The following is a 133,104-nucleotide window of genomic DNA, read 5'->3' as shown; positions in this document are numbered from 1 at the left end:
AAATTGCAAAATGAAATTCATTTGTTGAAAAAAGTGTGGGCACATTGACAAATTTAATTTGCAATCAATGGCCCACATTCATGAAAGTATATTGTAGTTCAAGGAATGCTGAATGCCGCCCCCATCGATTCACTTCACAAATGTATGCTCTCTACCCAATAAAATGGACGAGCTTCATCTTCTCACAAAGACCAGTAAAGAGTTCGGACGTTCTGCTGCCCTGTGCTTCACGGAGACATGGCTTTGTGAACGCCTCCCCAATGGCGCCGTAATGCCTCCGGGCTTCTAACTACACCGAGCGGACCGCATCATGGAGCCATCGGGGAAAATGAAAGGCGGCGGAATATGCTTCTGTATCAACGAAAAATGGTGCACTGACGTCTCGGAGCTCAACACACTGCAGCCCGGAATCGCTGTTTTTGAACTGTAAATTCTACTTTTCATGCCAATTCGCCTCTTTCATCCTCATGGGTCTCTACATTCTTCCCCAGGCTGACACAAACACTGCACTGCTAATGCTTGCTGAACAAGGAAACGAACTTAAAAAAAAAAAACACCCAGATTCACCCCTCATTATTCTTGGGGACTTTAGCAAAGCTAAACTTAAACGCAAACTCCCTAAATAGAAGCAGCACATTGACTGTCCTACCAGGGAAAACAACATTTTAGACCACTGCTATGCTACACAAAATGACACATACCGTGCTATCCTCCGTGCAGCTCTGGGTTCGTCTGATCACTGCTTATTTCACTTAATACCAACATCCAGGAACAAACTTAAATGTGCGAAGCCTATGGTGAAAACAGTGAAGAAGGGGACCAATGCTGTTGGATTTATCTTACCCAACATTAGAAAAAATAGACACAAAAGGAATGAAGACGCTGGTTTCTTTTTCTCATGAGGGCGTATGGGAGATTGTTCAGATTACAGCCTCTCATCACGCTCTAAACAATCTCTCCCGTCGCTCCTGCATTTATTTGAAAAGAGGGAGGTTTCTAAGTTTACAAGACATAACGTACTAAGCTACAAGACACAACACACTAAGGGTAGGGTTTCAAGGTGAAAACATGGCACCAACACCTGTCACGTCCCGGCCACGTCCTTCTCTCTGATGATTCCTGCTGAGTCATCTTCTTGAAGGCGAGACATCTTTCTTTCTCAAAATCGTCCATAATACTAATGCAAGATAAGCAAATAAATGATAAGTTCCACAATATATTTACCAAATGCAAAGATAGAACGTCAAAGCTATTTAGATGTCTTTGAAACTTCAACTGGCAGCTTGGATGAATATACAGACAGTGTCACATCCTACATCACTTTTTGTGAAGGTGTACCAAGAAAGACATTTTGCACATTCAGTAACAACAAGCCGTGGTTCACTGCCAAACTAAAGCAACTTCCCCAGGCTAAAAAGGACACCTACTGGAGTGTGGAAAGAGCCCTGCACAATCGCACTAGAAATCAGACGACAAAAGAAATTGACATCGCAAAGAGAAATTGTGCAGAAAAGATGGAAAAACAATTTACTGCTAACGACTCTAAATCAGTATGGCTAGGATTAAAATTGCTAGCCAACTACAAGCGACCATCCTCCCAAGCGGCAAACAAAAGAGGATTAGCTGACGACTTCTACTGCAGATTTGAAATGGACAGTTTCAAACCCCACATCCATCCCATACAGGATATGAGATGCATCTTCAAACTACAAAAGATCAACAAAGCGGCGGGTCCAGATCTTGCGTCCCCATCCTGCCACGAAGTCTGCGTGGACCAGCTCGTTCCAGTCTCCACACAGCTCGTCACTAGATCTCTGGAACTGTGTGAATTACCATCCTGTTTTAAACGCTCAACCATCATCCCAGTCCCTAAGAAACCTGCAATTTCGGGTCTGAATGACTACAGGCCTGTCGCCCTGACATCTGTGGGCCTGTCGCCCTGACATCTGTGGTCATGAAGTCATTTCAACGCATCGTGCTGGATCACCTCAAGTGTATCACAGAACCCCTGCTGGACCCCCTCCTGCTGGACCGAGCAAAAAGGTCTGTGGATGACGCATTAACATGGGACTGCACTTCATCTTAGAACACCTCGAGGATGCGGGACTTACGCTAGGATCCTGTTCGTGGACTTCAGCTCTGCGTTCAACACCATCATCCGCAAATTCCTTTCCTCCAAGCTTCTCCAGCTCAGCGTCTCGCCTATCTGGATTTACAGCTTCCTGATGGGCAGGACACAGCAGGTGAAGCTGGGGGACACCAACTCATCCACACGCGAGTGCCCCAAGGATGTTTCCTCTCTCTGCTGCTCTTCTCTCTCTACACCGACTGCACCTCAACGCACCTGGCCGTCACACTCCTGAAGTTTGCAGATGACACCACTGTCATTGGCATCATCAAAGATGGTGATGAGTCTGCGTATAAACAGGAAGTGGAGCGGCTGGAGCTGAACACCCTCAAGACTGTAAGAAGACTGTAAGAGATGATCGTTGACTTGAGGAAACATCCTTCACCACAGCTGCCCCTCAGGCTGTCCAACTGCCCTGTGTCAACTGTCGAGACCTTCAAGTTCCTGGGAATTCCAGTCTCTCAGGACTTGAAGTGGGAGACCGTCAACTCCATCCTCAAAAAGGCCCAGCAAAGGATGTACTTCCTGAGGCTTCTGAGGAAGCAGGTGCTGCCACTGGAGCTGTTGAGGCAGTTCTACACAGTGGTCATCAAATCAGTCCTGTGTTCATCCATCAGTTTGGTTTGGTGCTGCCACAAAAAAAGGACAAACTCTGACTGCAACAGACAAGTAGGACTGCCGGAAAAATCATCGGTACCCCCCTACTCACCCTTGAGGACATGCACACTGCCAGAACTAAAATCCTCTTGAACCCTCCACATCATGGGCAACACCTCTTCCAGCTCCTCCCCTCAGGTAGGCACTGTCGGACAATGCTAACTAAAATCAGCAGACATTCCAACAGTTTCTCCCCTCTTGCCATTAAATTGCTAGAGGCTAAGTGACTCTCCGTAGTGTGTTTTTATGTCTCATAGTATTGAATGTCAAAATGGCTGTCTGTTGTCGTATTAGAGCGGCTCTAACTACCGGAGACAAATTTGTTGTGTGCTTTTGACATACTTGGCAATAAAGAGGATTGTGATTCTGATTCTGAAACTCAAGGGTTTCTTAAAACAAAAACATCATTTGGGTGCAGTCATTGAATACACATTGAATACTATTCATCATACAATTACACAAATGGATGGTTAAATAGTGTTATGTCCAATTATGCGCTGACTGTGCATTTTATTCATCATACGACATGCGCCAACATCACACTTCGCTTTACAACACTGATGTCAGTGTCGTAAAATTTGTGGCAGAACAGCATGTGGTCCTATGATACATTTAGCGCCTCCTTTTTGTAGCCCAGGCAATCACCCCAAAGAGCAGCAAACACATTAAAAAAGGGCCAGAACAGAGTCCCAATTCCCAGCTTAGTAAACTAAGTAGACTGGAAGTGTAACTGCTTAGCCTTGTGGGGTATTTTGCCATGTAACAGGCTAAGCGCTAGCATTAGCTCAAGTGCTTATGTAAAAAAAAACAAAAAAAACGTTTAACTCAATAATCATTGTTATAAAGGAGTCAATGGCCAGACCGAGTTGACCCAAATTCCATGTGCACAGGTGGCTCCGCTGGTTCTGGCAGATGCACAACCAGTGTTCCAGGTCATGTATCAAGAAAATCTCAGTCCCTGTCCAGGTTGTCGAGATTGGCTGCAGCCCTTCTGTCCAAGGGTGGTGGTAATATTACTCTCCTGAGGTGGCTGACATGCCAACGCAATCTGTTGGACAGACGAAAAGTGGCTGGTCCTAGTTGAGCAGCAGTTAAAACCCAAACAGCTGCTCTGGGAGGCAATTCTGACAACCTGTAAACAAAATTCAAGCATAAACTTTCCAAAAAGTCCCAGTCCAATGCATGCGAGACTTATGACGCTGCTATCAAATAAGGGGTCCTATGGACTGTAACTTGGCGAGTTAAGATGTTTTTTTTCGATCGATATAGCTTTTATTTAAGTCAATATGATCTCCATATGCTGCAAATTACTATTTGCAGTTCTTTACAACCTATAAAATGTCTTAAAACGCTGTTGTGCATAATAATTTGGAACACTGCATGTGATTCTTTTTATTTAAAAAAAAAAAAATCATTTAGTTTGTTTACAGAACACATCCACAACGGTTGATGACTTGGAAATTATGCTGTCATATGCATCGTATATATAAGAAAATCTGACCCCATATTGACAGAAAAAAAACGGAATTGTTGAAATTTTTGATAATTTATTAAGTAGAAAAACTTAAATATCGCACAGCCATAAGTATTCAGACCCTTTGCTGTGACACTCATATATTTAACTCGAGTGCTGTCCATTTCTTCTGATCATCCTTAAGATCCTTAGTTCTACATGTTCATTGGAGTCCAGCTGTGTTTGATTATACTGGTTGGACTTGATTAGGAAAGCCACACCCCATAAGACTTTACAGCTCACAGTGCATGTCAGAGCAAATGAGAATCATGAGATCAAAGGAACTGCAAAAACATTTCTGCTGCACTTGTGTTACAACAGCGTGGCTTTGTAATAAAAGAGTGCGGGTACTAGACCTGTTTCCCATTGAAAATTTGTGGCACATTATGAAGCGTAAAATACGACAACGGATACCCCGAACTGTTGAACAGCTGAAGCTGTACATCAAGCAAGAATGGGAAAGAATTCCGCCTACAAAGCTTCAACAATTAGTGTCCTCAGTTCCAAACGTTTATTGAATTTTGTTAAAAGAAAAGGTGATGTAACACAGTGGTAAACATGACCCTGTCCCATCTTTTTTGGAACGTGTTGCAGCCATGAAATTATAAGTTTATGATTATTTGCGAAAAACAATAGTTTTATCAGTTTGAACATTAAATATCTTGTCTTTGTACTGTATTAAATTAGATATAGGTTGAACATGATTTGCAAATCCATTATATTCTGTTTTTATTTATGTTTAACACAACGTCCCAACTTCATTGGAATTGGGGTTGTATATATACATCTATGAAAGTAACTTTTTTAATGGAATTATCGAAATAAACTTTTCCATGATCTTAAAATTTTTTGGAAAGGGTCTGTAAATGTTATAAATCTCTGCATTTCCTGACAGATGTTCATTTGAAAACTCACCGCTCTGTGGCCTCATCTCATGCCTCTAATTTAATTAACATTATTAATTTAAAAAATCTCCGTGAGAATTGCTCAATTAGACACTATACAGACTGGAGGTGGGGCCCGGTAGTGTGTCAATCATTTTCTCATGTGCATGCATTGACGACAGAAGCTTTGCAGTAGATTTGTGGTAACAACGGTGGACGTGGAGGCTTTTGGCGGCTGTCCCATGTTTGCCAACAACTCGGTCTTCTCATTCAAGGAAACACAAGCAGAGCGAAGAAACCAGAAAGGATAAACGAAGGGAATCTGATAGAGAAAGAAACAAAACTAGGATATATTGGACCTTATATTCCAGAGGTGCCGTCAACTCAGACTCCCTGAGGAACTTGATGGACTCAAGAGCGACGTGCCTTAATTTCTGCTCGACAGGTAAGTCTATCACATTATTTCATTTTTAATTGCTTGGTGCATTCCCAAAAATATAACTTTAAATCGATAGCAATGGTGTTATACAGCAGCGTTTGTGTGTAGCACTCTGCGATGACTGCTGCATCCACAATTTAAAATGCTTTCATTGTCTCTAAGCTAATGGCATTCACTTGTTTTCCCACTTTGGACTCTGCTTCTGCTAGAAGCAAGCAACGAACATTTACCACCAAGCGATGTGAAAGAGGTCACAACCAAAATCTGACAGGAACACACTCTTGTGATTCAGCCTACTACCATTGGCCCAACAATATATGGAGCACATATCCAACATTACTAAGATGGTTTCTGTTTAGGGTGGAAGTAAAAGATACAAGTTGGGATACACAATTCTGTGCAGGTTTTATAATAGTCTGTAGTTGAATCAGTGTCCTCACTCGTGTTATTATGTTCTCTGAACCCAATCTGTTCCTTCAAGGCAGACCTGTAGTTTGAGTTCAATCTCCGCACTGTACACTCCCCTTCCACGTTACATGACTAGCAGCAATTAGACTTCAAAAAAGCCATTGCATCAGTTGTGACTTAGTTTTGTCAGTCACTTCATCAATTGACTTAATTTCTGGCCACCACACATTATATTGTACCATTCACAAGAAAATAATGTTGTCTGTGTGATTTGTTCATTGCGGAATTTTTGTATTAAATATACATTACCTCAAGCGTATGACTACATACAGTCAAGCCTGAAATTATTCATACCCCTGGCAAATTTTGACTTAAAGTTACTTTTATTCAACCACCAATTTGTTTTTCTGGTTTGGAAAAAACACAGGCATCTCCCAGAAGATAATAAGACGATGTCCAAGAGTCATTATTGTGGGGAGAAAATATCAGCTTTTATATACTGTACATTTGAACAAAAAGTGTCCAAATGTCCAAAATTGTTCATACCCTTTCTGAAACTCAATGAAAAAGCCTTTATCGGCTATTACAGAAATCAAACACTTCCTATAATTGCTGACTAGCTTTTTACATCTCTCCACTGATATTTTTTTTACCATTCATCTTTAGTGATGATGCTGTGTGTTTTGGGTTTTTGTTGTGCTGAAATGTCCACTGGTGCGCAAGGCCAAATTTCTCTGCAGACTGCCTGATGTTTTGTTGAGAATTTTCATGTATTGTTATTTTTTTCATGGTGCCATTTTCTGTGATTCTGTTCCCTGGTCCATTGGTTGAAAAACATCCCCAAAGTACGGTGGCTGTCAGGGGAAAATACACTGCAAACATCCATATGCTGCAAATGCAGGAATGATGCAAAACAAAAAAGCAAGCAAAGGCAAAAGAAAACACTTCGAGATAGAAATGCCGTAACCACAGAAAAGTGCAAATGAAAATGCTGCAATCACAGATAACAACAAAGAAAAATGCTGCAAGATAAAAGTGCTAAAATTACAGAAAGCAACCGCAAAAGAAAAATGGCGAAAACACAAAAAACACACAAATCCCAAAACAACTGTGAGAGAAATGCTGCGAGTTCACACCACACAACGCTAGTCTGCCAGCCCATTAGAGGGCGCGACATCCAGTACGGACCAGTCTTGTGAGACCAGAGGCACCAGACAGACCCTCTGGAAAAGTATGACTGGGATGCTCTCACTGGAAGAATGTTGCACTCAAACATTGGCTTACTTTTAGAGTCAATAAAAGGTAAATTTTACATTGTCTTTTACAATATTATAGAAGACCAGCAGTTACGTAGCTTGAAACTTTGATTTTGATATTTCTTCCATTTCTTCCATTCTGAACTAAGTTTGACAACGGCAAAACAAACGTTATACTCTTAATAACTTCTTTCTGGGAGAGAATTGTTGTGATTGAACTTAACGTTGGTTTTCACTCGGTGACATCGTCGTCTCTTACGTCAGCGATGACAAGCCAAGTGCATGTAAATTAGAGAGTACAGGGAGCTAATGTGAAGAAGAGTAACACAGGGAATGTCAAGAAGCAGAGAAAGGGACATTGGACAAAATCATGTCCTAATTAAGATCAATATGAATTATAAGGCAGAAAAGGGCAACAAAAAAAGGGAGGACATTACAACAAAGCATCCATATAAAACAGCAGAAAAAATAAAACATCCAAAATGACCTATACCTCCAATGTGTCCTTTCCTGATTTAGTTAAGATCATCATGTAATTTTAAATTGAGTTGAGTGTATCGATTCACCTATTCACCTATAACATATCACTGTCTGTCTCCCCCCCCCCCACCACTGTCTGACAGTGAGAAGGGCTGATGTCATGGCTTGAGTACAGCTTCATGCGAAATGGAGATTTGTAAAAAGAGTTTACAGCTCCTATGGACCAAACCCTGTCTGACACGTTGATGGTTATAAGAAGAACCAAAGAAAAATTTGTGTTTTGATATTTTACGCACTCTGACAAATTACCCCAAATGTATGCCATGATGTCTCTGTCAGTGTGTCAACTTTACAAGCGCAGCTGTGAGATTTTGAGAAATGTTTGTCTTGATTTTACTCGCAGCAGCATGAAATGGATTTGAACAATAAGCAGTTGATTTGCCAAGACTAAAGTTTAAACAGCCACTCTATATGCTTGACTTGTCAATAAAGAGTACAAGGTTGGGGGTATTTTATAGTAATATAGATTTTTTAACCTATTCTATGTGTCAAAATTGTAGACTACCGGGTGAATGAAAAGTTAACTCCCTATTTTTAAGTACTTGTAATTTATTTCTGAACTATAATTCTTACAAGAAATGAACATGAGAAGAAAGTGTATTGCATGGAGTTTTATTTAAAATTCAATATGGGCGCCAGCATTAGCCACCAGTTTCTCAAGACGCCTGAGAACTGCATTAACTGATTTCACAGGGAACTCTTAGTCTATTATACTGATTGTACAATATTTTTGTGTTATCCATTGTTCTTACTCTCTCTCAATATACAGACCTTTTCCCAAAAAAATAGAATATCATGGAAACGTTTATTTCCATAGTTCCATTCAAAAAGTAAAATTTTCATCGATTACAGATTCATGTGCCACCATTTAAACATCCATCCATCCATTTTCTACCGCTTAATAATAATATTTATAAAATATTTCACGCTTTAGCGTGTGTAGTGCATCTCTATCATATGAGTCTCACTTTTGAATTGAACTACCTGATTTTTACATTATTCTAATTAATTGAAATGAATCTGTAACTTTTCCTGCGACTACTGACGATGCCAGGAATATATATAATGCTGTCATGGCTGCTGGGCTAGTTATGATATACAGTAACTTTTATTTTGTAAGGAGTTACAAAGGAGAGACAAAGCACGGCTCAAAGACCCCTAATGATGACGACAAACAATGGACTTCGTTTTCCCTTGCCCGGACGCGGGTCACGGGGGCCCCCCACTAGAGCCAGGCCTGGTGGTGGGGCTCGAAGGCTCCCTTCCCATGGGCTCACCACCTGTGGGAGGGACCACAGGGGTCGGGTGCAGTGTGAGCTGGGCGGTGGCCGAAGGCGGGGACCTTGGCGATCCGATCCCCGGCTACAGAAGCTGGCTCTAGGGATGTGGAATGTCACCTCTCTGGCAGGGAAGGAGCCCGAGCTGGTGTGTGAGGTCGAGAAGTTCCGACTAGATATAGTCGGACTCGCTTCCACACACAGCTTGGGCTCTGGTACCAGTCCTCTCGAGAGGGGTTGGACTCTCTTCCACTCTGGAGTTGCCCACGGTGAGAGGCGCCGAGCAGGTGTGGGTATACTTATTGCCCCCCGGCTCGGCACCTGTACGTTGGGGTTCACCCCGGTGGACGAGAGGGTAGCCTCCCTCCGCCTTCGGGTGGGGGGACGGATCCTGACTGTTGTTTGTGCCTATGCACCAAACAGCAGTTCAGAGTACCCACCATTTTTGGAGTCCTTGGAGGGGGTGCTGGAGAGCGCCCCTGCTGGGGACTCCATTGTTCTGTTGGGGGACTTCAATGCTCACATGGGCAATGACAGTGAGACCTGGAAGGGCGTGATTGGGAGGAACGCCCCCCCCGATCAGAACCCGAGCAGTGTTCTGTTATTGGACTTCTGTGCTCGTCATGGATTGTCCATAACGAACACCATCTTCAAGCATAAGGGTGTCCACATGTGCACTTGGCACCAGGACACCCGAGGTCGCAGTTCGATGATCGACTTTGTGGTCGTGTCATCGGACTTGCGGCCACATGTCTTGGACACTCGGGTGAAGAGAGGGGCGGAGCTGTCAACTGATCACCACCTGGTGGTGAGTTGGCTCCGATGGTGGGGGAAGATGCCGGTCCGACGTGGCAGGCCCAAACGTATTGTGAGGGTCTGCTGGGAACGTCTGGCAGAATCCCCTGTCAGAAGGAGTTTCAACTCCCACCTCCGACAGAACTTTGCTCATGTTCCGGGGGAGGCTGGTGAGGGATGCCGTCAAGCTGAAGAAGGAGTCCTATTGGGCCTTTTTGGCCTGTGGGACTCCTGAGGCAGCTGATGGGTACCGGCTGGCCAAGCGGAATGCAGCTCTGGTGGTCGCTGAAGCAAAAACTCGGGAATGGGAGGAGTTCGGTTAGGCCATGAAGAAAGACTTCCGGACGGCTTCGGGGAAATTCTGGTCCACCATCCGACGTCTCAGGAGAGGAAAGCAGTGCACCACCAACACTGTGTATAGTGGGGATGGGGCGCTGCTGACCTCAACTTGGGACGTTGTGAGTCGGTGGGGAGAATACTTCGAAGACCTCCTTAATTCCACCGACACTGCTTCCCATGAGGAAGCAGAATGTGGGTTCTCTGAGGCGGGCTCTCCTATCTCTGGGTTTGAGGTCACCGAGGTAGTTAAAAAGCTCCTCGGTGGCAGGGCCCCGGGGGTGGATGAGATTCGCCCGGAGTTCCTACAGGCTCTGGATGTTGTGGGGCTGTCCTGGTTGACATGCCTCTGCAACATCGCGTGGACAGTGCCTCTGGATTGGCAGACTGGGGTGGTGGTCCCCCTTTTTAGGAAGGGGACCAGAGGGTGTGTTCCAACTACAGGGGGATCACACTGCTCAGCCTCCCTGGTAAGGTCTATTCAGGGGTGCTGGAGAGGAGGGTCCGTCGGGAAGTCGAATCTCAGATTCAGGAGGAGCAGTGTGGTTTTCGTCCTGGCCGTGGAACAGTGGACCAGCTCTACACCCTTGGCAGGGTTCTCGAGGGTGCATGGGAGTTCGCCCAACCAGTCTACATGTGTTTTGTGGACTTGGAGAAGGCGTTCGACCGTGTCCCTCGGGGAGTCCTGTGGAGGGTGCTTCAGGAGTATGGGGTAAAGAACCCCCTGATACGGGCTGTTCGGTCCCTGTACGACCGGAGTCAGAGTTTGGTCCGCATATCCGACAGTAAGTCGGACTCGTTCCCGGTGAGGGTTGGACTCCGCCAAGGCTGCCCTTTGTCGCCGATTCTGTTCATAACTTTTATGGACAGAATTTCTAGGCGCAGCCAAGGCGAAGAGGGGGTCCGGTCTGCTTTTTGCTGATGATGTGGTTCTGTCGGCTTCATCAAGCCGTGAGCTCCAACTCTCACTGGAGCAGTTCGCAGCCGAGTGTGAAGCGGCTGGGATGAGAATCAGCACCTCCAAATCTGAGACCATAGTCCTCAGTCGGAAAAGGGTGGCATGCCCTCTCCAGGTCGGGGATGAGATCCTGCCCCAAGTGGAGGAGTTCAAGTATCTTGGGGTCTTGTTCACAAGTGAGGGAAGAATGGAACGGGAGATCGACAGACGGATGTGTGCAGCGTCTGCAGTGATGCGGACTTTGTATCGGTCCGTTGTGGTAAAGAAGGAGCTAAGCCGAAAGGCGAAGCTCTCAATTTACCGGTCGATCTTCGTTCCTACCCTCACCTATGGTCATGAGCTGTGGGTCGTGACCGAAAGAACGAGATCCCGGATACAAGCGGCCGAAATGAGTTTCCTCCGCAGGGTGTCCGGGCTCTCCCTTAGAGATAGGGTGAGAAGCTCGGTCATCCGGGAGGATCTCAGATTAGAGCCGCTGCTCCTCCGCATTGAGAGGAGCCAGATGAGGTGGCTGGGGCATCTGATTCGGATGCCTCCCGGACGCCTCCCTGGTGAAGTGTTCCGGGCACGTCCCACTGGGAGGAGACCCCGGGGACGACCCAGGACACGCTGGAGAGACTACGTCCTTCGGCTGGCCTGGGAACGCCTCGGGATCCCTCCGGAAGAGCTGGTTGAAGTGGCTGGGGAGAGGGAAGTCTGGGCGTCCCTGCTAAGGCTACTGCCCCCGCCACCCGACCCGGATAAGCGGTAGAAAATGAATGGATGGATGGAGGAGTTACAGTATTTATTTTGTAAAATATACTCTGTTGCAAAGAATGCCCCTCCATCCATTATCCGTACCGCTTAGCCTCACTAGGGTCGCGGGCTAAGTACATCTACAGAATGTAATATGATTTCTCAATGTAAATAATTCCCTGGTCTCTGAACAGTAAAATAACTAAAATTGCAGGCTATGTTGGTTAAGAAAAACAGGACAAAACTGTATGTATGTATTTTTTTAATTCAAAAGTGTTTTTATGTTGACAATAAAGTAAACTTTATGAAAGGGGGTGAGAAATTAGCAAGTTATGATTTATTTTCGTTTTAACATGCATTGCCTTAGATGGGAACGTTGCCCCTACCAAGGTGGCCTCCAAGGAGGCACGTCATTGAATAGGAGTGCCGCAACGCACTGGTGTATCTACTTTTCTATTTTTTCTCTGGTGCTGAACATAGATGTCACATGTACATAGATAACGCCTTCCGCGCCAATTGTATGTCGATGCCACTGCCATTGGAAAGTGGAAAGTGGGGCGATCGGTGACGATTGCTTCATCATTTGCCGTTTGGAGCTCATGTATCAACCGTTTTACAAATAAAGCCAGATCTCATGGGATTAAGACTGAACAAAAATAATTGCATTTTGCCAGTACCACTATATATTTTTACTTTCTTTTCAAAAACGTTCAACGGAAGTAGTATTTTCCAGCCATCATGTGTCGACGACTCGACACCTTTTTTGTCTTTTTTTTAAAGTGTAGTACACGGAACGTGTTTTCTTAACGTGAAAATTGGAAATTTGAGATTTATAGTTATTGGTAGCTGACCGCTGAGCTTGCAACGTGTTTTATATTTCGATTTTACTGCTAGGTCAATGATGCACAGCACATTTCATTCATTATGGCTAACGCTAGCTTCGAGCTGAGCAAACTTGGTGCTAACGTATGTTACGTTTTAGCTGGAATACACGAAACAGCGAAATGTACTGTTACTTTTCGTTTTTATTTTCAGACAACACAGATTGCTCGTAATGAAAGTTAGTTAACTACGGCAACTATTTATGGTATGGTTCTTTCAAACTGCCATGGATTATGAACATAAAGCGAATGTGGTGGCTGAATGTTTGCAGGGCTACAGGAACGATGAATCCAGTTGGAAGGTCTGCAAAAAATCGGTAAGTTTGTACTCCTAAAATGATCATTTATTTGAAAGACATATCCCTTGACACTTTATTGATAAACTAGAAACCTAAATATTATTTTTATTATTTTTAGTAGGAACGAAATAAAATAAAAAATCATATAAATACAGAGGTTTTTCGTGCACGAAAAGGTGATGTTGATCATGTTAAATTGATCTTTGGGACATTTTTGGGACACTTGATCTGGCTCAATTCAGACTTTTATTAATGGTATCATGAATGATTTAATTAAGGAATTTAGTGCGGTGTATAGATAGATAAAATGAAAGGTCCTGCGTGTTACTATTTGACGTTTTATAGATGGAGCGCATCTTATGCTTTTCACAATACCGTCGTATGATTTCAAGTTAACAACCATCCCTTTGAAGAATTTTGAACCTTTAAACTGCAGTTTACCATACATAGTCTTTGTATTGTGTTCATACAAAACAGGAGTATTTCCGGAGAGGCTAACTAATACCTCATATCTTATGTTGAATTTAAAATACTTGAAATTTGTTATTTGGCAACGTTAATCAATCTAACGCAGACTTGTTTATGGGATGTGGAGTATGTGTATAATATGATTCTACCTTTCAACTTTGGTAAATAGCAGTATAATATTGTCCATATGACCTAAATTCCATTCAGAAAACGCACCTCTCAAAACTGATGTTGACGTAACACAGTTGACACATACTGTACACACAAATGAATCAGCATCATTGTGCAAGCATCACTTCATCATGAAACAGGCCTGGCCAAAAATGATGCCGCCCTTAATATTTTGCAGCACAACCCTGCAATCAAACGATTTGTCACGTTCAATTAGAATTCTGCACCTCTCAGCAGTGTTATTCCACAGTATGAAAATATTGTTCTGAACAGCAGTTTCATGTTGTTTCTTTTTCTGTCCTTTTTTAAAAATGAATAAAACAGTCTCAAACAGTTAACTACTAACCATTACACCAATATAAATTATAACTTAATATATATATATATATATTTTTACATTTATTGAAAAATGCTTGTGCTCCTCCTCTACCGTTTGTTCAATAGTCAAGGTTTTTATTACCTTGCGCATAAAATGTAGTGAAGTTTTATCCACATCTGGATTTTATTATTTGGTGGTGGTGAATTGGATATTGTGTGCTTGTCATTCTCTTTGAAACCAGCCCTTAGTTTCTTTCTTTGTTTTTATTCATAAAAATCACAAGTTCAAAGCTAACACACAAAAATACATACGATTACTAGAGAATACTTTTTATTGATGATGTGTTTTGCAAGGGTAAAAAGAAAAATACATTTGTCGCAATCCTATAAGACGTTAGACGGGTGTTGAATTACTGCAGGATGGATGAGCTGGTAATGGAAAATTCAAATCAGTACTGGCAACAGATGTTACATTGTAATGTGAACTCGTGGGACTAAGTTATGTTTTTATGTAACAAGGATTGAAGGCACGTGTTTGCTCGCTAAATGTGGCTAACGCGAGCTGTAAACAAGTTACCTTCATCTCCATTATCATCCGGAGGAAGCTCGGGATGAAGCTCTGCTGCTTCCAGGCGATTCAGAGGGAGTTCACTTATCACGAGTCCAGATCCCATTTACTCAAATTCTGGTCGGCAGATGATCACCTGGCAAGCGGCCGAGAGCATCTTGCCATATGGCCCAGCATTTTTGGTGATAGCTTTGCAACAAAGGTATCGGCTCAGAGCGTCATCATCCTTTATTACCCCACATGATCTAAGGCGTCATTCCTGTCGGTCACAGGAATATTTTTCTTGCCTTTGCGCAATAAATTTCTAGTACCGAAAGTGTTTTTTTTCAGAATTTAAGCTCTATACTGAATGATGTCTTTGGACGGCATTGGCAGGGAATTAGTTAATAATGGGTATTCCCTTTTTTTCCACTATTATACTTAACTCATTCACTGCCAGCCGTTTCCTGAGGAGGGAACCACTAGACTGCCAGGCATTTTTGAGAAATTTCACTGATTTACCAAGCCCCACAGAATATTGTGTACGATGACGATGTAAACACCAAAACCACCAAAAGAACGATCACACTCACTTCTTTCATCAGAAAAAAAGGTTTGTCTCTAGGTTATACTGTTCTTCAGTAACCAGCAGTCAAATATAGTCTACTTTCAGCCAAATCTGTTTCTGGAGGAAAAAAACTGAGAAAACAGCCTTTTTGTGAAAGCAGACACAGCAAGCAGAACAATGATTTTGACACCAATATTTCTTTTCTTGAGTGAAAATCTCAAACATCTGAACATAAAACAACACTGAGAAATCACTTTTGACAGAAAAATAATTTATTTAGAAGTATAATTATGTACAGAATTTACATTAGACAAAAATGAATGAACAAATAGGGCTCCCACATTTGCACTTTTTTTCCTTCAAATTCTCCTCTACTGTTGGCTCAATAGTCCAGGTTTTTATTACCTTGTGCATAAAATCTAGTAAAGTTTTATCCACATCTGGATTTGATTCTTTGGTGGCAGTGAAGGGATCTTGTGTGGTTGTCATTCTCTTTGAAACCAGTCCAAACTTCTGCTCAAAGCGCAACCTGTTTAGTTTAGAAATATAACTTTTACTATATATTGTATATTCATGAGTTATTTTTTTCAATAAGTGTGTGGCCCCACACCCCAGTGAAAGAGTCCCAGGGGTGTGGGCCTGTGGACACATGTAAGTGAATTGACACCGTATTACTTGCACAAAGACTGACAGAAGTATCCTGGAATTGCTGTGCAATGTGATCGGGTCCAGGGGTGCACTCGAGAGCGGCCCGGTGGACGGGGCACGTCCCACACCGAGGGACCAGGGCGGTCCGCCAACTCCACCGAGGCGCCCCGACACCTGGCCACCCAGTGGGGGCCGCAGGGACCCACCCCCGATTTATTCAAGTCCTGGTCGGCAGATGATCAGCTGACAAGCGGCCGAGAGCATCTCGCCATATGTATGGGCTGGCATTTTGGGTGATTGCTTTGCAACCAAGTGATCGGAGCGTCATCCTTTATTCCCCCACATGATCTAAGGCGTCATTCCTGTCGGTCGCAGAAATATTTTTCTTGCCTTGCCTCTCTTTTCCGCCATTATGTTTGCGATATACATTGTCTTCTCATTGTCTCTGCTTCTTCTTCCTCTGAGGGAGTGACGTTGACCGCAAGGCATTGTTGCCCTCTCCAGGGTGCCATTACTAATTGCAGTTATCCAGAGGCATGACGATCACACACAAACTGCACAAGACCCTCCCACACCCATCCCCGTTAAAAAACGTCATTGACGTCTTTGGACGGCATTGGCAGGGAATGGGTTAATAACTACAACACTTTGTATTATGATCTTTAAAACAGGAGAAATGCTTTCATTTACATTTGAAATTTTACACTAAACCATAACTCCTTACCCGAGGGACATGCCAAATTAAAGGCAGTAACCACGCTCTTCACGCTATATTTTAAAAATGTGGATGAAAACTGTCTTATTTATGGTTAGATAACAAGAACACGCTTTCGTTACCACAAAACATCTATATTTTGTGTCATTGCGCTACACTTTTGTGCATTTTTCACGGTGAATAATGCAGGGAAAAGAGAGCCACCATTTTTGTAGAAACGACCCTGCAGGTATTTTGACCAACTCTTCAACGAACAAACTGCTCCAGTTGTCTCAGGTTTGAAGGGTGCTTTCTCCAGCTGGGATGTTTCAGGTCCTTTCACAGATGTTCAATAGGATTTAGATTTAAGGACGTCTCGATCCCTAAATCGGGAAATCGGTCCGATGTCAGCGAAAAAATCGAGTATCAGATTAGATCAGACTAGATCTAAAATCCCTGATTTTACCACTCTTGTACAAGCATTCCATTCCATTCTCCGCTCCAGCACTTCCATCCAGCAGCGCCCCAACGGCATGCAGCAACTCAGGGTATGTTCGGAAACATCTCGTCCGAACATACTCCAACAACCCTCTGAGTTTCCGAACGTTTCAAGAGTAAAGAGCGTGCTTGGAGTGAATTGCCAAACGTACGCTTAGTTTCTCTCTTTGTTTTTTATTCATAAAAATCACTCTCTGGCATGTATTATTCAACCTGTGAAAACTAGGTATATTAACAAAATTCGATCGTGACTTTCTTTGTTACTGCCAGTGTGTATCTCAAGACGTTCACAACAGGAACAGCGACCACAAGGCACACAGAGACAGCTAAGCACCTTGAGCCTCACTACATGATTCCTAGCCGTTCCGACATTGTCAATAAAACTAAACCCCAGTTGCATCAAGAAGTTCAGAGGTATCTTGCTGCACGTGGAGAAAGCAAATGCTGTTCCCACTATACAGTATTCAGTAAAAAAAAAAAAAAAAACTGAATTAAACTTTATTTTGCACTTCAAAAGTATAATTTGTATGTATTTTTCAGCTACTGCCCCCGCAACCCAACCTCGGATAAGCGGTAGAAAATGTATCGATGGATGCGGCACGGTGGACGACTGGTTAGAGTGTCTGCCTCACAGTTCTGAGGACCAGGGTTCAATCCCCGGCCCCGCCTGTGTGGAGTTTGCATGTTCTCCCCGTACCTGGGTGGGCTTTCTCCGGGCACTCCGGTTTCCTCCCACATCCCAAACACATGCATGATAGGTTAATTGACAACTATAAATTACCCGTAGGTGTGAATGTGAGTGAATGGTTGTTTGTTTTTATGTGCCCTGCAATTGGCTGGCAACCAGTTCAGGGTGTACCCCGCCTCCTGCCCGATGACAGCTGGGATAGGCTCCAGCACGCCCTGGTGCAGCACGCCCTAGTGAGGAGAAGCGGCTCATAAAATGGATGGATGGATGGATGTTATTTTTCATGGTTTTGTAATTTATTTTTTATTTCATCTATTCAAATGTAGAATATGCTTATGTTTAAGTCAAGCAGTGGTTATGTTGCAGTTTAAATATATATTTTTATTAGTTTTACTGAAGTTATTTTTCAGGATTTTCTAATATAATTTTTACTTTATTCAATTATAGTGTTTTATTTTTAAAATTACTTTATATAACCCATTGGTTAATAATTAATGGGTCTGTTTTTATCATCCCAACTGTTGCTGATTATTGTTCTCTGTAACCCCTGCTAGTAGACAATGTGAAGAGGTTAGCTCGCAGGTTAACACCCAGCTAGCTGCTAATTTGCCACGTTTGCTGCTAATTTACCATGTCAGCGATATTAGTGAGAGGTCCAGTGTAGGATTGGGCATATTCTGATTCCTCATTTCGATTCCGGTTCCAAACGATTCTCGATACCGATTCTTTTAGGGGGCTTGGTCAAAAATGTTTGCATGGTTTAAATAAATGGTGTCCAAATTATGAACATCCATTTTCTTAGCAGCCCGCAGCATAGACTAAAATGAAAATTTGACTTGGGGTTCTTTATAACCGGTATCAATATCAAGCCTATGAACTAAAAGGCAATGTGCGTGGAACTAACCCAATTGACTAAATATTAAATAATTAATGTTTAAGCGAAAAGTTAAACATAGCATTATTGAAATGGTTATTTGGGACTGTTTCATCACGTCAAATGGTACGCACTGGAACTCCGCATTATAGGTCGGAGAGTAACTTCACACGAATTTTGAAAATGAAAGTAATGGAACCAAATGCTATAAAACGTTGATTCCGTTACCTACCCATTGATGAGGCACAAGGTTAGTGTTTGTGATACTGTGAGACAACGTTTATGTGAATTTTGTCCCAATTCATTGTGATGTAAAGTTGCTAGTTAGACCTTTGGTGAAGTTTTAGGTCAAAATACCTCCTGTAGAAATGTTTTAAAACATTGAATATTAAAAAATTTGAGTCAAAAGCTTCACTTAAAAAGAGGTTGGTTTGTCGCAACCTTTTTTTTTTTTTTTTTTTTTTTTCCTTCGATGCACTGCCACAACTTATATTTTTATGTATACATTTTCAAAGGATGCGTAACTGGATGCTGCACGCATAATAATACTGTTGAAATAATCTTTGTTAAAAAATTTCAGACTGCTCATTATTTGCATCAAAATTTGCATCAAGATAATAATCAGAATCATCTTTATTTGCCAAGTATGTCCAAAAAAACACACAAGGAATTTGTCTCCGGTAGTTGGAGCCGCTCTAGTACGACAACAGACAGTCAATTGACATAGAACACTTTTGAGACATAAAGACATTGAGAAAAACAGTCACTGAGCAATAAATGGTTGGTAGTTATCTGGTAATGCGAGTAAGAAATGTATTTATTTTTTTTTTTTTTTTTTTTTTTTTTGTGACAATTGTGCAAAAAGATGCAGTGTCCTCTAGTACCTAGAGCAGTTTGAATGACTAATATAGAAATAGTACGGTGCAATGACCATTGTGCAAAGGGCGCCAAGACTTCAAGGAGTGTATGCAGTTTAAAGTGACTAGTAGTGCGATAATCTGGGACAATGTTGATTGTGCAAATGTTGCAGATACTCCTCAGTCAGTGTGCAAGTGGGACAGATGCTACTCTGGCATGAGTGGCCAGTATTGGTCAACAACAGATAAACAAATAGTGCAGCGTGGCGAGACTACTACAGTGAGTGCACGAGTAATGTATAATTGGCCCGACAGAAATGGCAGCATGTTGTAATGGAATTGTAGGTTAGGTGTTTAAGAAGTTGATGGCAAGAGGGAAGAAGCTGTTGGAATGTCTGCTCGTTCTAATTTGCATTGATCGGTAGCGCCTGATATAATGGAAATAATGAAGTCCTCAAGCAATTTAGAACAATTTACAGTGACTAATAAGGTAATGATTTGGTACGGTGACGATTGTGCAAATGGTGCAGAAAGTTCTCAAACACATACTGTAAGTAGCCAGTAGTAATCAACGACAGTATGCTGATATAATGGAATTGATGAAGTCCTCAAGCAATTTAGAACAATTTACAGTGACTAATAAGGTAATGATTTGGTACGGTGACGATTGTGCAAATGGTGCAGAAAGTTCTCAAACACATACTGTAAGTAGCCAGTAGTAATCAACGACAGTATGCTGATATAATGGAATTGATGAAGTCCTCAAGCAATTTAGAACAATTTACAGTGACTAATAAGGCAATGATTTGGTACGGTGCCGATTGTGCAAATGGTGCAGAAAGTTCTCAAACACATAATGTAAGTAGCCAGTAGTAATCAACGACAGTATGCAAAGAGTGCAGTGTGATAAAACAGCGAGTGTACGAATAATGTAAAGTATCCCGACACATATGTGCAAAATTGGCAACATGTTACAATGAAATTGTATCTCAACTGCTTAAGAGGCTGATGGCAAGAGGGAAGAAACTGTTGGAATGTCTGCTGGTTTTAGTTTGCGTAGGGCCTACCTGAGGGAAGGATCTGGAAGAGCTGGTGACCGGGATGTGGTGGGTCCAAGAGGATTTTGCACGCTCTTGTCTTAGTTCTGGCAGCATGCAAGTCCTCAAAGGTTGGTAGGGGGGTACCGACAATTTTTTCAGAAGTTTTGATTGTCCGTTGCAGTCCGAGTTTGTCCTTTTTTTGTAGCAGCACCAAACCAGACTGTGATGGAAGAACAAGTGAAAGTGTCCTTTTCAAATCTGCAGTAGAAGGTATTCAAGTCGTTGGCTAGTGTGGTATTGTTCTCAGCTTGGGGTGCTCGTCGCTTGTAATTGGTCAGCGATTGGAATGCATGCCAGACTGATTTAGAGTCGTTAGCGCTAAACTGTTTTTCTAATTTTGCTGCATAGTTTCTCTTTGCAATGTTAATTTCTGTAGTCAACTGCTTTCTAGTGCGATTATACAGGGCCCTGTCCCCGCTCTGATATGCACCTTCCTTAGCTTGGCAAAGTTGCTTAAGTTTGGCAGTGACACGGCTTGTTATTGAATGTGCGCAATGACTTTGTTGGTACACAAACCTCTTCACAGAAACTGATATAGGATGTGACCGTGTCCGTATATTCATCCAGGTTGCCAGCTGAATTTTCAAAGACACTCCGGTCTGTGCAGTCTAAACGGGTTTGAAGTTCAATCTTTACTTCATTGGTCCACTTTTTCACTGTTTTCACTGTAGGCTTCACGCATTTAAATGGCACGGTATGTGTTATTTAGCGTAGTATAGCAGTGGTCTCTTATTTATTGTAAAAATGATTTTTTTTAGCAATTAAGTCCACAAGTATATACAGTAAATGAACTGAAGTATATACAGTAAATGAAATGAAGTCATTTAAATAGACACATTGCTCCATCTTGTGATTGGATTGATGATCGGTTATCGTTTTTTTAAACTCGCTGATCCTGATTGTGTAAAGCCTAGTGTAGATTCACCTTTAAAATCACTGGCTAGTTACTGTACGTTCACAACATTTACAAATGCCACCAGTATTTGATACCACACTAATGTTTGGAATTCCTAGCGAGACCCGGGAGTTGCCCAGCCAGCCTTGCAAGGAAAAAGTCCTTTGTGGAATTCCTATTTCCCGGTTCTTTTGTTTGGTTTTGATCTTGTTTTCAAATAAGAATCCTGGCACACAAAATGTGTCTTTTGAGTATTTAATACAACAAAATCAGTTATACAGATTTACAAAGCTTGGTCGAGTGAAAGCAGACAGCGCGCACTGATCTCTCTTCCTTCTCTTGTAGGATCCGGAAGCCGAGTCCCTCTCCTTTTCAGATAACAGTCCGTTCCTTCAGCAGCTCCTCATCAAACCAGTTCTCGCCTGTTCTTAGCCTGAGTGTTATCAAAATATCTGTGTGGTGTGTTCTGTGTGTGCGTCTGCATTCATAACATAGTGTGGTCAGTTTTAACAAACAAAAGCTCATGTGTGTCCTAGTGTCCTGTAAGCAGCAACATAGATATATATCTAAGACTATATTTCTTGTCTTCCACAGAATGACGTGGTTGTGTCATGGCGACCTTCGTCAGAGTTCCCAGGGAATGTGTGAGAAACCTCAGCCTCATAATATTGTTGCTGTTAAAATAATGAAACACTTTTTCGCCTTATAGTGAAAGAGCAGGGTGTAATGAAGTCCCGTTGCAGAAGTTAAAAAGGAAGGTGAATCAATGTATTAGCCCGTTTTGAGAGTCTCCAGATGTATTGCTGCAGCCGATATTCCAGCTCAGAAAGACGGCAGTGGAAATTTCCCCAGAACAAACACACATCCAGATGTTTTTTTGTAGTTTTGACTGTGCATTCACACACACACACACACACACACACACACACACACACAGCAACATCAGAATTTGCACATTCACGTTTTATTTTGTATTATTATTTTTTTTAATTGATTTTGATGCTGTGGGAAAAAAATCTGAAGTTACTCACTATTTACTCAGTATTTGAGTAATAATTTCACTGTGTACTTTTTACTCTTAAGTAATTTTTTGGAGGACTACTTTTTACTTGAGTCACATTATTGTCAAGTAACTACTCTTACTTTACAATGTTTAGCTACTCTACCTACCTCTGGAGCGGACATCCTCGATTGTCCAACATCCAACATTTTTGCTCATCAGATCAGTCAGTGTCATATTTGTTGCACTGGTCTTTAGTATTTTCGCTTGAGGTGCTGCAGGTCGTGACCCTGTTTGCGGTCCCAGCGGAACCGCGAAGCACACGTATCATTGGTGACAAGAGCAGATCCACCAGTACATCTTGTATTAATTAGGAAACGCGCCTACAATTATCTAATTAGTTTACGGATGTTAATGTTAAATGTATTAAGCGACAGCGATGTTAAGGAGGATGTCACAACCCAGAATGAACTAACTTCAAATTCAGAAATGGCCAATAAAAACAAAAAAATATTGTACTTAATGTCTTTGAAGTTGGTAATAGTGACAAATGAAGTGAACAAGACAATGATTTTAGTCAATTCTTTTCCAGAATGAGAGTGCTGAAAGAGGAGAATGCTATTCATGTGGCACAGCTTGAAGCAGGCGTCAGGTGCAGGTGGAGATCGGCCTGGCTCAAGTTGGAGGCATAAACAAAAGGGCAAAAAAAAATGAGGCAAATTTAATTATAATCTTAAATTTGTACATTAACATGTACTTCACCGGTGTAAATGTTTTTCTGCGTGAAGAAAATTGTTTTATTTTGCCTGATTGTACTCTTCAGTCTTCCAGATTGATTAATTTATGTTAAAAAAAAAAGAGAAAAATCTCTGATATCCCCCCAGACCCTGTACAATTTTGTATTTATTTTTTGGGCACCTTTTTTCTGCATTTGGTCTTTGCATGCCTGAAATAAGAAGCTGTCTCCTGTCCTAATCTGTGTTTTGTGATTTGACTTCCTCTGCAGTTATAAAGGTGAGGGAGTTGTAAATGGCAGCCTGAAGAAAGTATGGGAGTGTCTGAAACCGATACCAAAAGGGCTCAGAGTCAAGTGGGACAATAATGTGAAAAAGTTTGAACTTTTGGAGCAAATCACAGAGGTGTGTATTTTATTTCAGCTTTACGAGCAGTTTCCCTGGTTATTATGAAATTCTTGGACCTTGCCATAGATGTCACTTTAGAGCTGCACTTTTTGTATCGGTGGCTTTACAAAGCTTTTAACCAGGGGTGTTCAAACTATGGCCCGAGTGCTTTTGTGGCCCACCATCTGTTTTTTTAGATGCCGACAGCATGTACTATATTCAACAATTGACAGCCTGTGTTGTTTGCCTGCGTTGTCGACTTACTTTCTACACTGGGTGGCAAGGCAGGAGATGAGAAGAAATTCATTCTAATTTTTCACATCCTTGTTTTCCACAATTCACACATCATTTGGTAATACATGATTCGGAATTGAAATTGTTTACTCCGGTTTTGGCTATGTGTCAACTTACAGTAGGTCGGCTTAGTACAGATTGCTCTTGTTTTGGTTCCGAACAGTCATACCTTGAATGGCACTTTGTGCGACACCCTCCTTAGGTGCCCCCACTCGAAATGGCGCCCTGTGTGGCTGCACATATATATTAGTGGCCCTTGCATCCTTTTCATTTTTCTGTGGCCCTTAGTTTCGACACTCTGCAAATAGTCTTGTTCAGTAGGCTACAGTTCTAAATGTGTATGATGCAGGAAGTCATATAAATTTTTGTTTCAAAACAGTTCTTTTGACTAAATATTTTGTCTCCAACTTTTCTGCAGGACATCTCCATCTGCCGAACAGTCACGCCCTCAGCAGCTATGGGTATCATAGCTCCTCGAGACTTTGTAGATGTTATTTTAGTTAGGCAATATGAAGATGGCACAATTTCATCAAACGGTGCGTAATGATTAATTGTTGTTTTTTTTTTTTTGGGCTTTGTTTTGTTGTGCTTAGTGTGTGTTCTGTGTCTTACAAACCAGCTACTAACGTGAGTCATCAGGGCTGCCCCATTCAGTCTGGTTACGTGAGGGGATTCAACCATCCATGTGGCTGCATCTGTGTCCCCATATCAGCGTGAGTGTATTGAGTACGCAATGTAATTGATCAACTGTTGCTGCTTGTATCTCTCATGCAATAATTGCCTTTATTTTAATTTATATATGGTTTTTAAATGTGCAGCTGTTGCTGCTTGGATATCTCTGTCATGCAACAATTGCATTCATCTTTCCTTCTCTCTATTTGCAGAGAGCCCAACAAAACCCAGGTATTCACTTTCTTCCAGACAGACCTTGGTGGCTTACTTCCTCGCTCTGTGGTCGACTCCTTTTTCCCCTCCAGCATGATGGAGTTCTACAGCAATCTGACCAAGGCTGTTAAATCTCTCAAAGACCTTTGAATTTCCATCCATCCATTTTCTGGACTGCTCATCATCATTAGGGTGGCGGGTGAGCTGGAGCCAATCACACAGGATGTGTAAGGCGTGTTGCGCCCCTTAATGGTAGCCAGTCAATTGTAGGGATCATATTGTCAAACACCTATTCACACTCACACCTATGGACAATGTAGTCTTTAGTTAAGCTAAAGTCTTTGGAATGTGGGAGGAAGCCAAAACAACCGGAGGAGACCCACACAGCGAAACTATGAGGCAGACATGTTAACCGCTAGGCCAACCGTACTTCCCACCGTACTTTTGTTTGAAATGCATTTTAAAGGCCAAGCTCACCGGAAAACCTGAGATGAGTTTAATGTGTAATATCTCAATCTGTAGGCTACTGTTTTTTTCCATCTTAACAAAAATGGACTTGTTCACATCCCTTTTAAAAAAATAAAAAATAAAAAAAAAAGTGTATGGGTTTAAAATCTTTCTTGTTCCAACTTGATTGATCCAGAGTTATGTCTGGTTCCTGAGGGTTAAAACCACCATATTTTTTTGACCCATCAGTATTAAATATTTATGGAACATACATTTTAATATATAGTAAGTGTTTCTTAATTTTCCTTTTGTAATTGTCCCATCTGTATGCAGTTCTGTCTTTGACTGTCGCTGACCTGTGATGTTAAACAGTAAAATGGGTATTGAAAAAAGGCTATTTTGATACAGTCAGAATTTAAGTTTCTTCATCTTCGTGTTGCCCTGGTGATCTTTATCCTGCGTAGAAAGTAAAAGCTCCGTTAGATTCCCTATCTTTGGTGTCGGGCAGAATCCCAAAACCATTACTTTTCCGGAAAGTTTGTTGAGCCAATAATTGCATTGTCAAAGAGTGTACGTTAAGCCATTTTCAAAACTTTGATTGGGCAATCCTTTGTAAAAATAAATAAATAAATAAATAACAGACCCATGTGGGGACCGACAAATGGTATCGATTTGTGAAAGATATGAAATTGACCGAATTTGGACACAGGAGGTTTCGACCTGATGCCAACACTATCAAAAGCTGGCTTTTCTGAGTTGGTGTTCTGTGGGAAAGGTACCAACATGGAATTGGATGATGATGTGAAGCCTCAAATCTTCTTTCTTCTGAGCAAAACATGGGACACATTTTCAAGTTTATAGAATTAGAATCTGACTTTTCCATACAATGAAAAATACCTTAAAATAAATTACTACTATATCCATGAGATGTAGTTTTTAATTGTAACTGTGCAGTGTCGGAAATCCTGTAGAACATATTTATACTTAATCATGTATTTAAAACGTGTAATATTGTAACCTCTTCTTTTTTTTTTTTTTTTAAACCATTTTTACATGGTTTCTGACGATATATCTTGACTGTTAAGTACTGTCTGCCTGAGATGCTGTGACCCTGTAAAGTATACATCTGTATGTTGTCAATGAAGTATGTTTAGTGTCCATCAAATAATTTAATTTCACACTAAAGTATTTTGACTTAATTACAAATACGTAATGAATGCAAATCCAACGTGTATTCCTTCATTTTGTTTCCACGAGGCTGTGTATGATAATCATGCAACATGTTACTCTATTTGAGTAACTGCTTTTTCTTAGTTGGAATGCATATACCTTGTTGTGCATGGTTTTATAAATACTTTATGGCCTACTCTGTGAATTTGCTGCTGTAACAAACTAGCATTCTCACATCTAAAATATGTGAAATATCTGCATCTCTGTGTCAATGATATGACAATAGTGCACTGTGGTGTGAATGAGTATTTGTTCGATACCGGCAATACAAACAATTGTGTGCATTGAATTTGACTTAAAAGTGTTGTGATGAAAACCCAAGGCCAGCTTGTCAAAGTTCCTTTGTCTCCATCCTATACAGTGTATTGGAAAAATCACACTAAGCAACTTCGAAATGACTACCCTCATTCTTAGGACAATATATTTAACATTTTGAGTAATGTGTTCACTGTGTAGAAGATAAACCTTTGTTGCAAGAAGAAATATGCTGTGGTATGTGTTTGCAGTAAAACAACATTGTTTCAAATGGTTTGTGCTGATATTTTTACTTTTTTATTAAGTTTATCACATTATGCACTGTAACAGCCAGGTGTAATAATTGTTGTTCAATTTAATTTGCTCGCATGTAAGTTACCTTTTGGAAATGTGTTGGCAAGTAGTAATGTCACACATTTTCTAAATCCCTTTAAATCTACTTTTAATGCACGATACTTTTTTTTATATATATACACAATTGTTTACAACCACTATTAACACCAGCATTCCAATGTGTGGTAAATACAAAACTGGATTAATGTTTAATGCTAACAATTCAATCTGTCTGTGATTTGGGCATATCTATGCAAAAATGTCCACAAAACATTTTGTAAACATTGAAGCATGGCTCAAAGATACATATTTAATAAAAGAAAAGGCTAAAGCAGAAAAAAAGTTCTTCAGTGTTTGCATAATTACTTTTCAAGGCAACTGAGCAAGAGCCTAATCTGAAACAAAATTACTTTGCCAAACATTTTTCATTTATTGAGTGAAATGATTAAATCATACATATTTGTTCTATATATACATATGAACCCCTAAAATGATCACAAACTGTACAGGGGAAATGATCTTTCCAAACAAAATCCCTCCTCAGACATTGTTTGTCCTATGATGTACAGTATGGTGTATTTATTGATGACATGGGTTAAAAAAAGAAAATATTACACAGCAGATACACTTTTAGTAGGTCGTGCGTTTGTTTTTTAAGACAACAGTTTTAGTATGCATACCTTTTATAACATTGTCTTCTATCATATTTGCGTTATGACCGCATGTTATATGTACAAATACAAAACCACCTACAACATTTTAGGTGTGGTTTGACAGCCGCTTGGTGAAATGAAAATGATAGAATTCAAAGCTACAAAGTCCAAACAGCACATTTTAGTGATGTATCATTCACGAACGAAACGGCTCTAAAGGCCTCTTTATACTGTTAAGTCTGCAGGAAAAAAATAAATAAATCTCTTATCGGGCAGGCTGCACAGGCACCCATCCTTGCAAGGAGAACAATAAAGACAAAATTAAGCATTTGAACCTGAAGGTTTCAGTGTGTCTTATGCAGCTGTTGCAGATTGGAGCAATTTCAGTACATTCTGAGAGACCCTTCCCCAAAACAGGAGACAGCAAATAATTTATGACAGAAGCAACCGGAACAGCTCCTCAAAACTGAGACACTCTTTCAATGCCAATCTTACTGGAGTTCAGCACACCCGACTGTCAAACACCTGAAGTTTGCAGATGACACCACTGTCATCGGCCTCATCAAGGACGGTGACGAGTCTGCATATCGACAGGAAGCGGAGTGGCTGTAGCTGTGGTGCGGCCGACGCAACCTGGAGCTGAACACGTTCAAGACTGTAGAGATGATCGTGGACTTCAGGAGGCATCCTTCGCCACAGCTGCCCCTCACGCTGTCAAACTGCCTTGTGTCAACCATCGAGACCTTCAAGTTCCTGGGAATTACAATCTTTCACTCCGTCCTCAAAAAGGCCCAGCAGAGGATCTACTTCCTGCGGGTTCTGAGAAAGCACGGCCTGCCACAGGAGCTGTTAAGGCAGTTCTACACAGCGGTCATCGAATCAGTCCTGTGTTCTTCCATCACAGTCTGGTTTGGTGCTGGTGCAAAAAAGGACAAACTCCGACTGCAACGGACAATCAAAACTGCTGAAAGGATTGTCGGTACCCCCTACCCACCCTTGAGGACTTGCACGCTGCCAGAACTAAGACAAGAGCGTGCAAAATCCTCTCGGACCCTCCACATCCCGGTCACCAGCTCTTCCAGCTCCTTCCCTCAGGTAGGCGCTACCGATCAATGCAAACTAGAACTAGCAGACATTCCAACAGCTTCTTCCCTCTTGCAATCAACTTCTTAAACACCTAACCTACAATTCCATTACAAAATGCTGGCAATTTTTTGACTTGAGTTCGTTGTCACATTTCTGTGGGGCCAATTATATATTACCCGTGCACTCAGTGTAGTTGTCTCGCCACGCTGCACTATTTGCATATATGTTGTTGACCAATACTGGCCACTCATGCCAGAGTAGCATCTGCTCCATTTGCACACTGATTGAGGAGTATCTGCAACATTTGCACAATCAACATTGTTCCAGATTATCGCACTACTCGCTTGAAGTCTCAGCGCCCTTTGCACAATGGTCATTGCACCGGACTATTGCAATATTAGTCATTCGAACTGGTCTAAGTGCTAGAGGACTCTGCATCTTTCTGCACAATTGTAAAAAAAAATAATAATAATTTACCGGCATTACCAGATAACTATTAACCCTTTATTGCCCAGTAACTGTTTTGTTTTTTGTTTTTTTATCAATGTCTTTATGTCTCAAAAGTGTTTTCTGTCAATTGACTGTCTGTTGTCGTACTAGAGCGGCTCCAACTACCGGAGACAAATTCCTTGTGTGTTTTTTTGGACATACTTGGCAAATAAAGATGATTCTGATTATTATCTTGATGCAAATTTTGATGCAAATAATGAGCAGTCTGAAATTTTTTAACAAAGATTATTTCAACAGTATTATTATGCGTGCAGCATCCAGTTACGCATCCTTTGAAAATGTATACATAACACACAAGGACAAATTCCTTGTGTGTTTTTTGGACATATTAACTGATTAACTAGATGAATTATTTCAACGCAGATTTGGGGTTTTTTTGTCTTAAATGTTTGAATTTATATTGTGCTTTGTTGTGTGTTTTGCAGTGATTGTCATGTTTCACTTCAAATTAGTTTAATCGAAAAAAGTAAAAAGCTTAAAATATGTATTAGTTCAATTGTAAATAGTTATGTTTGTTTTTGTATTTTATTGTAGCACCAAGTAGAGTGAATAAATAAAGCCATATTTTTCATAATAAATATAATGAAAAAAATATAGCATTTATTTACGTTAGTATGCATAACTTAACATTATTTTTGCGTGATACTTTAAGTAAGAAAAACTCTGATGAGCCGTTCGGGAGCCGAAAAGGCTGGCTCTTTTTAGCAGGGGCAGACAGGGTGGCGGAGGGGGGGGGGGGAAGAAACACAAATTTCATGTAAACTGATGATTTATATTAAAAAAAAATTATATATATATATATATATATATATATATATAGATACTCTTTTGGACCATAATTCATGGAGTAGTTAATAACCTCAAAAACCTAAAACTATATATATAAAAAAAAAAAGACAAAAGGAACAGAATAAGGACCATAGATCGTTTTACATTTGAGACTATGTGAGTCCCGGGATGCACATGTCATGGAAACAATGAGTCCCAACCCGAGAACAATGAGTCCCTGCAATTTATCATCACAGAATACAGATACAGTAATCCTACACTATATCACAGTTCTTGCTTTGCAGTCCAACTACTCTGTTTTTTATATACTGTTTGTACAATATTTTGGTGTTATCCATTACTCTTGCTCTCTCTCAATATATTATATGTGTCTAGGCCGGTCGTGATAGCGAATTTTTTTGGACGATATATTTTCCCCAAAACTATCACTATCATATTATCATTGATGTTTTTTTTATGCTACTGATATAATGATATTAGAACATAATATTTCAAGTACATCCATTTTTAAGAACAATTCACTTCTAATTCTAAGAATAATGAACATTGACATTGTAATGTAGAACTAGAAATAAAATATCTTCGATGAAAAATATAAAAGCGGCACGGTGACCGACTGGTTAGAGCGTCTGCCTCACAGTTCTGAGGACTGGAGTTCAATCCCCGGCCCCGCCTGTGTGGAGTTTGCATGTTCTTCCCGTGCCTGCGTGGGTTTTCTCCGGGAACTCCGGTTTCCTCCCACGTCCCAAAAACATGCATGGTAGGTTAATTGAAGACTCTCAATTGCCCTTAGGTGAGAATGTGATTGCGAATGGTTGTTTGTTTGTATGTGCCCTGCGATTGGCTGGCAACCAGTGCAGGGTGTACCCCGCCTACTGCTCGATCATAGCTGGGATAGGCTCCAGCACACCCGCGACCCTAGTGGGGATAAGCAGCTCAGAAAATGGATGAATGAAAAATATAAATAAAACAGACTCGGGCTCTGTTCCCAAATATTGCACCTCTACAAATATTAAATATTGGCACAGCGGTATAAACAATCATTAATGCCAATAAAGTTTTCAGTTAAGAAAAAGCTAAGTGGCAATATTAATGACAACACAAGTATATCAAAGCAACCTCTTTTGCTCTACTTTTTAAGTCAGCAGCCTTTCTTTAAACGCTGCTTTGTCAACATGTTCAATAGCTACATCTCTCTACAATATTAACGCTATATAATGTGAGCATACGTGTGCCATGTTCACGTTTGTATTTGCATTGTTGGGCAAAGGGTTCCATAATTGCAAGCTGACAGGAGATGTTTTTTGGTCCCAGCTGAAGAAATTGGGTAGGATTGTTGTGTTTAAAAGATTTTTGTAATTTTAAGGTTTAAATTGTGTTGTCTTTGTTGCGACTTCATACAAATTCAACATACCAGCTCATTGCCGTTAGCGGGATGGCTCATCTGGCTTGAATGCAAAATGTGGTTTGGGAACAAATTCCATTTATACCGCTCAATTTTCTGTAACTGCAGCTGCCGGCTCGCCCTTAAGAAAACTTTGTTTCGTTTACGCTTGCGCCCGCATTTCATACGCACACACACAGACATGCATACGGCCAATCAGACAGAGGGTCCCCGGTCTTCACTATCTCTGATTGGTTTAGAGACCACCATGAAACCCATCGTGTGTCTGCTTTCAAGTCGCAGAAATGTTTTGTTCTTGTTCAAATGATTCGGCAGCTGTACGCATCCTCTGTTTTCCCCCCCTTTCTATTTTTGTCTAATGGCAGAAAGAAAGGATTCCCGTTCTCCCCGTATGCCAGTCCGCCTTTGCTTTTTAGTGAGCTGTTCCAAAAGACTTGGTTCTCTAAAAAGAGCCGGAATTCCCATCGCCAGCACACTGACTTTAAATGCAAGCTGAAAATACAGTAAAGCAAAACAAAAGCAAAGCAGATTTATTTATATAGCACATTTCATACACAAGGTAACTCAATGTGCTTTACATGATTAAAAGCATTTAAAAACAAGGAAACAAAAGTAGGCCTGCTTTAGTACAGTAAACAGTCATTTTTGTTTCCACAACATTGGCATTTTCCCCCCATGTGGTTCATCAGATATTTTTTCAAATGTGAATGTATTTAATAAATAATGCACTTTGTTTTATATATATTAACAGTCCCTGAAATTTATTACATTGTAAATTGGGACTGATAAAGGGCTAAACACTCAACAGGAATATTTATGAAACAAGTCATTATACAACATCAAGATTCATTATTTGAAATTAATCAATAATTCCTGAAAGTTTCAATGAGATGTTTAGGTACATAACTGAGAAGGACCGGGACTAACTCCTGAGTCGTCCCATAACTTTGCAGGGACGATAGTAATGGCAAATAAATTACAGTAAAATGTCTTTGCAGAGAGTAGATGCTGACAAACTGTTACGCAGAGGTGTCAAAAGTACTGATACTTGTGCAAAAAACAACTCTGGTAAACCGAAGCCACCCCTTTACTTACGTACAAGTACAAAAGTACCCACATAAATGTACTTACGTTTAAAAAAGAAAAAGTAAATTGTTATTTTCCAGCCCAATAATAAAAAGCATAGAGGGAGATTTTTGTATTTTTCTGGATGCTTGGCATGCTTTTTCTGAGGTCAACAATGGACAACACAAAAACAGGCCGGCTTAAATGAAAATGTATTTGTACTATTGAAATAAAGTTAAATGCAGTAAATAGTTAAAAGTAAAAAAAGCTAGATTTATTTCAAACATTTAGTTGACTCATGAAATGTGTTTGAAATATTATGTTAATGCTGAAAGGTGACATAATTCTGCAAGCGAGCCACACTTCAACAATCTAGCTTTCTAAAATACTGACTATGGACAGTCTGTGGCGGCGGCGTATGTGACACAATGCCCGCCCTTGGAAGATACCCGTTATATAGGACTTAAGGTCTATTTAAAAAAAAAAAAAAAAAATGCTGGAACAGGTTGACTGTTTTCCCAATTGCAATGTGTCATGAAACCTTTTTGCTAATGTGGCTAAACAGTATAAGAATCTCCAAGCCACACTTGTGTGCAGTTAGCCACAACATCACGTGTATTTATAGCTAAAGCTTTAGCAAGACTTAGCCAGTCCTTGTCACTTGAAGCCAATAAGCCTGAAACAGTGTGGGCCCAATTAAAACTCCCTGATCATCAATCAGGACTAGGGCTGAACGATTTGGGAAAATACTGTAATTGCAATTTATTTATTTATTTTTACAAATATTGCGACTGCAATTTAGAATGCGATTTTGGGGGGTAAGTTTATCCTCAGCATTATTCACTCAATGCAAGAAATAAATCATTCTATAGTATTAGACTTTACACCGAACTGATCGGCCTGATCGGTATCAGCCGATAATTAGCATTGTATGCTGATCGGCTTTAATGTCATAATTTGCCGATCATTGATCGGTTCCGCAAAATACATTGTTTTGGGAGAAACCAAACGCCAGATTGAATGATCACTTTAATTTTTTTGATCAGGCAGTGTTTTTGACACGGGCGAAACATGGGCAATACTCACGTCGCCACATCCCTTCTTTTACACTGTGTTGTGGCTAACCTTAGAAATGTTTAAAAGTAACAAGCTCAATTTTAAAATGTAAGGATTAGAAAGTACAGATATTTGTTTTAAAAAAAATTGTAAAACTAAAAAGAACAATAAATACTCAAGTACAGATACCAGAAAAATCGACTAAAGTACAGTAATAAAGTATTTGTACTTTGTTACTTGGCACCTCTGCTGCTATGTGGTTTCCATGAGTTTGATGGCTACAATACAACATTGTTGTGTTTTGGTCCTCTTCATGTGTAAGAGCTTCAAGTGGCTGTGTTTCTCCTCCTGATGTCCACCGTGATGGACGCATCAGGTAAAGCCTTGATCATGTTCCAGGCCTCAAAGCGTGTCATATCCTGAAAATTGGTACCCTGGACTTGCAACACTTCATCGCCACACTGAAGATTGCATTGCTCTGCTGCTCCACCTGAAACACAATATTAATTTATAATAATGATGATAAATGTGGAGGCACGGTGGACGACTGGTTAGAGCGTCAGCCTCACAGTTCTGAGGACCCGGGTTCAATCCCTGGCCCCACCTGTGTGGAGTTTGCATGTTCTCCACGTGTCTGTGTGGGTTTTCTCCGGGCACTCCGGTTTTCTCCCACATCCCAAAAACATGCATTAATTGAAGATTCTAAATTGCCCGTAGGCATGACTGTGAGTACGAATGGTTGTTTGTTTCTATGTGTCCTGCAATTGGCTGGCAACCAGTTCAGGGTGTACCCCGCCTCCAGCCCGATGACAGCTGGGATAGGCTCCAGCACGCCCGCGACCCTAGTGAGGAGAAGCGGCTCAGAAAATGGATGGATGGATGGATGGATGATAAATGTCTCAGAGACCATACTCCATCATGAAGTACTTGGACTCCATCATGAAGTACTTGGACTCTTTCATTCATCAGTGTGTTCTCAGTATTTTACCATTGTAAACAGGAATGAGGAATTTCAAACATAATTCATCATATTTAAGATGGCTCACTGTGCTTCTGTTGGAAACGATAAATTACAATTAACCTCTAAAATGTGTGGTATGGGATAGGGACAGGGGGGAGGGAAGGAAAATGAGATGCAGGTAATCAGGAAGCCTTTATATTGGTGCTCTGTTTGTCTCTGTGTCTCTCTCTCTCAGTGCAGGCAAAGTGTTGGTGAAAACAGTCAGCGAGCCCTACAAAAAACATGTGCTACCCCAAGACCTGAATGCATTGCTATCATCGATAGAAAAATAAAATCCCAAGTTTACCAAGACATTTTTCAGACCACCAATTGAAGCTTAACAGAAGAACAAGACAACAACCAGATGGCTCCAGATGTTTTGGTCTGAAGGGTGACTTCCAGATTATAACCGAACCTCTTCCATGTTGCACTGTAGCTACTAGCTTCACTGTTCTTTCTACACACAGCACAGCTTTCAGCTCTTCTTTTCCTTTCAGTTTGTCCCGTTATGGGTCGCCACACTGTGTGATCCTTCTCCATGTAAGCCAATCTCCTGCATCCTCCTCTCTAACACCAACTGCCCTCATGTCTTCCCCAGCGGTGTGTGGTAACGCCTTTCATTTACTCCGTTACATTTACTCAAGTAACATTTCAGATGAATTGTACTTGTACTTTTCAAGGTTAATTGAAGACTCAAAATTGCCCGTAGGTGTGAATGTGAGTGGAAATGGTTGTTTTTTTATGTGTGCCCTGTGATTGGCTGGCAACAGGTTCAGGTTGTACCCTCCTCCTGCCCAATGATAGCTGGGATAGGCTCCAGCACTCCCGCGACCCTTGAGAGGATAAACGGCTCAGAGAATTGATAGATGGATGGATGTACTTGTCAAAGTAATTTTAATACTGCATACTTTTTACTTTTACTCAAGTATTTATGTTTAGAAGAAACAGTACTTTTACTCCATTAGAATGATCTAAATGCCGCTTGCTGCTTTTATTTATCGATTATTGCTTATTTATCAACTATTTCTTGTGCGACCTATCGGTTTCGACTACGACTTTGACTTCCGAATTGGGCGCTGTTCGGTCCAATCCAATTTAAGCGCTAGTGACGTTTAAGTCTAGTTCACCAATCAAACGACACAACAAAGTCACATGACCACACACAACGTCTTCAATTAAACTTCCAGAGCATAGCACTAACCCTAACACTAGATAAGTCAGCCCGGCTAATCGACATGCCTACGTAACGACCATGTTGGGAAGGTCTGGTTTTGGAAGGTTTACATTTAGACGAAGAAAAACAACAGCTTTCATGTATTGTAATATTTGTTTGAAACAGTTTTCCCAAATGTGGATATTTCAGCCTACTTCTAACTTGAGAAAACACCTTGCGGTAAATTGCAGATGTTTTGTTGTTTTGGCTGTGCATACTAGCCCCGATTAGCCCTATTTTATCACAAGTAACTGTAAAACATGCATCTCTTAGGGTATGTGCTAATCTTGCTCCCACTGTACACACGCACACACTCCTACCTACCATCGGGCAGGAGGCGGGGTACACCCTTAACTGGTCGCCAGCCAATCGCAGGGCACATATAGACCAACAACCATTCACACTCACATTCACACCTATGGGCAATTTAAAGCCTTCAGTTAACCTACCATGCATGTTTTTTGGGATGTAGGAGGAAACTGGACTACCTGGAGAAAACCCAAGCAGGCACGGAGAGAACATGCAAACTCCACACAGGCGAGGCCGGATTTGAACCCAGGTCCTCAGAACTGTGAGGCAGATGTGCTAAACAGTTGTCCACCGTGACACTCCCCTCATACATGTACTGTACTATTCTACTATACTTCTCTGCCACTCCAGACCTCTGCATCCAGTACCACAGTTCCTCTATGGGTACTCTGTCATAGGCTTTCTCTAGAGCAACTGTATAAAGACACAATGCAGCTTCTTCTGACCTTTTCTACTTCTCCATCAACACCCTCAAGGAAAATAATGCATCAGTGGTACTCTTCCTAGGCATGAACCCATACTGTTGCTCGCAAATACTTGCATTGTCTTAAGTCTAGCCTCCATTACTCTTTCCCATAACTTCATTGTGTGGCTCATCACCTTTATTCCTCTATAGTTCCCATAGGTCTGCACATCATCCTTGTTCTTAGAAATGGACACAGCACACTTTTGCTCCATTCCTCAGGCATCTTCTCATCTGCTATAAATCTGTTGAACAACCTGATCACAAACTCCAAAGCCACCTCTCCTAGATGCTTCCATACCTCCACAGGTATGTCACCAGGACAACTGTCTCTCCATTTTTCATTCTCTTTAATGCCTTTCTAACTTTCGCCTTACTAATCACTGCTACCTCCTGGTCCACCACACTTGCATCTTCTACTCTTCCTTCTCTCTCATATTCCTCATTCATCAATTCAAAATATTCTTTCCATCTATCCAGTGCACTAATGACACCAGGACTGGCACCAACACATTTCCACCTCTATCCTTAACCACCCTAACCTGCTGCACACCCTTCACATTTCTATCCCTCTGTCTGGCCAACCTGTATAGCTCTTCCCCCCCCCCCCTTCTTTTGTATAACAGCGAAATGCTGCTTCACCATGTTTGCTTTGGACTGTGCTCCACTATTTGACCTGAGTCTGTCAATCTCAGAGCCCGACTTGGGTTATGTTCCATTAGCATTTCATTCATGTATTCAGGACCTAAACCATTTAGTGATTTATAGACCAGTAGCAGAACTTTAAAATCTATTCTTAACCTGACTGGAATCTAGTGTAAAGACTTTAGAATTGGAGTAATATGCTCTTTGTTCTGGTCAGAACTCGAGCTGCAGCATTTTGAATGAGCTGCAGCTGTTTAATGCTATTTTTAGGGAATCCAGTCAGAAGACCATGACAATATTCAAGTCTACTTGAGATAAAAGCAAGTCTACTTGAGATAAAAGCATGGTTCCAAAACCTGATTGAAATTTGTCAAAAAGTGAATTTAAATTCAAGAAATTGCTGAGTTGATTAAAAATAACTTTCTCAACAATCTTGGCTATGAAAGGGAAATTTGAGATGGGTCTATAGCTTGTTAACATGGAAGCATCCAGTGTTCTATTTTTTAGAAGAGGCTTAAATGGCAGCTACTTTAAGAGCTTTAAGAAACTCGCCTGACTGAAGTGAGCAATTGATTATTTGCTGCAAATCACTGAGCACAGACTTCGCAATAGCTTTGAAAAAGTCAGATGGTATTGAGTCAAGACAGCTCGTTGATGGTTTCAGCTGCTGAACTGTTTTCTTAACAGTTTTTTGGTCAACTGTATCAAATTTTGACATAGTAATAAAGTTTTTCCTGTGGGGCTTCAGATGTAGGATCATTTTATCATTTTGCTGATTTGTGCTGAGATTTAACATGATGGATTGTATTTTTTTTACTAAAATAAGGCAAATTCATTACATTTATCTGCTTTTAGGAGTTCTGGAGCGATCTGATTGGGGGGGGGGGTGAGCTTGTCAACCACAGCAAACAGAGTGCGAGTATTGTTGAAGTTCTTACTGATGATTTCAGAAAAGTGTTGCTCTCTAGCCCTGTCTAACTCTTGGTTAAAGTTACAAAGACTTTGTCTGTACCGGTCATTGTCAATTTGGAGTTTAGTTTTTCTCGACTTACGTTCTGCTTTCATACACTTTGATTTAGAGCTCTTTACCATCATTGTGCTCCTCCACGGTGTTCTTGGTCGCCTCAAGATTGTCCATCCATCCATTTTCTACCGCTTATCCGAGGTCGGGTCGCGGGGGCAGTAGCTTTAGCAGGGACGCCCAGACTTCCCTCTCCCTAGCCACTTCATCCATCTCTTCCGGGGGGATCCCGAGGCGTTCTCAGGCCAGCCAAAGGATGTAGTCTCTCCAGCGTGTCCTGGGTCGTCCCCGGGGTCTCCTCCCGGTGGGACGTGCCCGGAACACCTCACCAGGGAGGCGTCCGGGAGGCATCCGAATCAGATGCCCCAGCCACCTCATCTGGCTCCTCTCGATGTGAAGGAACAGCGTCTCTACTCTGAGATCCTCCCGGATGACCGAGCTTCTCACCCTATCTCTAAGGGAGAGCCCGGACACGGGTGCGGCCGGGTGGGTGTGTAGTGTGAAACTGTCCTTTTCAAATCTGCAGTAGAAGGTATTCAAGTCGTTGGCTAGTGTGCTATTGTTCTCAGCTTGGGGGGATCGTCGCTTTTAATTAGTCAGCGATTGGAATGCATGCCAGACTGATTTAGAGTCGTTTGCGCTAAACTGTTTTTCCAACTTTGCTGCGTAGATCCTCTTTGCAATGTTAATTTCTTTAGTCAGCTGGTTTCTAGCTCGATTATACAGGGCCCTGTCCCCGCTCTGATATGCGTCCTCCTTAGCTTGGCGAAGGTACTTAAGTTTAGCAACCTTTCTCCTAATCATCATGTCAACCAACTCCATAGCTTTTCCTGTCATAGTCCCAACATTCCAAGTCCCCACAGTTCAAGGCTCTCACTTTCCTCTTCTCTTTCTGCTTCAGAACCTGCTTTTCAACTTTCCTTCATCTTCGACCCACAGTAGCTGAGGCACCCGTGGCGAACATTGTTAACCCGGGCCACGACCGATCTGTTTTGGCAAGGTTTTAGGCTGGATACTCTTCTTCATGCATCCCTGCATTTATTTTGGGCTTGGGACTGCCCTACAGTTGGCATTGGGTTGTGCCCCGCATAGGGCTGTATTTGTAGGTAGCTTTCAGTTAAAGTAAGAAAACCCCCCAAATGGTCTCTACAATAAAATAACCTGATACTAATGTAACTGGTAAAACCAAATGCATATTGACAAGCCACAAAGCTTCTGGGAGAATGTCCCTCAGACAGCTCAAACATGAAACTTTGAACGAAAAGAATGCTGAAAACTTGGGGGCTTGGTTATTTTCTGAGGCTGCTTTTCTGCCTCCAGCACGGGGTGTCTTAATTCTGTGCGGGAACACTCTGAAGCAAAATGTGTTGCCCATGTTGGAGAGGTTTTTGTCAGGATAATACCACAAAACACAAAGCTAGATATAGCCCAAAATGGCTGAGAACAAAACATTAACATATTCTGAAGACCCCTGATTTCCAGTAAATCTTATATTATATCGTTGGAAGCCGAAATCAACCGTACTATCATTTTTGTCCACGCAAATTTAGTTTGTTCTTTTTAAATAATTCTGTTATACAAAAACCCCCAATAATAATGCCTGTTTTTATTTAGTTTTCAGTAATTTTATCAGTACTTTAAGTTTCCAGTTATTTCAATGAGCATTGTTTTTCTTTCGTTAACCAAAGGAAGGAAACTACAGGTTGCAACAGTTAATCGATTAATCGACAACTAATCAATTATCAAATTAATCAACAGCTATTTTGATAATCGATTAATCATTAAGAGACCTTGCTTAACTTAAAGTTGTCCAAATCATCAAACTCTCAACAGTAAATATTCTCAAATTTCTGTAGTCCTCCATGAAAGCAGACTAATTAGCTTTTGTGTTTAATAAAAAAAAAAGACATTTTTAAACATCTGCTTTTGGAAAACGACTATCAACATTTTTGCCTATTTTCTGACACGTTGCGGACCAAACCAGTAACTGAATCCTAATCAATTTGTGTTTCTGCATTTTGTGCACTGTCAATTTGAAATAATGTCCTGTTTTCGAATAAAAGGATGGAAATTTAACAATGTTTTTTAATCCGCATCATCGATTAATGAAAAAAATAATCGACTGATTAATTGATCATTAAAATAATCGTTAGTTGCAGCCCTAGTACAAACACTTTTGTCCAGGGATACGCTACACTTACAGTATGTGCATATGTAACCCCCTGTAAATATTCCCACATTTGCACTTTTGATTGGATGTTAACTGTATTTGACTACTTTGTACTTGATGCATACCATGTACAATAACATGACTGACTCTCATGTCTGTAACTCATTATTTACCTTTAAAGATCCTGTTGATGAATAAAGGTCTGTCTCCATGTATTGAACCCTTTCCTCCCTCCAGAGTGAAGCCAAATCCACCTGCAGCTTTCTTCAACTCCACACTTATCAAAGTACCTGGTTCCTCCACTGCAAACACACAAACTACTAGATTACAAGGGATCCTCGATTTAAGGTGGCACCAACATATGTTTCGAGGTTACAAAGCGCGCAACAATGAACTAAAAGGCCTGCGCAGTTGTTGCTGTACTGACAGTGTTTTTCATACTGTATCAATAATCACGCACATGCACAGACATTTTAGGGGACAGGTGCTCAAGCCTAAAAAAGGGCACTCATTGCCAAAATTATTCAATTATTTATTCATAATAAAGAAAAAACAGCAGTATATAGACAATCAAAACTGCCGAAAAGATTGTCAGTATCCCCCTACCCACCCTTGAGGACTTGCATGCTGCCAGAACTAAGATAAGAACATGCAAAATCCTCTTGGACCCTCCAAATCCTGGTCACCACCTCTTCCGGCTGCTTCCCTCAGGTAGGCGCTATGAAACAAACTAGAACTAGCAGACACTCCAACAGCTTCTTCCCTCTTGCCATTAACTTCTTAAACAGTTAATTTACAATTCCATTGCAACATGCTGCCAATTTTTTGGTCTTGAGTTTGTTGTCACATTTCTGTTGGGCCAATTATATATTACTTTTGTACTCACTTGTAGTAGTCTCGCCACGGTCCACTATTTGCATATCTGTTGTTGACCAATACTGGCCACTCATGTGCCTGAGTAGCATCTGCAACATTTTCACAATCGACATTGTCCCAGATTATTGCACTACTTGTCACTCAATTTCTTGAAGTCTCTGCACCATTTGCACATTGGTCATTGTACGATTGTTCTATTAGTCATTTCAACCTGCTCTAATTGCTGGAGGACTCTGCATCTTTTTGCACAATTGTCAAGAAAAAAATTAATAAAAAATTGTACCAGCATTACCGCATTATTGCGTATTGCTCAGTGACTGCATTTTATGTCTTTATGTCTCAGAAGTATTCGCTGTCAATTGACTGTCTGTTGTCGTACTAGAGCGGCTCCAACTACCGGAGACAAATTTTTGAAATACTTGGAAAATAAAGATGATTCTGATTCTGATTCTGATATGAATAAAGAGGGTGGAACGGCGATCGACAGATTAGCACATCTGCCTCACAGTTCTGAGGACTGGGGTTCAAATCCCGGTCCTGCCTGTGTGGAGTTTGCATGTTCTCCCTGTGCCTGCGTGGGTTTTCTCCGTGTAGTTAGGTCAGGATAATCAGTACAGAAAATGGATGGATGGATAAATAAAGTGGATTGGATTGGAAGGTGGGAGCATATGTACAATTCTACCAAGGAAATGAATGCCCCTTAAATATCAAAACACTTTCGGTGGAAGTGATGATAGAGAGGGATTTTATTTATTTTTTTAATATTGATGAATAAAGAAAGAAATTGGGCTGCAGCAAAAAGACCACTTTTAATGTCCAGGGTAAAAGCAGGTGATTGAGCACCACTTGGAATTGTTAATTGTTCCTGCTCTTCCTTGGTGTCTTGTGGCTCTTTAGAAATATTCCCACATTCAAAGAAATGCAATTTTGGATAACAATTTTTATGACAAAACCATGGCCATCGGGGAGTTGAAGACTTGGGTGCCCGCAACAACCCCCTGGGTCCGCCTGTTATTTTTAATTCTCCTTTAAAAAATATTTTTTTCAGTTGAGTTGGACAGGTTATACATAGGTCACATTACTGGTGGAAGAAGTTCTGGCGTTATTGACACATAAACTTAACATTTGAAAAAGTGTGTTTGTGTAGACTTTTTATATCCACTGTATGTCACCGCCGTAGGAACGGACCTCTGTTGTTATTCAAGGACCCCTTCTATAATATATATTGATCAGTATATTTAGATCTAGGACTTAGGATAGGAAGATACCCAACTGGATTTTATTACTAAAGATGATCATTGTGTGTGACACTATTTCATAATGGTGTGGTTGTATATTGTGACAGTGAACAGAACCTATCCCTGAAAAGAGATCTTTTTTAAATTGGAAATGGAGATTGTAGATGAACTCACGCACTTCCAAAGTTGGACTCCTCACTCCTGCCTTCTCTCCGTTCCTCTGATCTCTTGCAGACAACCACCACAGCAAGTTCTAGAGTGCGGGCCTGACGCAGTACCGCACTGGCATCTGCATGCATGACGCCACGGAGTGTTTGGCCGTTTATAGACAGCACCTCGTCTCCTTTCTGGATAGTGCCCTCTTGTGTGGCAAGGCCGCTGGGAAACACTTTGTGGACCTGCACAAAGAAGTCAGTTTTTTAATCACTTCCATTACACTCACTGATGGCGTTTCCATTGCAACATCACAGATCGGAGCCAAGTAGAGGTGTCACAATAAATCAACAACTAATCGATTATCAAAAAAATCGACAACTATTTTGATAATCGATTAATCGGTTTGAGCTATTGTTTTATAGAAGATTTTCCAAATCGTCTGATTTCAGCCTCCCAACAGTAAATATTCTCTGATTTCTGTAGTCCTTCATGAAAGCAAAGTGATCAATTTAAAAAAAAAGTCTCTATTTTCTGGCAGGTTATGGACCAAACCAGTAACTGAATCTTAATCACCCATCCATCCATTTTCCATACCGCTTAGCATCACTAACGTCGCGGGCACGCTGGAGCTATCCCTGCTGACTCTGGGCGAGAGTACACCCTAAACTGGTCGCCAGCCAATCGCAGGTCACATATAAACAACAACCATTCGCATTCACAGTCACACTTATGGGCAATTTACAATCTTCAATTAACCTAACACGCACGTTTTTGGGATGTGGGAGGAAACCGGAGTACCCGGAGAAACCCCACGTAGGCACGGGGAGAACATGCAAACTCCACACAGGCGGGGCAGGTATTTGAACCCGGGTCCTCAGAACTGTGAGGCAGATGTGCCTAACCAGTCGTCCACCGTTCCGCCAATCATAATCACTTTATGAACCAAAATAATATATCGATTGCAAAAACAATTATTTCCAGCCATAATATAAATAACCTGTAATTGATATGCAGTTGAACATGAAGCAGCCTCAGAAGTGTAGATCAAACGAGTTACCATTCACATTAATCATCACCCAAGAAGTACGTTAGCTCTCAGTTTCAAAGTTTGCTGAATACAACATCACTCCCTTTCGTGTGATATTGCTTATTTGTTGATTATTTTATTTGTTTCATCAATAAACCAAAAAAACAACAATATTTGGTTAATAAACCGTAATTTTTTTTTTTTTTTATACAATAAACTTGAATGCAAACTAAATATATATACAATAATTCAACGGAAAAATCGATGATTAATCAACACTAAAAAATGTCGGTAGTGACAGGCTGAGAGCCTCGGTTTAATGCTGTAAAGCAAAATATCAAACATATGGCCCGCGGGCCAGAACCGGCCCGTCAGGGAGTCTTTTCCAGCCCGCAGGCCTTATTCTGCTCGTCAGCCAAGTTTTAGTTAATTTATACATATAGACTCTTATTCTGAAATTCATGCTTTTATTTTGACACATGAATTGTAGAACCGAAGTGCTGTGAGTCGTGTGACGTGACATGAACGGAGTTGAGAGAGAAAAGATAGACGCGGCAGGGCCTCCAATTCATATGGCGTAAGAGAATGAGACTGTGTCTGAAGATATGCCTGCATAGTTTCCCCACTTTAATGTTTAAGGTCATCAAACAAATATAAATATCAGACAAATATAACTCAAGTGAACATAAAATGCTGTTTTTAAATGGTGATTTCATTTATTAAGGAAGAAAAAAAACTATTCAGTTATCTGGCCTGTGTGAAAACGTAATGGCCTCCTAAACCTAATAACTGGTTGGGCCATCCTCAGCAGTAACATCTGAAATCAAGCGTTTTCTATACCTGGCAATGAGTCTTTCACGTCTCTGTGGAGCTATTTTGGCGCACTCTTCCTTGCAGAATTGTTTTATTTCAGCAAAAATGGAGGGCTTTGACTAAGCGACTCCAAAACCTTATTTTGATTATTTTTTTAAGCCATTCAGAAGTTGACTTGCTGGTGTGTTTTGGATTGTTATCCTGCTGCAGAACCCAACTGCGCTTCAGCTTGAAGTCGCAAGCTGATGGCTGAACATTCTGCTTCAGGATTTTATGTTAAAGAGCAGAATTCTTGGTTCCATCAATCACAGCAAGTTGTCCAGGTCCTGAAAGAACAAAGCACCCCAAGACCATGTTTGACAGTTGGTATGATGTTAGTTTTCTGAAAGGCTGTGCTACATTTACACCAGCTGTAACGAGACACACACCATCCAAAAAGCTTAACTTTCATCTTGTCGGCCCATATAATATTTTCCCAATCTCGGGAATCATTCAGATGTTTCTTTTCCCCCCCAGAACTAAGTTGTTTTTGGTCAGCAGTGATTTTGGCCTTGGAACTCTGCCATGGATGCCATTTTTCCTCTTCCTTATTGTTGTGTCATGAACACTGACCCTAACTGAGGCAAGGGAGGCCTGCAATTCTTTAGAGGTTGTCCTGAGTTCCTTTGTGGCATACAGGAGTGAAGTGTCATTGGTGTGGGGTAATCTTTTATATGCCAGCCAGTCCTGGGAAGGTTCACCACTGTTCTGTGTTTTCTCCATGTGAGGATAATGGCTCTCCCTAAGGTTCGCTGGAATCCTAAAGCTTTAGCCATTATAACCCATTCCAGACTGATAAATGTAAATTACTTGATTTCTCAGCTGTTCTGGAATTTCTTTGGATTGTATCATTTTGTTGCAGATTTTTAAGACTTGATTTTGTCAGGACAGATTTAAGACTTGATTTTATCAGGACAGATTCTTTCTTCGTTTAAGTGACTTCTTGATTTAACAGGTTTGGAAGTAATCAGGCTTGGGTGTGATCAGTGAAAATTAACCAAAAATTGTGACTAGCCACAATTAATTTATGATTTAACAAGGGGTGTAATTACTTTTCCACACAGGGCTTGGTAACTTTTACTATTTTTTTTTCACTTAATAAATGAAATCACCATTTAAAAACTACATTTTAAGTTCAGTTGGGTTGTATTTGTCTGATTTTTACATTTGTTTGATGATCTTAAATAAAGCGGCGAAACTATGCTAAAATATAAGAATTTGAGAAGGGGGAGCCAATACTTTTTCATGGCACTGTATATATGTTAATCTGTAGTATGTATCATATCATATATTGTTTGTTAAGTAATCTAATGTGCAAATGTGCAGTTAAAAATGATTTTGTGAAGTTAATTGAGACATGGGTTTATTAAAGCCTGGATAAAAAAGGTTGGGTTACGTCAGACACATAAATCAAGAGACAAATTCCTTGTATGTTTTTTGGACATACTTGGCAAAATAAAGATGATTCTGATTCAGAGGAATATGATGAATCAATTTGCTTTGCTTTGCTTCCCAAAAGTCATGCCTGAGCTCACGTAAAGACAACTAAAATTTTATACTCAAGCAAGTTAAAATTAAAAGTCACACCGTTTTTTATAGCTGATGCAGTGTGTGAAAATAAAGTGTCGCTGACTTACTGTAAGAGCTTTGTTCTCCCGGTCACAGCCTCCAGCAATGCTGAAGCCCAATCCAGCTCCCACCTCCTTATGCAGAATCACAACATGGATGTCTTGTAGTTGCTGAAGAGAAAATTTGTTTTACATCAGTCAGTATTATTATTTTACGTCTGATGTTGATATTTGTTAAATGCAGCATTGAACAAACATGACGGACAGACCTCTTGAAAAGACATGGAACAAAATACTGAGTAAATCAAAGTCTGAAACCTCTGATCAGACATTATAATATTGACATTGTTACACTATGAGAACCACATATCTTTCATCCATAAACCTCAAGCTGCCCCACGGCCTATATGAGTTATGACTAATGTTAAATGCACAGTAAATAGAATAAAAAAAACTTTTTTTCTGTGTGCCCTGTGATTGGTTGGCGACCAGGTGCACCCTGCTTCTTGCCTAAAGACTGACAGACTTATGTCCCCATTAATGAGTGATGAACCTGTGTAATTGTATTGACCTACACAGGATCATGGAAATGCAGCAATTTCAATAAGACATCATACTCGCCAAATGAACTGTCAGTAGCTCTTGTAAATATAAGTATCTGGCTCTGTCAACATTACAACATCTTGTTGTTTTGAAGTTAGTGACAATTGTGACCTATTGGCAATTTGATTTCTTTCTTTCTTTTTTTAAACCTGTCCTGTTCAGCTGCATGGCCTTGCAGAATGGTGGATGTGTATGCCTTTGTGCTGGAACAGTTTTTCTGTGCAACGGGGGACTTTGAAATACTCCCTTTGTTCATTTTTTATTTATTTAATTTTTAATAAATCTGTTGTTTATTGAAAATGCAGCCGGACAGAAATGGGTTTTAGGGGACAGAGAGGGGGACAGAGTGGACAAGGGGACTAGGGGTGTGAACCACAGCAGAACAATCGTGAGACAGTCTAGCTATTTAAACACAGGTATCATTACAACAGTTATTTGTAGATTTGGGGGTGGGGGACACCCGGTGAGGACATGCAATAACTAAGTTTCCTGTAACTCATGTACAGTACTGTTTATCAATGCATAGTGGCAATGTTTTACCTTCAGTGAATCTTCGTCCAGAGCTCTGACTTCTTTGATCATCATCTGTACTTCCTCTGATGGGATGGCTGAGATGACTGACTGTGCACAAGTGGAGGGAACTACTTCTTCTTGGGGGGGTCCTCCCTCCCCAAACTTAATGGTACAAGCTCTGAGAGTGGCCAAACTGTTTTGGAAAAGAAACAACTATGTGTGGTCATATCATCACACAGTGTAGCGTAATAGTTTCACACTATTCTCTGTACAATAGCGATGATAAAATAGGAAGTGGCTTATTTTAACTTTCATTTTAAACCCACTTCCTGTTGAACAGAAACTAAATACAGTTCTCTGTCTTGAGAGTTCCTGTTTCCAAAATGTGTATGACATACCTAATAGAAAATCCTGTATCAGTGACATCTGAAATGGGATCACACTCATGAGGGTTTATTACAGCTACAGCAGTGAACTCTGAAAGGTTTGGGGAGTCACAGACCAGACCGTGGTCAGTAGGCATGGGAAGGGTCCGCATCAATGCTTGTGATACCTGGAACCATGTTAACACATTTATATGGAATACTTGAATCAACATTTTTTTCAATACCAAGAATTATCATGCTATGCTACACTTGACATTGACCTGTGATAATTTAATAGGTATTACATCATAGAGGGCGAGGCATGTAAAAATATGTGATAAATGTTGTTAACCATATTAACTATCAATTACTTGGCATCACATATGTAAGCACAGACATTATTATTATTATTATTATTCAGGTTAAGTTAATACAATTCAAGAAGTTGCACAGTGACAATATTTGTGTGTGTAAGAATACCTGGTTACTAAAGGCAAGGATTTTACCAAAATTTTCTTCTTCCAGGCCTCGATAAGCGGTACTGTCTGTCGACAGACTGTCACTTGTGGTCAAACTACAATATTCTCTTTGATTCTCTCCTTTATCCTCTTCTGTCATTTCTGGAGAACTCCCCCCTTTGGCATGTCTGGATCCCACAGAGGTGAGGCATGGAGTAGAGAAGGCTTTTGACCCTGCAGACCTGCTGACATCTACTTTCTGTAAATCTGCTACTTGAGTAGTTAGCAATTCTCCGGATGGTAGGATAGTCAAGGCATTTTGGGCCGAAACTGAATTTGAAAATATTGTTTCAGATTCCGGATGTGTCTGAGAAGGCAGTTGATCTATAGATGACTGGCTAGATTGAAACTCAGCCTTGGGAATGTTTTTTGTCCCACTAGTTTCTAGATTGAGCGATGGTATAGAAGAGGGGGACACGGATGTGTCTGTTACCACAGAAAATGCAGACTGGTTTGCCTGGATTTCTTGTGGGATGTCATTTTGGTTTCTTCCATATTTTCTGTCTAAATCGCTCTCCATCAGAGGAAACGAGGTAGATGGGACTACATGCCTCTTATTGTCCACTTTCTTTGGACTGTCTGGAGTTGAAAAAGTCTCAAATGAATGGATTTTGTCTTTAATGGACAGGTTGGCAACAGATGAGGCAAATCTCATATTGAAGCTTCTATAGAAGCCTACAGCATGCCTTGGTTTTCCAGATTCACACTGCTTCTTCTGGTCTTGCTCATGTCGAATTTTTCTCAGGCTCTGGCGAAAGCCAGCAGGCTTGGATGCCACTGGAGGCCCCTTTTTTGATCCTGTGGAGATCTCACATTTATCTTCAGTGGTGAGGTTAGACAAATAATCTGAGGCCCCGTCAGCAGCACTGCAATTCAGATCTGGCATGTTCTCTTCATTTTTCATTGTAACAGGCTTAAGGTAGAGACTGACTGATTGAGCACTGTCTGCAGGGTGATGGAGGAAGGGGGGTAGGTCGCTAACTTCTTCAAAATCTTCAGGGGACCTGTCCCCAAGGCGAATCCAGGGATCCTGAAGCTCGTGTCCAATTTGTGCCTGCCTCCTAAAAGCTCCTCTTTTTGACTGTGAGCAACGCTCAGATGATGATCCACCTGTCCTCACAACATAGAGGAATATGTGAGTTTAACCAGCGTAACAATTAATAGCTAAGCCCATAATTTAAGCATTATTGTATGAATAAAACATTATAATAGACTTGGAACAACCATGTAATTGACCAGCGTCCACCTGAAAATGCACTTGGTACTTAAATGCGACATTATCTTACCTGTGTGCAGCTCGGCCTCCAAAGTGAAGTCTTCTCTGCTCCTCTCTGACTGTTTTCTCATTTGTTCTTCTTCCTGATTGACAAACATGAAGTAATGTCAAACTGCAGTAAGTCAGCATGCTTCCGCTCAAACACTCACCCACACACTGCTTCAAACACACACGCACGCACGCACACACACACACATATGCGCACGCACACACAAAAAAAAATTTGAACAGCAACAGCAAACAATATTTCAAGTTAAGGCAACATGCAAAATAAAAAAAAAAATACAAATCCTATATTATTGTCATTTTGTTATATTTGTCATGTACTGCCCTGCAGTACCGTTTTGGAGCTTGGATGGCGCCCTCTCGTTCTCTCTCTCTCACCTCCCCTCTCTGTTTCAGCTTCTCCTCAAGCCACGCACCTGTCTCCAATCAACCCTCATCACCACCTACATGTAAGCCTGCCTGTTTCCGGAAATCCTCGCCAAAGTATTGCAGCGTCTCCTAGAGGTACCACGGCCCACCGTACTCATGTAAGCTACTCAACTCCTCGTTCCCTTGTTAACTCTTGTGTCTCCTCGTTCCCAGTGTTCCTGACCCACCTCATTCCTGCCAGCTGCCTGTTCTGTCCACTGGTTGCCACCTGTCCACGCCGCCGCCTGCCAACACATCCAGGACCAGCTCCATAACCTTTGCTCAATAAACTGTTCATCATTTTACATCAGCCTCCGCCTGCTCTAGGGTCCAGCTACTTCCCACACGTGACAATATTAACAACAATCTTTTAACAATCTTGCTCGGATGCCTAGCATCGACTTCCCCAATGCTACAGCAGGAGTTGACGTTGCACTTTGCAGCATGCGTAGCAGTTTTGTGTTGTAGTGTTCGGAATAATGTGACTATTGTTAAATTATTTGTTTTTAACTCATAGTTGTAAGAGGACTTGCGTGTGTTTTACATACTTATGTGTCGTTCTATTCTATTATATTCTGCTGCCATTTTCTGCGTACTGTGGATAAGGTTAGTACCGGTACAGGACGTCCTCGAGTTCCGACGCACTCGACCTACAACGTTTCGCCCGTGCCTCGTCCGCCATTTTGTCCCAGCACCATAGTGTTTCTGCTTAGCTAGTGCATAGTGCTTGTCTGTGTTTGTGCGCCGGGGGTATCTTTGCCTTTTTCGCCCTCCTTTTTTCAGAAGCTACCATAACAATGCCCCGTTACATAAGAAATGATAGGGGCCAGGGGAGGGGATTTTTTTGTTGTTGTTGTATGTTAAGAGTAACTTGAAATTCAACCAAATCGTGTGGCCCAGTAATTTTAACCTAGACTGCCTTAGAGTAAACATTTCTCTTTCCCAAGAAATGTCCTTTACGGTTGTCTGCTTGTTTCGAAAACCTTCCACAAAGGTAGAATTCTTTGATCAATTTGAATGATTGCTTAAGCTTTGCAACACACATTTTTTTTATAATAGTGTTAGGGGACCTCAACATCAACTGGGATGACAAAAAAAGGTATGAAAAACGTTAAGGTAATCACAGATAAATTTAATTTACATCAACTAATTGAAAATAATATTGGAAAGAAAATGACATTGTGATTTTCTTTAACCCTGCAATATATATTGCGATGTTAAAAAAACAGGATAACACACACGTAATGTGAAAACCACCACACATTCTCTTTTTTAATCTCTAGAAAAACTATGCTCAGTAGATCACAAAAGTATATGGATTCATTTGTATGACGTCTACCTGTATTTAATTGCACTGCAGTATTAAGCAACACTCAAGCCAAACATGACGTGAAAATAATTTATTTTTATTCAGAGTTACACTATAGTCATTAGCACATTACTTTACAGCTAAATTTTAACATGTGCATTAGTATTTCTACATTTGAGTGCATTAGTTTAACCAAAACGCGTTGTTGTGTACATGATGATACAAAAAAATAAGTATATAACACTCAGGGCTGCTCTGTGTGTCTTGTCTGATGTGTTATAATCTATGTAAAATCAGTGCTAATCTTATTAGCATGCAACCAGGGACGTCTGCTGGTCACCTATTAATATTACAGTTGATTGACTGCACATAAATACACCAACTCTGCGCAGGACCCTGTGATGTGACTATTCCGCCCATGTACATTGCGATGACGATTTACACACGATATATTGTGCAGCCCTAATTCTTGTATTTATACTTAATGTTACATCAACCTGCCAGGGACTATAATATATATATATATGGTATAATCTGCCATATTTACATGCAAATGTTAATTTATGTGCACTGTCCCTTTAAAAAAAAACACCTAAAATAAACAAATAAAACAAAATGTGCGCCAGAGATGAATGATGTGAGCCGGTTACGTTATAGTGATTGAATGGGACCTGCCTATCAAAATATTCTCCTCTATTTTTTTCACCAATGCCCCCTCCTTTCTCAGCGGGGTTGTGAATCCTGGGCGAAAAATCCAAGGCTCTGTGAATTCTGCTTCACGATGACAGTAACACCCCCTCATTGAACGTTCCAAAAGCAGGGTTGCTATGAACGCTTGGCCACAATGTGTCATGATATCACTAAGGACCAATCAGAGCAAAGTTGTTTTCCACATTTAAATTAAAAAAAAAGATAAGCCATCCAATCAGAGCAAAGTTTATTTACATGTCACACAATAATGAGAAATTTTAGCCGTCTCAACTGCCAGTCAAAAAAGACCAACTACAATAGCTTGAAAATGGACATTCTGGGCATTTTCAACCCAAATGATCAAGCCCAATAAAAAAATTATGAAAGGGGACCTTTAATGTTTCTTGGAAGTTTTATCACAAAATAATCCTTCCCCCAAATGTCCTTGTTATTCTGATGGGACAGAATAATATTTCACAAATGTAAATGTAATGTCATGACAAATGTAATAACAGGCCAAAACAAACATAAATTACATCAAAGTAAAATGAGGTACCTTATTGCCCCTGAATGCCTCATCCAGGGTCTTCTGACTGGACATGGCAACAGGAGAGTTAAATGGAACATTGTAGTCATCGTCAGCATACACAGGCACAGACAATCTGTTGTCAGACCATGTCTCTGTCATTGACTATGAAAACAGGAAGTGGCACACATCAGTCAAATTTGTTTTTGCCATTTTAAGATCAGGTGTGGAAATTTTGTTGTCCTCAACATATTGTAGACCATTAAAGGAGGCAAACTATGGTTGCCCTGGAGATGAGAGAGACCATTCTCATTATTTTTTTATCAGCAAGTGCAACTTTTTTATTGTACCAACTTTTTATACAAAATCATGAAATTTAGATTTTGTGATGCTAATGTTAAATTACAACTTGTTCTTACGTCAATGTGTGGAAAAGCATTTGCTAAAAATAGAAGACAAAAAAACTGTCACCAGCTCCACCTGGGTTACAATAAGAAAGTATAAGAGAAAATAACGGATGACATCAGCTCAACAGATTACTCTGGTCTGAATTGATAAATTACCTATAATAGATGCATAGTGTTTTTTGGGGGGTTTTTTTCCATCCAAAGATGTTCTGTATATCCTTCCAAAACTCTATCGGACATGAGAAGAACATATGGTCAGTGGTTTCAATATCATTTTTGCAAAATGAGCAGGCATTAGCTTCAATATTGAATTGTGATCTTAGTAATTATTTAGCTGGACAAATATTATTGATGATTTTAAAGTAGCGGCACGGTGGCCGACTGGTTAGCGAGTCAGCCTCACAGTTCTGAGGACCCGGGTTCAATCCCCGGCCCCGACTGTGTGGAGTTTGCATGTTCTCCCCGTGCCTGCGTGGATTTTCTCCGGGCACTCCGGTTTTCCTCCCACATCCCAAAAACATGCATTAATTGGAGACTCTAAATTGCCCATGACTGTGAGTGCGAATGGTTGTCTGTTTGTATGTGCCCTGCGATTGGCTGGCAACCAGTTCAGGGTGTACCCCGGCTCCTGCTCGATGACAGCTGGGATAGGCTGCAGCACGCCCGCGACCCTAGTGAGGAGAAGCGGCTCAGAAAATGGATGGATGGATGGATTTTAAAGTAAGTTTCCTTCATTTTAGGAGATATTGGAAGTTTGAAATACATGGTTCTTAATTTATTCACTTTAGTCTCATCAAATTTATGTTTCGTCTTTCAGGATATATTTTTTTGTTAAGGTATTGCCTTATAAATCTATTATAAAAAAAAAAAATTTCAGATAGACAACCCCAGAATCAAAGGTGTCGGTAACTGGGGATTTATTTATTGATACTGTATTATATTCCTCACCAAGGACACAAATTGTTGAGAAATTGCGTTGAGTAATTTGATAAAATCTGATTTTTATGGATTGAAATTGTGTTTGCACCCAAACTGATCGTAAATCAGTGGATTATCATTGTCATCCATAAAGTCTGACAATGACCATATGTTCCTCATAAACCAATCATTGAAAAATAAAGATTTATTCCTGTGTAATATGTATTTGTTATTCCAAATAGTAGTAGTGTGTGGTGAATAGTTGTGTTCATATAACATTTTCTAGTATAACAGAATTTCTTTGTGGAACTCTGATAATCGCATCGGTAGTTTATCAATATTAAATTTGCTAACCAGCAGAAACTTTATGTCTCCAAGTTTGTCAAATACCGTAATTTCTCGTGTATATTGCAATCCCATGCACTCCCAAAGTTGACCTCAAAATTCTGGAAAACCCTTCTACCATGTACATTGCATTTTTACAATGCATGATTTTGCGTCTACCCGTATGATTAGTATGTATAAGTATTATCTGTATTTTGTTAGTTTTTTGCAAATAATTATTCTGAAGTTAATCACTTTATTTGAACACGTAATCCTTTTTTTAATTTACTTGCTCTTACTTTGAAATTCACAGCCCTGTTTTTATTTTGTAAATTAGAAAACACACAGTTGTGCTCATATGTTTGATTACCCAGGCAGAATTTGTAAGATGGGTACAAGGCGAAACACATTTAATTGTATTTTAATGGGATTCAAAAATTAAACTGTCAAGCATTTCCAAGAAGCATTATCATTAAACAAAACATAACCATAAAGAAATTAATGATGGTTGTTGTTCAGTCATCAGTCATATTTAAAAAAACATTTCACAAATTCTGCCAGGGTATGTTAACTTATGAGCACAACTGTACATACAGTATATGCAGTCATACGTACCCCTGTCATATTGTCATATTATATTGTCATATAATGAAAGGTTAGGCTACACCTTTTTTTAATGAAAGTGTACAGCTTTTACATTTGCATTTGCATTTGCACAATCAACATTGTCCCAGATTATCGCGCTACTCGTCACTTTAAATTGCATACACTCCTTGAAGTCTCTGCGCCCTTTGCACAATAGTCATTGCACCGGACTATTGCAATATTAGTCATTCGAACTGCTCTAAGTGCCAAAGGACTCTGCATCTTTTGCACAATTGTCAAAAAAATAAATTAAAAAAAAATTTAAAAAATGTACCAAGATTACCAGATAACTATTAACCCTTTATTGCTCAGTGACTGTTTTTTGTCAATGTCTTTATGTCTCAAAAGTGTTATCTGTCAATTGACTGCCTGTTGTCGTGCTAGAGCGGCTCCAACAACCGGAGACAAATTCCTTGTGTGTTTTTTGGACATACTTGGCAAATAAAGATGATTCTGATTCTGAAGTAGATTTGACTATTGTAATGGTCTTCTGACTGGACTCCCTAAAAAGAGGATTAAACACCTGCAGCTCTTTCAGAATGCTGGAGCTCGGGTTCTGACCAGAAAAAATAGGTCAGAGCATATTACTCCAATTCTAAAATCTTTACACTGGCTTCCAATCAGCTTTAGAATATATTTTAAAGTTCTGCTCCTGGTCTATACATCACAAAACAGTTTAGGCCCTGAATATGAGTGAAATACTAATGGGATATAAACCCAGTAGGGCTCTGAGATTGACAGACTCAGGTCAAATAGTGAAGCACAGAGTCCAAAGCAAACATGGTAAAGCAGCATTTTGCTATTATGCTGCACACAAATGGAATACAGAAGTGACGTCAGTGTCCATGTTTTTAACTCCAGGTTAAAAACTCATCTTTTTTCCCATGCTTTTTAGGGGATTTCCACTTTTAAATGACATTTCTCACAGAACTGTATAAACTGTTTTTTTCCTTTGTTTTTAAATGCTTTTAATCATGTAAAGCACATTGAGTTACTTTGTGTATGAAATGCGCTATATAAATACATTTGCTTTGCTTTGCTTCTGTCATCCATTTGCCTCAGATCTTTATCAGGTTTAGGGATTGAGATAATAACCCCATGGGCCATTTTTGTAGTAAGAATACACGAGGTAAAGCTGAGCCATACGCATGGTTGAGTCATAGGGGATCCATTGCTAAGTCGACCTCTGCCATTGCAATTTGTTGGTCAGAAATATTTTTAGGTTGAATATGCATAGCCATATTTTTAAGAAGTGTGTCATAACAGACCTTGGAAAATTTTGAGGTATAGAGATTGCTGTAAAATTTAAAAAAAAAAGTTTTTCATTTGGGACTTCAATATCATCAACAGGTAAGGACCTTGCAGTGTTTCTACCCTGTCTTAGTTTTTCAAGACCACAAAAGTTTTTCTATCCCTCCTCTATCCATTTAGCTCTGGACCTAATGAAGGCTTTGGCATTGTCTTGCTGAAATAAGCAGGGGCATCCATGAAAAAGATGGATGGCAGCATATGTTTCTCCAAAACCTGTATGTACCTTTCAGCATTAATGGTGCCTTCACAGATGTGTTAGTTACCCATGCCATTGGCACTAACACAGCCACATACCATAACAGATGCTGGCATTTGAACTTTGATGGATGGTTCTTTTCCTCTTTGGCCCGGAGGACAGGACGCCCACAATTTCCAAAAACAATTTGAAATGTGGACTCGTCGGACCACAGAACATTTTTCCACTTTGCATCAGTACATCTTAGATGAGCTCAGGCCCAGAGAAGCCCTCGGCATTTCTGGGTGTTGTTGATAAATGGCTTTTGCTTTGCATAATAGAGTTTCAAGTTGCACTTACGGCTGTAGCGCCAAACTATATTTACTGACATTGGTTTTCTGAAGTGTTCCTAAGCCCATGTGGTGATATCCTTTGTACATTGATGTCGGTTTTGGATGCAGTGCCGCCTGAGGGATCGACGGTCACGGGCATTCAATGTTGGTTTTCGGCCTTGTCGCTTACATGCAGTGATTTCTCCAGATTCTCTGAACCTTTTGATGATATTATGGACCGTAGATGATGAAATCCCTAAATTTCTTGCAATTGTACGTTGAAGAACATTTTCCTTAAACTGTTCGACTATTTTCTCACGCACTTGTTCACAAAGAGGTGAACCTCGCCCCATCTTTGCTTGTGAATGACTGAGCAATTGAGGGAAGCTCCTTTTATACCCAATCATGGTGAACAGGCTAATTGGGAACAGGTGTTAGATGAGCATTCCTCAACTTTCTCTGTCTTTTTTGCTACCTTTTTTGGAATGTGTTGCAGCCATAAAATTTCATGATTATTTGCTAAAAACAATAAATGTTATCAGTTTGAACATTAAATATCTTGTCTTTGTAGTGTATTAAATTAAATATAGGTTGAACATGATTTGCAAATCATTGTATTCTGTTTTTATTTGTTTAACACAACGTCCCAACTTCATTGGAATTGTGGTTGTACAATACATAGCTGTGTAATAGTACTAAATTCTCTCTCTTCAAGAGCTTTTTAAAAAACATGTTGGTAAATGAGATGTGAATTGACAGATTTTATATTTAAGGAGCTCCCTTTTTTTTTTTTTACCGGTTTATTTCATCTTGATTAATAATAATAATTTAATTATCAATTTCATATGTTCAAAGTACTTCTCGTTATTTAGTAGACAGAAGTAAAACTTTCAGTATATATTTTCACAAATTCTATGTTTTGGTTTAATGTATAGGTGACTAACACAATGATCAGTTAGTGGCGCAGCAGAAATATCAGAGCTGATATTATAATTTAACATTTGGTGGGTGCCGAGCCAGTGATCAAGTCTAGATTTCAAATTATAATTGGGGCTGCACCACACATATGTAACTATTCCGGGATTGAAGTATCTCCAAACATCAACTAGAACTTGTTCATTACAAAAGTTAGTAAAAATCGGATTAGGGTGATTGATAGAGAACGTATCGGGAAATCTATCCAGAAAGTCATCTTGTTTCACCCCCAATTATAACATTATCTGTTAGATGTGTAAATTAAATATCTTCCAAATATGAGGAAATCTTTCCAACAATGATCTATTTTCCCTTGTGTTGTTGTGTTGGCGAGGATGAACTTCAAGTGATCAATATTTCCTGTTTAATCAATGACCATTTAAACGAGCTGTGTGAGACACAACCTCATCCGATAAGTTATTTAGTAGGGTAGTGACTAGTGCTGATCTGGATGTGCCGTGGTTGAAATGTTTTATCTCCCCATCGTTTAGACCAAAATATTACGTCATCTTGTTTAGAATGTGTTTCTTGTAAGAATATGTTTGCTTTTTTTCCCTTTACAGAACAGAAAAACAATATTCCATGTCTCTTAAACCCCTTGCATTGATAGACATTCGTGAAACATTTGTTTTTAGCTCACACATATAAAAACTAAATACAAATACAATAATATCACTTTAAATGTGTATTAAAAAATATCACTTATCAGGATATTCTCTGATAACCCTAGTGAGGATAAGCGGAACGGAAGATGAATGAATGAATGAACTAACCAAATATACTGGTAGTGAACCCCTGAACATTTACAATTAGTGTCATAAGTCCATGCGATTGGCTGGCAACCAGTTCAGGGTGTACCCCACCTCCTGCCCGATGCTAGCTGGGATAGGCTCCAGCGCTCCCGCGACCCTTGTGAGGATAAGCGCCTCAGAAAATGGATGGATGGGTGGATGGATTGATGTCATAAGTCCAAATCACTTTCTTATTGGAATGTGTCCGTTCTTACGGCATGACTTTCTGTCCATTCATGAAGGCGTATGGACCTTTGAACACTGCCTTGTCTTTTTTGCTTGCTCCACTTGAGGCCAAAAGGCTTTCCGTGCCTCCTGGTCGTCTGGTGAGGTCTTCAGCAAATCGAATGTTGAGTTCTTTGCAAGACAGCATGATACTTGGTGCTTCTCCAGATTTCATATCTGTGTCTTCTTCCAGTGAACGGCAAGATGATTTGTGGTGGACCTATGGTGTTGGCGGTTCTGATACGGTGCACAGTCTATGATGAGATGCATATTCTCATTTCAGAGTGGCTTTATCTTGCCAATGATGTCCCAAGTATTTTGCCAATGATGTCCCAAGTATTTTCGTCTTTGTCCTCAAAGTTGTTCAAGCCTTTCAGCCGCAGGTTCCACCTTCTTTTATATCTTTCAGCCTCAGCCATGGTTTCTGTGTTTTGTCCTTGGGAAATCCTTACCAAAGTTTTCAATCATGGATGTCAGCCTGTCGAGTTTTTCTAAAATGGTGGCGCTCTTTTCAGTGTCCATGTCTCCTTTCTGCTTCTTTATTGGCGTTGTTGCTTTAGAAGGAGACAACAGGACATTTTTCTGACCTTTGGCGTTGATTTCCATGCTTTTTAGGCTGCAGTAGTCAGGCGTTGAGAGCACTTTTCCTTTAACTGTATTCATTGTTGTTGTTAGTAGTAGTAGTTTCCACAAAAATGGGTCACAACTGCTTCTTTCAAAAAGATCTGGAGTTGTACGGTTACATTTGCTTTAAAACTGTTTTTAGGGTACACTACCCGGAGGTATTTAGAACACGCTCCCTATGCCAACTTGCCGGTCTCCTGTGATTCCACAAAACAGACTAAGAGGAATCACTTCCAGATATGCGCTGATATTTCCTGAGTGTTGCCGGAGCCGCGAGCCTTGTAAAATGGTGACGTTTTCAAAAAACGACTTGCTTTGGAAAATACTTCAGACTACCCGTCTGGGGCACCCACTTTTCTACATAAAACGACACCGGGTAAGACATTTTGTTTTCATTTGTGGTCGCTTCCGTGTTCGTTAGTCTTGGGTGTTTCTTTGATTGGCTACATTCTGTTCTACGTCACCATTCTCGGCGTCATGCCTCAGAAGAAGTCAGCATTCCCCACACACATGAAGAGTTTTGGTTGTAAATATTGAACACGTTAATTACTTAAGATTGTCGGCTCTGACCTGTTTTGGACCCTAAAAGTGGGACAAATCTACTCCTAACACACATCAGACCTAAGGACAATGTTATAGGATAATCCTATAAGATTTAAGATTGTCCGGCGTTTGACGTGCTTGGTCGGGAAGGGGCAAAATCGGCACAAAATCAGGCAGGTTGTCTTAATGTGTGTACCGGGCCTTAGTTGCCGATCGTTGTGTTAACTTGAGGAACTACTTGAATGTGTGTTAAATTTGTGTTGGAATTCTTGGATGTTGACAGGTGCTTCCAATTGTAGGTATGTTATTAAAATTTTCGAACCACCTGTATATCAAAATAATATATTTAGTGGGAGGTGTGGGGGCACAATTATCATCAATCATTGCTCTATTTAAAACTGGAGACAAACAACTTATTACAAATTACAGACCTGTTTCTCTTCTCCCACAGTTCTAAAAAATTCTGGAAAAAGTTTCACTATTAGGTTCGATGTGTTTGTCATGTCACTTTACTATCCACATACAAACTAAGTGTTTTCATGTCAAACAGCTAACCACTCCCTTGTCTCTCTCTTGTGGGTCACCACAACTTCATATAAAAACAACCTACTCACCAATAACCAATATGGATTTAGAAGCAACTGATGAACAGCACAAGCTCAGCACCAGAGTGAGTGAAGGGTTACTTCAGAAACAGGAAGCAATTTGTAAATTATATATCATGTACACCAATGACATATATAAGACATCACAATTACTCAAATTCATTTTATTTGCAGACGACGCAAACATATTTAGTGAAAGTGAAAATTTACAGCAAATGTTGGATAAGATTACTTGGGAATTCATCATAATAAAAAACTGGTTTGACAGAAACAAGCTGTCATTAAATTTGACCAAGGCAAAAATTATGATATGCGGTAGCAAAAAAAAACAATTATCAAGCACGGGTGCAGATAAAAGGGGTTGTTTTGGAAAGGGTGCTTTGAATCAAATTCCAAGGAGTGATATTAAATGGAAAAATCTGGGAAGTCTCACCTAAAATACATACTGTATGCACGAAAATATCTAGAAGGATCTTAATGGCCAAAGACATCTGTGGAAATTTCTGTCACCAAGCGAAGTAGGATGTGAATGGGATTGGGAGAAGATTTAGAATGGTTAGAATGGTTTATCCCCCCCCCCCATCCCCTCATATGCAGTCCCTTCTCAAGGTTTCTTTTTTGCCCAATGGGGTTTTGAGTTTTTTCTTGCCCGATTGGTGGGTTTAGATTAGGGGATGTCGTTAATCATTGCCAACTGTGGGGATGTGAAGCCCTTTGAGACTCGTTTGTGATTAAGGGCTATAAAAAAAGAGCGTCAGTCTCACAGTTCTCAGGACCGGGGTTCAATCCCCGGCCCCGCCTGTGTGGAGTTTGCATGTTCTCCCCGTGCCTGCGTGGGTTTTCTCCGGGCAGTCCGGTTTCCTCCCACATCCCAAAAACATGCATTAATTGGAGAATCTAAATTGCCCGTAGGTGTGAATGTGGATGCGACTGGTTGTTTGTTTGTATGTGCCCTGCGATTGGCTGGCAACCAGTTCAGGGTGTACCCCGCCTCCTGCCCAATGATAGCTGGGATAGGCTCCAGCACGCCCACGACCCTAGTGAGGAGAAGCGGCTCAGAAAATGGATGGATGGATGTGTAGACAATACTGTCATGGCTAAAAATATTGGCACTTCGGGGGTTCCAATGTTATTAGCCATGACTGTAAATCACATTTATGTTCTTCATACTTGCCAATCATATACAACTGAAGTGGCCACTTGCATGTACAGAGCCAAGAAAACAGTCTCAGCTATAATTTCCGGGGGGGTACATGTCCCCCCCACCTCCACCCACCACTTTTTCAGAGGGCTGTTTTTGTCCCCGTGCTTATTACAACTATTCACGGAATTTGTTGTTTAACTTTCTTTAAACAGCATTTTAACCACGTAATAACTTTGCTATTGCTTCTGGGGTAAATCTCTGATAGTGAGCAGGCATGTTTTAACAATGATGTCATCGTTCACGTCAACGCCCGCCAAATGCACAAGCATTAGCTTATAGAACTGTAAATGACACTTTGCTGGCCCAATCACACTGCATAGACGTTTTAACCACAAATTAAGATTAGCGTTTCCCCCCGCCTGCCAAATGCAGTGTGCAGTGCAATGACGATGTTCTGTGAAATAACTGGCAGACCTCTTTGTATTTCAAAGCATCTACGCCAGTGCTTTTCAAAATTTTACCCCAACACCACCTCAAAAATAAGTACGTAAGTAAATTTCTTTGTACCACCAATAATGACCAACACCAAAAAATGACCAACACCAAAAATGAGGCACATGTTTTATTCCTAAAAAGTGTATTTAATATTATACACAGTTGGAACATTAACACTGTGCTTAATTATAGAAAATAAAAAACTGTACTTACCGATTCAAATCAAATGTATTGCATATAATCCATCCATCCATTTTCACCACCGCTTATCCCGGTTAGGGTCGCGGGACGCTGGAGCCTATCCCATCTGACTTCGGGCGAAAGGCGGATTACACCCTGAACTGGTCGCCAATCAGTCACAGGGCACTATTGCATATTAAGTTAAATCAAATTTGTACCTAAATAAATGTTTGAAAGGACATTGCTAAATGATTTAATACAAATATACTTAAGTTAAATACAACTAAATTGTACTTAACAAAAGTACTAAACCGTATTTAAAAAACAACATATTAAAAATGTAGAAACCGTCCCCTACGCCACTGGTCTCAGCGATAAATAAAAGTTGCCTTTACATTCAGAAATAACTAAAAGATCCCAATGCAATGTTATGTGTTTTTAACCATAAAACAACATTGAATGTCATCCACAACAACCACTGGCCACACTTACCTTTGGTGTGTCTAGGCTGTAGACACGGGCTGTTGGGTTATGACGTGTGCTGGTAAAATTGTGCCTGTTGAGGTACAGGTTGTGGTGGTGGTTGTTGGTGTTGTCACTGCAGGGGCGAGTCAAGGACTTTTGAACCCGACGAGCTGTGACGTGACCGAAGCTCCTTTCCAAACAAAGTTCGCATCTTGGCCGGCCATGAGAGCACGACTCCAACCTTCGCAATCCTGGGATATACAAAGTAAAGTTTGCCTCCTCAGATTAAGACACATTTTGCATTGTTACTATCCACTAATGAAATATAAAAAAAACATCTGAATGTTTGCCGAAGATTAACTGAAAGCTATGACAGGGAGAGAGATGAATAGGAACAGGCCCGGAGCTGTGAAAGTGAAATCTTTGAACCACAGTGATTACACTATTGAGTGACATGAGTTTGTATGGTGCTCATTTGTCGTGCCGCTGTGTGTGCTGTTTTTTTCTCTGAAATATTCTCGTCTCCTCGACGATTTGATTGACAGCCGCGGCTCATCCCTTTGATGTCCATTATGTATCTAATTACATTCCTTAAGGGCAACTTTGGGTAATAATGTGGCTACATTTCATCTTTTGGGAACCTGTAGAGAAGCGTGCCTTATAGCGGGACACTTGTTTACACGTGAGTACTCATTTGGTACATCAACTTTGCAATTAAGCAATTTCAACTTCTGGACAAATATGCGGTCCTTCTGCAAGCTTCAAACACTGTGGATGAAGAGGAAACACAAAAACGTAGAAAGTAACCTATTTTTTGTTTGGGTGTATTTCATTGTTTACAATTAAAAGGGTGTTTGTCTTTGGTCTGTGTTTGTGTGTCTCTTTCTTTCTTGGGTTAGGTTTAAAATGTTATTGTGTCATATTCTTTACTGAAATACATTTTGTTGCTATGCTGCAGCATACACAGCAAATTGAAGACTGGAACAGAGTGGGACATGAGTCCTAACGAATGGCCTACTAAAACAGCTTCTGTGAGATGTCTCTCTACTTCCTGATAACCCTATATTAACTATTGCTTTATAAGAAAGCAATATATAGTAGTACTTTAGTTCCAAAAAAATTGAATATCAAGGAAAAGTTTATTTATTTCCATAATTCCATTCAAAAAGTTAAACTTTCATCGATTATAGATTCACGGTCCACAATTTAAACATCCATCCATCCATTTTCTGAGCCGCTTATCCTCACAAGGGTCGCGGGCGTGCTGGAGCCTATCCCAGCTAATAAACTTCCATCCATCCTTCCATTTATCCTCTGCAATTCCTCTTTGCAGAACCTCTCCAGTTATGTCAGGTTGGATGATGAACGTTGGTGGACAGCCATTTTCAGGTCTTTCCAGAGATGCTCCATTGGGTTTAAGTCAGGGCTCTGGCTGGGCCATTCAAAAACAGTCACTGAGTTGTTCTGAAGCCACTCCTTCGGTATTTTAGCTGTTTGCTTCGCGTCATTGTCTTTTTTGAAGGTGAACCTTCAACGCAGTCTGAGGTTCTGAGCACTCTGGAGAAGGTTTTCGTCCAGGATATCCCTGTACTTGGCTGCATTAATCTTTTCTTCAATTGCAACCAGTCTCCCTGTCCTTGCAGCTGAAAAACACCCCCACAGCATGATGTTGCCACCACCATGCTTCACTGTTGGGACTGTATTGGACAGGTGATGAGCAGTGCCTGGTTTTCTCCATACATGCCACTTAGAATTAAGGCCAACAATTTCTATTATTTCTCACCATTTTGGAGTCCTTCGGGTGTTTTTTTTTTTTTTTTTTTTTTTTTTAGAAAACTCCATGCGGGCTTTCATGTGTCTTGCACTGAGGAGAGGCTTCCATCGGGCCACTCTGCCATAAAGCCCCGACTTGTGGAGGGCTGCAGTGATGGTTGACTTTCTAGAACTTTCTCCCATCTCCCGACTGCATCTCTGGAGCTCAGCCACAGTGATCTTTGGGTTCTTCTTCACCGCTCTCACCAAGGCTCTTCTTGCCCGATTGATCAGTTTGGCCAGACGGCCAGCTCTAGGAAGGGTTCTGATCCTCTCAAACGTCTTTCATTTCAGGATTATGAAGGCTACTGTTCTCTTAGGAACCTTAAGTGCAGCAGAAATGTTTTTGTAACATTGGCTAGATCTGTGCCTTGCCACAATTCTGTCTCTGAGCTCTTCAGGCAGTTCCTTTGACCTCATAATTCTCATTTACTCTGACATGCACTGTTAGCTGTAAGGGCTTATATAGACAGGGGTGTGGCTTTCCTAATCAAGTCCAATCAGTATAATCAAACACAGCTGGACTCCAATGATGGTGTAGAACCATTTTAAGGAGGATCAGAAGAAATGGACAGCACCCGAGTTAAATATATGAGTGTCTCAGCAAAGGGTCTGAATGCTTATGGTTGTGTGATATTTCAGTTTTTCTTTTTTAATAAATCAGCAAAAATCTCAACAATGAAGTTTTTTTTCTGTCAATATGGGGTGCTGTGTGTACATTAATGCAAAAAATGAACTTAAATTATTTTAACAAATGGCTGCAATATAACATAAAGTGCAAAATTTAAGGGGTCTGAAAACTTTCCGTACCCACTGTACCTCTGGAGCGGACATTCTCTATTGCTACTCTTACATTTCAACAACATTTTTTTTTTTTAGATCAGCCAGTGTCGTATTTGTTGCACTGGTCTTTTGTATTTTCGCATTGAGGTGCTGCGGGTCGTGGCCCTAGAGTTGATCCACTACTACATTTTTTATTAATTAGGAAACACACCTACACTTATCTAAGTAATTAGTTTACGGATGTTAATGTTAAATGTACTTGTATTAAGCGACGGAATGTTCAGAAATGGCCAATAAAAACAGAAAAATATTGTACCGGTACTTAATATTTTCCTAGAGGATGCATTTGGGAATGGACAGAATGAGTGCTTAAGAGGAGAATGCTATTCATGTGGCACAGCTTGAAGCAGGCATCAGGTGCAGGTGGAGATGGGCCTGGCTCAAGTTGGTGGTCAAAACAAAAAATGCAAAGAAATTAGGCAAATTTAATTTTAATCTTAAAATTGTGCATCAACATGTACTTGAGCGGTGCAAATAAATGTTTTTCTGCGTTAAGAAAATGTGTTTATTTTGCCTTGTTGTACTCTTCAGAGTCTTCCATATTGTTTTATTTATGTTAAGATCAAAAGAATTATCTGTGGGGGCCCGGGGATCCCAGCAGACCCCCCCCCCCCCCCCCCCCCCCTGCAATGGCAGTGTTTTTTTGTTTATTTTTGTCACCTTTTTCATGCGTTTGGTGTTTGCATGTCTGAATAGAGGCTGGGGTCTATCACATCAGACAGTACCCCAGATGCAGGCTGTGTAAAGAAGCCCCAGAGACAGTGCAGCACATCACACAAGGGTGTAAGATGCTGCCAGGCAAGGCATATATGGAGCAACATAAACAGGTAGCAGGAATAGTGTACCGGAACATCTGTCTCAAGTATGGATTGGAGCTCCCAGAATCAAGATGGCAGGCACCACACAAGGTGGCTGAGTACAACTAGACCAAGATCCTGCGGGACTTCCAGATCCAGACTGACAAACTAGTAGTGACGAACCAGCCTGACATAGTGGTGATGGATAAACATCAGTAGACAGCAGTCATGATAGATCCTGAGTGACAGCAACATCAGGAAAAAGGAACACAAAAAAGTTGGAGAAATACCAAAGACTGAAGGAAGATCTAGAGAAAATGTGGATGGTGAAGGCAAGAGTGGTACCCGGGGCACTTGGGGCAGTAACCCGCAAGCTGGGAGGATGGCTCCACCAGATACCAGGAACAACATCGAACATCTCTGTCCAGAAGTGGGCAGTATTGGGAACAGCTAAGATCCTGCGCAGAACCCTGAAGCTCCCAAGCCTCTGGTAGAGGACCCAAACTTGGAGGAGATACCATCCAGGTGGGCACGAAAATATTGCACAAAAAGTACTTGACTAAAGGGGTTATTCTGTTACCACGTTGTTCGCAACATCACCCAAAGTTTGTCAAAACAAAACAAAGAAACAAAAAAATTAAGTCAAAACGCACCAGAGTACCCATTAATTGTCACAATTGGGTCATTCCTTTGTATTGGTGCCTTTTCCATTTTCTTTCTCTCTCTCTCTCTCTCTCTCTCTCTCTCTCTCTCGCACTCTAATTTTAATGTTTTCTTCTCTTCTGCTTTGTCAAATATTTGAATAGTATACATGTATTACATAGTGTCAATGACTTTGAATTCAAACCACCTCATGGAATAAAATAATTGATGACACAGCTATTCTATTAAACATGTGCTATTCACTGTCACCACTACATGGCGCGTAATACCATGGAATATGTATACATTGACCCTAGTGAGGATTAACGGTACAGAAAATGGATAGATGATTACAGAAAAAAAACAATCGAATTTCATGGTTTATTTATAATTTGGACAGTAAAAACAAACAGTAGCACTGAAATTCTTCCCTTGCTAGTCTCCCTCCACTTATAAAAAGGTAATTTTAAATTAATGAAAGATAAACACTGAAGATGTAAGAACAAATTTAAAAAAACAATGACCATTTTAAAAAAGGACTGTATTAGATTTTGCCAATAGTAATAGATTACAGACGAGAGCCAGTTTAGTTTTCAACAATGGGTAAGCCTTGCTGGTGTTCAGTCCTGCTTCAGGAAACTGGCCGTGGTACTCCTGAAATCTGGCTGCAGTGTAGCACTATTCAGATGCTTTGTGAAGGGAAATCTTTCCCTTGCATGTCCCATGATGATGTCACAAACCTAAAGAATGAATACAAAAATATATAAATAACAATTCAGTGTACGGATGTGTTCAATGGGTGGCAATTTCCAAGATGGTGTCTACCAGTGTGGTCGCTTCGGTTACGTGCTCTCTAGTATTGTCTTTGTTTTTGTGTTTTTCGTTCGTCGGACACTTTCTAACCATCAAGGAGGCAACTCCGGACTTTCTTTCACCAACTTTAGCAAATCCGCTCAGTTTTTTCCCTGAGTTACTCACCGGAGCGGTGGAGGCGAAGGCGACGCCACAGAGGGAAGCGAGCCTCAAAGTCTGCGCCGACCAGCTCGGTCCAGTCTTCACTCAGATCTTCAATAGATCTCTGTAACTGTGCGAAGTACCATCCTGTTTCAAACGCTCCACCATCATTCCAGTCCCCAAGAAACCTACAATCTTGGGTCTAAATGACTACGGGCCTGTCGCCTTGACATCTGTGGTCATGAAGTACTTTGAATGTCTCATGCTGGACCACCTCACGAGCGTCACAGGCTCCCTGCTGGACCCCCTGCAGTTTGCCTACCGAGCAAACAGGTCTGCGGATGATGCAGTCAACATGTGACTGCACTTCATCCTAGAACACCTCAACAGTGCAGGGACCTACGCGAGGATCCTGTTCGTGGACTTCAGCTCAGCGTTCAACACCATCATCCCTGAACACCTTTCCTCCAAGCTTCTCCAGCTCAACGTCTCACCTGCCATCTGCCAGTGGATTTACAGCTTCCTGACGGGCAGGACACAGCAGGTGAGGCTGGGGGATGCCACCTCATCCACACGCAGCATCAGCACTGGGCACCCCAAGGTTGTGTCCTCTCTCCGCTGCTCTTCTCCCTCTACACAAACGACTGCACCTCAACGCACCTGGCTGTCAAACTCCTGAAGTTTGCAGATTACACCACTGTCAACGAGCATGATTTGCTTTCGCGGGCCACATAAAATGATGCGGTGGGCCGGGCCTTGGGTTTGACACCTATGTTTTCGACCATTCTCTGTAGGATGACAGGAATAAAACACACAGACATCACTATTGGGAAATCAATAACATTGAAACATACACTGGTCTACATATCAAAAAGGTTTTTCCTTTTGTATTTTAAAACTTTATCAACCCAAATATCAAAAAGACACACACTTAAGCATGCATACATAAACAGTATGTGTTTGTGTTTATTATGTGCATGTGTGTATTTTTGTAGATAAATATGAAACCATTGAATAAAATATCCCCTTAACGATGGTTTAATGGATCAAAAACAGCTCAAATGGCTATGCCCCCTCAATTATTCTTCCATTTTCTGAGCCGCTTCTCCTCACTAGGGTCGCGGGCGTGCTGAAGTAATACATATATTTCAATTATATTACAGCAGTATTTATAAAACTAGTGCAAAATGGAAAGGACGGAAGGACCGATGACAGCTGTGTCATCGGGCAGGAGGCGGGGTACACCCTGAACTGGTTGCCAGCCAATCGCAGGGCACATACAAACAAACAACCATTCGCACTCACAGTCACACCTATGGAAATTTAGACATGAATTATTAAAATAATATTCATCAAATGGTGGATAAGAATAAAGGATGGATAATTGACCAAAAATTATTAATGCATTTGACTTGTCACTAGACTTACCAATAGTGTTGTGCAGTTTGTGTCCAAAGCACTGGCGCTTGGGCCACCCGTTCACTCTCATCATATTAGTGCTGCTGTCAGTTGTCATGTAGATTAGACAATTCTCTGACAGGTTCCAGGAACCCAGAGCGTCCTTCAGTAACTGTGCAATAAGCTCGCCTTTATGATCCTCTGGAAAGTATGCTGTTTGGAGGCAAATACTTTGTAGAGTCCAGTTCTTGTTGATAAAATGCACCATCAAACTCATGTATGGTTGCATGGTTCATTCAACTGGACCACAGGTCCATCGTTGCAAAATAACTCCAAGGGGGAGGGCAGAAGCTACAGAAGCTAATGGGGGTGAAACATGAGCCGGAACAAGAGGGGGGAAAAAAATAATAATAATTCTTTTTTTAAATCGTTCGCAGTAAAAACCTTGAATTAATGGGTAAAATCGGTCCTTCCGTCCTTTCCATTTTGCACTAGTTTTATAAATACTGCTGTAATATAATTGAAATATATGTATTACTTACCCAAGACCAACAAGCAACACATTAAATATTTAGATGAGATTAAATTTAAAGTTCCTTGAATTCCTCTAAAATGCTGCTATTATGTATGTTTTGTACTTAGTTGGTTCTGTCATGATCAGTACCCTGAATCTCCTTTGCGGACCGTGGGTGGCAGTTTGTTCCTCTTTTATCCCTCCCTCTCCAGCACTGATCACCTCCTCACCTGCGCACCTGGTTTCAATCAGCACCCATCACAACCTGCATTTAAGCCTGGCAGTTTCAGTGTTCCAGCGCCAGAGTATTCGCGCACCTCCGTGATACACCGACCGACTCTTTTTGATCTAACTTTTGCTTGTGAAAAAAGATGACTTGGTTCCCTGCATACGTACTTATCCTCTTGTGTTCTCCTCCTCCTCCAGTGCCTTCCCGTGTCTCCTGCTCCGCCACCTGCCCCAACCACACCACCAAGCTCCCACCTCCTATTGACCACCATCACGCCTTGGAATTCTAGACCTTGCGCTATCACCAATCAAACCCTTACCAACTGCTTCCTCCGTCTCAGTCTGCTTTTGGGTCCAGTCCAATACTGGTTTGTTACAAACCATGACAGATTATTCCTTTATGATTAATATGAGTGTTCAGCATATTTGCAATGGTGTGACAATCAAAATTTCCTCATGGAATAAATAAAATATCTGTCTATCAATCCATATATCTATCATTTAATATCATTGTTCCCCACTTTGTTGCAATATAGCGCTACAATTAAATTCAATGCAATGTAAAGACACACTGCACATTTACTGTAAGTTCTATCTCACCTCTGTAGCTATCCTCTCAAGATCACCTGGGTCCAGTGTGCGATGCTATTTGGCCTTTTTGTTTCTTTTTAAACCCGTTTAGCGTATGTGCGATGTTTCTTGGCCTGCTGAGATACACTGTCACTGTTCTCTATAGACAGTAGGGAGGGAATCTCTGAACAGAAACGGAAGAGAAAAGTTAAGCTTTAGTTTTCAGGTAAAACAAAAAAAAAAGTGTTGTCCAGGCATCATAGGGATTAACACAATGTCCATTATATTAAAAAGCACAACATAAACATTTACCTGATATTTTGTATGTTGTCTGTGAATTGATGCATAATTCCCTCAACAAAGACAGAGTTGATGGACCCTTTCTGTAACTAGCTGTAGAGAATGTCCACATGTGGCATGATGAGATGGAACAGTTTCAGGAAGAAGCTGAAACTGTCATCCTCCAGTAGTCTCACAAACCCTCCTGCTTCTCTCAAAGTGGCAGGATCAAACTCTCCCAAGTCCTTGATGGTTCCAACACACTGGCACGGGTCTTATTTCTACTCAAAAACAGTGTTCACAGCTCAGCTGTGGAAGTTCCACCTCAATGTGCTTGCTCTTGGGAGTCTGTAGGCCACCATGCTATCAAGTACACTGGTTGGATCTTTGGAGAACTTGAAAAAAAATGCAGCGAATCCAGCCTGGTCTGAGAAGAAATTACTCTCTTTTAGATTCTGTGAAGTCACCTGCTGCATGATTAGGTTTAGTTGATGAGCATAGCAATGGACATAGTGAGGGTTCCCATATACATCCTGAACCGTCTTTTGCACACTACCTGTGGTTTCTCTCATGACTCTTACACCATCATATTCTTGGGAAATGAGCTTGCTCTTCTGTGTCATCGGGGAGAATGGAGCTCAGCCTATCCAAAAGTGCTGTGGTAATGGAATCATCTGTGGAACTTTGGAGAGGGATGAACTAAAAAAAAAACTCTCGTACTCGATGGGCTTCGTCAATGTAGCAGACCACAATCACCAGCTGACACTGATTGGAAATGACCATTGTTTCATCAGCCTGAACGGCAACAAAGTCTGGACTCCTAATTTCTTCAATGATCCACTCTTTCAAAACTGACAGTATCCAGTCAAGGAGTACATTCTGTGCAGTCTTCGATATTCCCTTAAACACAGTGGCAGTCTGCAGGTGCTCGTACAGAACTGTATCCAGTGATGCCACAAAATCTACCAATCCTCTCAAAACACCAGGATTTGCTGAGCCTTCACCTTCATCATGGCCACGCAGTGCAAGTTCAAATGGACCACAGAATTTAACACAATCTATTATTTTAGAAATTATGTCCCTGTTTTTATCAATATTGCGGTTACAAATGCCTAATCTGTAGCTTGCATCAAACTGGCAAGCCATGTTTACTTTCCCAAACATGGCTAGACGTAATAAATTTGCTATGTGGCTCCCAGAAAGTTCATGCTTATTTGCCTTTTCAGCAAAGTGGAGCAAAATTCACTAAAAGTGAGCTACAATTCTGGGCCACCGACACAGCTCAGCACCAATATATGTTGATGTACCTTGCACCCAATCTTGCACAACACAACATAATTAACAATGTAAATTTCTTTTGTCATTACCTGAGTTTACTCCGATGACTTGCACTGAAGTGAATCAGCCAGGGATGGGTAGTCAGTGTCGTATTTTCCATGCACAGTCCTAAAATGCCGCTCCATATTTCCGTCCTTTGGTAATGCGATGGCAGACTGGCAGATGAGCCATACGCATTTCGAAAATGTCATCGTGAAAAAATACTCCTGTTCCCATTCCGTATGAAAGTGGTAAGTTTTTGTCTTCTTACTTGGTCCAGCTCCCCCACTCATTTTTATACCTTTTCTTAAGTTTAAGAGAAAAAACTGAGAGATAAAAATTGGAGGTAACTCACTGACTGGCTTGTTAGTTTTGACACACTTGCCGTCGTTGTTTGCGCATCTGCAGTTACCTTTTAGCAGCGTTGTTTGCGCATGTGCGTGACATAAGTGTCAGAAAAATTCAGATATCATCAATTATATATGTATATCAATCAAGCAATGGGATGGATGATAGGCTGATGTCTTTTTTTTTTTTTTTTATATGTCACGCGATCTACCAATACGACCTTCGCGGTCGACTCGTCGATCGCGATCGACGCACTGAGCACCCCTGTTATAGAGGATAATTCAAGTACATCCTTTTTAAGAACAATTAACTTTCAATTCTAAAGAACCTTGAACATTGGCATTGTAATGTAGAATACTAAATACAGTAAATAAATAATAAAATATCTTAGATAAAAAATATAAATAAATCAGATTTAGGGTTTATTTGCAAAAATTGCACTTAAACAAGTATTAAACATTTGGCACGTAGGTATAGAGTCATGAACCCAATAAAGAGGCCCAAAACATTTCTTAATGGCTGCCAAATTTGAATCCCATGTACTCCAAAGCAATTGGCCCTTGTCACAGTTTTCAAAATGAAATGCCATAATTTCACTGTTATTTTTTAGTCTTTATTTTTATTGTATGAATGTTGTCGTGTGGAGGCACGGTGGATGACTCCTTAGCACGTCTGCCTCACTCTTCTGAGGACCCAGTTTCAAATCCAGCCTCGCCTGTGTGGAGTTTGCATGTTCTCCCCATGCCTGCGTGGTTTTTCCTCCCACTTTCCAAAAACATGCATGGTAGGTTCATTGAAGACTCGAAATTGCCCGTAGGTGTGAATGTGAGTGTGAATGGTTGTTTGTTTATATGTGCTCTTCGATTGGCTGAGAACCAGTTCAGGGTGTACCCCGCCTCTCATCCGAAGATAACTAGGATAGGATCCAGCACGCGTGCAACCCTAGGGAGGATCAGCGGTACGGAAATTGAATGAATGAATGTGTAGCTGGCATGCGCGTCAGGACCCCTGCGACCCTCGTGAGGATAAGCGGGTCAGAAAATGGATAGATGGATGGATGTTAAACAGATTTTTAATTAATCATTTACCAGTCAGTACTGCCTAAAAAGATGTAAAACTGTAAAACTTTTACCATGTAAAACTGCGATGTGGTCGAAAAATTGGGTGCAGGTAGCATTTGTGCTGGTGTATCCAAGAGAAATTGTTGATCGCACTACTGCAACTAGTGCAAAATGTTAGCCTAGAGCACTGTATTGGTTTTGGTGGTTGTAAGGAATATCTTTTAAGTTAAAGTGAGAGCAGTGCAAAGATGTTACGAGGTTTAGGGCTTTCACTATCGACTCTTTTTAGCATCGATTGTCCTATAGATATTGTGTTGAACTGCTCTAAGTGCTAGAGGACTTTGCGTCTTTTGGCACAATTGTCAAAACAAAAAAAAACAAAAAAACAAATTTACCGGCATTACCAGATAACTAGCAACCCTATACTGCCCAGTGACTGTTTTTTTTTTTTTTTTGTCAATGTCTTTCTGTCTCCAGAGTGTTCTGTAAATTGACTGTCTGTTGTTGTACTAGAGCGGCTCCAACTACCGGAGACAAATTCCTTGTGTGTTTTTGGACATACTTGGCAAATAAAGATGATTCTGATTCTGAGTAATCAGTAATTTAACTGCATACTGTTGTTACAGAGTGTATGATATAAATGGGTTGTGGAGAATATGAGTTGAAGTAAATGAATTGAAGTACTGTACTTTGTTATTACTAATAATTGTTACATATATGCATATACATCATTGCCTGCAGGCAAATAACAGTACGTTGTAACTAGCGATGGTAGAGGCTTTAAGTAGGCTTTACACGATCAGGATTTTTGGGGCCGATCACCGATCAGCGAGTTTAAAAAACGATAACCGATCACCGAGCCGATCACAAGATGGAGGAAGGTGTCTATTTGAATGACCTGTTCATTTACTGTATATACATACTTCTGTACTTAATTGCTCAAAAAATTATATTTACAATAAATAATGTATCTTTGTTCATCTATTTATGCAAAAAATATCCGTGCGAAAGCATGGACAGTAACCAAACATGTTTACGGGCAGCACATATTGGTTCCTGGCGGCGCAAATATGCTTTTAATGATAATTTGTATTGCTTCCAAGCAGAAATTTTTGTGTCAACCAATTTTTGGGGTCAACGTAGCCAACTTAGTCGATTTTCTTTCCAGCCCTCACTCGGTGTAATGATACAGACAAAATAACTTACTACACTGTATATTGTTTAACCTTGAAAAAAATTATATGATTGTGTGGGGGAAAAAAAGTGAATTTACTATTACCATCAATACTCCATTGGCTCTTGTCCTTTCTCAGTTTGCTGTTTTCCACAGCTTGAGCTATAGCATCATTCAGCTGATGCTCTGATACCTATAAAATACAAAAAGTGTAGAAAGGGCAATAAACATAGTATTGGGATTCATATTAACAATTTGAGATATGTGAAGAGTCCAATCGAAATTCAGTTTAACAACTCATTACAAAGTACCTTATTCACACAAGTTACCCTTGGTAAAATGACCTGAAAATATATTTGTTTTGTGACATTATATAAATCATGTAGTTTTCTTATAACTACCGAGTGTCACAGCTGGTCGTCATTGTTGAATAGTCTCAGTTTGGTGTAGTCAAGACAAGTATAATGGAGTGATTTATTGGATGTAACCATCATTGGACTACCTTTTCTTACCTCTGCCAACATCTCAAAACTAAAATGAGAACTTCATGAACAGTCAAAGATCCATGGTCAGTAACACTATCACAGAATTTGGGGAGAAGCCAGTATAGGCAGGTAGGTAAGCTACAGTTAATGATAACCCAGCACAGTTCTGTTTTCAGAATTAAGACTGATGAGCCAACAATGCATAAAATAAATAATAACAGTAAATAAGTGGAGATGTTACATACTTTGGGGTCAGGGTGTCGACTGATGATAATCTGAACTGGACCTGGTGTGCATTGGCTCAGGACTGTGTAGACGTCATTCAGTACCATGCTGTAAACCACAGTGTCATTGATTTCCATGATTTCATCCCCACACCTGAAAGTAGCAGGTCCATCAAAAGAGAGAGAAAAACTGAAAATTTCCCAGTAGGAACAAAAAGTGGAGAACATTATGAAGGTAGACCCTTTTTCTTAACTGACATGATGGAGCCATGTTACCATAAACTTAAAACAAACCATCTACACTCATTCCCCCATTATGACAAAAATAATTTAAACCAAATTATGACTTTTAGTTTATTTGTGTATTTAAAAATAAAAGAAGAAGAAAAAGACTTGTATAGATGATGTTTGAATATTACCAACAATTACAAATTGTCAGTGAATTTAACCCCTGGTTTCAAGTGAGCTCCCCATGTGTCTTGCTTTCAAGGGCTATACAGCGCTCGCTTGTAGCCCTACCCCTAAGCCTTACGGAGGATTGGGACCCTCCTTCGTTCTGGTGAATGTGAAAAATCGAGGGCTAACAGGGTCTGACGTTAAGCATTTTTAAGTGGTAAGCCAACAAGCCAAGTTGTGGTGGCCCTGTCACTGGCCCCGTATATTCATGATATAATACATTATGTTTTAGTGATTATTTCATATTTGGCATCTTTATGCTGTATTATTTAAGCCCCTTTAAGCAATTATTAGTACAATTGCATCCATGGTGATGACTTTGTACTGACATCACCAAAATCAAGGCATTGCAGTTGCACTAATTAATAATAATGTTTAAAATAATACCAGTAAATCCATCCATCCATCCATTTTCAATACCGCTTTATCCTCACTAGGGTTGCGGGCGTGCTGGAGCCTATCCCAGCTATCTTCGGGCTAGAAGCGAGGCACACCCCGAACTGGTTGCCAGCCAATCACAGGACACATACAAACAAACAACCATTCATGCACACATTCACACCTACGGGCAATTTAGAGTTCAATCAACCTACCATGCATGTTTTGGGGAAGTGGGATGAAACTGGAGTGCCCGGCTATTCATTCAATCATTATCTTTTAATCCAATGTCGACATAACGGTTAGCTTCATATAGCTCCACTACAAACGAGACATGGGTCTATGTGTCCAGTCAGGTGCTAAATAAACAAAGAATTCAAGTTGTTTGCCATGAATATAAAGGTTTGTTTTGCAGGAAGTACTGTATGTCGTTAAAGAAGAAGAAAAAAATGCAGAGTCTGCAAGTGTCTGTTTTGGTTCGGTAATGTAGTTTTATGCATCAATTAAAAAGATGCTCTCTTAAAAATCGGTAAAACAAGTACTTTACAATAACAAGAGAATGTATTTTGTGAGTTTTCCTTTTTTGAGGGTATTTGTATAGTTTTTCTCAGTCGCTTTCGAACATTTCTCGAATCATCCTTGACATTTCCAAAGCAGTAAGTGCATTTTTTTAAAATCAATTTATACAAATAGAAAAACACCATGGACTCATCTCTCACTTGTAAGTAATAACAGTGTCAATGAACATGTCAGTGCCATCAGTATAAGTCTTTGTGATGACAAATATCTTGTTCCATGTGCAAAAGTGACACAATGATGTGAAGACTTACAAGTCGAGAATATCAATTCTGTACCAAAGCAACTGAGTAAAGATGTACTAGTAATGGGAGAATGGGATATAAATTATAACCACTACCCTGTGTCCATAATATTTATTGTCATGGTGATTAATATATCTTGTACTGCATATTCAATAACTGCATGACAAGAATGCACTGGCTGCTTGTATGTGGTCAAATTTTTACATTCCCATTTCAGGGTCAGGGCACAGCGGCACGACCATTTTAATAAGGATGTTATACTTCTCGCTAATCAGTCACGGGAGACCGTGTGTAAAGAAGGCCCAAAATCGTAGTTGCACAAAAATGGAGTCCTACTCAATGCCTTTCAATTCAAGAAGGAGTGGGACCACCACACTGTTCTACAACGTATCAGGTATGGCTTTGGTGGGCAAATTCCAGATGATGTCAGGTAAACGGCTTTTTCTTCTTCTCTGTAAAAGACAATAATAATTAATTTTATTTTTTAAAATCAGTGGTCACTATTTAGCTAATCTTTTCAATAGTCTTTTTAAAGTACTGAACACTGATTTTGCCCTAAAATTTACTTCATTCAGTCACACAATTAATTCAGCAAAAATCTGAAGTGACAAACTAAGGTGAATGGATTAAGTACTCATCTCAAGTCTCTTAATTCCAACCTTCATAGCACCTCACTCTTCATAGCATTGAAAATGACCTTGTAGTTATTGTCATGCTGCCATATTAAGTAGTGGCTCAAGTGTCTAAAACACGCGTCGAGGATGGAGCATCAAGGAGCTTCCATGGGACATCTTAAATAGAGGGCTGTCAGATGTATCCTTTGTGGAAGTCTCACTTCCTCGATGTTGACATATGAAAATGGGCAAGGACCAGCTGGTTCGTAAACAGAGCAGAACTTCAAATTAAATAGTTAATCTTCTGTTTTCAGCATTCCTGTATTATTTTAGTTTGAATATATATGTTTTGGTGAGAGTCTGTTCTATTTTCAGAGTATTTGATATCAAAATTAGACTGAGTCATGGTTACTGCACTTAACCAAGCACTTATTTCTAAGGGTTGTATAGTAGCTAGGCTGTAATTTTAAAAAAAAATCACAAAATTCACAAAAAGAAAATGTAACCACTACACTGTCTATGCATTCAACGTAATACACAAGCCGCATGTGATGTGATAATCAACACTTCATACATATTTACAATTCACTCCAAATATGCGCTGGGGGAGGGAGGTAAGTGTTGACAGGCTTGGGATTCATGATCGTTCTTGCATCGGCAAAGTTGTGAAGTGTAACAATGTTGATTATATTAGAATTTAATGTAATCTAACTTGAAACAAAAAATAAAGTGGACATTTTTGTTGATAGTCATCATTCAGCCACGCAGACGGCTCATTCGTGATGCGTCAATGATGCGATGCCATCTATAATTGACATCCCCATGAATGATGTCATCAAGGAATGATTGTCTCATTTTCCCAAAACATTTCTACCTCCTCCCATCCAGCTCCTCGGTCAATCTCTCCTCAATGGAATTTCTGGTGGGAGGCGCCCGCATGTACACAGAGGTGTGAGGACCTAGGAAGCTGCAAATATAGACAGGAGATGAACCCTAAAAGTGTACAACACACTGGTAAAGTTTTTACTGTTGTCATATCCAAGAAATCTGGCTGATTATTTTGTCTGTTTTGTGTTCACTTCCTGTAATAGTCTAAACTCTTGTTTCAAGTAACTTGCAATTACCGTGTGTTTCTTGCCAGTCTGATTGTCTTCTCCGCAATGATTGTTTCCACCTGTTCCCCATTACCTTGTGTGTGTTGTTATATAGAGTCTGTGTTTTCTTTGGTCCTGTGCTAGTTTGTCGTCTGGTGAGTCTTATTTCTAAGCCATGTATTCCATTCCATGCCATGCTCTTAAGTTAAATCAAGTTTTGTGCCATCCCTGCACTCATTATTACTCAAAGTACTGTGTTTTGGTTGATACGGTGTCTTTTTTTTGTGTGAGTTATTTATTTATTTATTTTTGATTTTTTGCCACTATTTTTTTCTCAATAAGGTAGATTTTGTGTTTGTTGTACTATTTGGCTTTTCCTCTTTGACATATTTTCTGTTGTACTTTATTCGTTGAGGTATTATTCATTTGAACTTTGTGTTCGCTTTTGTCGTACATTTGGGTTCAAATGTAGTCCGGACGTGACTGCTATTGTATTTTCCCAACTTGATTTTTAGCCTCCAGTTTCTCATGGCTTGTGGTAAAAAGCTGGTGTTCCCTAAGATTCAGGGTGGATAGGAGCAGAATGGGATGCTAATTCACAAGGTCTTTAAGACCAAAGCTCTGTACGTGAGACTATCAAGGACCCTTTTAGTAAGTGTGAGATTTTTTGTGTGTGTGTGTGTGTGTGTGTGTGTGTGTGTGTGTGTGTGTGTGGGTGTGTGGGTGTGTGTGTTGGGTGTGAGTGTAGGTGTGCGCGTGTAGGTGTTTAAAATAAATAAATTAAAAATAAAAATAAAAAAATAAAAAAATGTCTTTCTCTGTTTAAGACCAAGTCTGAAGAAGAGAATGACAACTTCATCCATTATAACCACATAAATTTGAAAGGTCTAGAGTCCCACCTTTTATTTTTCCTTTGAATGCCACCACTGCTGAATTGGCAAGTGTTGATGGCAAAGCGCAGTTCCCTTTTTACTTATTGCAACGTTAGGGAACAATACGCTGTTAGGAAAGCTTGTTGGCATTTTGTGAAACAAGGTTGTTTCAAAGCAGCACCTTTTATTCATGTTAAATTCAATGACCGTTTTGCAGTAACATATTAATCCTAAAGGGAATATTTAATTTCTTGTTAAATTGGTTAACTGTATTTAAAATTTAAGGGTAGCGTTTAAAGGGCAACTTTCAGAGTTTTGAATGTCTTTTCCTTTCTCCCCGTCTGGAGAATTTTGCGGTTAAAAAAGAAAACAAAATAACTTTAAGGCTACATCACCCAGCCCTGTTGTCATTATGAGAGCAAGACTCGTGCATATATGAGAGTGTTTGAGTATTCCTTATGAGAGCAATAAACTGTCCATCATTTTACATCTGCCTCCGCCTGCTCTTGGATCCAGCTACTCCCCATACGGGACAGTATTCCTATATATTGTGTGCCCCTCGCTCGAGTACCTTTAAAACACGGCGCATAGAAAGTCTGTGCCAGGTCTGTTGGCTTGTCATATAGGCAAAAGTACAGACGACAGTACTGAAAAGTATTGCGTGGGTCGTTTTTTCCTACTGCCCAGTGCATACCCATATTAGAGTCGTAGGAAAATCTCCCCTTTTATCTGCGCCGCTTCATCGCTGCACCATGGCAGCTGCAAGATTGAGTTCTCTTGCTGGCAGTTGAGGTCCCGATGGCCATAGGAAAAATAGTTGGGACCGCAGCTGGTTCAGCCTCTGCCTAACTACACCTTTGTATCCAATGCTTTCTGCTAAGTCTTTTTCAAAACACTCCAGTTCGAAGTCATCAGCACAGAGTTTGGAATGCTTGCTAGGCACCCATAGCTGAGCACGTTTCTACCCCTGTCAATTGACTTTCCCTATCCACTGTTCACGTATTCCTTTTTTACTTGGAAAGCCAAAGAAACTCCTGCCTGAACCATTTGTACAACCAAATGCCACACAATAAACCATCGTGAAATTGCTAAATCAGATGAAAACTTTACAAGGACGGGAACAACAGCATGGATTAATAACACACAATGGCGAATGAACAGGCTGTTTGGGTCGTGTTACATCACAGCGCCGGCTAGAGCCGAAGACCAGAAGTCGCTGGATGCAAAAAGCAGAAGGCACATTCTGAATCATATTTATCAATTTAACTGCTGTATATCTGCTATATAATCACTTCAAAATGGCAGCTGTGGTTTGTAGAGAGGCTCTCGAGTTATCAAGAACATTTTTAAAATCTTTGTCCTCTGATCTTTACCATTAAGAATTCACATCTTTATTACGGCAACAGTTCAACATTTTATGGAGCGATGCAAGCTGCGACCCACACAACTTCACAATTCTGCTGCATGCAAAACAGAGTAACTCTCTGTGGCATGACATCAACCAGAATCCCATGGTGCGGTGGAAACTGTAGTTACAGTAATTACTGTATAATTACTTTAAAGTATTTCACTGTAAGGTGTGTGGTACATAACTATAGAATTTACAGGAATGTCTAACAGTGAGTGTTGTCTCACAAAGTTCAAAATCAGATCTCATCGATCGATGGCACACCATCAAAACTAGCTTAAACTGCATTTTTGGTGAACCTGCATATGGGCAGGGGCGGAACCAATGTACCTGTATTGTTTGAGCTCAAACACATAATTACAATAAGATAATAAATACATCTGGGGTGAGAGTTGGTGTTGTTTTGCGTTCTGCTCTGTCCTTTAAGTCACATTAAAAAAACAAAAGACTGTAAAATTTAACTTAGCTTCACACAAATAAGAGCTCCTCTAACCGAAGGTGCTATTTTAAACGTCCTGCATTCAATGATTCTGAGTCCCTTTACAAATCATCATTGCGACATCCTTTCAAAGTACAACCTGATCAGTTTTCAAAATGTTAAATGCAAAGAAATTCAAATGCATGAAATACAAAGTTTTAGCACCACTACCACGAAACAAAAAAAAAAAAAAATAAATAAACCCTAATATTTTTATGGTGCAAACACGACCTCGAGCCACCTCCAGAAGTGATTGTGAATTCCCTTTTAGACAGACTGTATGTCATATGAAGGTAGCAAGCTCTGGAAAAGTCCACTTCCACGATCCATCCATCCATCCATCCATCTATCCATCTATCTATCTATCTATCTATCTATCTATCTATCTATCTATCTATCTATCTATCTATCTATCTTATATCTTTTCTTTTAGTCCCATTTAGATAATTTACAAGCCCTTACTGAAGTCTTCTGTCAATGTGTAGCATCTATTATATGAAGACTATCTTTTGTTTTAGTCCCATTTAGTAATTTACGAGCCCTTACTGAAGTCTTCCGTCAATGTGTGCCACAGATCCAGGCGATAAGGTATGTATGTAGATTCCAGGACATCCGTCAGTGGATGGAACACAGCACAGTCCAATACCCAGACCAACACTGGCTTCTAGAAAGAAGAAGATTTATACAGATAGTTTTAATTGTGGTATTTCTGTGATAACTGGATGTAAAATGTATGCTGAAAATTGTTGACTGAATCGATCTGCTGGAGAGCAGAGATGTACACTACAGTATATTCAACAGTTAGAATTTCATCTTCTGGATCAAAGAGAACAAACTTTATTATAATTCTACCAAATCACAGGAACCTGATCTGATTTTTGGATCTTGATATTGTAACGGACACGCCATTAAAGATTAATACCCAGGAACCACCAGTCTCGTGCTGTTTTACATACCTGCCTCGGCTGCCCCGCTGAGCCAGTCTGCATACACAAGACGTCTAAAGAAAGCCTGGTCTACTTATCAATGAAGAAGCACGGGAGATTTAACTTTGCACACGGATGCTTAATGAATTACCAGCCAGTCCGAAGGAGCTCATCAAAGCTGAGACACGCACAACTGGTTTCTCACTCGGACGCTAAATTAATTAACTTCCATCCCCAGCCAGCCTGAAGAGTCTCACCAACAAAGACTTATTTTTCCCGCTGTTTCCAGTGACATTTGTTCCTTCTGTCTGGGACAATGGATGGGACACTAGTGACACCGACAGGCGGTGGAAATCTACTACAATTTCGGAGGAACTAATCACAATCTGCACCGAATTTTAATGATGCATGACATTTTAAAAACGTATCATGAGCGTTTCCAGTGTTACCATCACAATAGCGCCACTAGTGATTGTATTTCTGCAAATTTGAATGTCTGACGTCAAATCTGTTTGTCAACTTAACCAGATGAGACGGTTACAGTGTTCTCAACAACCTCATACAATTGAAACATTCATTACAGGGATTAAAGAGGGTGTGCGAGTGACAACGCAAAGCTGGAAAGTGGTCTCGTTATCTTAAATCCGATAATTAACATTTTACCCCACTGGTTTTAAACCACAAAATATTCCTAGGATGGAAAAGTAACATTAAGAGGCAGTCTATCTTCCTTTTGGCCCCAGGGGGTGGGGTATCACCCCTTTTTGGCTGGGGATAAAGGCTGAAGCCCCGCTTTGTTGAGCGCGCTCGTTTGACCAACTTGCCAAAGTCTGGCTCAGCCAGGAAGCCCCACCTCGCACCACAAGGTGGTGAGGACACATCTGACCCTTCCCTGCCACAGGGCATCCTGCCAGCGCTCCCAGCTACCCTTTTGGGTGCCTGTGGCAAACTCCATTGGAAAGGAAGCGGGAAGCGCGCGTCTGCTCCGAACGTCTTGTGAACAGCGACATAAGGGGTTACCTGCCTTGGAATGCCGCCCTGCCTTGGAATGTATTTTTTCATGCTCTTCTTTTTTTGTGTTTTTTCCTCCTTTTCCGCCAAATCCACCTGTTCCCCGTGCAGACCGGACCGGCCAAACATTCGGGAGATTGACCAGCCTGCCTAAATTCTGTTCCACGTGACGTAAAAATTCACTACGTGTATCATTTTTGTGTGTTTGGGTTCGACAACAGACCTCTGGTTATCGAGAACTCTTATCTAATTCCTGTAGCAACCTTCAGATTACGAGACTGATAAAAGGTTTGTTGTCGCTTTCCCCTAAATTTTATACATACAAAAACTTACGTGGTGCCCTCTACAAGACAAAATAGCTTGATTTATAACGCTGAAACTTAAAAATATACTAAACCGGAAGGAACGCAGGCATCGCTTCCATCGTATTATTGTCTCCTAAATTAATTACGTTTATATCTAAACCAATATAGGCTACAATATTTATATCATGATCCAAAAATCCGATTTTATCAGTGTCTTAACCTTTATTGTTTTTGTTTTCACTGTTGCATTTGAAAAATTACATGTGCCATGTCTGGAAGAAAATTGGTTGGATGTTACAGATTCTGAAATTCTGTACAACCAGAATTTGTTATAGCCTGACCCTATTAGGGGCCGTACAGATCAAATGTAATACTTACTGCTCTCATGCACATAAAAAAAACTCTCACAAACCAAAAAAATCTCATATTTACCAAAAACTTCTCACACACAACAAAAAAACTTTTAAAAAAAGCCTTTCACATAGAAAAAAAAAACAACCTCTCACACAAAAAAAAACTCTTACAAACACATACCAAAAAGCCTTTCTCACTCACCCAAAAATCTCAAACCCAACAAAAAACTTTCACATACAGCAAAAAGCCTACCACACACACCCAAAAAGAACTCTCACAAAATCTCTTATTTGACAAAAACCCTCCTACTAAAACAAACAAAAAAAAACAGAGAAAAAAATTATCTTGTTTTTCAGTGTGAGACAATAAGCAAGAGTCAAAAATTGTGTGTGTGAAAGGAAGCTCAAAAATTAAACCGATAGCCATCTCAAATTGCCCTTTGTCTTTTGGTGTAACTCTCCAGCTGGCTCCCAGATTAACTGCTCCCAATTCCAAAGGATAAGCATCATTGTAATCAGTTTTATGCATTCTGTCCGACATGGAAGATGTGCTTTCTGTTGTCTGTTCAATCCCAATGTTTTCCAAGATGGTACCTACCCGTGTGGACGCCTTAGTTACGTGCTCTCTAGTATTGTCTATGTTTATGTGTTTTTCGTTCGTCTATGGAGACATTATGCGACTCACTTACACAAGGGAAGACTTGCTAAACATCAGGGAGTCTACCCCGGACTTTCTTTCACCAACTTTCACAAATCCGCTCAGTTTTTTCCCTGAGTTACTCCCCGGGGGTGGCTGCGGTGTATGGCGCATGGAGACGGAGGCGACGCCACAAAGGGAAGTGAGCCGGCATCCAAGTTAAGCTCCGCAAGAGAGGATACAGATGGGCGTTTCCGTCGATCCACGTCGCAAATCTACCAAACAAAATGGACGAGCGTCATCTTCTGACAAACACCAGTAAAGACTTTGGACCTTCCGCCGCCCTGTGCTTCACGGAGACTTGGCTTTGTGAGGCTGTCCCCGATGGCGCCATTATGCTTCCGGGCTTCCTTCTTCACCGGGCAGACCGCGTCATGGAGTTATCGGGGTAAAGAAAAAGCGGCGGGATATGCTTCTATATCAATGGAAAACGGTATACAGACGTCATGGAGCTCAGCACACACTGCAGCCCGCATTTAGAGTCGCTGCTTTTGAACTGTAAGCCATTCTGCTTGCATCGTAAATTCGCATCCGCCTCAAGCTAACACGAATGCCGCACTGCTAACGCTCGCTGAAAAAGTAAACGAAATTGAGAAAAAAAACACCCAGACTCATCCCTCATTATTCTCTGGGACTTTAACAGAACTAAACTCAACCACGCACTCCCTAAATACAAGCAGGACATCGACTTTCCTACCAGGGAAAATAAAATTTTAGACCACTGCTATACTACGCTAAATAACGCATACAGTGCCATACCTTGTGCAGGCCCGGGCTCATCTGATCACTGCTTAATTCACTTAATACCAACATACAGGCAAGAACTTAAATGCGCAAAGCCTACAGTGAAAACAGTGAAAAAGTGGACCAACGACGCAAAGGTAGAACTTCAAAGCTGTCTAGACTGCACAGACTGGAGTGTCTTTGAAAATTCAGCTGGCAGCTTGGATGAATATACAGACATTGTCACATCCTATCAGTTTCTATGAAGAGGTGTGTGTACCAACAAAGGTATTTTGAACATTCTATAACAACAAACCGTGGTTCACTGCCAAACCTAAGCAACTTCGCCAGGCTAAAGAGGATGCATATCGAAGTGGGGATAGGGCCCTGTATAATTGCTCTAGAAACCAGCTAACTAAAGAAATTTATTGCAATGAGAAACTATGCAGTAAAGTTAGAAAAACAGTTTATCACTAACAACTCTAAATCAGTCTGGCATGCATTACACACCCCTCACCCACCACCGACCAACATCACACCTCTGGGTTGACCATCCACAAACAGGATGTGAGACGCATCTTCAAACAACAAAAAATTAACAAAGCGGCACGCCCAGACCTTGTGACCCAATCCTGGCTCAAAGTCTGTGCGGACCAGCTTGCTCCAGTCTTCACACAGATCTTCAATAGCTCTCTGGAACTGTGTGAAGTACCATCCTGTTTCAAATGCTCCACCATCATCCCAGTCCCCAAGAAACCTGCAATCTTGGGTCTGAATGACTACAGGCCCGTCGCCTTGACATCTGTGGTCAAAAGGTACTTTGAACGCCTCGTGCTGGACCACCAGAAGAGCATCACAGGTCCCCTGCTGTGCACCTCAACTCACCCGGTTGTCAAACTCCTGAAGTTTGCAGATGACACCACAGTCATCGGCCTCATCAAAGACAGTGACGAGTCTGTGTATCGACAGGAACTGGAGAGGCTGGAGTTGTGGTGCGGCCGACACAACCTGGAGCTGAACATGTTCAAGACTGTAGAGATGATTATGGACTTCAGGAGGCATCCTTCGCCACAGCTGACCCTCACACTGTCCAACTGCCTTGTGTCAACCATCGAGACCTTCAAGTTCCTGGGAATTACAGTCTCTCAGAACCTGAAGTGGGAGATCAACATCAACTCCATCTCAAAAAGGCCAAGCACAGGATGTACTTCCTGTGGCTTCTGAGGAAGCATGGTCTGCCACAGGAGCTGTTGAGGCAGTTCTACACAGCGGTCATCGAATCAGTCCTGTGTTCTTCCATCACAGTCTGGTTTGGTGCTGCTAAAAGAAAAAGGACAAATTCCGACTGCAACAAACAATCAAAACTGGTGAAAAGATTGTCAGTACCCCCCTAGAAACCCTTGAGGACTTGCACGATGCCAGAACTAAGACAAGAGCATGGAAAATCCTCTTGGACCCTCCACATCCTGGTCAGCACCTCTTCCAGCTCCCTCAGGTAGGCAGTGCCGAACAATGCAAACTAAAAGTAGCAGACATTGCAAAATCTTCTTCCTTCTTGCCATTAACTTCTTAACTTACAGTTAACTTACAATTCCATTGCAACATGTTGCCAATTTTTTGTCTTGAGTTTGTTGTCATATTTCTGTCGGGCCAATTATACATTACTCGTGCACTCACAATTGTAGTCTCGCCACGCTGCACTATTTGCATATCTGTTGTTGACCAATACTGACCACTCATGCCTGAGTAGCATCTGCAACATTTGCACAATTGACTGAGTAGCATCTGCAACATTTGCACAATCGATATTGTGCCAGGTTATCGCACTATTAGTCACTTTAAACTGCATACATTTCTTGAAGTCTCATCGCCCTTTATACAATGGTCACTGCACCGGATTATTGCTCTATTAGTCATTCAAACTGCTCTAATTGCTAGAGAACTCTGCATCTTTTTGCACAATTATCAAAATAACATAAAATAAAAATGTACCAGCATTACCAGATTACGAGCAACCTTTTATTGCTCAGTGACTGTTTTTTTTTTTTTTTTTTTTTTTTAAATGTCTTTATGTCTCAAAAATATTCTCTGTCAATAGACTGTCTGTTGTCGTACTAGAGCAGTTCCAACTACCGGAGACAAATTCCTTGCATGTTTTTTGACATACTTGGCAAATAAAGATGATTATGATTCAGACTCTGATGTTTTGTAGACAAGTAGACTTCAGGCAAATCATTTCACCAACACCATTGTCACGGATATCGACTCTTAAAACAAAAAGCTGGCCTATTCTGCTTCTCCAAATCCACTCAACACAACCCTGAGCATTCCTGGGATACACCAACATAAGCCGGGAGGATGTCTGTTTTAACTCATGGATACTCCCAAGACCAAAGTACAAAGACTTCCCAGTGGGCGCACCTCATCGATCGAACACAGACACCCCCAAGTGGTGGCCAAAAACACTGCAACCCTTGTGACCATATGTCATAGGTGTCAAGAATGAACAATGAAATTAAGGAAATACCACGTCTGTATGAATGTGTAAAGGCCTGCATAAGTACCCTGAATGTGCTTCCTGATTTCTGTGTCATTAATTGGTTGATTCTTTAGGGTTGGCTGGCGATGAGTCTGTTCATGAGGACTGTACAACGGTGTTTTAAGACAAAAGTGTGAAATAACATTGTGTTAACAAATGTTATTTGATATGCCAGAACTAAGATTGAAACAATTTAATTTCATATACTTAATCTCTGCTTGAGACAGTTTCAAAGTTTGGAATTGTTTACAAAAATGTGCGGAGTTCATCCATGAGTAGGGCGTGACCCGCGTACTTAAGAAACTTCAGACAGAAATCTGAGTCAGGCCGTGATCTCTTTTCTCCTGCGTTTCAGAGGTCTATATGCGGACCCTTTTTTGCCCATCCTCTCTTGTTTCCTGGTTTTACATCTGCCCTCGCCTCCCTGAGTCTCTTGGCTCCGGCCATCCCTTCCCCTCCCCTGCTTTCTTTTTCCAAGCCACTTTTTGGGCTTGCGAGGTGACTCAAGAGAAACCTCTGGTCCATCCACAAGTTACACTCTCAACCGAGAGTAAAAGCGTAGGCCGCCTGCAAGACCAACAGCAGGGAAGGTTACAAGCGCAACTTCCCGCGCGCATGTAACCATCAGTTTTCCTTTTTGTAGTCCTTTTCCATTTTTCTTCCTTTGTCCATCTTCTTCCTCAACGTTTCAACTGCCTTATTTCCGTCTGAGATGACCGAGAAAAAGAGCCTCCTGCTCTGCGACCACGTGATCCACGAATAGTGAGTAAACATTGCAGTAACTACCATAATAAGCGCAAATTGGTGCATAGTAGCTTGGGATTAGTTTAATGATCTTACGAGTCCCAACTTTATTCTTGCTCAACACACATCAGTTCATTCACGCTCATCTCATGACTTCAGCCATTCACTCGTTCTACTATGTTATGTATTCTCGTCTTTTATTATGTAGTTAACTCCCTTTGCATTTTCCCCCAATTTCCCTGTAGTTTCACATTAAATGTTACACATATCAAGCAGCCTTAATGTGTACTGTGTGTTAGATTCAAAGATATTGACCTCTGCAATTGAGAACTAATTTGACATTACTGTGACAAACCTTTCAGAAAAAGATTGATCCACGAGGTTTTTCATCGTTTTGCCCTGCTGTTAGCTAATCAACGACGTGGTGCCCCAGTTATATACTCACTAAACATCCTTATTTACAATATCTTCCCGTTTCACTTGAAACAGACCCCAGGAAACAAAGGAGAATGGAAACGTTATCCTCCGACCCCTTAACACATTGTGTTTCTTTAACACCAATATATGCTAAATTATTATTGTCATTCTTCTTTCGACCATTGTTAGAACCAAACGTGAGGAACTGTGTGTTTATGCCTCATTCATTGGCGTGGCTCCTACCAGGCAGTATTGTGCCGCAACTGCAGTCAAATACAGCCAACAGAACTTAAGTAACCAACTGTTTCTTGAATCCCTGATGCAAAGTAATAAAGCTAGGTCCAGATATGGTTTCCCCTACCACTAAACTACCACACTTTCGTATAATAGTACACTTGAACACGTACAGCGCCACCAGAAAGTATTCACATCCCTTCACTTTTTCCACATTTTGCTATGTTACAGAGTTATTCTAAAGCTGATTTGAGTATGTGAGGGTGTGCATACTTTCTGGTGGCACTGTAGATCTAATAATGCCACCCGCATATAAGGAAGCTATTTCCTGTAACACACTCACGATCAAGGTTATTTAAACACATTAATGTTAACAAGGAACGCCCCACACACTCGATCTGCATCAGATATAACAATGCTACATTTAAGTTTGTATAGTATAAATTAAGACTTGGTGTAAGAATAAAAACAGTATTGTTGTGATCGGAATGCTGCTACTGTTGTTTGCTTGTTCAATCATGTTGTTTTGAGCTCAAGTCAGTCATTGCAGTGATGGACCAAATTACTCCAAAGGCTGCAGCAATGACAATGAAATAATTCTGGAAATAAAATGGTTGTGCACCATGTTGTATTTAACCTCTCTATATAGTGAATTGTATATTTCTATGGTGCATGCGAAAATTGTGTGTATCGCCCCCCCCCCCCCCCCCCCCCAACTTTACTTCACTTCATTGTGAATGGACAGACAAACAGCAGTGAAAGCATATCTTCGGTGCTAAATACAATAGGGTTTCACACACATTTGTCCTTTGGCTTCCATCTTATAGACATTTTTGACTCTCGCTTAGCCAAAAAAGGTCTCACACAAAAACATTTTTTTTTCTCTCTTTGTGAGGGTTTTTTAATTTTAGGAAGAGGACTTTTGGTGGAAGACACTTGTTCAATTTATTTTTAGTTGTGTGTGTGTGTGTGTGTGTGTGTCTGTGTGCATGCGTGTGTGTGAGCAAGAGAGCGAGAGTGTTTTTCTGAGGGAGGGAGGGGTTTATCGCTGAGTGTGATAGTTGTGGTGTGAGTGATTTTGTTGTGCAAGTGTCTGTATGTGTGTGTGTGTGTGTGTGTGTGTGTGTGTGAGTGAGTGAGAGAGAGAGGCAGAGAGAGATAAAGAGAGAGATGAAAAGAGGCAGTGAGAGACTGTGAGAGAAAGTGACAGAGGGAGAGTCGGGAATGGTTTTGGGTGAGTATAAAAGGTTTTTCAGTGATTGTGAGTGTTTTTGTGATTTTTAGTTTTTTTAGTGTGTGTGCGTTTGTGTGTGTAAGTTTTTTGGTTCATGGAAGTGGTTTATTTGTTGTGTGTGGGAGGCAAATGTTATTTTTGGCCTATACGGCACCTTATATTATCCATCTGTGGATTCGCACTGACATAATGGATAGCTTACTTTGAACCCACCCTTCCTAAGCAATCCAGGTTGAGAGTTCAAAAACTGGATAGTAAATCACACACAAATGATAAACACACACAAATGATAAACTGACAATCCCATGGTAATGAAAAAGTTTGCATATGAAATACAACGATGGAGGAAAACAACATACAACTTGACAATTCACGGGAGTCTGACCTTTCTGCAGAATGATCTCCATCATGATGCGGTCTCCTGGTTTAGCAGGTGAACTAGGAACAGTAACTCTGGAATTGTTACAAACTTTGTAGTTGTAATCTCCCAGGTCCTCACTGATTCTAGCCATGCTGGTGGTGGAGCTGAGTGAGCGTGATCGGCACAGCTGAACTACCTGGGCCTGGCCACACAAGGCCCCCACTCGCAGGCTAGTCCTCACCACCAGAGTCAATACACCCTTTCTGATCTGCTGCAAAACACATTATGGTTTTTTCAGTCCATTTGGTACATTTCTCATATAAGAATTGAAATTCTTAAAAAAAAATTTTAACTACAATTATGCACATCAAAAAAGCAGTTTCTCATTTCTTTGAACAAGTTGAAAATTCTTTGATACATCCATGCAGGTGATTATGTCCAATTCTCAGATTTTTCCTACATCAATTGCATATGTCATGTTGATCAAAATGTTTTATAGTATTTGCTGTTGAATAGTCTCACCCCCCACAACATTTAGGCACTAGTTTATCGCATAAGTCTTTACATGCAAAATGATTGAACAAGTTGCCATAATATGTCAAGCCCATTGTATTTCTATACATTTTCATTAGACTTTCCATCAATTTTTTTTTCCCAGGTTAATGTTGACTTTCTCTAACAAATCGAAATGTGTGAAGCATTAGCTCAACCATTGAACAACCACGTTTCTGAAATAGCTCAAAGGTGCAGCTCATGAACGATCAACTGGCAAGCACTGTAGCTGGAGCACAACAATGTTACAATGTCTGACAATGGAGGGACAAGGAATTGGATAGCATCAACAGACAAAGAAAAGAAGAGGAGAAGTTATGCAAGGTCGTGATGGGAGACAAGACAGAGGAAGAAGCAGAAGTGGCTGTGGACAAATTCATGTTCTTGATGATGATGACAAGCACGTTGACAAAAAAACAAGATGGCTGCCGGGGTGCAGCCACACAGTTTGGCAGGTCCTGTGCGTTTGCTTAAAACGTCATCCAAAGATCAAATAGGACCATGGATTATGCTATCAACGTATTCCTTTGCTGTTTGGATAACCCTCTATCTTCTGCTAAGTTCAACATGTCCAAGAAAAAGGAGCACTCTAACCTTGTATCCAGCCAGATGGAGTCAGCACATGCTATTCACAAGGGTACTGGACTATGGCCATGCTAGGCCACCCCCAGGTGAGCAGGAACAGGCTGTCACAGGCAAACCACTCCTGGGTGTTTTTAATCTCTTGCTGATACTTATTTTGGCTGGTGATGTTGAACTAAACCCTGGGCCACTGCTAGCTGGGCCTCCACCTCTGCTACCTGGGCCAACATCACTGCCAACTGGGCCTTTACCTCGAGCAGCCGGGCTAACACCAATGCTAGATCAGCTAACATCATTGCTAGCTAGGCCTCCACCTCTGCTTGCTGGGCCTCTACCACTGCCACCTGGGCCAACACCACTGCTAGTTGGGCCTCCACCACTGCCGGCTGGGCCTCCACCACTGCCGGCTGGGCCTCCACCACTGCCGGCTGGGCCTCCACCACTGCCGGCTGGGCCTCCACCACTGCCGGCTGGGCCTCCACCACTGCCGGCTGGGCCTCCACCACTGCCGGCTGGGCCTCCACCACTGCCGGCTGGGCCTCCACCACTGCCGGCTGGGCCTCCACCACTGCCAGCTGGGCCTCCACCACTGCTAGTTGGGCCTCCACCACTGCTAGTTGGGCCTCCATCACTGCTAGCCGGGCCTCCACCACTGCTGGCCGGGCCTCCACCACTGCTGGCCGGGCCTCCACCACTGCTAGCTTGGCCTCCACCACTGCTACCTGGGCCTCCACCACTGCTAGCTGGGCTTCCGCCTCTACTGGTTGGGCCTCTGCCTCTGCCAGCTGGGCTTCTACTTCTGCCGGCTGGGCCTCCACCACTGCCGGCTGGGCCTCCACCACTGCCGGCTGGGCCTCCACGGCCTCCACCACTGCCGGCTGTGGCGGAAGCTGGCAGCGTAAAGCTATATGCAAACATTGCCAATAAAAGAAACAGGGGGCTTCCAAACCCCGCAATACTAAAGCACCGGAAATGCAGGGTGTTCCAAACCGTTAATAACGCTAAATTAATATGGGACTCAACACGTAAACCAAAAGGCATTATTTGTGCACACTTAAATATACGAAGCATTTTAACAAAAAGTGATCAGGTCAATCACCTTCTCACTGACTCAAATATTGACTTCCTCTGCCTATCTGAGACATGGCTCCATGAATCTTCGCCCTCAGCAATACTATCTGTACCTGGTTATAAAATGTTTAGAAACGACAGACAGGGTTCTAAGGGAGGAGGTGTTATGATTTATGCCAAGGACACTTTTAATTGTAATGAAATACATGTTACAGATGAGAATGGATTAGAATTTCTTGGACTAACTGTTTCTTTGTCACAGCAAATGTCTTTTATTCTTGTAGTTATTTATAGGCCTGCCTCATCAAATGCCGCTTTTTATGAAAAGCTGGAAATTTTACTGAAACAACTCAATCTTGCAAAAGAGGTGATAATAATGGGTGACCTAAATGTTAATTGGGAAGTTAACAAAGTTAGGAAAACATTGAAAAGGGTTATGGATGATATGGATATGACTCAGGTAATTAATGACGAGAATTACAAACTCCACCCAAACTCAGATTGATCTAGCTTTTACTAATAGGCCAGAAAGGATCTTGAAGCCATACAATATGCTCACAGGATTGTCTGATCACAATCTTATAATGGTCACAAGAAAATTAAATAAAAAGCGCTTCAAACCCTTGGCCACCACTGAATCCAATAGGATACCAAAACATGAACAACAAAATTTCCAAGATTCTATCCAAGAAGTAAGCTGGGATGTATTACTTGCTGGTAAAAATTTAGATGAGCATTGTTCTAAATTTTCCAACAAAATACAAGAAATTATTATACAATTTACACGGATAATTAAACTAAAAGTTAGAAAGAATGGCCTTCCTTGGTTAAACACATTTATTCTGAAACTGATGAAAGAACGCGATCATTCCTTGAAGTTGTCGGTCAAATCAGGATACAATAGACACCCCTTTATTTCACTGAGAAATAGGGTAGTGAAAGAAATAAGAAAATCTAAAGCTGACTTTTTCATTACTGCTTTGAATTGTGCGAAGGGAAATTCAAAAAATAACCTGGAATTATATTAAAAAACTATTGGGTGATACACAAAATAACAAAACAAAACTAATGCAAATTAAATTAAATGGAAACATCCTGACGGAACCTCAAGTGATGGCTGATGCTTTTAACAACTACTTCATTGAATCTGTGTCAGAAATCTCTTCTAAGTTTGCAGTAATACAAAGGAAGGAATACCCTGCATTGTCTGCAACGCAGTTCTTTACTATTACAAATATTACTGAGACCAAAGTTATCGATTTAATTCATTCACTCAAACCATCTAAGGCAAAGGATGTTTTTGGAATGGACACGAACATGCTCAAAGATCTAGGTTCAACTCTTGCTACTGCTATTGCCTCAATCATTAATCTTTCAATTTCATCTGGTCACTTTCCAAAGGCCTGGAAATCTGCTATCGTTACCCCTGTCTTTAAATCCGGTGACTCAACTTGTCTGAATAACTACCGACCTATAAGCATTCTTCCGGCCATTTCCAAAGTTGCAGAAAAATGGGTGTCAGAGCAGATTGTCCATTATTTAAACAGCAGCTCCCCCTCTCTCCATGCCATGCAGTTTGGTTTCAGATCCAAGCATTCCACTGAAATGGCTACATGCCTCTTCATTGAGAAAATAAAATCTTCTCTCGACAAGGGTGGAGTTGTAGGGGCGGTGTTCTTGGACCTCAGGAAAGCTTTCGATACAGTAAATCACTCTGTTCTTCTTACCAAGCTCTCAAAATTTAACTTCTCTCGCAAAGCTGTGAGCTGGATTTAATCATATCTGCATGACCGAACACAATCTGTATCAGTTAACAACTGCAGATCAGAGTCTCTTAGGCTAACCTCTGGAGTCCCTCAGGGATCAATATTAGGCCCACTTTTATTTAGTCTTTATATCAACGATTTTCCCACTGTTTGTTCTGAAGCAGAGTGCGTAATGTATGCAGACGACACAGTTTTCTTTGTTCATGGTCGCTCCAAAGATACTGTTGCTGCTAAACTCACTAATACAATGTCCTGTGTCACAACTTGGTTGCAGGAGTGCTGTCTACAGCTAAACGTTTCTAAAACTGTAGGCATGTATTTCACTAAAACAAATAGAGTATCACCTGACCCCGACATACTTGTTAATGGAGAAAAAATGCAAATTGTCAGCCAATACAAACCCTCAATCTGAGGGGTGATGGGTGCATGGCGAGCCCCCCTGTAAATGATTTGTTGAATTTTTTATTTTCTCTCTTCCCCGTACTCTGCCTGCATTTAAGCCTGCCTGATCCAAGACTCAACTGCCAGAGTATTAACGTTCTCCCGTGGTACACCGGCTCTCTGCCCAACACGTAAGCTACGCCAGTCCTCGCAATACTTCTGACCTCCGTGTGTTACCTTGTCCTCAGTGCTCCTTCCATGTTCCCTGCCGTGTTGATCTCTTCCACCACACCGCCAAGCCATCCACCTATCTCACGCCACTGCCTGTCGCACGTTCCCTGTCTCGACAACCTGCCAGTACGCCTCAAGGATATATCTCCATATTCTCTTCAAGAAACCTTTCACAACAAACCTCCCAGCTTCCGCTTGCTTCTGGGTCCAATCAGAAATCAAATCGTGACAGGATAAACCACCAATAGGCGTTTTTTTTAGTTATCCCCCCACCAAAAAAAAGAAAAACAAAAAGAAAAACAAGGGGAAAAAAAATGAAAGAAATTTGAAAAAGAAAAAAAACGACTCCACGGGTGCCAAACTGCGACTATGCGAGGCTCCACTATAATTGACAAACAATTGACAATTGGCTAGTAGCATGGGACTTTCTGCTGTTAGCTGGGGCCACGACTTACTAATTATTACTACCAGCAGTGATGAAAACACAATTTGTCAGTATTCCTTAGCTATTTGTGAACCTTTGTGCTCGTGTGCTACATTTTCAAGGGGTTAGGGTTAGGGCAGGGGTGTTATAATCAAATTACCAGTTGGCCAAAATGAAAAATTGTGACAAAGTCACGGGCCAAACTCAATATTTATTGAAAGTTGCCTGCAATTGTTCATGTTTTCCCTTCTCTCCTGATATGCAATGTTAAACTCTTTCATAAAAGAATGTATTGAATCTGGAATAAGCAAACTTTAATATTATAAACACACATGAGAAGTCAAATTTCCAATAAAAGACATCAGTGGAGTTGTTTCTTATTTAAATAGATAAAGTGGGTAGTCTTTCAAGTTCCTTTTTAATGGAAATATTTTCAAAGGCCAAAAACAAAACAACCTCCCAAACATGTCTTTCATTGAAAAACCAACCTTTAAACTATTAAATTGCAACAAATCTCAATTTCGTGTTTTGTTTCAAAATACATTAAATATGTTTGAAGTGCTGAAAACATGCAAAGACTGCAAAAAATATAGCACTGAATTGTTTAGAAGGCCCCATATATTGGCTATTTAGACCTCCATAAAGTGACTCTCTAACATGAACTTCGTATATGTGTCAATATCATTTAAAAGAAAAAACCTTGGTTTTGTCATACAGAAATGGCCCCTCTGACAGGTATTTCTGTTTGACCCAGTTTTGTATCCGTTTTGTCCATATTTGGCTAAGATCGCCCCCTTTCCTCTGATTGGTTGCCTCCGTGTGTAAGAGCCAACCCTCACTACTTGTGAGAGCACACACGTATTTGTTATGTTCACAGCTCGGGCTTGGGAGCGGAGAGGTAGATGAAGGCCTTCCCCAGTGACATAGATAAGCTCAACAAATTTGAATCACCTGATTTCAGGCCTCTCGCAAAAAAAACGTCTGAAAATCAGGAATGCGTGGATGATTTTTTAATTAATATTTCACGTTTACTGAGGCACCATAGATACAATATTACATCCCAAATACTAGAAAAAAAATTGGTTTGGCAAAATATGGTACCTCTAAAACACTCGTTCGCCTGCCAAATTTTCCTGATTTTGTGGGTGGGGAGAAAAACTAGCCCTCTGATGTCACAGGGCTGGTGTTTATACCCCACAATATAAAAACCAAGCACACTTATTCCATGCAGTGGTCGTTCAGCATAATTGCACTTTCTTGTTCATAAATAGCGTGCAATTGGCCATGAAACTATGTTCACAACTTGAAAAAATACAACCCCAATTCCAATGAAGTTGGGACGTTGTGTTAAACATAAATAAAAACAGAATATAATGATTTGAAAATCATGTTCAACCTATATTTAATTGAATACACTACAAAGACAAGATATTTAATGTTCAAACTGATAAACTTTATTGTTTTTAGCAAATAATCATTTACCTAGAATTTTATGTCAGTCATTCATAAGCAAACATGGGGCGAGGTTCACCTCTTTGTGTACAAGTGTGTGAGAAAATAGTCGAACAGTTTAATGACAATGTTCCTCAATGTACAATTGCAAGGAATTTAGGGATTTCATCATTTACGGTCCATAACATCATCAAAAGGTTCAGAGAATCTGGAGAAATCACTCCATGTAAGCGGCAAGGCCGAAAACCCACGTTGAATGCCTGTGACCTTTGATCCCTCAAGCGGCACTGCATCAAAAACGACATCAGTGTGTCAAGGATATCACCACATGGCCTCAGAAAACCAATGTCAGTAAATACAGTTCGCTGCTACAGCCGAAATTGCAACTTGAAACTCTACTATGCAAAGCAAAAGCCATTTATCAACAACACCCAGAAACGCCGCCGGCTTCTCTGGGCCCGAGCTCATCTAATATGGAGTGATGCAAAGTGGAAAAGTGTTCTGTGGTCCGACGAGTCCACATTTAAAATTGTTTTTGGAAATTGTGGAAGTCGTGTTCTCCGGGCCAAAGAGGAAAAACAAACAATAAAAACAATAAAGTTGATCAGTTTGAACATTAAATATCTAGTCTTTATAGTGTATTCAATTAAATATAGGTTGAACATGATTTGAAAATCATTGTATTCTGTTTTTATTTATGTTTAACACAACGTCCCAACTTCATTGGAATTGGGGTTGTACATCTTCCCTGAAGTGTAATATGTTTTGTATTATTCGGCCAACGTGTCTTTCCGTCTGGCAGCCACGTGTGTTATGTTGCGAGGCTGTGCCACCCCGCAGCCCATTGCCAGCAGTTAGAGAAGCCGCTGGAGGTCCAGCAAAACAGTATTAGTGCCGTTAGCCTCATAGCCTCCCTCAGAGGGAAAAATTAATCGAGGAGGACCAGAGAGTGTTGCACGGCTTTGGCCGCTTGTGGAGCACCATTCCGTGGCCACAGAAGCGCATTGTCCGCTGAATTTCAAAGGAGGGGAAATTGTCCTGGCAGCATAGTTTATGGTCATTATGCCGGCTCAGAGGCTGCTTCTCTGCAGCCTGTGAAAGCGTGTGATATCTCTATCTGGAAAGGTGTCGTGAGAGAAGGAAGGTGGTACCTATATTTGTTTGACAGGAGAGGCGGAATTTTTACAGCTCTCTTCTTCACCATTTTGAAGCCCAATTTCACGTACTTTGCATTTTTTTTCCCCATTCATTCACTGTCAACCTCGTTCATAATACTCTTCTCTGTTACGAGGCAAATTTACAAGACATGTTTTTTTTCTCCTGTTTGGTTGCACTTTAACAGCCCATGCCTTGGAGGAGAAAAGAGCATGAAGAAAACATCAAACAAACATTATTCAAGTGATGCTAAATTCTTTCATTGCAGCCAAGTTGCCTCCACATACAAGACGAAAGGGTCTGTCTTTTACTTTCAAAGCTTCTGTTTTCCATCTTTTGTTTGACCATTTCTGGGAAGGGGGGGTGTAACTTTGCCCGAGGAGACTGGTAATATGGTTGCTAATGACTGCAATGGAAAAGGAAGTAGCGCTTGCTGTTCTCGACTGACGCACCAATAGAAAAGCATTCTGGTAGTTGTAGTATTGGCGGTGCATGCACTATATAGTGGCGGGCCAGCTGTAATACACATTTGACATAAAGAAATTAATGATGGTTGTTGTTCAGTCATCAGTTGTATTTAAAAAAAAAAAAAAAAACTATATTTCGCAAATTCTGCCAGGGTATGTAAACTTATGAGTACAACTGTACATATTATGCAGTCATACATACCACTGTCATATTGGAATGAAAGTGTAGGCTACACCTTTTTCATAACTTCTAGGTGGTGCTGGCATATTAAACTGAAAGTGTACACCTTTCTCATAATCTCTAGGTGGCGGTGGAATATTGAAATGAATGTGTACCGCTTTTTCTTAACCTCTAGATGGCGGCATACATTTATAAAATGGGCAACCTCCCCCCGTACCTATGTATAATGAGCACCAGTGATTTTTTACATTTTTTGGGGGGGAACAATGCTCATTATACATGAGAAATTACGGTATGTGACAAGTGTACTCTAACACCAAATTGCTTATTTCAATGTTTTGTGACTGCATGTCACAATAGCTTAGCAATTAGCATGGCTTTGACATTGTCTTTAGCTATCTACTCCTCATCCTCCCTTTGTGACACTTGTAAAAAGCATGGTAAGAAGTGAAGCTTATTCGCTACCCTGGAGGCAATGATCAGTGACTTAAAATGCCTGGTGGGCGGGCGGTGTAATAAAAAAACGTGTACCAAGTAGCTGTTCAATGTGGGCATGCCAGTAATGTCAGACGGTAGATTCCCCCCCGATATCCGAAACAATCAGTGTTACGACTGTAACGAGTCAACGTTCAGTGATTTCCGTAACAAAATACGGATATTCCGTAACATTTCACAGCTCTGGATGGACGTTGTATTTTGCGGCCACTGACTATTGAGATGAGAAAAGAAATGAAAGGAAAGGGACGATCTATTTTGTGGGTTCTGACTATTTACATGATCAAGGAATTTAGTTTTGACAAATGACTGTTTTGGAATAGATATGTGCTTTTGCAAGTGGGCATTCCTGTTTTGCTAAACTGTAAGACTTTTCGCCCAATGATCTTATAGTTCTGAACTAGTAATCTCAGTCTCAGGAAATGAGCCAAACTAATTGGAAAAAACCCATCTTCTGTTCCGCATATCCTCACTAGGTTCGCGGGCGTGCTGGAGCCTATCCCACCTATCTCCGGGCGAGAGGCGGGGTCCACCCTGAACTGGTCGCCAGCCAATTGCAGGGCACAAATAAACCATTCGCACTCACATTCATACTTACGGGCAATTTAGAGTTTTCAATTAACCTACCCTGCATGTTTTTTGGGATGTGAGACTGTAAAAAAAAATTCTCATCAAAACTATAGCCACAGTTTTCATTCGAACATCCAGCCAGTGTACATTGTTACATTATCAAAACGACTAAGCAATATCTTGTCTTATCTGTCGACAAAGACACACAGACTTGTCACTCTAATGGGAATGGCATGTTCATTGAAGCAGATATTTCGATTTATTGCAGGATTTTGAGCAAGAGACTGATTTTTCCAGGTAATCCATGTTGTTTTGCTATTTGTACGAATTATTTTGAGAAATGCACTTATTTTTTTGAAAATTGAGCTAAACTGTAATGTCATCAAGGTATCTTGATGATTTTAAAAGATTTTGCCTCTTAATGAACCCATGCTTGATGATTTATAGATGCATTATATATAAATACACATATCATATATAAATACACATACTGTTGGTTTACATTTTGTTTTAACAGCATTGCACCGTATTATGAAACACTTATAATTCATCAAATCAACACAAACAGATCAGTATCAATGATGCTTGTCCTTACTTAAGAGTTATGATAGATAGATAGATAGATAGATAGATAGATAGAGATCTTCACAAAGAGGCTTCCTTCTGGGATGACAGTCATGCAGACCAATTTGATGCAGTGTGCGTCATATGGTCAGAACACCGACAGGCAGACCCACTCACCCCATCAACCTTTGCAGCAATGCAGGCACCACTCATATATCTACTTTCCAAAGACAAGTTTAACACACATGCTACCCGTTCACACCTGAGACCGTGGGACACTAATGAGTCACACCGGGGAGGGAGAATGGCTACTTGAGCCCAATTTGGACATTTTCACTTGGGAGAGTATTCACTTTGGTGTTGCCAGCGGTTTAGACATTAATGGTATGTGGGTTTTTTTTGTTTTGTTTTTGTTTTTTTAGATTTTTTCGAGGAGAGAGCAAAGTTGCACTGTTATATAAGCTGTACAGTGATTATTTTATATATACAATAGTAGACAGCTAGACAGACAGACAGACTTACTTTGAACATGTGGAGGGCATCATCGTGACTCAAACCATGCAGCGACTCCCCATTGAGCTCCAGTATCTCATCACCTACACATAATATCATAAATATGTTTATTTAATTATTGTACTAATATTTATTGTTGCATCTATATCACACCATCATAAGAGCACGATGGCAACAAGAATTGTGTTACTCTTTTATTCATGAGGTGTTCTGCGCCTACTGATGGGGCAATAGGGGTCCTTGATCCTGACATCCCAGGTTTCGAAGTTATGAATGGTGCAGAATGAAGTAGTTTACACAGCGCCGTAAATATATGTTGTCAAGCAAGCAAAAGAAGGCATGTGCAGTTACAGTAGCACTTATGTTTTTTTTTTTATTGTTTCACTTTTAAATTTACAGCCCAGATTTTTTTCAAACCAACATGTAGTATTATGGTTATTGTTATTTATGATTTTACTACCGCGTTAGCAGGATTAGGTTAGTGAAAGACTATGTAAGGTAGGTGCAGACTTACAAATTTGGAAACAGAAGTCCTTTGTAAAACCAAGGGCCCCATTTATATGTAAGACAATTCACCACTCACCCTCTTGTAGTCTTCCATCAGCAGCCGCTGCTCCACCAGAAAAAATTGTCTTGACATAAATCCCCATTGGTCCATACATGCTGTCTCTCCCACCGACGATACTGAAGCCCAGACCCTGAAAATAACAGTGCAATTGATTTCAAGGATAATATTATTACAAACTGCAAAGAAAGAAAGGTATTATGTTCACATAAAATAATCTTTATTGTCATTGTATAGAGATTTATACAACAAAATTGCAATTGTGTTTTGACTGATTTTTAATATTACAGGTATTAGGTTTCGTAAAGCATAAAGATGTAAACACGTTATGTAAAGTTTTTTGTGCGGGGGTGATTAATTTTATTTCTGTTAACACTGGGTTACAAATTAAGGGTATAACTGGGATTAAGGGAAGTACTGATTTCAATGTACAATTGCATTTTTTCATTTGAGACAGAGTAGAACGTTCCCATGTCTTTTTTTTTCTCATTTGCTTCCAATCATATACACAGTTAAAGTAAAAAAAAATCTACAATGATTAGATATAACTTACAACTGACAAAAGTAATAAGAAATAAAAATCTCTTGAAAGTTTAGCCGGCAAGGTGGCCGACTGGATACCACATCTGCCTCACAGTTCTGAGGACCGGGATTCCAATCCCAGCCCCGCCTGTGTGGAGCTTGCATGTTCTCGCTGTGGCTGGGGTGGGTTTTCTCCGGGCCCTGCGGTTTCCTCCCACATCCCAAAAACCTGCGTGGTAGGTTGATTGAAGACTCTAAATTGCCCGTAGGTGTGAATGTGAGTGCGAATGGTTGTTTGTTTCTATGTGCCCTGCAATTGGCTGGTGACCGGTTCAGGGTGTACCCCGCCTCCCGCCCGAAGATAGCTGAGATAGGCTCCAGCAGCCCGCGGCCCTAGTGAGGATAAGGGGTAAAGAAAATGGATGGATGGATGGATGGATGGATGAATGGATGAAAATTTACTCAAAGAAAAAGGCAATCAGGCACTGTTTTTGAATTGTGGTCCAATAGAATTTTTTATTAATTTAATTTAAAACAAAAATAGAAACTTGAAATTGTGGGTGTTATGTATAATGTGATTAGTGGCTATGCCCCACAGGTCGGATGTCACCTAGAGGTGAAAGAGACATTCTGGAAGGAGCTGGACGACGTAGTTCTGAGAATCCCAGACACAAAGTCGTGATTGGTGCAGATTGTAATGGACATGTTGAAGGAAACAGGGTTGATGAAGAAGTGATGGGTAAGTTTGGCATCCAGGAAAGGAACTTGGGGGGACAGATGGTGGTAGACTTTGCAAAAAGGATAAGAATGGCTGTAGTGAACAGTTTTTTTCCAGAAGAGGCAGGAACATAGGGTGACCTACAAGAGCGGAGGTAGAAGCACGCAGGTGGATTACGTTTTATGCAGACGATGTAATCTGAAGGAGGTTACTGACTGTATGGTAGTGATAGGGGAGCGTGTGGCTAGACAGCATAGGATGGTGGTGTGTAAAATGACTCTGCTGGTGGGGAGGAAGATCAAGAAGACAAAGGCAGAGCAGAGAACCATGTGGTGGAAGCTGAGAAAGGAAGAGTGTTGTGCAGCTTTTCGGGAAGAGGTGAGACAGGCTCTCAGTGGACATTAGGAGCTTCCAGAAGACTGGATCACTGCAGCCAAGGTGATCAGAGAGACAGCCAGGAGTGTACCTGGTGTATCTTCTCGCAGGAAAGGGGAGAAGGAGACTTGGTGGTGGAACCCCAAAGTACAGATAATCATACAAGGAAAGCGGTAAGATAAGAAGAAGTGGGACACAGAGGACCGAGGAGACGAGAAAGGAATAGATTCAGTTGCGACGTTGGGCAAAGGTAGAGGTGGCAAAGGCCAAACAAGAGGCATATGATGAAATGGATGCCAGGTTGGACACTAAAGAAAGAGAAAAATATCTATGCAGGTCGGCCAGACAGAGGGATAGAGATGGGAAGGATGTGTAGCAGGTACGGGTGATTAAGGACAGAGATGGAAATGTGTGTACTGGCGCCAGTAGTGTGTTGGATAGATGGAAATTATACTTTGAGGAGTTGATGAATGAGGAAAATGCAAGAGAAGAAAGAGTAGAAGAGGAAAGTATGGTGGACCAGGAAGTGGCAATGATAAGTAAGGGGGAAGTTAGAAAGGTATTAACCCTTTTAAAACAACGGGGCTCACCGGTGACACCGTGGCGCATGTGTATTTCAAATTACCATAACTCCTCGCTACTTTGTGCAATTTGAATCATTCAAACTGCCCCCGAAAGCTGTAAAGCTAATTATTATATCTATTATTATGGTGCTGAAAGGGTTAAAGAGGATGAAAAATGGAAAGGCAGTTTGTCCTGATGGCATTCCTGTGGAGGTATGGAAACATCTCGGAGATGTGTCTGTGGAGTTTTTGACCAGCTTGTTAAACAGAATTCTAGCGAGAACATGCCTGAGGAATGGAGAAAAATTGTGCTGGTGTCCACTTTTAAGAACAAGGGTGATGTGCAGAGCTGTGGGAACTTGAGAGGAATAAAGTTGATGAGCCACACAATGAAGTTATGGGAAAGAGTAGTGGAGGCTTGACTCAGGACAGAAGTGAGTATTTGCGAGCAACAGTATGGTTTCATGCCTAGAAAGAGTACCACAGATGCATTATTTGCCCTGAGGGTTTTGATGGAGAAGTACAGAGTAGGTCAGAAGGAGCTAAATTGTGTCTTTGTAGATCTAGAGATAGCCTATGACAGAGTACCCAGAGAGGAAGTGTGGTACTGCATGTGGAAGTCTGGAGTGGCAGAGAAGTATTGTAGAATAATACAGGACATGTATGAGGGCAGCAGAACAGTGGTGAGGTGTGCTGTAGGTGTGACAGAGGAATGTAAGGTGCAGGTTGGAGTGCATCAGGGATCAGCCCTGAGCCCTTCCTGATTGCAGTGGTGATGGTTAGGCTTACAGATGAGGTTAGACTGGAATCCCCATGGACCATGATGTTTGCGGATGACATTGTGATCTGCAGTGAAAGCAGGGAGCAGGGGGAGGAACAGTTAGAAAGGTGGAGGCATGCACTCGAAAGGAGAGGAATGAAGATTAGTCGAAGTAAGACAGAATATATGTGCATGAATGAGAGGTGTGGAGGGGAAAGACTGAGGCTCCAGGGAGAAGAGATAGTGATGGTGGATAACTTTAAATACTTGGGGTCAACAGTCCAGGGCAATGGTGAGTGTGGTAAGGAAGTGAAGAAAATGATTGGAATGGGTGGTGGAAGGTGTCAGGTGTGTTTTGTGAGAAGAGTCTCTGGTAGGATGAAGGGCAAAGTTTATAAGACAGTGGTGAGGCCAGCCATGATGTACGGATTAGAGACAGTGGCACTGAAGAGACAACAGGTAGCAAAGCTGGAGGTGGCGGAAAGGAAGATGCTGAGGTTCTCTCTAGGAGTGAGCAGGTTTAATATGATTAGAAATTAGCTAATCAGAAGGACGGTCTATCTTCGATATTTTGGAGACAAAGTTAGAGAAAATAGACTTCGATGGTTTGGACACATCCAGAGGAGAGATAGTGAGTATATTGGTACAAGGGTGATGAGGATGGAGCTGCCAGGCAAGAGAGCTAAATGAAGACCAAAGAGAAGGTTGATAAATGAGGGAAGACATGAGGGCAGTTGGTGTTCGAGAGGAAGATGCAGGAGACAGGCTTCCATGGAAAAGGATGGCGCGTTGTGGTGACTCCTAAAGGGACAAGCCGAAAGGAAAAGAAGAAGATTTTAAGAATCTTATCAAGTTAATCCATACTAGTTCCATTGGTGGATTTTTTTTCACTTATTTTAGGGACAAAATGTCTTGTTTTAATATAATTATTACTTGTTTTGATAAAGTATTTTTTTCCAATGTGTAACTCCTCTAACTGCCTCAGATTTGAAGGGTACCTTGTAAGGACCTAATGTTTCATCCCCTTTTAATAGATGTTCAGTAGGATTTAGCTCTGTGTTTTGGGTCATTATCCTGTTAGATGACCGATGACCTGACAATGAGCCCAAGCTTTATGACATGCACGCAGAGTTGAAGTTATTTTAAGTTATTTCAGTGAACATTGCTTAGATTTATTTTCTTTAACAGGGGTGTACAAATGTTTTTTTTTTCAACTGTGTAGAGTGGATATAATATCAGTTTACGATTAGGAGTGTATGGTTCATACCTTGCCATGGCCCTTCATCAACACAATGTTACAGATAATGAAGGCTTGAGTTTTGCTGAAGGAATTGGCCAGCTGGGCAGAGCTCAGAGAGCGCAATGGGCGAACAGGCTAGAGACAAGACAAATCAAACATACAAGCATATTTCAGTTTATAGTCCTTATTGTCTCATGAGTTAATCATTGAGTTTCAAGACAGGAAGTATGTCTAGCTTAAAAAAATTGTATATCTGTATTAAATATATATCATTTTCAAAATGTAACTTAAGGTTCAGTACCTGATGTGAATTGTGTAAAAAGTCCAGTTGCTGGGTTAGGGAAGTTCTGTTCCCATACCACTGACCATTCCCATGTGGGTCATTGGTATACATGTCAGGGTTCTTCATAATGATGCTGTCCAAATCCCCAATCCAGTAAGGATGAACGCCTGGATCCAACATGTAATTGGAAATGATAGTATCAGGAATTTTACGATATATATAAGTACCTGTATATGTGTATGCGGGTGTGTGTGTGTGTGTGTGTGTGTGTGTGTGCATGTATACAGTGGGTATGGAAAGTATTCAGACCCCCTTAAATCTTTCTTTTATATATTGCAGCCATTTGCTAAAATAATTTAAGTTCATTTTTTCCACATTAATGTACACACAGCACCCCATATTGACAGAAAAAAACGGATTTGTTGAAATTTCTGCAGATTTATTAAAAAAGAAAAACTGAAATATCAAACAGTCATAAGTATTCAGACCCTTTGCTCAGTATTTAGTAGAAGCACCCTTTTGAGCTAATACAGCCATGAGTTTTTCACACATGGATTTGGGGATCATCTGCCATTCTTCCTTGCAGATCCTCTCCAGTTCCGTCAGTTTGGATGGTCAACATTGGTGGGCAACCATTTTCAGGTCTTTCCAGAGATGCTCAATTGGGTTTAAGTCAGGGCTCTGGCTGGGCCATTCAAGAACAGTCACTGAGTTGTTCTGAACCCACTCCTTCATTATTTTAGCTGTGTGCTTAGGGTCATTGTCTTGTCGGAAGGTGAACCTTCAACCCAGTCTGAGGTACTGAGCAGTTCTATCTTGGTCTCATCAGACCAGAGAATCTTATTTCTCACCATCTTGGAGTCCTTCAGGTGTTTTTTAGCAAACTCCATGCAGGCTTTCATGTGTCTTGCACTAAGGAGAGGCTTCCGTCGGGCCACTCTGCCATAAAGCCCCGACTGGTGGAGGGATGTAGTGATGGATTGACTTTCTAGAACGTTCTCCCATCTCCCGACTGCATCTCTGGATCTCAGCCACAGTGATCTTTGGGTTCTTCTTTACCTCTCTCACCAAGGCTCTTCTCCCACAATTGCTCAGTTTGGGCAGACGGCCAGCTCTAGGAAGGGGTCTGATCCTCTCAAACGTCTTCCATTTCAGGATTATGGAGGCCACTGTGCTCTTAGGAACCTTAAGTGCAGCAGAAAGTTTTTTGTAACCATGGCCAGATCTGTGCCTTGCCACAATTCTGTCTCTGAGCTCTTCAGGCAGTTCCTTTGACCTCATGATTCTTATTTACTTTGATATGCACTGTAAGCTATAAGGTCTTATGTAGACAGGTGTGTGGCATTCCTAATCAAGTCCAATCAGTATGATCAAACACAGCTGGACTCAAATGAAGGTGTAGAACCATTTTAAGGATGATCAAAACAAATGGACACCACCCAAGTTAAATATATGATGTGTCACACCAAAGGGTTTGAATACTTATGACGGTGTGATATTTCCATCCATCCATCCATCCATTTTCTACCGCTTATCCAAGGTCGGGTCGCGGGGCAGTAGCTTTAGCAGAGATGCCCAGACTTCCCTCTCCCCAGCCACTTTTTTTCCGGGGGGATCCCGAGGCATTCCCAGGCCAGCCGGAAGACATAGTCTCTCCAGCGTGTCCTGGGTTGTCCCCGGGGTCTCCTCCTGGCCGGACGTGCCTGGAACACATCACCAGGGAGGCGTCCGGGAGGCATCCGAATCAGAGGCCCCAACCACCTCACCTAGCTCCTCTCGATGGGGAGGAGCAGCGACTGTCGATCGACCAGTAAATTGGGGGCTTCCGACTGTCGATCTCCCATTCCATTCTTCCCTCTCTCGTGAACAAGACCCAGAGGTACTTGAACACCTCCACATGGGGCAGAATTTCATCCCCAACCTGGAGAGGGCACTCTACCCTTTTCCGATTTAGGACCATGGTCTCAGATTTGGAGGTGCTGATTTTCATCCCAACCGCTTCGCACTCGGCTGTGAACCGCTCCGGTGCGAGTTGGAGATCAATGGAGCCAGCAGAGATGCAATACTGAGGCCACCAAACCACACCCCCTCAACACCCCGGCTGTGCCTAGAAATTCCATTCATAAAAGTTATGAACAGAATCGGTGACAAAGGCCAGCCTTGGCGGAGTCCAACCCTTACTGGAAACTAATCTGACTCACTGACAGCAATGCGGACCAAAGTTTGACACTGGTCATACAGGGACTAAACAGCCCATATCAGGGGGTTCGGTACCCCATACTCACAGGACTCCCCGAGGGACACGGTCGAATGCCTTCTCCAAGTCCACATGTAGACTGGTTGGGCGAACTCCCATGCACCCTCGAGGATCCCGCCGAGGGTGTGGAGCTAGTCCACTGTTCCACGGCCAGGACGAAAACCACATTGCTTCTCCTGAATCTAAGATTCGACTTCCCGATCGACCCTCCTCTCCAGCACCCCCGAATAGACCTTACCAGGGAGGCTGAGGAGTGTGATCCCCCTGTAGTTGAAACACACCCCCTTCTTAAAAAGATCACTATATTAATGATAGCATGCTAATGCTTACTAGCATTTTTTTTGTTTGGTTTTTACAAATTAGCCCTAACCCTAACCCTAACCCAAAACTGTAAAATGTTTCAGTGAACAAAGCATTGGACCGAATAATACTAAAGATTATTTTTTATTTACCCCAACACCCACTCGAAGCAGGTGATACGTATATAAACCAAAACAGGACCGCCACAAATCATTATGGTTTGTTTATGGTTGGTAGATAATGCATATTCATGTTCTTCTATTTTTTCTTTGGACTTGCTCCTTTAGGGGTCACCACAGCTCTAGCTCCTGCATTCTCATCTCTCACACCAACTGCCCTCATGTCATCACTCACTACATCTATCAGCCTTCTCTTGAGTCTTCCTGTAGTTCTCTTGCTTGGCAGCTCCATCCTCATCATCCTTCCACCAATATATTAATTATCTCTCCACTGGACATGTCCAAACCATCGAAGTGTGCTCTATCTAACTTTGTCTCCAAAACATCTAACCTTGCCTGTCCCTCTGATGAGCTCATTTCTAATCCAATCCAACCTGGTCACGCCGAGAGAGAACCTGATCATCGTTCGTGTAAAATACAGAGTATAACCTCATACACACTATGTGGAATGGAGTGTGTCTTATTGCTGCTCATCTGTCCTGGTGGGCTCTGCTGACATGGTTCTGTCTCCCAGCAACTTTCTTCATTGACCTCTGAAATAGGCAACTTGATACATACAGACAAACATGCATGCATGTCCATACACATACATAAACACATGCACGCACGCACACACAAACACACACAGCCATATACACACGCAAGCGCAAGCAAGTGCACACGTACACAAACACACACACACACACACACACACAAAGGAGTATAAAAAGACATGAACAAATAGTAGCAATATTAGCCTTTTGGCGATAAAATGTGTACAGTATCTACCTTGAGATGGTTGTTGTTGGCCATAGGTTCTTTGTCTATGTATGCAGGCAATGATAGCTGATGTGACATGGAAATGAGAGATGGATGTTGTAGGCTTGTGGTCAGTATATGCGGACGGAGAGAGTCTTCACACGGTGAAAATGGCTGCGAATAACATGTCATTAAAAAAAACAGTTAGTTTCTTAGAAGTTGTTCTGAGTTCTTTTCTGGCGTCCTGGATGAGTCATTACTGTTCTCTTGAGGTAATCTTTGTAAGCCCGCCACTGCTGGGAAGGTTCAACACTCTTCCATGTTTTCGCCACGCGAGGATAAGGGCTCTCCCTATGGTTCGCTGGAACCCTAAAGCTTTAGAAATGACTTTTGTAATCCTTTCCAGACAAATAGTAAAAATAAATAGTGTGATTAGCCACAATTAATTCATGATTTAACAAGATGGGTAATTAATTTTTCACACATGGCAAGGTAACTTTGAATAGTTTTTTTTCTCCTTAATAAATGAAATCACCATTTAAGTTCACTTGGGTTATATTTGTCTGATACATCAGTTTGATGACCTTATACACTAAAGTGGGGAAACTATGCAAAAATATAAGAAAAGGGGGCCAATTCTTTTTCACGGCACTCTATCCATCCATCCATCCATCCATATATATATATACCTGCGATTGGCTGGCAACCAGTTCAGGGTGTACAGGATGACAGCTGGGATAGGCTCCAGCACGCCCGCGACCCTAATGAGGAGAACCGGCTCAGAAAATGGTTGGATGGATGGATATATATATATACTGCATAAAATATGACTAATTACTGCACTGCTCTGCAGTGAATTTGGTCTCCACGAAGACATGGGAGTAGTGTCGATTTTAGCGATGAAAAGGGGCGTTCCAAAGGCAACTAGTTACTTACCAATTGCTCAAAACAATGGACTGATATTACTTGAAATGACTACTAGCTTCAATTTCTTGAGCAAAAAACACATATAATCAACTTGTTAGTGAAATATCAAATCAAATCAAATATATTACAGTACACTTAGACATTTGCTCTAAATTCTACAGTTATTTTCCACATACCATGATGCATACGATACCATAACATCCTGTAAAGTGGTTATACTATAATTAAATATAGTTTCCACTGCATCATGGGATTTTGGTTGATGTCACACACTTTAAACAGAGAGTTACTATATATTTTTTTTAATCCATATTTTTATTCACTGCGTTGCAGATGAGTCACACAAGGAAAATGGGAGCTCTTTTGGCTTGGAGAAGTAGGCTAAATTGAGTAATCACAAGGAAGTTCACACTTATATCTAATGCAGTTGATAAATCATCAGGTAATGCCTGAACTGACCGGGATATCACTCTACGAACACAACCCACAGTCAGGGTTTCATGAAAACAAAGTGCAAGATAAATGTAACGCAGGAGTTAAATAAGACACACATTCAACGAACTACAGGTAACATAAACACACATTAATCATTCATTCATTCATTTTCCAAATCGCTTATCTTCACTAGGGTCGCGGGCGTGTTGGTGCCTATCTCAGCTAACGCTGGGGAAAAGGCGGTGTACACCCTGAATTGGTTACCAACCAATCGAATGGCACATATGTATAAACTAACAACCATTTGCACTCACATTCCCACCAATGGGCATTTTGGAGTCTTCATTTAACCTACCATGCATGTTTTGGGTGTGGGAGAAAACTGTAGTACAAACACTTCTAGGTCGTACAGTAAAGCAATCGAATATGGCTGTAACTGAGCGTGTCTTCTTGTCCCTCCTGTTGAGTTCAATTGCTGTTATTAGTGTCTGTCCAACTATTTATTATTTTACTATGTCAAAATGACTGTGAAAAGTGTCATTAATACAAAAAACGCAATGGTTGACTTTTATATAGTACTCTATATGGATATACCCTTTTGTTTACACAGGATGCTATATTGATTCAGACATGAAATAGTTATAATTATATACTGTAAATTGTATTCTTTTTTTCGAGTTACTGATCTGAAAGACTTGTTCGTCTCATGTAGATAAATGGTCCAACAAATATGTTGTTCCTTCTGTTTTTAAGTGTCATTCGTGATATTACCTCTCTATAAACTCTATTATGCATGCTTCTTGTTCCACCCTCTTCCCTCCACGCACTGCTGCTCAAACACTGTCCGTTAAAAGGTGCCAGCTTGTCTTGGCTAAGGAAGTTGGGACCTCTGTGGAAAAAAAAAAAAAATGAGGAACACTTGACAAGAACACAAGATGAACATGCAAATTTAATGGCATAAACCCAATTGGATGTGTGAAATACTGTACTGTATGTATCTAATAGAGTGTATGGGTCATTTTCATATAATTTGATCAATAAGGGTAAAAACCCTTGGAAAAAAAATCTAATTTGGCCATTTTTAATCCCGCCTTGGTATTATATGGGTAAATATCTACCATGCTGAAAGAGCGACACTTAAAGTCCTATTTTTCAAAAGGTTTCTTGCATTCATAGTAAACGCAATCCTTATTGATGGAGCAAATGGTGGTGGCCCACTGAAATACACTTCTTTCATAACTGTAAAAACAAAAGTGCATCATGGTAAAGGCATAAACAGCTTTATAAAAATTGTGACTTTCACAATATACATGTTGCTCTTCAAATGGCATCCTGGCACTTCAGCTCGCAGATCCCACTGGTGGATTGGAGCAACATAATGAGGCTCTCTCCGTGTTTTTCAATTTCAATTTTGCTGGATTAACCTTGAACTTCCAACACACATACTTTTATACCTGTATGCATCCCCTCCATTTCTTCTTGGCTCCACATTATGTTCTGTCTGGCCACAGTTGTCTGCCATTTGTGGTATGCACACCTCCTCTGTTGGCCTTGTAGCTACACACATCTTCCAAATACTGCTCTCCTATAACACACAGACAAACACAGTGAGAAAAAGAGAGCGTAAACAACCATAACCTGTAGTGAATATTTTGTGCAAGAAGATAAAGCAAGTTTTATGAGCATTACAGCATCTAGGTTATTGGGATCACAGTCAAGGACAAAGAAAATAAACGATACAATTTATAGGTTCACGGAGAAGAGCCAAAGAAAGCTTTAGTAGGTTACCTCCTCGTTGATGGAGGATGATGAACAGACAAGCAAAGCCATTACGATTCTGGGGGGTGGCCAATTCCAATGTTGTCATTGTAACTCAAATGTGCGATTTTTCAAGGTCCTCACCAAAATGTAATCATTAACTTGAACCGGTCCTGCCAACCCTTTATAAAGTTTTATGGAAGCATATTTTTGTATAATTGTGCCATATGTATCTGTACCATTTACCATTTCTTATGTTGAAATGACTGCAGTCAAAAGCATCATTAAAACAAATTGCCTTGGTCTTCTGCCCTGTACTTTGTTTACATTCTATATTGTGTGTAATAATAAAAGTCTATAAATTCTATATTGAAGGGAGAATTAGATTATCCATCCATTCTCTTCACCGCTTATCCACACTAGGGTCACAGTTGTGCTGGCGCCTATCTCAGCTGATTTCGGGCAAGAGGCGGGGTACACCCTAAACTCGTTGCCAGCCGATTGCAGAGCACATATCAACAAACAACCATTCACACTTACATTCACACCAAGGGGTAATTTAGAGTCTTCAATTTACCTACGATGAATGCTTTTGGAAAGTGTGACAAAGCCAGAGTACTCAGAGAAAACCCATGCAGGCATGAGGAGAACATGCAAACTCCACACAGACATGCCAGATTTGAACCTGGGATATCAGAACTGTGATCCACCGTCCACCGTGCCGCCGCAAAAATACAGGTATATTGAAAACACATCTTATTCTTTAATAAGAGAATCAATTTCAATTTACATATGCAAAAGAATATGTATATTGAAATTGTTTCTGTTGTTAAAGAATAAGATGTGCTTGGTGTCCATAGTGTCAGTCATTCCAAAAGAAGTGTGTTTTAGTAGTTAATGTCTTGGTTTATGACTAAAACCATAACAACAATGGCATTCCCATCTGCTTGAATAGTAGTGTAGTAGTGCCTGAGTAAATGGAAGGTGAAGGATATTTCACCAGCATTTGGTTTATTTTAAAAGTAGAAAGGTACTATATAAATGAAGCCATTTTATAATTACTATTACCGTCTTGTAACCTGACCTTTTACAAAATAATTACATCCATGAAAAAATGGAGATATAGTCATATCATACATTTTACTGTTGCAACATTCAAGGACATGTGTATAGTTGCGCCACCAAAATATGTGCCTTTTTGTAAATATACACAGTACCTTTTAAGGCGGTATGGGAGTAATACAGTAATTCATCACATTAGATGTGATTATTATAAATGAGCACACACGTCCTCCAATCAGTGCGACTCCAAATACCAATGTAAATATGAATTATTATTATGTTCATCGAGGAAAACACATTGGTGTGCAGATCATATAACCCCTTTGCCTTCCTAAACGAAACCTGGGTAGCTTTGTCTCCCAATGATCCTAGGAGTGATGTTGCTGAAGCATTTATGCTGGTAGGGTCACCCAGCCAGGGCAAACAGGTCTTGTGTGAGGTTGGGATAAGAATTATAATCTCCATATCTGAGACCATCGGGGTGGTGTGCCCTCTCTGGGTCAGGGGATGAAATCCTTCCATAAGTGTTAGATTTCAAGTATCTTTGGGTCGCGTTCACGAGTGAAGGAAGAACAGAGTGGGCAATAGAGACAGAGAGAACAAAAGTGGGAGTAAAACAATTGGGGGGGAAACAACAAAACAAAAGCAGAATAACATCAAATATGAGGAAAGGCACACCCTGTGAGGAAGGGACGCAACAAGTAGCAAGTTGGACAGGACAGGAGAGGACAGGGCATGACAGGGGTAGTGAGACAGGCAGTACTACTGGTGTGTAGTGGGAGTGGCTATGCGTTGCTTTAACACCTCAGGGACTTTAAAGTGTAAAACAGAGGGTAGTCACATCAAGCAACTAAATCTTTTTGGCATGTCTACAGAGATATGAAAGGGAATTAATACTATCACACATGCATGTGCTGGCGCAATGAGGATGGGTAGACTCGGCCTCACCCATTCAAAAGCGGAAGGGTGGGCCTAGAGGACACCACTCACGCCCAGGGACCAAGGGCAGTCCGCCAGCCATACCGAGTTTCCCCCATCAGCCCCTAAGAGAGGGACAAGGGGACCAACTCGCCATCAACCGGCATGGAGTCTTGGACCGGTTAAGTTAGTTTGCTTTGTTCCCACCTGTCCAGCTGAATCGCACCAAGGGGCAAATTGAAGTGGAGTTCAACTAAAATGGATGGAAGAGGGCTGCTGTGAGCGCATGTCATGTTCAGTGTTCTACAGTAGGTCATTCTTCTCTCTCATTTTCTCTCTCTCTTTTGCTGGTGTTCTATCCACCCACAAAAGCAATACACTCCTATATCCATCCATCCATTTTCTGAGCCGCTTCTCCTCACTTGGGTCGGGGGCGTGCTGGAGCCTATCCCAGCTATCATCGGGCAGCAGGCGGGGTACACCCTGAACTGTTTGCCAGCCAATCGCAGTACACTCCCTTAATTTCACTTTGAATTTACGAGTCGTTCCCCGAATCTCAAAAAGTAGAATAACAATCAAGTATCAGACACCTCTCCTGTGGAAACATCTGCCAGTTTCAGTTTGAAGGGCAGGCACCGTCTGTTCAAAAGTAGGCTTAAAACCTTCCTTTTGAAGAATCTTATATAGCAATAATTTTAGTTGAAGAAAAAAATTGACTTGTTATACTGAGGGCAGTGCAGGAGGGTGGTGGTTAGCATGTCTAAGTCACAGCGAGAGGAATTCTTCTGAATTTGAATCTCAGCCCTCCTGTGCCGAGTTTGCATGTTCTCCCTCCGCTTGTGTGAGTTTTATGCGGGTACTCCGGCTTCCTCGCATATTCCAAAACATGCAGGTTGGCAGAATTGAAGACAAATCGTCTATATGTTTGAATATGATTGTGAAAGATTTTTTTGTCTAAATGTGCCTTGTGATGATCCAGTGTGTACCCAGCCTCTCACCTAAAGTCAGCTGGGATAGGTCCCCTTTACTTGAGATCGTAAGGAGGACAAACGGTATAGAAAATTGATGGCTGGAGAGTTATGTTGTGAATATGACTCAAAAGTGAAGGATATAGAAAACCATTATCGGTCATGATAACAAGTCAGTTACTTTGAAAATGTACACTGTACACTGTTAAGCAGACATAACACTCTGCTACTACATTATATATTCGCTATTTTTAGTAGTAGGTGTCTTAAAGCAGCACAACAACCTTGGGATATGCTAGAACAGAAATTGTGAAACAAGCCCTATCTGACCTCACCGATCGTATTTCCTGTGAATGGCCAACAATTCCCACAGACACACGAGAGGAGACCCACTCAATATCTTCTTCCATTTTTAGCATCCCGGAGGGTAATGGCCAAATGCTCCAATACTTTTGCCAATATAAAGTTTGTTCTAGAAATTTACCAGAATAGTTTTTGAAAATGAGCTGAACCTGGGTAATTCAAATGTTTTTGTTTTGTTTTGTTCCGTGAGCTTTTCTGCATAACTGATAAGCTGTTGGCTTTAATGGAATGTAAGGCCTCACTGTGTAGAATGTTAGGAACAACGAACCCTTTCTTTGTCTGAATATTTTGACCTTCAGACCAGTTGCAACTCACAAAATACCGCAACACAAACACCAGCATGTGATCAGTAACTGGCAACACAGGGTACAGTAAAACATTTTAGTATAACAATTTGGTGAGTAATACATTTTCCTGTACTTTACTGGATTTATTGGGTTCCTTTAATGAAATGTGAGTTCAGTGATGGATTGCTGCCAATGCTGCCTTCATGACGATGATGATTATGATGATGCAATGGAATTTATTGGCTGCTTGTTTTAAGCGTGTATGTGTGTGCGTGTGCGTAAGTGTTGTTCGATGCCAGAGATTAGAATTATAACAGTGTTACCTTCTGAAATGCAACACTAATTTAGTGCGGAGAGTGTTTGTGTTTAGCAATGTGGCCATGCATCGCTTCCACAGGGTGAACTGTTGTATCCGTGAGGTAAAATGCTTTCATAGTCTTTCAAGGCTGAGGAATCACTGTCCTACAACAGATATTTGTGCTTAGATTTTGCAAATTACGTTCAGTGAAAACGCTTGCATTCGTACCTTCATGTTAAAAGATCTCCGCAAGCTCTTTTTATTTTCACTTAAGGGGGTGGTGTGAAGCAGCTGTGTGTCAGCCAGTGTGCCTCCTCTTGTCTCCAAGGTTGATTGCTGTGCCCACCAGTGTCCAATTGCTACATCCCTGTATCCTGTTTCATCCTCCGTGGCCAAATGTGTCCTCCAGCCTGAACTCAATGTCCTTCTCTCCTCTGACACTTCCCTCCCACCTGTCTCCTTCCCTTCTGAAATGGGGCAGTCATCGTTGGTCTTAGAGTGACACAGAATAAACGACCTTGAGAGAGGCAGAATACTGTAAGTCAGAATCAGTTAGCAGGTATCAAGAGAGGACAGTACCACTAATGTACCAAGCTGAGAATAGAAACTAATTTCAACTAGTTTGGATCTTAACACAAGACAAAACATAATGCTATCGCTATAAACATATTTGACATAAAACATTAGCAAGAATTTTTTTTCATCCTAAAAGTAGCATGAGTGCACTAGTGCTTTAATTGTCCTGCACTTCCTGTCACGCTCAAGCCTTTGTTGCTTTTGGTACCTGGAGAGCATGGCGAGCTTCTTGGAACGGTGGTTATGGCTGCTGTTTGGGTTGTTGTTCTTAGTCTTCTGCTGGTCCCTGCTTCTCCTCTCCATCCTCCTTGCAGCAGCTGTGCTGGCTTTCCTCCTCTGGTGGGAGTATCTTTGAGGCATGGCTGCCAGTGTGTGTCTATGTGTGTGCACTGGGAGAACAAGTGCACCACTCACTCCTGGTCCAGAGCCTAATGGATAGGGACGCTCTGGAGAGCAAATACAAAATTCAGTAAGGTTCATTCTGACGTGGGTAAGAGTGTTCTGAGAAACTATTGAGCCAATTGTGGAGACTTCAAGGGACAAAAGTACTGAAGAACTTATATTTTCCTGCTTTGGAAAAAAAAATTGTTAGTGATCAGACAGCTTGCAAAACAAGCACATTGACTCTCTCTCTCTCTCTCTCTCTCTCTCTCTCTCTCTCTCTCTCTCTCTCTCTCTCTCTCTCTCTCGCTTTACTCTCACAACACAGTCTTGACTATGTGTGAGCAGATAATGGTCAGCTCTCCCCAATAATGGAGTGGAGTGACTAATGGCCTGTACCTTTCAACATCACATTACAGGAGGATTTTCAAATGCATTATACATGCTGTTGTTGAGGGTTTTCAGAGTCATCATGAATACCGTGTAAACACATGCAATGCTTCCTTAACTGAAACATTTTAGGTTCTGTGAGAGTGGGAGTGCCAGAATGATTATATATTGTCAAGGATAATCCCTTGTTCCTGGCAGATTGGTCCACCATCAGATTTAAAACGTGCTTAATCTACTATCATAATTTTTTTTCCAATTATAACTCACACTGCACAAGTAAATTGCCAGCAATTAAAGGTCAAAGCTAGCGATTTACAGACCATCTCAGGTTGGTGCTGTTAAACTGTAGGTGGCGATAATGTACATCAGCTGTCTTTGGTCTGTGGACTGCAAACACTAAAAAAATTAGCTTCACCTATTATTTGTATCTTGATTCAAATATACAAGAGATACCAGTGTGTATACAAATCCAAAAACATAATTTGTGGCCTGATATTGACATGCTTTTGCATAGGCAGTGTGTGTGGTGGGGGGTGATGAGGACGCTGTACCTTGAGTTCAACAAAACTTCATACAATACAATCAACCATTGTGTGAACAATCATGAGCTTCCAATTGCGTGTTGTTCAATATTCTCCCTGATTTTGTTGTCCATAAATTTTATTTTATGATTTTTTTTTTTTTGTCATTTTGTCACATTTTGTAATGCAATTTAAATTAGGCCTTCAATGATGCAAAATACAATTTGTGATTATGTGAATGTTCTAATAAAAAACTGAAATGTAATTTTAAAATACAGCAATGATATTTTCATGTACAATTATTTTATTTTTATCGTTCTTTCAGGAAACAGGGGTAGTAAAGTAAGTCCACTATTGCAAATGAAATCAGCATGATTAAGATTGGTAACTCAAAAGACATGGAGCAGTTTAGGGGAAGTGATGACGAGGCTGAAGAGGATGAACATGTATGCTATATTGTTGCTACCTCCTATTAAATAAAGTATTATAATCCATCCATCCAGTTTCTGAACCACTTACTCTCACTACGGTCGCGAGCGGGCTGGAGCTCATCCCTTCTGACTCTGGGCGAGAGGCAGGGTACACCCTGAACGGGTTGCCAGCCAATCGCAGGCCACATATAAACAAACAACCATCCACACTCACATTCATATTTACACCTCCGTGCAATTTAGAGTCTTCAATCAACCCACCACACATGTTTTTGGGAAGTGGGAGGAAACCGGAGTGCCCGGAGAAAACCCACACAGTCACGAGGAGAACATACAAACTCCACACAAGCGGGGCCGGGATTTGCACCCCGGTCCTCAGAACTGTGAGGCATATGTGTTAACCAGTCGTTCGCCGTGCCGCCGCAATTGTTTCAAATGTTCTTAAATCCATCCAATTGCTCTGGTTTCAGGAGCTGCTCCATATAACACTTGGTAAATAATATTAATATTTTATATATATATATTTCATATTTCTTTTGTTCGTAAGACTTTTTTTCAAGGCAATATATATATTTTTTATGTTTAATTTGTGTTCACCCTGGGTACTGATGGGTTTTCTCCGGGTTCTCCGGTTTCCTCCCACATCCCAAAAACATGCATTATAGGTTAATTGAAGACTCTACATTCTCCGTACGTGTGAATGTGAGTGCGAATGGCTGTTTGTTTATGTGTACCCAGCGATTGGCTGGCGACCAGCCCAGGGTGGACTCTGCCTCTCGCCTCGAAAAAGATGCAGTTGTTCCCAAACAATTGGAGGAACAGGAGATAAGACGACACGAGGCACAGACGGATTCATCTGCATCATCCAAACAATCGGAGGAGCGAATGACAAATGAGATGAGCCAGCACGTTGAATCTCCCACACCCCTCCTTGCCCCATTGGAGCAAAGCCCAACGCAAAACTCACTCTCTACTAACCTAAATTATCTGCTAGGTGTGACAGACAGGATGAAGACTATTGTCAATATTGGAATCAAACGCACACCACGCCAATATCTTCCCGTCCCCCTCGCCTGAAACCACCGGCCACTAAGATGCGAAGGGCCCCTCCTCCACCCATGAAGAACCTTATTTGCGAATCTGACTAATATCTGCAGGGTCTTTTCCAGAATAAGTCAGACCCCTATGGAGATCAAGCATTTTTCATCCATGTAATTACAAGGGACAGAAATTTGGTCAAAGAAATATGGCACAAAAAAAGTAGAACTACAAACTTAGTGAGGATAAAAAGTGAATCTATCAAGCCATTGTCTCCAGTTATCTCTGTGAGACTAGCTCTTTTCAATATCAGGTCACTGGGTAATAAATAAATGTTGATTAATGACATCATTACAACCTATGATTTTGACTTTTTGTTACTAAATGAAACGTGGTTAACAGAAAGTAGCTGTAATACTATTTTAAATGAGGAAATACCAGAAAATTTAATTTTATGAACAAGTGTCGATCTGGGAAAATGGTGGTGTGATTGTTGTTATTTTTAAGTCGTTATTTCAGTGTAAAGAAATTATACTGGGTGATTTTAGCTCTTTTGAATATGTCTGTTTTTTAGTTAAAGGTGACCCAAAGGTTATTGTTTTAATAATTTATAGGCCTCCAAGATACAATAGAAAATTTCTGGAAGACTTTTCAGAACTGCTGTCATTTATTTGTACTGACTACAACTATTTTGTCATAACAGGCGACTTTAACATTCATGTTGAAAATAACATGGAAAAAAAATCAAAAGAACTCTCTGCTATACTAGACACATTTGACCTCTCAACATATTAAGAGTCCAACTCACACTCAGGGTAACATCTTAGACCTGGTCATCTCTAAGGATGTTGAAATTCTATCAATTGACATTAAGGATATGGCTATTTCTGACCATTTTTGTGTATTCTTTGAATTACAGATTCTTCCAAAGGTACATACAACCTCTATGTCCATTAAGAAAAGGTACATAAATGAGAGTACCCTCCACTAAGTTTATGGAAACCATTGCTGTGCCACAAACTGTGAATACTGAGACAGTTGATGAACGTTTGGATAATTTCACCTGGAAAATCTCAAATGTCATGAATGCTGTCGCTCCTATTAAAACTAAGACAATCTTGAGGTGACCTAGAGGACCGTGGAGGAGCACAATGATGGTAAAGAGCTCTAAATCAAAGTGTAGGAAAGCAGAACGTAAGTGCAGAAAAACTAAACTCCAAATTGACTTTGACCTCTACAGACAAAGTCTTTGTAATTTTAACCAAGAGTTAGTCAGGGCTGGACAGCAACACTTTTCTGAAATCATCAGAAAGAACTTCAACAATAGTTGCTTGCTGTGGAGGACAAGCTCACAACCCCCCCCCCCCCCCCCCCTCTCCAAATCAGATAGCTCCAGAAATCCTAACAGCAGATAAATGCAATGAATTTGCTTATTATTTTAGTGGAAAAAAAATACAATCCATCAAGTTAAATATTAGCACAAAGCAGCAAAATGATAAAATGATACTGCATCTGAAGCCACCCAGGGAAAACACTATTACCATGTCAGAATTTGATACAGTTGACCAAAAAAACTGTAGAGAAAACAATTCAGCAGCTGAAACCATCAACGAGCTGTCTTGACTCAATACCATCTGACTTTTTCAAAGCTATTGCAAAGTCTGTGCTAGCTGATTTACAGCAAATAATCAATTGCTCACTTCAGTCAGGCGAGTTTCCTAAAGCTCTTAAAGTCGCTGCCATTAAGCCTCTGGTAAAAAATAGAACGCTGGACGCTTCCATGTTAGCAAGCTATATGCCCATCTCAAATCTCCCTTTTATAGCCAAAATTGTTGAGAAAGGTATTTATAATCAACTCAGCAATTTCTTGAACTTAAATGAAATTTTTGACAAATTTCAATCAGAGTTTCCGAACTCATCACAGTACAGAATCTGCTCTTATCAAAGTGCTAAATGATATAAGGTTGAATACTGACTCGGGAAAGGTTTCAATTTGGTCTTGTTGGACCTCAGTGCGGCTTTTGATACGCTAGATCATAATACACTGCTGAACAGGTTGGAAACGTGGGTAGGACTAAATGGAACAGTTCTTACTACAGTTCAATTGAGGTGTTGTGTCACTGTCCAAAAGAGCCACCGTGAAAAAAGGCTTAATGTCGGACCCTGCAAGGCAACAATAAATCATAGGACCTTTCATTACCAACTGAGGTATGCAAGGTTAGAGTATTGCTCCCGTTTTAAAGGAAGTCTCCCCTTGAAATTGGGCTCAGATGGTCGATTTCGAGGAGGAACATTAGCATACAGGTTAAGGCATTGGGAATGAGAGGCACTGGCAGCGTACATGATAACAACAACAACAATAAGAAAAACATTGCTACTACTACTACTACTACTACTAATTGTAATGGTAATAAGAGTATAGGTACATGCATAAGACAGACAGCCCCTTCAAAAAAAAATAATTTTAAAAGGGTGTAACAGATTCAAAATGTAATAATTGTGCAAAAAGTAGTTATGTTATGTCGTTACATTATGGACCAGTTATGACAATATGATATTTTTTATGTTGTGTTGCTCTTACAGGGTTGTGAAAAGAGGATGATAGGTGTGGCTGTAATGCCCAACATATCAAGACACCGTAGAACACATTTGATATGTGGAAAAGATAGATAATATGTTTCCTTCAAATCATTTGCACTATGATTCATTCCTTCCTTCAGTTTAAGTTTCAGTGGTCTTAAATCCAATATTTTTTCTGAGTGTGCATATTTACAGCACTATTGCACTGAAAATTCTCTTGTAATGTAGATAACAGATTTCTATTTCAGACGCACAAACTCAGTTGTACTGATGTCACAGAAGCAACACAGTTAAAGGAAATATGTGTTCATGATGGCTGAATAAACGTGTTCACATGTCAGTGTGTCCTCAATGAAACCATACAAACTCTATGCATAGCCTTGGCGATGCACACGCTGCAGCCAAAAAGACTCTGATTGGAGAATATGTAGAGGGGTGGGCTTTCTTTGCAGATGAACAACATGTGTCTTGTTTGGAGTTAGCAATGGGAGTTTTCCAGTCGGTGAGCCAAAGTAAGCTCAACAATGAACAGTAAAAAGAAAGTGGGAACCTCTCAGTCAAGCCTTGCAAAATGACTGGGTCTGAATACCAGTGTGTTCTCTTTAGCCATCTGGTTGTATCCTCTGTGGGTTTTTATGGTGCAGTTGTGGATGTCAAACCATCCGCTGCTGGCCTTGCTGAGATATTTGTGATACAAAAAAGATCACCTCCACACATTATTATGAGTTTTGTTAAATGACCGACAAGCAAGCATGAAGCCAACAAGTTAACAGTCTACAGTCTCTCATTCCTTGGACTCATTGCATACATCTACATAACATACTCAACATCTTCAGAATAATTCCATGTCGTATTCCAAGCCTGACAAATAACTTTGGTAACTTGAATTAATAAATTTGCACACTAACTCACCATAGTCGATCATTTTAACTCTCTGCCAAATGCTTCAAATGGTGTCCAAGCTATGGATTTTATCCAACAAAAGAGGCAAGAAAAACAGAAAACATCAAGAAAAGATTGAAAAGACAAATCAAATCAGGAGCATGCTTCCTCAACATGATTCAGCTGAGGAAGAGTGCATGTACCTCTCCTCCTCCTCCTCGGCAGTTTCCTCCCTTCAGTCTGGAGAGTACAGAAGTGTGTCTCAGAAAGGCCCCTCAAAATCACTCCCCCTTTCCTGTGAGCCAACTCCAAAGAAAAACATATCGCTCTCAGCTGGGCCTGACCACACACCTATTTTGAATCACACACTGGTCGTAGTCTTACAAGGCTTCCTGCATGTGTGTGTGTGTGTGTGTGTGTGTGTGTGTGTGTGTGAGTGTGTGTGCGTGCGTGTGTGGGCAGCAGAGTATGAATGAAATCTCTGTGGCCCACTGCAATTTACACTTGAACACAAACCCCTCATTTGTTTCATGAGTAAAGTTGTTGCTTTTGGTCTGTGCTGCTCAAAGGGCAATGGGGAAAATCTGACGCGATTTTGGTGGTGGACCAGCACTGAAAGAGCCAGTCTTGCTGACCTCAGGTTTGCTTTGGTCACATGACAAGTGAGGCAATACGGGGTTTATCTAAGTGTATTTTAAGTGATTGGTAACATTTATCCGCTTATCATGCATGCTTAAACATTCATTTAGGCAATAAATGTTCATGGCTGCACATTGAAAACAGCAAGATTGAACTCATCCGCTTATTGGATGACTGAATCTGAAAGATATTTTTTTTTTCCTTGCTGGACTACTGAATACCTTTGCAGCTATGCACATGATATAAATTGATCCCATCATTAGATAATGGTGATGGGATAGATGGATGTTTATTTTTTTTATTTTTATTTTTTATGATGGCACCATGAAGTTGTCAAACGTGTTTGGTTGTTGTTGTTGTTGTTTTTGTCATGTGATGTTTGTTGTCCTTCGTGTTGACCAGTTGTGGATGGTTAGCAGCGGTTTGTCCGTGACATTCATTGAAGGAGAATGTCGGTGCTTGATGGTTGCGAGCTTTAGCAGCACCGTTTCTGATAGATGATTCGACTGTCGCCACTTAACAGCCACGGGGCATTTGTTGTTTTTGCGTCTTTATGGGCAGCATTTTTGGAACAGCCGTTTTGTTCAGCGGAAATGTCGGCGAGGAGCTTTGTCAACGTGGGGCTGGAGGAGATGTGGAGAGAAGGAAGAGCCCGCACTTGAGAGTTAGGCAACTCTAGATGGGACTGGAGAATTGAGCCATTCTTTCTGTATGTGTGTTACTCGCCCACAGATGCTAAAGTTGCTTGTTTACTTTAAACTTAGCTTGTAGCAAACAAGTAACGTCATACATACTGTATGGTGACATCTGTTATTCACTGTAAAGGGTGACTTCAAGTCTTCTCTTTCATCTATTACTGCTTCAAACAACAAACAGTAAGAATAAATGGAGGTGATTTGGAGGGTTAGTTAGTTCAGAATCAGAATCAGAATCAGAATCATCTTTATTTGCCAAGTATGTCCAAAACACACAAGGAATTTGTCTCCGGTAGTTGGAGCCGCTCTAGTACAACAGACAGTCAATTTACAGAACACTTTGGAGACAAAAAGACATTGAAAAAAACAATTGTGCAAAAAGATGCAGAGTCCTTTAGCACTTAGAGCAGTTCGAATGACTAATATTGCAATAGTCCGGTGCAATGACCATTGTGCAAAGGGCGCTGAGACTTCAAGGAGTGTATGCGGTTTAAAGTGACGAGTAGTGCGATCATCTGGGACAATGTTGGTTGTGCAAATGTTACAGATACTCCTCAATCAGTGTGCAAATGGAGCAGATGCTACTCTGCATGGCGAGACAACTACAGTGAGTGCACGAGTAATACATAATTGGCCCCACAGAAATGTGACAACGAACTCAAGTCAAAAAATTGCCAGCTTGTTGTAATGGAATTATAGGTTAGGTGTTTAAGAAGTTGATCGCAAGAGGGAAGAAGCTGTTGGAATGTCGACTAGTTCTAGTTTGCATTGACACAGTGGTGTCATCTTCAGGAGTTTGACAGTCGGGTTCGCTGAGGTGCAGTCGTTCGTGTAGAGAGAGAAGAGCAGCGGAGAGAGGACACAACCTTGGGGCTCCCCAGTGCTGATGCTGCGTGTGGATGAGGTGGCCTCCCCCAGCCTGACCTGCTGTGTCCTGCCCGTCAGAAAGCTGTAAATCCACTGGCAGATGGCAGGTGAGACGCTGAGCTGGAGAAGCTTGGTTGAAAGAAGTTCAGGGATGATGGTGTTGAACGCTGAGCTGAAGTCCACGAACAGGATCCTCGCGTAGGTCCCTGCACTGTCGAGGTGTTCTAGGATGAAGTGCAGTCCCATGTTGACTGCATCATCCGCAGACCTGTTCGCTCGGTAGGCAAACTGCAGGGGGTCCAGCAGGGGACCTGTGACACTCTTGAGGTGGTCCAGCACGAGACGTTCAAAGGACTTCATGACCACAGATGTCAAAGCGACAGGCCTGTAGTCATTCAGACCCGAGATTGCAGGTTTCTTGGGGACTGGAATGATGGTGGAGCGTTTGAAACAGGATGGAACTTCGCACATTTCCAAAGATCTATTGAAGATCTGAGTGAAGACTGGAGCGAGCTGGTCCACGCAGACTTTGAGGCAGGATGGGGACACATGGTCCGGGCCTGCCGCTTTGTTAATTTTCTGTTGTTTGAAGATGCGTCTCACATCCTGTTCATGGATGGTTAACGCAGAAGTCAGAGGTGTGGTTGTGGTCGCGGGTGCGGCCGGGTGGGTGTGTGGTGTGAAACTGTCCTTTTCAAATCTGCAGTAGAAGGTATTCAAGTCGTTGGCTAGTGTGCTATGGTTCTCAGCTTGGGGGGATCGTCGCTTGTAATTAGTCAGCGATTGGAATGCATGCCAGACTGATTTAGAGTCGTTTGCGCTAAACTGTTTTTCCAACTTTGCTGCATAGTATCCTCTTTGCAATGTTAATTTCTTTAGTCAGCTGGTTTCTAGCTCGATTATACAGGGCCGACAGGGCCCTGTATAATCGCTCTGATATGCGTCCTCCTATAACCGCTCTGATATGCGTCCTCCTTAGCTTGGCGAAGCTGCTTAAGTTTAGCAGTGAACCACGGCTTGTTGTTGTTGAATGTGCGAAATTATTTTGTTGGTACACAAACCTCTTCACAGAAACTGATATAGGATGTGACAGTGTCCGTATATTTATCCAGGCTGCCAGCTGAATTTTCAAAGACACTCCAGTCTGTGCAGTCTAAACAGCTTTGAAGTTCCATCTTGGCTTCATTGGTCCACTTTTTGACTCTTTTCACTGTAGGCTTCGCACATTTAAGTTCTTGCCTGTACGTCGGTATTAAGTGAATTAAGCAGTGATCAGACGAGCCCAGGGCTGCACGAGGTATAGCACGGTATGCGTTTTTTACCGTAGTGTAGCAGTGGTCTAAAGTATTATTTTCCCTGGTAGGACAGTCGATGTGCTGCTTGTATTTAGGGAGTTCGTAGTTGAGTTTAGCTTTGATAAAGTCCCCGAGAATAATGAGGGGTGAGTCCGGGTGTTTTTTTTCAATTTCGCTTACTTGTTCGGCGAGCGTTAGCAATGCGCCGTTCGTGTTAGCTTGAGGCGTAATATAGACTCCAGCCAGTATGAACGATGCGAACTCACGTGGCGAGTAGAATGGTTTCCAGTTTAAGAATAGCGACTCCAAATGCGGGCTGCAGTGTGTGCTGAGCATCGTGACGTCCGTACACCATTTTTCGTTGATATGGAGGCATATCCCGCCGCCCTTTGTTTTCCCCGATGATTCCATGTCGCGGTCCGCTCGATGAATGTTGAAGCCGGGAAGCATGACGGCGCCATCGGGTACAGCGTCACAAAGCCAGGTCTCCGTGAAGCACATGGCCGCGGAACGTCCGAAGTCTTTACTGGTCTTTAACCGAAGATGAAGCTCGTCCATTTTGTCGGGTAGGGAGCGTACATTCCTGAGGTGGATCGACGGGAACGCCAATCTGTGTCCTCTCTTGCGGAGTTTCACCTGAATGCCGGCTCGCTTCCCTCTGTGGCGCCGCTTCCGTCTCCATCCTCCGAAAACCGCGGACGCCGCTCCGGTGAGTAACTCAGGGAAAAAACTGAGCGGATATTCGAAAGTTGGTGACAGAAAGTCCGGAGTAGCCTCCTTGATGGTTAGCAGGTCTCCCCTTGTGTAAGTGAGTCGTGTAAGGTCTCCAAAGACGGACGAAAAACACAAAAACAAAGACAATACTAGAGAGCGCGTTACCGAGGCGACCACCCTGGTAGGCGCCATCTTGGATTAGTTCGTTAGTTAGTTAGTTAGTTTTGTGTTGCTTTTAAGACTGTAGGCCCTTGAGAAATAAATTTAAATCCTCTGTATGTTCTACACATTTTGCGTCTTGACAATAAAGCTACCATACCATGTCACAAAAGGAGAAATGTGCATCCTTGCTCGTGATGGTCAATGATATGTTGTGTGAAAACTAATGCTAAAGTACATTTGGACCTGGCATAGGATCATAGCATTTATTATGAGCCATGTTTGTATACTCCCCATTCAGGTCATCGACTGGTAGGGTTGCACGATATTGGAAAAAAATTACATTTCGATTTTTTTTATACCTGCGATTTATATTGTGATGTGATATATAATACAGGATCAGTGTTGAGAAAGTTCTTTTTCTACGTGAACTAGTTCAACGTATAGTTCATCAATCCAAAAATGAACTAGTTTAGTTCATAATTCATAATTTTGAACTAAGTTCACCGGTCCGAAAACAATTCAAAGTTCCTTTTTATATATATATATAATATAAAATATAACCTGTTTCCAACAAAACATCGCTATTTTAATGCAGTTTATCATCTTGGTTCGGCTACATACGCAAGGAAAACAAAACGTTTAAAAAACAACTGCTTATCATCTTGGTTTGGCTACATAACACAAGAAAAATACGAAGTTTAAAAGACAACTAAGAGCGAAGCCGGATTATCTTCACTCAGTCACAACAGAAAGCTTCTCTCCAGGTAGCATTGATCCTTGCTAAAAAGAAACAGCCATTCGCCGACGCAGAGATGGTAACTGACTGGCCGCAGTCAATGAGGTGGTATCATCCACAAACATTCAGGAAATACAGATCAACAGCCAGAAAATATTATGGGCTGTAATATTAAGGACAATAAGCCTTAATGGTTGAGGTGATGCTGATGGCGAGCAGATCAACGGTGTGCAGGCTGATGTTGCATGATTCCCGCTGGGCATATGTTTGCTGTGCTTATTCTGTCACTAGTGGGGTTCGTCTTGGTGGAGTGGAGGCAAAAATGGCAGGTGAACCCAAGCACAGGGAATGAGGCATGGCAAGCTAGGGATGGAGGGAAATCTAAAAAAAAAGTGCTCACAATAAAATACTTAAAGGCTGGCAAGATCAAATATCATAAATACGATGTCCAAAATTTGAGAAACAAAGTGAACAAAGAAACATAAAGACGCAGATACCACCACAGACAAAGAGTAACATTGAACAATGAATCAAGACCGTGTTCTTTTCTTTCACTTGCAGACTGGAAGTACATTTGCATTAATAATTGATAATTTGCATTAATAATTGATAAAAAAATAAATAAATAAATAAAAGAGCTTAGATTGTTTCTTCATTCTTTTATCGAGTACTGTTGTCCTAAAAAATTCAAATAAATGTCAAAATGATTTGATCTTTTGCTTGTTTTCTCAAAATTCTTCTGATAGTAAATGTCTCTTCTGTTTTTATCTTTTGCTTGTTTTCTCAAAATTCTTCTGATAGTAAATGTCTCTTCTGTTTTCATCTTCTTTACCGCTAATCCTCACTAGGGTCGTGGGCTGCTGGAGCCTATCTCAGTTATGTTCGGGTGAGAGGCGGGGTACACCCTGAACCGGTCGCCAGCCAATCTCAGGCCACACAACAAACAACCATTCACACTCACATTCACACCTCCGGGCAATTTAAAGTCTTCAATCAACCTACCATGCATGTTTTTGGGATGTGGGAGGAAACTGGAGTGCCCGGAGAAAAACCACGCAGGCACGGGAAGAACATGCAAACTCCACACAGGCGGGGCCGGGATTTGAACCCCGGTCCCCAGAACTGTGAAGCAGATGTTCCACCGAACCAGCTCACATTTTCATGTTTTGTTTAATCAAGGATGCCCCACTCTCAGCGTTGAGTAGTGTCAGTTTCTGGTATTTGCAACAAGTGGGGCCGCACGAGGCCACAGCCCCACCAATTTTTTTTTACGTGAAATTGTTTCTTTTTAGAGGCATGTAAATCAGTGGCGTTTATATGGAGAATTTGCACTCCTTTGTGGACCCCTAACTGGTCTTCAATGATTTTAATAATGAGAGGTTATGATGTCAAGGAAGTATGACATCATTGTTGTTCGAGAAGCTCTGTATTTGGTGAAGAAGCTAATGTTAGTTCAACATTGATAGATAGTGTCATTGCTGCATATATACATTCTTGCTTTGCAGACAAGGTTAGGAGGGTTACTTTAAAAATTTATTCCGATACAATTACTAGTTACCTTTTAAAAAATGTAGTCAATAATGTAATCCAAGTACCACAATATTAAAGTAATGTAACTTGATTACTTTTGGATTACTCTTACTATTCAAAGGAAAAAAGTATCTTCTTTTCCTTTCGGCTTGTCCCTTTAGGGGTTGCCACAGCGCGTCATCATTTTCCAAGTAAGCCTATCCCTGCATCCTCCTCTCGAACACCAACTGCTTTCCTGTCTTCCCTCACGACATCCATCAACCTTCTCTTTGGACTTCCTCGAGCTCTTTTGCCTGGCAGCTCCATCCTCATCATCCTTCTACCAATATACTCACTCTCTCTCCTCTGGACGTGTCCAAACCATCAAAGTCTTGCTCTCTCTAACTTTGTCTCCAAAACATCGAACCTTGGCTGTCCCTCTGATGAGCTCATTTCTAATTTTATCCAACCTGGTCACTCCGAGAGCGAACCTCAACATCTTCATTTCCGCCACCTCCAGCTCTGCTTCCTGTTGTCTCTTCAGTGTCACTGTTTCTAATCCGTACATCATGGCTGGCCTCACTACTGTTTTATAAACTTTCCCCTTCATCCTAGCAGAGACTCTTCTGTCACATAACACACCTGACACCTTCCTCCACCCGTTCCAACCTGCTTGGACCCGTTTCTTCACTTCCTGACAACACTCACCATTGCTCTGGACGGTTGACCCCAAGTATCTACCTGTAGCCTCACACTTCCCCCAACACCCCTCTCATTCATGCACATATATTCTGTCTTACTTCGGCTAATCTTCATTCCTCTGCTTTCCAGTGGATGCCTCCATCTTTCTAACTGTTCCTCCACCTGCTCCCTGCTTTCACTGCAGATAACAATGTCATCTGCAAACATCATGGTCCACGGGATTCCAGTCAAACCTCATCTGTCAGCCTATCTATCACCACTGCAAACAGGAAGGGGCTCATGGCTGATCCCTGATGCAGTCCCACCTCCACCTTAAATTCGTCTGTCACACCTACAGCACACCTCACAGCTGTTCTGCTGCCTCGTACATGTCCTGTATTATTCTAACATACTTCTCTGCCACTCCAGACTTCCGCGTGTAGAACCACAGTTCCTCTCTGGGTACTGCGTCATAGGCTTTCTCTAGATCTACAAAGACACAATTTAGCTCCTTCTGACCTTCTCTGTACTTTTCCATCAACATCCTCAAGGCAAATAATGCATCTGTGGTACTCTTTCTAGGCATGAAACCATACTGTTGTTCGCAAATACTGACTTCTGTCCTGAGTCTAACCTCCACTACTCGTTCCCATAACTTCATTGTGTGGCTCATCAACTTTATTTCTCTGTAGTTCCCACAGTTCTGCACATCACCCTTATTCTTAAAAATTGGCCAGCACACTTTTCCTCCATTCCTCAGGCATCTTCTCACGCGCTAGAATTCTATTGCACAAGCTGGTCAAAAACTCCACAGCCACCTCTCCTAGATGCTTCCATACCTCCACAGGAATGTTTCTATTTTTCATCCTCTTTAATGCCTTTTTAACTTCCCCCTTACTAATCATTGCCACTTCCTAGTCCATCACACTTGCCTCTTCTACTCTCCCTTCTCTCTCATTCATCAATTCCTCAAAGTATTCTTTCCATGTATCTAGCACACTACTGGCAACAGTCAACATATTTCCATCTCTGTCCTTAATCACCCTAACCTGCTGCACATCCTTCCCATCTCTATCCTTCTGTCTGGCCAACCTGTATAGATCCTTTTCTCCTTCTTTAGTGTCCAACCTGGCATACATGTCATCATATGGCTCTTGTTTGGCCTTTGCCACCTCTACCTTTGCCCTATGTCGCATCTCAATGTATTCCTTTTGCCTCTCCTCGGTAGAGCGTCTGCCTCACAGTTGACAACTCTAAATTGCCGGTAGGTGTGAATGTGAGTGTGAATGGTTGTTTGTTTGTATGTGCCCGGACGAGGAAACCGGAGTGCCGGAAGAAAACCCACACAGACACGGGCAGAACATGCAAACTCCACACAGTCGGGGTCGGGGATTGAACCCCGGTCCTCAGAACTGTGAGGCAGACGCTCTAACCAGTCATCCACCGTGCCGCAGGCTGAAACAGATTAAGTTTTTAAATTTTTCAAACTGCTAGCAAGATTTGAATGTTGCTCTACCCTCAATCCGAGCCCCCCTCGTGCCTCTGCCTAAAGAAACGGTCCGAGCTCACTTGGACAAAAAAATACATTCAGAAAGAAAGCATTTTGTTGGTCTGCTGGAATTGGCCTGGAGGAAGGGACCACTGCATCGCATTCCTGGCCACCTCAGAGTGAACCTCGGTCGGCAGCAAGCGTGCAATGTTACACAAAATGTTACCAGTGTGATGAACAACCAATTTAAAAATATAAGAGAGATGATCAACTCACCTGACTCGTGAGAAAGGTGACATGACGAACTTGGTGGTTTTCCAAGCTCAGCCATGCAGCCGTCTGCATACAGGTCACACACCGCTTTTTTTTTTACCCACATACACACCACCATTATATATCCTTATGCTTGAAGTCGAGAACTGCCCAATTCCTTCTTTTTGTTGTTCTTAACCAGAGTTAATCCTGTAATGGATGGAAAGAATCTATCCATCCATCCATTTTCTGAGCCGCTTCTCCTCACTAGGGTCGCGGGCGTGCTGGAGCCTATCACAGCTATCATCGAGCAGGAGGCGGGGTAAACCCTGAACTGGTTGCCACCCAATCGCAGGGCACATACACACAAACAACCATTCGCACTCACATTCACACCTACGGTCAATTTAGAGTCGTCAATTAACCCAGCATGCATGTTTTTGGGATGTGGCAGGAAACCGGAGTGCCCGGAGAAAACCCACGCAGGCACAGGGAGAACATGAAAACTCCACACAGACGGGGCCGGGGATTGAAGCCCGGTCCTCAGAACTGTGAGGTAGACG

At 41.1% G+C, this 133,104-nt stretch overlaps 2 protein-coding genes across 9 annotated transcripts; one reads left to right on the top strand and one right to left on the bottom strand.

Moving 5' to 3' along the window:
* The first annotated feature begins 12,447 nt into the window (after window positions 1-12,447).
* Window positions 12,448-27,030, top strand: stard5 (StAR related lipid transfer domain containing 5). Of its 2 annotated transcripts, XM_061670578.1 has the most exons (6): window positions 12,448-13,124; window positions 22,027-22,076; window positions 23,439-23,571; window positions 24,266-24,383; window positions 24,467-24,560; window positions 24,732-27,029. In XM_061670578.1, exons 1-6 carry the CDS (start codon window positions 13,011-13,013, stop codon window positions 24,880-24,882), a joined length of 660 nt encoding a protein of 219 aa, XP_061526562.1. In that variant the 5' UTR covers window positions 12,448-13,010; the 3' UTR covers window positions 24,883-27,029. The 2 variants fall into 2 exon arrangements, with proteins under 2 accessions (XP_061526562.1, XP_061526563.1); XM_061670579.1 differs by lacking the exon at window positions 22,027-22,076 and having other exon boundaries at window positions 24,732-27,030.
* A 4,924-nt stretch (window positions 27,031-31,954) lies between these two features.
* On the bottom strand, window positions 31,955-123,741 carry il16 (interleukin 16). 7 transcript variants are annotated; one of them, XM_061670569.1, is made up of 27 exons: window positions 123,706-123,741; window positions 123,533-123,582; window positions 117,488-117,725; window positions 116,932-117,220; window positions 112,504-112,634; window positions 111,821-111,938; window positions 110,377-110,448; window positions 109,718-109,861; window positions 109,390-109,495; window positions 106,232-106,380; window positions 105,958-106,065; window positions 101,771-101,885; window positions 101,197-101,270; window positions 90,808-91,054; window positions 81,786-81,903; window positions 75,140-75,272; window positions 74,515-74,602; window positions 62,500-62,723; window positions 52,344-52,478; window positions 49,385-49,457; window positions 48,061-49,208; window positions 47,614-47,768; window positions 47,243-47,408; window positions 46,169-46,270; window positions 42,675-42,894; window positions 40,556-40,684; window positions 31,955-34,051 (listed from the first exon to the last, which is right to left on the bottom strand). In XM_061670569.1, exons 2-27 carry the CDS (start codon window positions 123,543-123,545, stop codon window positions 33,888-33,890), a joined length of 4,659 nt encoding a protein of 1,552 aa, XP_061526553.1. In that variant the 5' UTR covers window positions 123,546-123,582; window positions 123,706-123,741; the 3' UTR covers window positions 31,955-33,887. The 7 variants fall into 7 exon arrangements, with proteins under 7 accessions (XP_061526553.1, XP_061526555.1, XP_061526558.1 ...); XM_061670571.1 differs by having other exon boundaries at window positions 90,808-91,051; XM_061670575.1 differs by having other exon boundaries at window positions 33,962-34,051; window positions 42,671-42,894.
* Window positions 123,742-133,104: the final 9,363 nt, after the last annotated feature.

The sequence above is a fragment of the Phycodurus eques genome, chromosome 2 (genome assembly GCF_024500275.1).
Source record: "Phycodurus eques isolate BA_2022a chromosome 2, UOR_Pequ_1.1, whole genome shotgun sequence".
Taxonomy (NCBI): domain Eukaryota; kingdom Metazoa; phylum Chordata; class Actinopteri; order Syngnathiformes; family Syngnathidae; genus Phycodurus; species Phycodurus eques.
Note: the sequence above shows the minus strand (reverse complement) of the source record. Positions and strands in the feature narration are given on the sequence as shown.

Coding starts and splice junctions, on each gene's coding strand:
- stard5 (XM_061670578.1), top strand. CDS start 13,011: ATGGTATGGTTCTTTCAAACTGCCATGGATTATGAACATAAAGCGAAT. Junction 24,384..24,466: donor TGGCACAATTTCATCAAACG/GTGCGTAATGAT, acceptor CTTACAAACCAG/CTACTAACGTGAGTCATCAG. Junction 24,561..24,731: donor ATCTGTGTCCCCATATCAGC/GTGAGTGTATTG, acceptor CTCTATTTGCAG/AGAGCCCAACAAAACCCAGG.
- il16 (XM_061670569.1), bottom strand. Junction 109,496..109,717: donor CCAACAACAACCATCTCAAG/GTAGATACTGTA, acceptor GTATGTATCAAG/TTGCCTATTTCAGAGGTCAA. Junction 47,769..48,060: donor TCCTTGCCTTTAGTAACCAG/GTATTCTTACAC, acceptor ACATGGTTCCAG/GTATCACAAGCATTGATGCG.